Source organism: Haliotis rufescens, unplaced genomic scaffold, assembly GCF_023055435.1.
Source record: "Haliotis rufescens isolate VD_foot unplaced genomic scaffold, xgHalRufe1.0.p SCAF_1, whole genome shotgun sequence".
Lineage (NCBI taxonomy): Eukaryota > Metazoa > Mollusca > Gastropoda > Lepetellida > Haliotidae > Haliotis > Haliotis rufescens.
In genome coordinates, this window is record NW_025963779.1 from 24286651 (window position 1) to 24430829 (window position 144179).

Consider the following 144179-nt stretch of genomic DNA (forward strand, 5'->3'; position numbering starts at 1 on the left):
ATATTTAATCATACACGATATTAACTTTTTTAGACGGGGGGTGGGGCGCAAGTATTTGTACAAGTACCACTTGTCCCTAACTTGATTCAAATAAAACTGTTTTCTATACCCCCCCCCTCCCCCCCCGCTGGCTAGGGCACTGATATGGTAATGAGAATATGTTTTGGGTATAATACCCCTATCAAAAGTAGAGTAGTATATTCCAAGGCAAAAGTACATTTATTATAACTTTTTTTATATTTGAAAAAATATGATAATAATGGTGATATGTATGGCTTCGCAGTCTGATCACTCGTCTAACTGTGCAAGAAAACATTTGTTAAGACTCGACGCCATTTTATGTTGAGAGTCATGCCGTCATATTTCCCTTCAAAGCCGCCGAACATCGCTCATGGTGATCGACAGTAACCAGAGGCATTCCCAATAACCTGGAAAGAAAATGACATTTGAAATTTGGAGTCTAGATTTCAGTTTTCAAAAAAGCAGAATTTTGTTAGCAATACCATGGAAACCATCACCAGCCCACATTAAACACGGTTTCATTACAAATCCTCAAAGAAAACGTTATGGATTATGCGCGCCTCGAAAATCACAATGTCCTCACACTTTTTCCTGAATCTGTTCGTGAGTGTGAACAAGTGCTTGTGTCCTCAGTCGATCCATAGCATCCATCATGGTGTAGACGTATATTGCTTTACGACAACCGTATGTTGGTTTCGATCTATGGAAATGGTTATCACCTGCCTGAAACCAAATATATGTGTTAAGCATTAAATAAGAACCGCGATCGTTAAAGTTCCCGTGTTGGATATAGTCTCCTATCACCGGTGCACATGTACTTTTCATCACCAGGTGGGGCGTTCTGAAAATCAAGTTAAACTAACGATAAATATACAGATAATCTTATTTTTAAATATTGATTAAAAAATGCGAAGGCAAAAATATCAGTGAATTACATATGGCAAAAAAGTGAACTAATACATACAAAAACGATTTCATGTATGTGCATAAATATAACAATAAATCTTTTATACACTATATATATGATATAAAGTTATCACCAACAGAGATGAGGAAGTAAAACGATAGAATTGAGTTGTTTGTTTCTTACAATACATACTAGGGACATGTGTTGATCATGAACGGTCTGAGATAAAATTTTAAAATGTAAAACATAACAAAATTAATCATGAGAAAATTATGTTTGATTTAAAGTACGCTTATTTCAGGATAATACCTGCCTGTTTGGGGAATGCCCTGATAAGAAACAGGCAACTTCCACATTATACATTTCTGTGCATGGAATTGTATTTTCGGAATTGGGCGCAGTCAATTCCATTTTATTAAAAATACTTATATATTAAAAATTAAAATTTAATAAATAAAAAAACCAATAGATTGGTCACATTTGCAACATTCACTTTTCGGTAACAGTATTCAGTGTCAGGGAAGATCGATCAATTATATTTTCTCAAGCTCCAGTGTTTTGGTGCAACTTTGCAATGGTGTGAACGTATTTCCACATCATGGGTTTCGGGGTCAACATGATCCCGAAAAATAATGTAGTATTTCAGGAGTTTCAAACATAGTGACCTACTGAATGAGAATGGCTGTTTGTTGTTTGACGCCGCACTCGAACATTCAAGATATATATGACGACCGCCTGTAGATTAAGTCTTGACCAGACAACCCATTGATTGATATTGGGAGCAACGATCCATGCAATAAACCAAGTAACCAAGCCTGACCTACCGACCCATGTGGTCGCCTCTTACGACCAACATTGGTTATAACTGTAATTGTCACGTTGAAATGGGATGATTAAGAACGGCCAAATTGTATTATACTGTACAAATTACAGAATAATTGGACTGCCAATAAATTAAGTGAATCATATATTATCGATGAAAAATATAAAGGTTTGCGTTTTTCTAAAGCCAGTTTGTTCACTCAAATCAACTAATGTTTTGTTAACTTATGAATATTCATAAACCGTTGGTTTATTCAAGGACTAGTACCGTGACAAGACAATGGAGTGACTGATGTTCACACCTTGCTCAGTCACTTGGGCTCTCATTCAACTGTCGTCTGCCCAGTTTCTTCAACAGCAGACAGATGATGCGGCAATTGAAACCCTCCGGGAGACTAAAAGAATATCTTCTGTGTGCTATTTGTTACACTGGCTGTGAAATAAATGACGCCGGGAGACAGTTGTTTGGAAATTAAGATGACTAACTCGGAGACTGGAAGACGCGGAGAGTATTATTGTCACTGACAGAAAACTAAAAGACAGTAATCAATGTAGCTCAAGTCATGGAAATGCCATGGTGGCAATAAGGTGTATATTTAGCCTTAATGAGGTCCATGTAATATCAATAATGTTCGATGTTGTCCATTCCGTGAAGAAATACATATTAGATATGGTTTATTACAAAATGAGAATGTACCTATATATGTACGTAGAGAGTGGGGTGTGTAAGATGGCGACTCATTCAATCTGAATTATACGAGAAACATTTGTTACTAAATATGGTCACTATCATGTATTGGATACAAGTATATGGCCCTACATGTTAAATCTGTAGGTGTATATAGATGAACACACGGATATGTACATAACTTATACGACATATCGTATATACGCGACCTAAGCGTCTGTCTCCGTATTCGGCTATGCAGTGATGATCAACCGTATAAGGTCCTATACATTTTACTCGGAATTTGCGCATTTAAAGCCATTTGTTTCATTGGATAATGAGCTTATTTCAAACCAATACGAAAATAACAGTAACTTATCCAAACTAGCTGCGTGCAACTTCCCACGTTGTCGGGGTATGATGACACGCAGTCAACCAAGTTACCGTGCCTGCCCGCCTTCCGACAATATTGGTTGGTTAATGATTAGTGAGTGAGTTGGGTTTAACGCCGCTTTTTACAATATTCCAGCTATATCACGGCGTGTCAGCTTAATGTGGGAGGAAAGCCCGAAGTGATGCAGGTCTCAGACGTTTATCACTTCGGTGAAACCCACGAGCACGGGTATGGTGCTGACAAACATAGAAACATAATTGGGGCGAACCGGGATTCGAACCCACAATCATGTTTCTGGCGTGCCCAAGGGACGCAACTCTGTGCAGCGAATCGCGGCGCCTTAGCCGACTGGGCCATCCGTGCTCCCTGGTTAATGATTAAACGATGTTACGAAATAGAATTTTATAAACTATGGTGTTGTTTTAAAAGTTTCCAAAGCTGAGTTTAGGAATGCCAAAGTAATACCTTTATATGCAACAGGCATTTACAAATAATAATTATATTTTCTGGTTTGGAAATTACATTTTCCTTTCGCCATGCTCACCCTTCTGCGTCGTGTTCTTTTGGCCTTGAAACCCCCGAAAACATAACTACCAGGTGCTTTGTCGGTGAAACATGTTCTGGGCTCCACGACCAGAATAGTCTTGACAAGACAACCTCTTGCTTTACCGGAAATATTCAAGATGTCTTCACTAACATGTTTCCACACACACGCCCCAAAACACCAATCCTTAAAAAAGAAAGAATTTAGGTGGAAATAACATTCAGAGGACCTGACATTGGTCGTGGAATGTTATCAATGATGGTTAAAGCAACAGGATTTTCAATGATAATTTTAAATATCTTAATAACATTAACATGGCTTGCTTAGAACTTTTTACGGAAAATGACAGAAGTCGTCCCTCCCATGAAGTACATCTGGAGACAGTGTGGCTTGCTTGTGCACAGCTCAATACAAGGGACATAACTCCTGCTGCCGCGATAAATAATACCAGTGTTCTATTTAAACTGTTGTCTCCGAAGTCTTAAGTTCGAAACCGGACATATCTAATGTTCGAGACATGCAATGTAAATAACATACAAACACATTTTTCAGCAATACAGAAATTCTTTATTACTGTTCAGCTAAAATATCGTTCCACACCAAAACATTGAATTTAAAAAATAATAGTCTGGGAAACAAACTAATAATTTAAACAATTTTGTGTTTTGAGTTAATACTAAGTCACATTTACCACTCGCCTGTGAATCTTGACATTCAATATAGGAAGCTGCCTTATGAAAACATAACCTGGCATTACTTGTGTTTATGAAATTAATAATTAATTAATAATGTAGAAAATTACCACAGATAACATTTCTGTAATATCAAATAATTTATTTTTGGTTCCTAAAGGATTAGAAAAAGATGTATTGCTAAATATGTTTAAAAAAAGCAGAAAATCAGTTTCAACCGGTACCACATGTAAGTCTAAATGCATATTTCATTGATCTTATATTATTCATGTATAACACATAAGTATTTAAATGAATGAATATTCAAATCAACCAAAAATACAAACTCAATATTTCCTTTCATCTAGAATAAATATCTAGTAACACATTTTCACACCTCTAATGAAGTAAAATAAGATTGTGCGTGCACTGTGTATTCAAAACAAACAATAAACATCCACATAACAAATGCCTACCTACAACAAAGCACCAAAAGCCATATAATCACACACTCCTAAATTTCAACACCTAATCCACTGATTACAAGTCGATTTATCATTATGAAACAAGGCCGTTAAAACACTGCAAAAACCCATTCAAGTTGGCTTCCTGAGGCAAGAGAGTTAACTGACTGTAAAAGTCCAGTTTCCACCCTTGCCGAACTAGGCTGGAATTTCTGGGCTCAATCGTAGTGCCACCAGTGGCTATTATGAGATATTTTCCCTTTTAAATCTCTCCTATTGGCCAATCAGATTCCACCTCTCATATCACTTTCATTTGCTTCAACCAAACTTGCGGCGCCCAGTGAAGACAATTTGATCGATAACCAAGATCTTTGTTGTAATAAAACGGGTCTTACTGTGCACAGTGCATCAAATCATGTTATCACCTTGTTTAAAAAAATTAAAAGATTTGGAATATATATGTTGAGGCAGTACACATTCCTTGCAAATCCTGCAATCGAACCGAAATCTTCATGGCAGTTTACAAACTGGATGTTGCTTTTGTTACGCGAATTTGATTGACTATGCATAGACTCCTTAGTCGACCAAAATATAACTCCATAATTCCAGCCTAGTTTGGCAAGGATGGAAACTTGACTTTTATAGTCAGTTAACCCTTTTGCCTCGGGAAGATGGCAGGCTTGCTGAACTGAAGACAGATCATTGCCATAACAACATCCAATTGTTTTATTTGACTTCACTTACTCAAACCACTTATAGCTGGAATATTGCTGAAGTTTTCAGAAAAACTCAAACAAACTTACTCTAAACAACACAATTAACTTGATTTACATTTTTTTTTAAACTGTTCAGACTTCAAAATAGACATAATTTTCATACAAATAAAAAAAAGAAGAATAAATTTGTGTCAACTGTCCTGAACTTTTCACATGTAATCGTTTACAAAACCATTCTGTGTCGCAAAAATTCCCCCCAGCACACTAATGATAAATAAAAACTAATTATACCTGTTCCAAGTGACCTCATCATTTTCTTTATATACTACTAAAAAAGTTAAGGACCTTCTGATTCTTTCAAGTTACTATTACATATATGCCATGACAGATCAACTATAGTAATATGAGAGAATTGGGGGGTCCTTAACTTATTTTGAGTAGTTCATTTCATAACCCATCCTGTTATACTCACTTATCACACTTATATATATTCTCACTTCAACATGTAGAAGCTAGAGACTTGTGCATAGGAGTAGAAAGGCCTTTTGTATATTTCTGTTTTACACATGTCATCACCATTCAAAATGTACACACCAAATACCATCCTGTTAGCTGCCAGGAGCAACCAATTGTCATAAAAATACTGCAATATCCATATCAATATGCCTGTGTAACCATACATTCCAAATATGACACTTTCTAATAAAACACATATGCAACTTTTTACAGATTTCCCATGTCTCTTGCAGCGCCAGAATTTATAAAAGCTAAAAGTGCACTTGGCAATGCCACAATTCTACAGAGGAAACCTGCAATTCTAATCAACCTTTAAGTGCACATTCAAGTGTGCATACACTGTTAATAGCTCATGCTGGACAATGTCAATATAATTGATCCACACATCCGTAACTTAATACTGTAGTTTAGACAAATGCACAATTCCACAACAATATGTTTTCTGTTTGCAGCATGTACTTACCAAGTACAGTTTATACCTACCAGTACCGTTAACTGTATTATACAATATCATATAACACCTTAACAATATTTATAGAGTGAGTGTGTGAGTGAGTATGGTTTTATGCCGTTTTTTTTTAGCAATATCACAACGGGGCGACACCAGAAATAGGCTTCACACATTGTTCCCATGTGGGGATTCAAAATACTTATGGAATACAATATCACTTAATTAAGGAACTATGTCATGGCTTTTTTGTGAGCTAAGACATTGTGAGATATGGATCCATATGCAAGATATGTCTTTCTTTTCTGAAAACATAAAATTGAAATTTTGATGGGGTGAAAGAACACTGGTAGAAAGCCTGGTTTGGGGACTAAGAATAGTAAGAAAATTCATCATCATATAAAAATTGTCATTCTTGTCAAGTTACATCCATGTTCATCTAACCATTTGACCTGGTTACACTGACATTTTCACTCTAGATCTGGGCAATGTTCCATAAAGCAATCTTAGTGCTAAGATGATCATAATAACCATTCTTTAACATAGGTTTACGACAGTCACAGCACCAAGATTGCTTTGAGGAACCGGACCCTGGGTACTAATGAAAGCACAAACAGAATCATGTCACTCGATGACTTTCTCTCTATATTCTGCTACCCTGGAATGTTCTATCAGTATCCTTGCAAATCCCTCTATCAGTATCCTTGCAAATCCCTTTATTAGTGTAACGACTTGATTAACATATACAGATATACCTGCTGCAACAGTGTTAGTACACATACCCCTGAGGGTAGCTTCAGTAGTCAGATCATTGAATTAAGGCACATATAGTAATGGCTGAACACAACCAGGGCCCACCTGCACAAAGCAATTTTAGCACCAAGAGTATTACACGTCTATGTTAAAATCTGGGAGTTAGTCTTAGCGCTAAGATCACTTAGTGCATGTCGGTCGAGGAGTTATTGACGTCTTGATGGCATAAGACGGTCTACAGCTGTAGAGCAGGTAAAACCTTTCCAGTGCATGTTCCAAAGCCGACACGATAACCTTCACCTTCACAGTAACCTGGAACCAGAGGAAAGAATGGTCATGATTAGATATCTTCATACAAGATACTATCTCAACATGTGACTATTGTAGTGGGGTTCTTAACACTGCATTGAAATATTTCATTCATATAATCATTGATTAAAAAAATAAAAGTACTGGTTCTCAGGCATACTTTTGGAAATATATCGCGGGCAGGCAGGCGGGCGCCATTCTTTTTTTTTGCTTGTTCAAACTAGTATGTAACCAACTAAACAGTTGTGAACCATCAACGTGGGAAAGGGCCTCCCTACATAAACAAGCATACAAACTCCTACTGCTGCCAGGACCATAACATGAGATGTGCAGTAAATCAATGCACATGTAAAGGGAAGTAACTGCTTGCAATTTTGGATCGCATTGTTTTATAAGTATTAGGATTTTTTCTTTAAATGGAAATAAAAACGAAACGTGAGGCTAACTTTATTATGATTCAGGCAGTGTCTGAGAACCAAGACTATAAGTTTTTTAGCCTTTGGTGAAATCACAAGCATGGGTTACAGTGCTATAGACCAAGTTAGTGAATGTCCTTGAATGCAGCTGTGGGCAACATTTCAGACATATGACAGCAGCCTGAAGATAATCAAGTCTGGAAGAGGTAAACCAGGGACTGAAAACATGAGCTGCGATCCTTGCCATTGTTTGTTTGGTGTTTAACACCACATTCAGCAATATTACAGCTATACAACAACGGCCTGTAAATAATCAAATGTGGATCAGACAATCCAGTAATTCATATTTTGAGCAATGATCCCAATTAACCAGATCGTCAAGTCTGGAACATCATATCCATTTGGTCGTCTCTTATAACCAGCACGGTTAGGTGGGGACCTTTTCTAACCCGGAATCCCTACAGGAACACTGGGAAAAGGACACCATTAGCCAGGCTACAGAGTGTGAAACCCATCCACATTAGTTGCCTCTTATAACCAGCAGTGGGTAGCTGGGAACCTAGACCAAGGTGGAAGACAAAGGGTCATAACCTGGGAGACGGAATTCGTTTCGTTTGTTGTTTAACACCGCACTCAGCAGTATTCCTGCTATATGACGGCGGTCTGTAAATAAGGTCCCCAGCTGGACCAGACGATCCAGTGATGGACATCATAAGCATCGATCCACGAAATTGGGATACGACCAAGTCAGTGAGCCTGACCACCCGATCCTCTTAGTCGCCAGCTCTTACGACAAGCATAGTCGCCTTTTACGGCAAGCATGGGTTGCTGAAGATCTATTCTACCCCGGATCTTCACGGGTGAGACGGGATTCAAACCAAGGATCAGCGGATCCTTGTATGGCTAGTGAACAGTCACGCCAGGCAGAGTTAGTCTGATGTACCTGTGAGAATAGCCTCATCTCCATCCTGCAGGAATTTGCGTGTGATTCCGTTTCCCAGATCCACTGGCTTCGTCCCCTTCCAGCATAACTCCAGGAAACTTCCATACGAATCTGGAGTCTAGAGACAAACAAATGAAATAATAAATACTTGTTAATCTCATTAAAATCAGATTATAGTTCTCTCTATTGCTAAACAAAGATCAAAGATCTCAAAACGACCTTTCATCCGACCAATCAAAGCGTCGCTTACCAGATCATGAAAGTGACAGTCGAAATGTGTTTTATAATCATGCAACCTCGAAAACGTTAACACGGGGTATTCTGAACAACAGTTACGGCCCTTAAACTGATTCTGTCAAAATTATCATCTTTTTCTCGTTTGCGTGGGATAAACATTTGAACATAGGAGGCGTTGCCATACAATCGCAACGACATAAAAGACATTCCGGAATGTTCGATTGATCAGTTTTCAAAATTTTAATCGAGAACTCTCTGAAATGGAAGTCGCCAGGTTGAAACGAGTGCCGTAAAGCTCGAGAAAGCTGCTTTCTTATTGGCTGATGTCGACTTCTTGTTAGTCGTTTCAGTGGAAGGTCAAGGTTCGCGAAAGGTCGTTCTGATGTGACCCTAATGAGATGTCCTCAGATCTTTGTTTAGCGGCGGCAGCGAGAACTTAGACCTGATTGAGATTGATACATGTTGGACATAAATGTAGTGCATGATGTCCTTTTGAGATTATTAATTTTAAACTGAATGATCCTGTTAAGAACATGCTGTTAAAATAGCCTGCTTCCTGTGGTTCTAAACTACATCAGCTAGGAGTACCATGTTCTCTGACAATTCCCAATGACAATAAATCTCAAATTCTTAGTTTGGAACCAAGGCCACTGAGAAGTCCCAAAGTTCAAACCTTTCTGGTGACCCCTCTTTGAAAGTGTAGGGCTCTGAGGACACATTAAATACAGAACTTTGGTGCCTTACTGCCAAGCCAAGAACTGAAACCTATTTCTCCCTGGGATCACCTCATGGGCAGTAAGATGACGCAGTAATCAGTAAACTGACCTCGCCACTGATGGTCCCCGAGGCCATGAGGTCGCCTGCATTGACGTTGCAGCCAGTGATGGTGTGGTGGGCAAGCTGCTGCTTCATTGACCAGTACACGTACTGAAACATAACATTCCAAGTGATTTTATGTACGGGAGCGAGTCAATGTGACCACTGCCAGCTATATCAATGTGTCCTGCATAAATATTTAAATAAGTCTGGGGCAGGCATACATTGCTTGACAGCATGATGAACAATCCAGCCCGTGAGAGTCTGACATAATCAGCCAATTCACAAATTGTGTTTTGATCCTGACCTGATACTTGTTTTAGTTTGCTCTGACAACAATCTACAGAGGCAGTAGACCTACCTGACCTGGGACCCTGAGAGTGTGACTAAAATGGGGAGCTGGGGAGATTGGGACCTACCTGACCTGGAATCCCAACAAGGAGACTAGCATGGGGAGCTGGTGACCTAACCTGACCTGGAACCCTGAGCATATGGGTATGTGGACCTAACTGATCTAGAACCCTGAGCATATGGGGCTGTGGACCTAACTGATCTAGAACCCTGAGCATATGGGTATGTGGACCTAACTGATCTAGAACCCTGAGAGAGTGACTAGCATGGAGAGCTGGGACCTACCTGACCTATAACCCTGAGCATATGGGGCTGTGGACCTAACTGATCTAGAACCCTGAGAGAGTGACTAGCATGGAGAGCTGGGACCTACCTGACCTAGAACCCTGAGCATATGGGGCTGTGGACCTAACTGATCTAGAACCCTGAGAGAGTGACTAGTATGGAGAGCTGGGACCTACCTGACCTAGAACCCTGAGCATATGGGGCTGTGGACCATCTGATCTGGAACCCTGAGCATATGGGGCTGTGGACCATCTGATCTGGAACCCTGAGAGGGTGACTAGCATGGGCAGCTGGGGAGATAGGGACCTACCTGACCTGGAATCCCAACAAGGCCACTAGCATGGGGAGCTGGGGACCTAACCTGATCTAGAATGATCTAGATCTAATGATGTCATAAGAGCATATTTCAGTTTATGGCCAGGTTATTTAACGTTCATGCATGCCAATGGACACACATACACAACAGAGCCAGGAAGTTTATATAGTTTGTTCATATGGGCTTGTTGGCAAGTGAAGTATTGGGAGTGCCAATTCTTTTCAATGTCTTTTCAGTGTCAAATCAAAGAAGCGGCATACTCCTATTTGGCAAATCATTACTCCAATAACACTGTCTGATATGAAAGAGGAGCCTTTGTACCTTGAAATTACTGCGGGCCACAGTTGCTGGCTTGGGTAAACCTTCAACTGAAAGAAACAAACATTTCACAATTTAATCATTTCATTTGCAGTGCACACATTTACAAGTGAGCAAAGCACAACACTGCTTGAAGTAGCTTGCAGACAGATCTTGACAAACAATACCAAACATGGCTTCGGCTTTTGGACACGTGTAAACACAACTTTGTATGTATGTATTTTCCTGATGGCAGTGAATACAAAAACAAACAAAAAACATATTTTGGGTGGTTTCTTAAATAGCTAGGCATAATCCAACTTGAAAATTCTAAATGCCCCAAAACAATCACTGGAACTTGAGCACAAAATACATGAACATGACTATCAAGAAACAAACAAATGATGAGGCTCATTTATATACTACGCAAAAGATGTTGAAGAACACCCAGTTCTTCCATACTACTATGATTAATTTGTTATGACAGAATGAAAGAATCTTGCATTCTTTAACTTTTTTTTGAGTAGTACATATCCCCTGTCAACTATGTAGCAGTGGGATTAATTATCTCACAATTGAGCATGACTTCAAGGTTGATGTTGAAGGCGAAGGGGTCGTCATGTTGAAGATAGGGCAGGGGAGTCGGATCCTGAAACATCATCAAGTGCACACCATCAACTCAATCTTAGACTACTTGGTCTGGCAGGGCATCAAGTACAACCCCCATTTTGCATGCTAGTTCAATTACCAGTCGTTCCAAACGCCTAGAATTTTTCAGACACAATTTGTATTTAGCAACTCACTCGAGTCAGGTCTAAAATGTGAAATGCTTTCATATTTAACACCACACGTAGCACTATTCCAAACATAGGACCACTGGATCCATTTAGCCCCCTTGAACAACAAGCATAAGTTGCTAGGAATGTATTTTAACCCAGAATACCAAAGGTGATTCAGCAAATGGTATAAAACTTGTGCATTTAGTTACTGTGCTCTACTTCTAACTTACACTCGGTGACTTAAAGGACTGTGTGTCAACATAACACACCAATGACATCAACAACTGGTTTGTCTGCCCCAGACTGGATTATTTACAGGCCGATGTGAATTACCTTCAATATTCCTGATTGCAGCATAAAACCATAAACAAACAAACTATGATATAAGAAAAATATCAACTTCAGTTTTACCTGAGGCTGATTGGGCACCCTGAAAGGCGCCAAGGCGTCCATGGTGACAACCCATGGGGAGATGCTGGTGCCATGGTTCTTCCCAAGGAATGGCCCAAGAGGAACGTACTCCCACTTCTGTATATCCCGAGCTACGGACAGGAAAACATTATCAAAACTTTCTCAGTTCTTACAAATATCAACTAACATGAGAAAACCTCATAAAGGAGCACTCCTACTACATGCTTCATGAGTACTGTATATGATCGTAATTAAGCCGAATTTTGAGAATGGGGTTGGCTTATGTATGGGTAACACTTTCATCAAACTCTTTTTCTATTGGTCAAAATACTACATCATATCGCTTCAGGTGAATGAACAATGCTACAACAAACTTTGTCAATGAAAATGACAAATATTGTGATTTACTTTTCAATTTTATTTTTAGTTAAGCTTGCCATTGTTTTATATGCAGGGATAAGATTACAGTATGTCTCATATGTTACAAAGTGGAATATATTCTAAATCTATTTACCTAAAAGCAGCAGCAGCCGCACCCACTTCACCCACCCATCCCCAGTAAATTTCATTTGGAATTAACAATGTAAATAGCCGGAGGTTTCAAATGTTAATATTACTGTGCAAGATATACTCAACAACACACGCAAATCTGAAAACAGATCAAAGTTATTGAGATAAATATTGATCAAACTTAATCTATACATGTATTATGAATGCAGAATGCCACATTTTTCAGACTGTCACTTAGAACAAAAAGATAGTTACAAAAAAATATTCACATGCAGTTAAACATACAGATTTTCAGGTTTCAAATCGCATTAACATTTTCCAACCAATCAGATTGCAGCATACATGCCCATTCACTTTACAATAACTGATAAAGCATCCACATGCTATCTCACCACTCCAGTCATTCATGACCACCATCCCGAAGATGTGATCCTCCGTCTTGCTGATGGGGATAGGTTCTCCAAGCTTGTTGGACGGGCCACCCACAAAGAAAGCCATCTCCAGCTCAATGTCCATCAGCTTACACGGACCAAACACTGGCGGCTTAGCTGCTCAAACAAAACAGTAACATGTTCAAAATCATGCAGCTAAACTATATTTTCCTGGAACTGCTGTAGACACTGAAATATGGGTAATCAGGGTAATGGACCATGTTTTAAGTAATGTTAGGTTTTTGTTAGTTTTCGAAAATTATTAGCAATATGAGAGCATGTGACACAAAGAATGGGCTCCTAAGTTCATACATGGATATTTTGTGAGTAAGTGAGTGAGTGAGTGAGTGAGTGAGTGAGTGAGTGAGTGAGTGAGTGAGTGAGTGAGTGAGTGAGTGAGTGAGTGAGTGAGTGAGTGAGTATGGTTTACGCCGCTTTTAGCAATATTCCAGCAATATCACGGTGGGGGACACCAGAAATGGGCTTCACACATTGTACCCATGTCGGGAATCGAACCCAGGTCTTTGGCGTGACGAGCGAACACTTTAACCACTAGGCTACCCGACTGCCCCGGGATATGTTGTGAATCAAACCCCAGTTTTAGTTGTGATGAGCTTATGCTTCAACCACCAGGCGACCCGACAACCCCAACAGAACAGAAGAATAAATCATCATTTACAAAGCTTAGCCAAATGTCCTACTTTGACTAGTGTGTAAGAGTGTTTGTTGGTTTGTTGTTTAATGCCGCACTCAGCAATATTCCAACTGTATGACAGTCTTCTGTAAATAATCGAGTCTGGACCAGACAATCCAGGGACTGACATCCTGTGCATCTATCCACGCCATTGGGATACGATGACATGCATAAACCAAGTCAGCGAGCCAGACCACCTGATCCCATTAGTCGCCTCTTACGACAAGCACAGTCGCCTTTTACGGCAAGCATGGGTTGCTAAAGACCCATTCTACCCCGGATCTTCACGGGCATCGTGTAAGGGAGAAGAAGTGAGTATGGTTTTATGTCTCTTTTAGTACCATTTCAGCAATATCAGGGTAGGCAACACCAGAAATGGACTTTACAGATTGTACCCATGTGGGAAACACAACCAGGACTCCTGTGTGACAAACGAATACTTTAACCACTAAGCTACCCCCCACTGCCTCTATATAGTGGACCCGTGAAGATCCGGGGTAGAATAGGTCTTCAGCAACCCATGCTTGCAGTAAAAGGCGACTAACAGGATCAGGTGGTCAGGCTCGCTGACTTAGTTGATGCATGTCATCGATCCCAATTGTGTGGATTGATGCTCATGATATTAATCACTGGATTGTCTGGTCCAGACTTGATTATTTACAGACTGCCGCCATATAGCTGGAATATTGCTCAGTGCGGCGTTAAACCTACCAACCAACCAACCCTATATAGTCAACAGAGAACCTCTGCTAAAAACATTAAAGAAAACAGTAACAACCTGAACAAAGATCAGTAATAAGTGAAGGGAAGATACACTATTTCCCTACTCACTATCATCAGGCCTTGTTTGACCATTGGGTCGTCTGATGGGAGTCCCTGACACAACCACTGAGGAAGCTCGGCCGTGATAACCAACTGGAAGGTGTGTCCTGTAACCATGGCAACATGAAGAGCATGAATATGCGTGTAACAACATCTATCAAAGATCAAATAAAACGCATCACATGAAATATTGAGTAAGCAAAAGTTTCCATCTCTATCAATATGCACAACATCATAAACATGATAAACATTCTTTGTGAAGAAGTGAAATTTCAAAACAGGTGATGTTTTCACAAATGATACAGTTTCAGCTTTTATGTACTTCAGCAGGAGTTTGATGGTCGTGTTAACATCTACAAGACTCACCAGTTGGGCATGAGAGCATTTTCTGGACCTCGGAACATGACGCCGACATTGTATGCATGGTACTTGGAAGAGTAGAAGTCGGTGTAGTCACCTGATGCACAGAAACACAAATACATGACAGCTTTCGGTAGTGTTCTAGGGAGATTATTAATAGACAGGTCTGGACAATCCAGCGATTGATATGAAGAGCTACCATCCATGCCTTCGTGTATGTTGAAAATCCATCACCCAATTCACAGAGCCCGACTACTGATCCATTAAGTTGCATTGTACAACAAGCATAGGTAGCTGGGGAGCAATTCTGTATCCCAATGTAGACTACATAGTTCACAGCTCACAACCAATGCTTGCTGTAAAAGACGACTATGCTTGTCATAAGAGGCGACAAATGGGATCGAGTGGTCAGGCTCACTGACTTGGTTGATGCATGTCATCGTATCCAAATTGCGTGGATCAATGCTCATGAAGTCAATCGGTGGATTGTCTGGTCTAGACTCGATTATTTACAGACCGCCGTCACATAGCTGGAATATTGCTGAGTGCAGCGTTAAAAAACAAAGAAAGAAAAAAACCCAACATATTTATCATGTTTATCAGCAAAAATGAATTTCCATTGTTCCTGACGATTATGATGATAGCACAGGTTCAGTGTAACATTGAATGTCAACAAGAGATCAGCTACATGAATACTAACATGCTAAATGAAACAAAATGTATTTGAATATACTTTGTGGCTATGAACGTACAACTGGGTGCTAGTATTCAGGTGTATTAATACTTTATTAATATATACGGTATATCGCTGTGTATAAGGCAAGTTTTTCGTACCTAGAATTAGGGGCTTTCAAGGGTGGTCGCCGTATACGTGGGGTCGCTTTATAGACGGCGATATACGGTAGTGTTTGCAGCTTTAACTGGGCATATATTTATCTACAAACTACACTATGTCTACAAACACATAAATAATTCAAAAAGTTATTAAAAATGCCATTAGTTACCAATCTTGGCTGGTAGATGCATTGTAGCTTGACTTTGGGGGACAAACGCTCTGAAAAATCAAAATTCACAATGTCATCATGTCATGTAACAGTTTCAGTTGGAGCTACATGTACTTGAAACTAAGGCAACAACAAAGTAATTATTAATACTTCATCCAAATCTAAAATTAATCAAGATAATGTAAGATTGGTAGCATTTTATTGTTCATAATTTATCAGTCATTAAAAATAACTTTCCAGCCATAAAGCCAGGCCGGCAAATCTATTAAATTGCCAGTTTGTTTAAAAAGTTGCAAGTCTGGATAAAGCTCTGTACTCTCATCAAAATATTGTAAATTTTACATTAGATTGTATATTATATTCTTATCCTTTCTCACACTAAGCATTTCTTCCTTCTTCTTTCAATCCTTATGTGGAAACGTCCTAAAACAAAGTTTCCAGCTTCCAAAAACATTTTGCCCGAACACGTCCCAGCAACACATGTTGCATTTTCCTTTGTCTGATGGTACTTAGTACTGTGAGGCAGGGTGTATTGTAGTGTAGTGTGGAGGGCGGGGATGAAAACCTAATTTATTATGGCATTATTATGTTCATCTAAAAGCAGCTACATTAAGAATCTCTTCTAAACTTGTTGTGACATTTAAGTGATATGTCCAACTGTTACATACTTTGTTGAATATGGCTGGATTGATTTCTGCAATAATTTTGTGAACAGAAAGTCATGAACAATCCACCTACTTCGCTCTAAGTTCGGCATTGTCTCGCAGCACGCCATCAGACACCGAGAGAATCTTCTGTAGAACACCTCTTGCTTCTTGCCACGCTGCTCGACCCAAGGCCATAAAACTGTTCAGAGTTGGCTGTCAATAATGAAATACATAAACTCAATTGTCTACACTAAACCTAGAATAACCCATGTCAAATTTCACTTAATGCAGACCCGTGAGAGGCAACTAACGGGATCGGGTGGTCAGACTCGCTGACTTGGTTGATGCATGTCATCGTATCCCAATTGCATAGATTGATACTCATGACATCAATCACTGGATTGTCAGGTTCAGACTCAATTATTTACAGACCGCCATCATAAAGCTGGAATATTGCTAAATGTGACATTAAAAAAACCCAGAACTTTAATGCACACTAACCAAAAATTAGTCTAGGAATTAAAGCAATATACAGAGGTAGATACCACTGGTCATATATATGTAGGGGAGACAGGGGTGCTTTGGGACACGGGGTGCATTGGGACACCCCCAAAAACTGCTATTTATAGGTTTACAATCACATAATCATTTACACTAAAGGAAGTGACATCATACACCGTAGCACTTTTTGTAGCAGGGGTGGAAGCAGCGCCTTTTGACAGAAGTTTGATAAGTTAAATGTAATTTTGGCACTTCATTGTAAAATTGAGACCCCTATTATTGAAGCTTTACATGACAAAGTGTTCCATCTTTCAGTTGATGTATGAGTTTTATTCAAAACAGTGATATCTTAAAGGTATTCTGCCAAGAGATGAAGGTCATTTTGTCATGTGGTTATGTCATACGCATTGGGACACCCTGACAGGGGTGCATTGGGACATGTCCCAATGCACCCCAAACATGTGATCCTAAATGACCAGCATGTAATCATCATTATGAATTCAAAATGTAATTACTTTGACATTTGCTTTGGATTTGTTTCTTGAACTTTGCTGAAATATCAATGAAAGATACTTTTCTAGTAGGTTCAATAACTGCATGGTCTCCTTGACCTTCCAGTGGAGCTTATTGAGCTGATCTGCAGATATCGTCCAATCAAAGAATTAGTTATACATTTAATAAAGTGTTGCTTTGTGAAGTTATAGTCCTGAAGAATAACTAGTTATATACAGACAAGATCTATCCAAATTTTAAAGTTCTGTCGCCATTTCTTTGTTAATGTCCCAATCCCCCCCAGTATGTGTCCCAATGCACCCCAACGTGGGGTGCATTGGGACGAAAAAAATATATTTTTAAAATCACTGTGTCTCAGTTAATTTCATGTTTGTGAAATAATTTGTTTGTTCAGTGATTCATTATTAAAGTGTTGATTAGAAGATGTGTCTATTTCTTTATGAATCCATTTCAAGTGGGAAATGGACTGGATAATACAAATTTTGTCCCAATGCACCCCGGTCTCCCCTACACCCCCTCAGTGGTCTAGTGGTAGAGCGTCTGCCCAGAGAGGAAGGCCCAGGGTTCATTCCCGGGACGCCTAATACCAAAAGACGTTAAAAGTTGGTACTTGTTGTTACCCTGTCTGGCGCTCTGACTTATGGGGCTTAAACAAAGACTGGTTGGCTCGGAGTCAGTATACTGTTTCTGAGTGGGGTATTCATGTTAAACTGCGGCATGGTACCTCAGTGGGCTAACACTATAAATCCGCATCAGTCCGACTAGTACAAGCAGCCACACACACTCACGTGCATGCATGTCACAATATAAGTGCAATAATCTTGGATGCGACGTTAAACCCCACCTCACCTCACCTCACCTCACCTCATATGTAACCTAACTGAACTGGGGGAGAAAACAACTAGTCTTTCTAAATTTTCACTAGTCTCAGATTAACAGAGTAGTGGTCATGTCTATGCCTGATACAGATCTGGGAAATGAACCAGTGTTAGCTCAAAACTTTCTTACAATTCACACTTAGCAAGTGATCAGTATTAATCTTACCTCATCAAAGACAGCCTGTTGAGACTTGAGTTCTGCTCCATCGAAGAAATGTTTTACCTGAGTCAGGTCTAATATCTGGTCACCAATAGCAACACCAATTCTGTTGCGTGGCTGGAAGATGTCCAATATACAAAACATAAATACAGAGTGTTCACCACAACTATAAGGAAAAAGTAGGAAATATTTCGCGAGACTATGGAAAACAAGATAAGACGTGAATGTTATTTTGATAACGATTAACAAGATGAGCACCAAAGCAGCAGGTGTTACTTGAACAAAGTTATTTGCAGGCAGAAACTGAAGTCTGTGTTTCAATGATTATTTTATACAAGCATTTTGAATATCACATGGGTAGACATCATTGGTCAGATCCAAATACATTGTAGTTCCCAACTCATTTTGGACAAGTGGTTATGCAACTACTGAACAAGTCAATCTGGATTGGTACTAGTCTCTGACTGATCTATCCCTGTTTCTGCACTTGCTGTCAATTTGTCAGATAGTTAGATGCAATTTCCTTTGCACAGATCTGCCTAACAGTCATCTATCCATCCGTAATTCGCCCAACCTGGCACAAATGGGGAGTGTATCGTTCATGTTGCATTTACTTCCAGATTGGTGCGCTAATATTTATGCACCACATAGTTATTAAAAATAGAGTGAGTGAATATGGTTTTACGCCGCTTTTAGCAATATTCCAGCAATATCACGGCGGGGGACACCAGAAATGGGCTTCACACATTGTACCAATGTCAGGAATCGAACCCAGGTCTTCGGCGTGACAAGCGAACGCATTAACCACTAGGCTACCCGACCGCCCCAATTAAAAATAGACAGCAGCCCCATCTGCAGACAGATAGTTCAGCATATACCGGTACATATGTTGCTAACCAAACATCCTGGAACAAACAAATAATGTGTATTTCACAGTCTATATCAGTCAGACCTCTCCCTATGTTTATAGTGACAACATATGACATTTTATTAACTTGTAGCAACTTGTGAAATAAAAATGTCCAAAATTAAATATTAGGTACATTTCAGTTTTGATTACTTTTGATGATAAATAATTTTAATAGAGTGTCTTAAAATTAGAATTACAAAGTTTAAGTTGTTTTGGACAGTCACTAGAGCTTTTGAAAAATGTCATTATTGTTAAGTTCAATGTGTTTGCAGTCTTTGATTCAGCAGCCGTTATAATCATGTAAAAACGCAGACACAGCTGTCAGGAATGTCCACGTGACATAAAATAATGATAATGTCGTATTAAAAGACACGTGCTGCCAGTCTGTTTACAAATGGTTGAAGGCGTGTACAATTAGTGAAGTTTGATTGGCTAGAAATTCCATCGCCTCAGCGAGTTCAAGGTCGTATGTTAGTCGCACTCTTTTGTTTCAATTGCGATACTTACGTTATCAGGTGTAGAAAATATACCATAAGGTAGATTTTGAATTGGGAAGTGACTGTCCGGACTGACGGTGACGAATGACATTGCTAAAAGTTGATTTTCAGTGAAAACTTAAGCAGCTTCGCCACACGCTTCTAGTGCAGGGGATTTCGATCAAGTGAAGCTAATTGTATTAGTTTCGATAAATATACAAAATATTGATAGTTGGATAGACAACACTGTAACAAATGCAAAACAAATATATTATTCGATATAGAATCACTTTATAAATAGTTTGTGGTGTAAAATTTCTTCATTATAATCAATAAACCAAGTCAGGATACTTTCGTAGAAATGCAAGGGGAGTAACTCTAGATATTTTCCGCAAAGAGCAAAGGCTGTGCGGAATAGGCAAATATGTTCAGAAAGTCGGTAAACTCTTTAGCACCTCTGATTCGCGCACGATGTTGGCATGTCATTCGACGAAAATACCATTTGGATGAAGTTGCTCCGATAGGCTCTTCGCCGGACTTTAGTTCACCAGAATATCAGGTCTTATTTTAGATACATTTTTGTTGATATTATGATACTCATTCATTCTGACATTCATCATGCAAGCAAGGGCTGTAGACATTGTGAGCTCTGTAATTAGACATTTGCCAAATACCCATGTTTTAGCTAAATAATTGGCAACAATGCAGTTTACCGGGCGCAGCCCGAGCTCTACCATCCGCTCAATTACGGCGCTATAGTGCCACCGCTGTCTCGTTATACCGTTACCTCGCTTCACGATCCAACATCCGTTTTCGGTCTTAGGGAAACTTACACATCTTTACAATCAAACACCCGTTCTCGGTCTTAGGGAAACTTACACATCTTTACGATCAAACACCCGTTCTAGGTCTTAGGGAAACTTACACAACTTTACGATCCAACACCCGTTTTTCGGTCTTAGGGAAACTTACACGTCTTTACGATCCAAAACCCCTTTTCGGTCATTAGGGTCAGCTGGCTTTGGGCAAGGGTTAGCCATAAATTCTTACCTTTTCAAGCGTTAATCCAGTTAATCCAAATGGTCGGTCATGTTGACATAAACAATTGCGGGTGTGGTTTCAAGTAAAGATGAATGGGAGAGCGGGCAGTGACGTCACACGCATGTGCAATTCATTGTTTACTGAATTACGCATGCATGTCAATGGGGATTCTAATGACCTGTTAAATGAGCACTGATTACATGTGATAGCGCCTGTGGTCCAGTGGTAGAGCGTCGGCTAATTAACGCATTAATTAGCAGAGCCGGTGAGCCGGCGAAGCGCGTTCGAGCCCCCACAGCGCTAATTGGATCTGAAAAAGTGCACTGCTCCCAAATAATTGGCCACAGTTGCTACAAAAAAAATTAAAAAAGAATAAGCAAATCAACTGGGAAACATTGATGAGTGAGTTGGGTTTAACGCCGCTTTGAACAGTATTCCAGTTATATCCCGGCATGTCAGCTTGATGTGCGAGGGAGGAAAGCCCGAAATGATGCAGATCTTGGATGCTTACTACTTAAAACCCACAAGCACATGTGTGGTGCTGACAATCCAAGAATCATAATCAGGGCTAACAATGATTCTGTCATCTCTAAACACAGTTACTAAATAATCCCAGTAATGTTGAGTTTCCAATATTCGTTCACTAAGTATGGGCTGCGGCTGCACATTATATAGCAAGCGCCTGTTCATGCAAGCATTTTCATTTTCAATATTATTTTTTTCTGGTTTCGATGTATTTCACTGTAATTTTTTTTCATTTTGGCACGTTTCATTATTATGCACAGGAATGCAGTTTTCTAGGTACTGTATATCGCTGTGTATAAGGCGAGTTTTTCGTACCTCGAACTAGTGGGCTTTCAAGGGGGGTCGTCTTATACACAGGGTTGAAGAGTTTTGATACCCCCCGAACATTACTGTTGGCACGTAACCGGAAATACCGTGTCAACCAATCCGCAATGAAGTATGCAAACTAATCATGTAATCACAATGTCAGGTAATAAAAAACAGTTAATTATATATCTAGACTTACCTTTGTAATCTATTTTATTGATTTTATTCAAAATTTCATTCAGTATTGTATGTTTTCATTTCGACAAAATTGTATGTGAAGTGATGAGGAGATCGGACAACTCACCGTTATTTACAGCAACCACGGTCATTTTACCGCTATTGACGCCTTGAAACGAACTTTTGTGGATAGAGAATGGATATATATATCATAAATGCCATGCTTTGACTCGCAGAAAGTCATATTTGTTGTAGTTTGACTATTATGTGTCAACATAAAGTTTTCACTATTGTGAGCGTGGGAGCATCAACGATGATTGGTCAAATTGTTCCGTACGACATCCGGCAATAGGGATCAGCTGTACCAAAGTGCTACACTTATGGTTTTTAATTTATTTCAAATATATATAGTAAAATGCTAATAAAATAACATGATATCGGAAAAAATATTCTGAATATAATAATAGTTTCAGATTCAATTCTTTCGATTATTGTATCAAAATTCTTTAAAGTTATATTATTGGATTGTTATTAACCAAATCACCGGTAGATTCCGAGAAACGTGTGTACAGCTGATTGCTACTTCCTGCTTAGTTTATGAGAAAACACACTTGGTAATCTTAATCTCTGCATATAAAACAATGCCTATCAGAACAGGAAATACAATTTAATCGGTAAATGATCATGTCAAGGTTTTTTTATTTCCAATTTTAAATTGGTATTGACCAAGTTTAATTGTTTATGATCCCTGAATTGCTGGGTTTTTTTGACATTGCACACATTTCAACATTGTTGGTCCGAAAACTATCTATTTCCTGTGGGACTTGTTTTGACATTAATAATTGTGATTTTTCCTTTAGGAGAATTATGTTCGAATGAAAGCTCTTGTGGATGAGTTGAAACAGAATGTTGGAAGGATTTGTGAAGGTATGTTTATCACCAAAAAGTTACATGATTGCATTGATGTGTGCTGTCATAGCTTGATTCATGCTGTCTTTTCTGATAGTGACTGGTATCCTAACATGACCAACACTTGTTCAATAAGTATCTTGATCCATACATACATTAATGTTGCCTCCGACCACTAGTACAAAGCTCTGTCTGTATGATGGAAAGAGTGTACTGCTTAATTACAGATTAACTGACTAAATTCATTACCGTTAGTGACATTTACACTGAGATCTTACAATGGCGAATAAATACATTGTAACACGTGGCAAACAGCTGACTGTGTTTACTTGTGTGTTTTTATGTAGTACTCAGGGACTACAGCTCACTGTGTCTACCTGTGTGATTATATGTAGTACTCAGGGAATACAGCTGACTGTGTCTACTTGTGTGATTTTATGTAGTACTCAGGGACTACAGCTGACTGTGTCTACTTGTGTGATTTTATGAAGTACTCAGGGACTACAGCTGACTGTGTCTACTTGTGTGATTTTATGTAGTACTCAGGGACTACAGCTGACTGTGTCTACTTGTGTGATTTTATGTAGTACTCAGGGAATACAGCTGACTGTGTCTACTTGTGTGATTTTATGTAGTACTCAGGGACTACAGCTGACTGTGTCTACTTGTGTGATTTTATGTAGTACTCAGGGAATACAGCTGACTGTGTCTACTTGTGTGATTTTATGTAGTACTCAGGGACTACAGCTGACTGTGTCTACTTGTGTGATTTTATGTAGTACTCATGGCAAACAGCTGACTGTGTTTACTTGTGTGATTTTATGTAGTACTCAGGGAATACAGATGACTGTGGCTAGTTGTGTGATGTCTTACATCTGCAGGCGGCGGGGTAAAGGCCAGAGACCGACACACCTCTCGGGGTAAGATGCTGCCCAGAGACAGAATCAACACCTTGTTAGACCCAGAGTAAGTTGGCAACTATTCTACACCTTAAGAAAATGTATTCACTGTATGCATAGTTGCCGTATTGTGGTGTTTCATGGAATCTTTCCACACTGAAATTGTTTGTCTGAATTAAGAAGACTCAATTTTTGCAAATGATGAAATATGAAAGTATGAAAAGTTTATGTCTTCAAGATGGAAAAGATTGCTTCAGGCAGGAGCCTATTATTACTCTGGAGAATCTTGTTGATGCAGAATTGGAACTGAAATATGGTGTTGGTTTTCTTGCAGGTCGCCATTCCTTGAGTTGAGTCAATTGGCTGGTTACAATTTGTACAAGGGAGAAGACGTCCCTGCTGGGGGGATAATCACTGGAATCGGGCGAGTGTCGGGGTAAGAAAAGACGTCCCTGCTGGGGGGATAATCACTGGAATTGGGCGAGTGTCGGGGTAAGAGAAGACGTCCCTGCTGGGGGGATAATCACTGGAATTGGGCGAGTGTCTGGGTAAGAGAAGACATTCCTGCTGGGGAGATAATCACTGGAATCGGGCGAGTGTCGGGGTAAGAGAAGACGTCCCTGCTGGGGGGATAATCACTGGAATCGGGCGAGTGTCGGGGTAAGAGAAGACGTCCCTGCTGGGGAGATAATCACTGGAATTGGGCGAGTGTCTGGGTAAGAGAAGATGTCCCTGCTGGGGGGATAATTACTGGAATCTGGCGAGTGTCAGGGTAAGAGAAGACGTCCCTGCTGGGGGGATAATCACTGGAATCATGCTAGTGTCGGGGTAAGAGAAGACGTCCCTGCTGGGGAGATAATCGCAGGAATTGGTCGAGAAGGCCGGGGTAAGAGAAGACGTCCCTGCTGGGGAGATAATCACTGGAATTGGGCGAGTGTCTGGGTAGGAGAAGATGACCCTGCTGGGGGGATAATCACTGGAATCGGGCGAGTGCCGGGGTAAGAGAAGACATCCCTGCTGGGGGGATAATCACTGGAATCGGGCGAGTGTCGGGGTAAGAGAAGACGTCCCTGCTGGGGGGATAATCACAGGAATCAGGCTAGTGTCAGGGTAAGAGAAGACGTCCCTGCTGGGGAGATAATCACTGGAATCGGGCGAGTGTCAGGGTAAGAGAAGACGTCCCTGCTGGGGGGATAATCACTGGAATCGGGCGAGTGTCAGGGTAAGAGAAGACGTCCCTGCTGGGGGGATAATCACTGGAATCATGCAAGTGTCAGGGTTAAGAGAAGACGTCCCTGCTGGGGAGATAATCGCAGGAATCGGCCGAGTGTCGGGGTAAGAGAAGATGTCCCTGCTGGGGGGATAATCACTGGAATCGGGCGAGGTGTCTGGGTAAGAGAAGATGTCCCTGCTGGGGGGATAATCACTGGAATCGGGCGAGTGCCGGGGTAAGAGAAGACGTCCCTGCTGGGGGGATAATCACTGGAATTGGGCGAGTGCCGGGGTAAGAGAAGACGTCTCTGCTGGGGGGATAATCACTGGAATCGGGCGAGTGCCGGGGTAAGAGAAGATGTCCCTGCTGGGGGGATAATTACTGGAATCGGGCTGGTGTTGGGCTAAGATAAGACATCCCTGCTGGGGGGATAATCACTGGAATCGGGCGAATGTCAGGGTAAGAGACGAGAGATACATCACATAAATCAAGCGTGTGTCGGGGTAAGAGAAGACGTCCCTGCTGGGGAGATAATCACAGGAATCAGGCAAGTGTCAAGGTGAGAGACGAAGTCGTTGCAGGAGTGATACTTGCAGGAATCAGGCGAGTGTAACGATAAGGCTTATTAAGAGATGAAGTTGTTGCAGGGGAGATAATCGCAGGAATCCTTAATCGTGTATAAGGATGAGAGGTGACATCACAATTTCAAGCCTGTAGCATGTTTCTCATCTTTAATAGGGTTGTTTTTACTGGTTGTGTCAAGATCACATCCCTAATGCTGTAAAATATACTGACGTTAAGGATAGGAAAGTGTTCCGAATGGCTGAGTTAGAATAACAGGACACAAGAACCATTGAATGATGTTTTAATGGGGGTAATGTCATGAAGTGATGAAGCTGTGAGGGCTGCATGTCATGTGTTTCAGTGTGGAGTGTATGATCGTCACCAACGACCCCACAGTCAAGGGAGGAGCCTACTATCCTGTCACAGTGAAAAAACATCTGAGAGCCCAGGAGATAGCTCAGCAAAATAACCTGCCATGTATTTATCTAGGTGAGGCAGCTACATCTACATATAAATATAGGTGTGATATTAATGTGAATAGTTATTCCTCACCAATGAAATGATAATCAAAATGATATTCCATAATCTCATTAAAATCAGACCCAAGTGTTCACTACCGCTAACTTGGTAGCAAGCACTAGGATCTGATTTAAATGAGATCGGGAAAGAGTACACACGCAATCAAATGCAAATCAAACTCTTGGCAAACCCTCAAAATCTGCTCATTGTTCCTAGATATCCAAAGTTCATTATTCCCATTAACAAGGAAACTGATTGCCACTCTTTGGGCAATAGATTATGTATCACTGTGACCGACTTACATACACCCATGGGGGCTTGGTAGGTATCAGGCACTATTTGTTACTATGCAGAGTTGCATCCCTTAGCTGTGCAAGTATCAATAAGTTTGTGTAATTGTTTCCAAATAATGTTGTCTTCCAGTTGATTCTGGTGGGGCCAATCTACCTCGACAAGATGAAGTGTTCCCAGACAGGGACCACTTTGGTCGGATATTTTTTAATCAAGCCAATATGTCCGCACAAGGAATTCCGCAGGTAAAATGTATTAGCATCACAAACATTCTTAGGTATGTGGATATATAGTAATAAGATAATTTTGTCATATGCTGCATTTATTGATCGAACCAGCTATGCCTTCAACAAGTTCCAGGTTACTAACTTCAACTGAAAACTTATCTTCATATCCCAGAGTTAATGACCCCTACTGCTTACATGTGGCGTTGTATAGCCTATTCTTGTATGAAGGGACTTACAGTATTTGCTGCACTGAATAACAACAACAAACAAACAGGTGGTATGATGTGTGTTGCAGGTGGCTGTTGTTCTCGGCAGCTGTACTGCAGGTGGGGCCTATGTCCCAGCCATGTCAGACGAGAGTATCATTGTCCGGAAACAGGGAACAATTTTCTTGGCCGGGCCACCACTGGTAAGAAATCTTTAAGATACCATTTGACAGTCTGTTCATATTGATATCATGACCTATGTAAATGATTCTGTAATAATATTGAAAGAAATGGAAACATGCCCGTGAAATTATGCTGGATTATCTCCCCTTGTAATAAGAAAATTCTGCATGTTTCTATTAGTATTGGTACCTAAAGTTATCTCCCTTTACATTACAAATATTATCAGTTTATTGTCATCTTCCCGAGGCAAGTGAGTTAACTGACTATAAAAGTCTAGTTTCCACCCTTGCCGAACTAGGCTGGTATTATGGAGTAACATTTTGGCTGGACTAACGAGTTTATGCTTAGTCCAAACCAAATTGCACTTCGAAATCGAAATCCTGTTCGTAAACTGTCATGCAGATTTCGGTCGATTGCAGGATTTGCAAAGCATGTACGCCGCTAACTTGTTGTCAACAGATATTTTCTAATTGTTTTCCTGTTTTTAATCAAGGTGCTCGCGTGATTTGATGCACTTCGCAATGTAAGATTCGTTTCATCTCAATATATAGATCTTGATTATCCATCAGATCATCTTGACTGGGCGCCGCAGTTTTGGTTGGAGCAAATGCAAGTGATATGAGAGGTGGAATCTCAGTGGTTCATAGGAGAGGCATAGAAGGGACATAATTCGTAATAGCCTCTGGTGGCGTTACGATCGAGCCCAGGAATTCCAGCCTAGTTCGGCAAGGGTGGAAACTGGACTTAGTCAGTTAACACTCTTGCCTTGATCACAAAGTCAGCCAAAATGAACAAGTATCATCAAATTAAAATGATGGTGTTTGATTTGATTATCTCCCTTTGAACCTTCGTCAAGGTACCTTTGAACAATAAGTTATGACTATGTTACCATGCTGCATCTACTAGGGCTGGGACCAGTCCAAATTTGCTACCCAGGTACCTGCCCCACTGTGACCCAGCCCTACCTGGGTATCCGATGTTGGTCTCAAGAATTGGGTTCATTACTGGGGTGTCTCCGACTGTTTATGTTGATGCGTCTGCCTTCACCCGGATCTAATGCACTGTTGTAGTGTTGCCAAGGGAGGCAACTCCAGTGTACTGGGGTGTCTCTGACTGATTATGTTGATACGACTGCCTACACCATGATCTAATGCACTGTTGTAGTGTTGCCAAGGGAGGCAACTCCAGTGTACTGGGGTGTCTCTGACTGATTATGTTGATACGACTGCCTACACCATGATCTAATGCACTGTTGTAGTGTTGCCAAAGGAGGCAACTCCATTGTACTGGGGTGTCTCCGACTGTGTGTGTTGATACGACTGCCTACACCATGATCTAATGCACTGTTGTGGTGCTGCCAAGGGAGGCAACTCCATTGTACTGGGGTGTGTCCGACTGTTTATGTTGATACGACTGCCTACACCATGATCTTATGCACTGTTGAAGTGTTGCCAAGGGAGGCAACTCAAGTGTACTGAGGTGTCTCCGACTGTTTATGTTGATACAACTGCCTACACCATGATCTAAAACACTATTGTAGTGTTGCCAAGGGAGGCAACTCAAGTGATCCGGGGTGCCTCCGACTGTTTGTGTTGATACGGCTGCCTACACCCGGATCTAATGCACTGTTGTAGTGATGCCAAGGGAGGCAACTCCAGTGCTCTGGGGTGTCTCTGACTGATTGTTGATACGACTGACTACACCATGATCTAATGCACTGTTGTAGTGTTGCCAAGGGAGGCAACTCCACTGTGCTGGGCTGTCTCTTACTGTTTATGTTGATACGACTGCCTACACCATGATCAAATGCACTGTTGTAGTGCTGCCAAGGGAGGCAACTCCAGTGTTCTGGGGTGCCTCCGACTGTTTATGTTGATACGACTGCCTACACCATGATCTAATGCACTATTGTAGTGTTGCCAAGGGAGGCAACGCCAGTGTACCGGGGTGTCTCCGACTGTTTATGTTGATACGACTGCCTACACCATGATCTAATGCACTGTTGTAGTGTTGCCAAGGGAGGCAACTCCATTGTGCTGGGGTGTCTCTCACTGTTTATGTTGATACGACTGCCTACACCATGATCTAATGCACTGTTGTAGTGTTGCCAAGGCAGGCAACTCCACTGTACTGGGGTGTCTCTGACTGATTATGTTGATATGACTGCCTACACCATGATCTAATGCACTGTTGTAGTGTTGCCAAGGCAGGCAACTCCACTGTACTGGGGTGTCTCTCACTGTTTATGTTGATACGACTGCCTACACCATGATCTAATGCACTGTTGTAGTGTTGCCAAGGGAGGCAACTCCAGTGTACTGGGGTGTCTCCAACTGTTTATGTTGATACGACTGCCTACACCATAATCTAATGCACTGTTGTAGTGTTGCCAAGAGAGGCAACTCCAGTGTACTGGGGTGTCTCCAACTGTTTATGTTGATACACCATGATCTAATGCACTGTTGTAGTGTTGCCAAGGGAGGCAACTCCACTGTAATGGGGTGTCTCTCACTGTTTATGTTCTATGCACTGTGGTGTGATGTGTCCTGGAACTGTTTGTCCCAACAGGTGAAGGCTGCAACAGGGGAGGAAGTGTCAGCAGAAGACCTGGGTGGGGCTGACTTGCATTGTGGGTAAGAAATCACTCCAACTGCTTGAATACATCACAGGAAATCTGAGGAAGGAAATGCCAGCCTCCTTTTCAGCAGCCCTGCTTTGGGTTGTTTGTTCTCTTTTTCATGTTAAAAACTTTATGGCTTTGGGAATCTGATAGGCATTGTATAACAAATGTTCTCACAGGTCAGGAACACATTAGGGAATTAAGAACAACGGTCAAGTCTAACAGTGACAGAAATGTTGTTGTTTTTCCAGTGTGTCACAGGGCACTCGTAAGGTTGTTGGGGATTGAAGTGTGGCAACCAGAAGAATACCTTCAATGAAAAAGCGAATGGGTTACTTGAAATCCCTCTCATAGCTTGGGTTCATGCATTCAACATTTTCCATGCATTTGACCATTTTACTTGTGAAAAAGTAGATTTATCAGTAGATTTATATTATATAATTTGTAACAAGTTTTTTGTGTCTTAAACGCGTTTAAGGCCATGCCATTATGATTTTGATCATGCCATTGGCACTTCAAGAGACTTCAAACCCTGATGAAAATTTCGGGATTTCATTAAGACGGAAGGTAAGCGTCAGGGTATTTAAGAAATGTCCATTGTAGTTGTTAATAGGGCGGTCGGGTAGCCCAGGGGTTAAAGCGTTCGTTCGAACTCCGAAGACCCAGGTTTGATTCCCGACATGGGTACAATATGTGATGCCCATTTCTGGTGTCCCCCACTGTGATATTGCTCGAATATTGCTGAAAGCGGCGTCAAACATACTCACTAGTTGTCAATAACTGTTTTCAATATGGCATACAGCATATGAGAGGCTCCTGGCCCCAAAACACTGCAGGAAAGAAGTGGTACATAATTGCCAAGCGTGAACATTTTATTTTCATCAATGTTTGACCTAAGTTTATTCTCTGTCGCTTGATCTCTGACAGCAAATTAAACTTGTGTATGGGTTTAATAAGCACTACCCCCCCCTCCCCCCCCCCCCCCCCCCCCTCCCCTTTATCAATTTTCTTAGTGCACAGGGCGCTTATTACGGCATATATGGTATGTTGATGTATATATTTACTATAAGATCAGTGGTGGGATGGTCAATATTTTACATGTAGTTCTTTGCATTGTTATATATACTAAACAAAACAAGTTAGGGATCATGAATACTTTGGGGGATATTTTTTGTGGTGAAGACTGAGCACTCACTCTCACAAAATCCTAGAATCTATTGTAATACATACATTAAGGGAACTGTTGAAGGAAACATGTGGGTCTGTATTAGAGTATTTTCACTCTTTTTTTTAGATAATGCTTTTTAACATATAAATGATTTAATCGAATCAATCTTGCTTACATTTAGTGCTATATTTCAGGAAGTCTGGAGTGACAGACTACTATGCACAGGACGACCAGCATGCACTGCACTTGGCCAGGAGGGTCATTAGAAACATTAACTATGACAAATCTCCAGGGGTAAGACTTTGGAAAATGTGTTATTTTGATTAGCCAGTGATTTAAAATCCCATCAATGTGTCTTTGATTACAACAGCTGATTAGATGGTTGCATAGTGCTATATGAGTACACATATCCTTCAACTTTGTATGTTATTTAAGTGCAGCATGATTAGTTTTCTCAAATTTATTTCTGCTCAAACATTTCTAGAAACTTGCATGAAGCTGGATAAACCTTCCAGGCAAATGTGTATAATTTATAATTTGCTAAATAAAACATTGGGTGAAGGCGTGTACGGGGAGAGATTTTACCATACATGCAGCATATTGTTAGTACTTAGTAAGAAATTTTGTACACTTACCTTATTCAAGAAATAAGCGATGAGTTGGTGTTGTTTATCGTACAATAAAACACTGCAGGGAGAATATGCCATGAGGTGCACAGCCACGAGTGGTTCATTCTCCCTACAGTGTTTTTCTGTACGATAAACCATGACCACGAGTCGTATATTTCTTATATGAGATATCAACATTATTTAAAGCCTCTTTAAAGATGTTCGTAAAAAGTTTTAAAAATATTTATCCAAATTTTAATAATGATGACTCCATCAATAGAACCTGAACAACTCCATTTATGCACAGGTGGATTTACCCAGCATATTCTCACAATCCTCAAATCAATCACCTGTGTCTTTTCTCCCAATACTGGTTGTCATATGTCTCCGGCTTTTGGATGCAATCATTTGGCCGTCACATTTATCTGTGTTGCCCAGCTACATCTATGGGGAACAACTCACTTGAAATTCCCCTCTCCAAAATGTCATCCAATATACGACGCTACCAAGTTGTGAGCGCATGTTCGAATCAGCTGATCAGGAAAGAACTATGTTCTTCATTGTTTTTTGCGATTTGTTGAATCATTGTAATATAAACCTGACAACATAACATAGCACAGTTCTGCCTGTAGTAACGTTGTTGTGACTGTTGTTGACGTTGTTTGTTACCCCAGGTAACTATTGAGACCCCTGAAGACCCACTGTACCCATCCGATGAGCTGTATGGGATTGTGGGAGACAACCTAAAGAAAACCTTCGACATCAGGCAGGTGGGTAACACTGTACTTCACAGGTGTATGAAGCCATAGTTGGAAGCACTGACAAGATGAGAACCCTGTGGGGATGCCAGGTTGGAATTGCTCCCTAGCAACCAATGCTGGTCATTAGAAGCGACTCAATGATTGTCTGATCCAGACATGATTATTTAAAGGTGAATTCCTAAACTGAAAGGGTCGCGTAGCCTAGTGGTTAAAGCGTTCGCTCGTCATGCCCAAGACCCGGGTTCGATTCCCGACATGGGTACAATGTGTGAAGTCCATTTCTGGTGTCCCCCCGTCGTGATATTGCTGAAATATTTCTAAAAGCGGCGTAAAACCATACTCACTCACTCCTTCACTCCTGAAGTGAAAAATAGAAGAAGTTTTGCCTAACATTGCTATAAACAACTGACATAAATACACAGAAAATATTAATGGCACATGATGTATGCATGATTTGTGTTGTATGCAGTGGGTACAGATGCTGTAATGATCTTATTAAGGCTGCAAATTTTCCTTGCAAATTTTAATCCTTATCAACACTATTTGCTAGTAGAGGGCTTGAACCCCAGATTCATTCTGATTGTGATCCTTGGTTTGTCTGCACCATACTCATGTTTGTGAGTTTCCCTGAAGTTGTTATCATCCATGACGTGTAGCACTTTGGACTTTCCCCCCACATCAAGCTGACATACCATATGCTGTGTATCGCCGCTTTGAAAAGTATTCCAGTTATATCATGGTGTGTCAGCTTAATGTTGGAGGAAAGCCCGATGATACAGGTCTTCCTACTTCACTGAAACCCACAAGAATGGGTATGGTGCTGACAAACCTAGAAACATAATCCAGGCATCCACAATCATAGCTACCTGGCATGCCCAAGGGACAAAACTCTGCACAGCGAATTGCTGTGCCTTAGAGGACGGGGCCACCAGTGCCCCCATGATATATCACTGTGTTTGGGGTTTTCTCGCTAAACACAAGAACAACGATAAAACATCTCACACACTTATGAAAGACGCCTTTATCTTAAAAACAGGCCATCATCTGAGTATTTACAATGTCTGTGTGAGGACACACCCCTTGTTATGGCGCGAGTAATCGCGATAAACATGGCTGTCTGAAATCGAATTACATCCAAAAACTTTTTATCCAACGATAACTAAGATTTTGTTCAGTACAGTGTTCAACACAGTTTCCTCTCACTGTACTGACCCATGAAGATCCGGGGAAGAATAGGTCTTCAGCAACCCATGCTTGCCATAATAGGCTACTATGCTTGTCGCAAGAGGCGACTAACTGGATCGGGTGGTCAGGCTCACTGTCTTCTTTGATGCATGTCATCGTACCCCAATTGTCTAGATCGGTGCTCATGATGTCGGTCACTGAATTGTCTGGTCCAGACTCGATTGTTTACAGACCACCATCATTTGGCTGGAATATTGCGGACTGTGGTGTTAAACAACAAACAAACAAACAATAGTGATATTATTCTGAGTTGTAGCTGGATCACGGGGTTTACATGTTTTTTTTTGCGACCCTCGTTAGGTTTTATACCACGAGGTGGAGGGACGCAGCATTAAACAACAAACAAACAAACAAACAAAACTCACTGTCCATGCAGCTGGGCTCACAGTGGGTCACATCTTACGACTGTTAATGACATTTGTTTGTTGCAGGTTATAGCGAGGCTAGTGGATGGTAGTCGGTTTGATGAGTTTAAGGCGATGTATGGTGACACGTTGATAACTGGTAAGCTGGATGAATACTTATAGTGTCATTGTTCCCAATATTGTGTGTTTGACACAGACATGTTGAATATTGAAAAAGTGTTAAATGTTTCTCAACTGTTTTTGATAAGAAAATAATTTGTTTCTGATTCCTTGATGAGTTTCAGCAGTGACATGTTCTGTTTCCAGGTTTTGCCAGACTCTGGGGTTATCCTGTGGGTATTATTGGAAACAATGGTGTCTTATTCTCCGATTCTGCTCTTAAGGTAGCTTTTACAAATATAACTGGCACCGTTTATAAGCATCATTAAATACAATGTGTACATCAACTCTCACGTCAGTAGAGAGGTGAGGTGAAATGGGGTTTAACGTCGTGTCCAATCCTGCAGTTTAACATGAATACCCCACTCAGACACAGTATACTGACTCCGAGTGGGCGAGTGAGTTGGGTATAACACCGCTGTTAACAATATTCCAGTTATATCACAGCGTGTCAGCTTAATGTGGGAGGAAAGCCTGAAGTGACAACTGGGCCCCCCATGCCCCCCATACTGACTCCAAGCTGACCAGTCCCTGTTTGAGCCTGGGTAGCAACATGTACAATCTTTTGACGTCTTTTGGAATGAGGTGGCTGGTGATTGAACCTTTCCGCTCTACGGTCGGATGCTCTACCACTAGACTTCAGAGGCAGTTCCTCAATAAAGAAGGCTAGCCCAGTTGATAAAACATTTCTTCGTCATACTGCAGATCCAGTTTGATTCCACATTGACAAACTGTGTGAAGCCCACTCTTGGTGTCCCCAGCTGTGATATTGTTGGAATATTGTTAATATTATTAAATCATACACGCTGTCTTGGTCTTACATTCATCACAGTTTTTTAAAGAAAACCTATACTGTAACAAATATTGTTTTTATTTTAGGCAACTCATTTTATTGAATTGTGCAGCAAACGAGGAATCCCTTTAATATTCCTGCAAAATATTACAGGTATGTTCGATTTGTAGAAAAACACATCAAACCTACTCTATTTATATGTCCACAAACATTCTAAACAAAAGCACAACAACCTTTCATGCTGTTACCGTACATCAAACCCTCTTGACAACTAGTTAATTATGAAAAATATCGACAACAGAACTCAGCTTATGCCTACTTGGTGTTTTACTAGCTAACGATGACAAGTCATTGGTCGGAGTGAAAGATGACCCTGGAGCCTGGTCTACATGTTGTAGTCCATTCCACTTGGCGCCTTGTGAATTGTTTTCACTGCTACAATATTGGTTTGGCTCCCAGGGAAATAACATCAGGGGCCAGATGGCTCCCTTGGGAAAACTTGAATGTTGAGACCTGCTGTATTTATGCAGAGATGAAAACCATAACAATTTGGCAGAATTATTTTGACATTTTGAACCAAAGTCTGCTAATACGATTCATGTGAAATACTAAATAAATCTGTCAAAAGAAATTGCCAATAATTATTGACCTCGCAAAAGGTATTGTCTCATCAGGCTCATCTGCAACCAATTAATTATCAACTTGCGAAATGGGACAAAATGTGATGCAAATCACCAGGGTTTATTTCAAACCACAGTATCATGCCAAAAAAGATTACTAATTGTTTTTGAAAATCACTAAGTTTAGACCCCAATTATCCCACATATTCCTAACTGCCTCTGTTTAGGATTGACATGTACAGTTTATGGCCCTACTGTGTGTGGTGTGAGTCTCACCGTCATATTCTGCCGCCAGGTTTCATGGTGGGGAGTGAGGCAGAGGCAGGTGGGATAGCAAAGAATGGCGCCAAGATGGTGACTGCTGTGGCATGTGCTAAAGTGCCCAAGTTGACTGTCATCATTGGGGGGTCCTATGGTGCAGGCAACTACGGCATGTGTGGTCGAGCTTACAGGTAGGTCAAGAATCCTGGAGGAAATGTTGGTGATGTAAATACGATATAAGTTGTAGCAGGATCATGAAGGGTACATGGGGTTTTATGCGTCCCTCGTTAGGTTTTGTAAGGCTCGCGGTATAAAACCTAACGCAGGAAGGCATAAAACCCCATGTACCCCTCGTGATCCTGCTTCAACGAATTTATCTTACCGAGATGTTTCAATGTGACATTGTAAAAGAATTAACAATAATTCAAAATTGATAGAAAATAGCTGTTCGATTGAGCCGAGGTTAACTTGTGCTATGTCACGTGACTTCCATTGACTCAGGAATAGCGTGCAGCTTTTTGCTTTGAAGTGGGGTTTTATATAAGGGATTTATTCTGTCTCTCCGAAATCCATGTGCAGCCTGTAGTGCTCATGGTGGGGTATAAGAGATTTATTCCCCAGTTGAGAAATTTATTTCCCTCCAAGGCGGGTCACACAATATTTTATCAAGATCACATGGACCAATCAGATCTCATCATTTTGACAAGGAGGTTGATTATATGTTTTCTATTGATCTGTTTGACCATATGATTTGAACATTACAAGTTGATTATCTAAAGAGTTACAAATCTTGCCTTACGTTGCCATTCACATACATTTCAGAAATATTGTGTGCATCAGATCTCTGTGAAACTCACTTTTAGTATTCATACATGAATTGTGAATTATTTATGCATTTTTTTGGGGGGGGTTTACTCTTCTGATTATGAACAGTTGCTATTTGGTACATGATGGGCATATTTGTTGTTTCAGTCCACGTTTTCTGTACATGTGGCCGAACTCCCGTATCTGCGTGATGGGGGGTGAACAGGCTGCCAACGTTCTTGCTCAGATTACACGGGAACAACGATCTCGTGAAGGGAAGACGGTGAGAGGATGGACATTTGCTTTTCCTAAATGTGAATTATCAGATCATTATGGTATTAGTTGTCATGGTTATGGCCCTTGGTTTTTTATGGTTATTGTTATCCAAAATATATACCCCTAACATGCCTAAATAATGTTTAATGGTGAAAAAAGTTAAGGATGATAATTAATGAATGTCAACTTCTTTATTATGAGGAATACGTTTAGAAGTATATACTTACTCCTTCATCAGGTGAATACAAAATTTGTTTTTGAATGCCAGCATGCATCCCGCTGTTTTGTGGTTGATGAGAGTTTATTACATTGGTTTAACACTGATGTGTTTGAAATTCAAGTTCAGAAACACGATTTGGAAGGGCTATGAAAAGAAGAGACTATCACACAGCATTTCTTTGTGAAATAGCTGGTTCACTTGATCAGACACACTCTGAACATTGCGTGTTTGTTGCCTGTTTGTAGTGGACAGAGGAGGAGGAGAAGGCACTGAAGGACCCTGTATTAAAGAAATACGAGAAGGAAGGCAGTCCTTACTACGCTAGTGCTAGGTGAGTAGAGGATAGGGAGGCAGGCCTTACTATGCTAGTGCTAGGTGAGTAGAGGATAGGGAGGCAGTCCTTACTACGCTAGTGCTAGGTGAGTAGAGAGAAGGAAGGAAGGCCTTACTACGCTGGTGCTAGGTGAGTAGAGAATAGGGAGGCAGTCCTTACTACGCTAGTGCAGGGTGAGTAGAGGATAGGGAGGCAGTCCTTACTACACTAGTGCTAGGTGAGTAGAGGATAGGGAGGCAGGCCTTACTACGCTAGTGCTAGGTGAGTAGAGAGAAGGAAGGAAGGCCTTACTACGCTGGTGCTAGGTGAGTAGAGAATAGGGAGGCAGTCCTTACTACGCTAGTGCAGGGTGAGTAGAGGATAGGGAGGCAGTCCTTACTACACTAGTGCTAGGTGAGTAGAGGATAGGGAGGCAGGCCTTACTACGCTAGTGCTAGGTGAGTAGAGGATAGGGAGGCAGTCCTTACTACGCTAGTGCTAGGTGAGTAGAGGATAGGGAGGCAGTCCTTACTACACTAGTGCTAGGTGAGTAGAGAGAAGGAAGGAAGGCCTTACTACGCTAGTGCTAGGTGAGTAGAGGATAGGGAGGCAGTCCTTACTAAGCTAGTGCTAGGTGAGTAGAGACATTCTATCTCATTAAGGGTAAGGACTCACACCTTATTGCAAGGTATTAATACCATGGCTCTGTTGTCTGTACAAAAGACCTTGTACTAAAAATCATCTCTAAACACAATTTCTTTTCTGGCTGTGTACGATATTCAGTCGGAGTAAATTCTGTTTATTGTTATATTGATGTCGTGGGTAGCACAGTGGTGAAAGATGCTGTAATTCGAGTTGCGTAACTTACATGTGCTGGTCATTGCTTTGAATCCCAGATTAGATTTTGACCCTTGGTTTATCAGCACCATACTAGTGGACATCCACAACCTTCAACCAACAGTTAGCCAACACGCCATGATATGCTCAAAGGGGCACCAAACACAACTCACTACAATAAATAATGAAGAGGTATTACAAATCAGGGTGCTTCTGTTACACTTTGTAGGTATTATTTAAGCAATACTGCATGAAGAAATTGAGGTTAGTTATTACAGTAAAATAAACACTAGACACTTGTTTGTGCAGGTCCCTGACTGTCTTTGTGTTGTTTCCAGGTTATGGGATGATGGTGTGATTGATCCTGCGGATACTCGGACGGTGCTGGGACTGAGTCTTAGTGCGGCACTCAATGCTCCCCGACAGGAAACCACTTTCGGTGTCTTCCGAATGTAATCAATGAACTTTGGTTGTGTGTGTATGTGTACAGTGTTAGTGATGAACTGAACTACCACAATATGAGATATGCTGATTTTAAACAGGGATCGATTCCATGTGAATGCTCCATTTGGTATTTGGTCCAGTGGTCTCAGGTGCAGTAGCTCGCTGTGCAGAGTTGTGTCCCTTGGTCTTGTTTTTAGTAGTGAATGTCAGCAACACATTACAGTGGCCTCTAGAACTGAGTATCGCCTGGCATCTTGCGATATGATTCGTATCACGATACGGACTGACAATACACATCAAATAGTAAGAAGTGATGAAATTACAGAAATACAGCTCTAAAACCTATTTCTTCGTACATATATTTAATGTTTTCTCATAAAACTTTAACAAAGAAAACCACAAGGACAAAAACAGTTATAAATGAAGGGATGGTCATTAAATGTAACAGTCGGCGCGTCCTCAGGTACAACATCCTTGTGTTCTGCTATGCTTACAGGTGCGCTAAGCCACTTCTGCCATTATGGGAGGTGACTCTAATAGTTCCTCTTCTATTTATAGCATATTGTGATCTCACAAACTGACGATGCAAGTACTGTGTGTACCTAGGTATTGATGATATCGTAGGTATCGGTGAATCCTTACAGCCCTTGTGGCCTCTTCCATCTCTCATTAAGCTTTCTGAAGATTTTAAAGGCTTGTACAGGGGGGTCGTCTTATACATGGGGTCGCTTTATAGACGGCGATATACGGTAGGCATGCAAACTGAAGAGGCTACTTTGGGTACTTATACACAGTGTTGTTACACCATTGGGTTTTTGACGTCTTTCATGTACAATTGTACGCAAGCAACTCAAAATTAACTGGGTAATGGTGAATTATGTTACACTTTACACAAATTCACAGCTTATCTGAACCTCGGGGGCTCCGTCTCTTGTCTTAGGTCAGTTGTGTTTAATGTAAGATGTGAACTGTGTAGAGAGACACAATACCGTATTCGACTTAATAAGCGCCCAGGGTGCTCGCAAAATTAGAAATAGGGGGCTCTTATTAGAATTTAATTTTGGTGAGAGAAAAAACAGAGTTGAAAGATTGTAAATTTCCCGGTTTATGCTGACAGCCTGAAATGATACAAAAGAAAAGTCTGTGCGTATTATACACGACAGATATATTTTCCAGAACTTAACTGCCCATCATTAAGGGTGAATATAACACACGAGTGCGTATTATACACGAATAAATAAGTGTACATTGACCAATCGGAAGGGGTGCTTATTGGGATTGTTCACTAGCCAATATATTAGCAAATATCACCATGGGCACTTATTACGTCGAATATGGTATTTGTTTCATACAATATTGTAAAAAAGCAGGCCATGTCTACAGGATTTGTGTCAGTGGTCCACATGGTCGACAAGGAGTGCAAACATCGATCATGCATCATGTTTAATAAGTCAGTAGATAGTCTTTATACCTATTTGATTGTAATCATGCTACTTGAGATTGTCTCTGCCTAGAAGTGACTTGTTTACTAACATGGGGTATCTTATGACTCAAGTGGTTCGGCTGTGTGAGTAACAGTAACACACAACAGACAGCAGGATACAGCATTTAATGTCAGAGGAGGAGTAAATAAATTCCCAGGCTGCTTATTTTTTATGGCAATAATAAGTGTTGATTAGAGCCACAAGGTCCTCTAAGAATGACATTACTACTGTATGAACTGTTGTGTGAGGTCATAACAGTATTATTGTGTCGCTGGAATGTCACTCTACAGACACATTTAAGGACATAAATGTACATAAATAAAATGCTAACATATGGAAATTGTAATGTTTTCTTAAAATATTTATCCATATGGGATTAATAACGTTTTACAAGGTTGATTTTAGTAAGCGATTTACCTACAGGTATAATATACAGTGTTGCCTCAGGGAAAACAATTTGCATTTAAAGCAAAATAATGCAACCCATGATATTTTTACATTCAAATAATACAATAAAACTATATACTTGTATTTGAAGAGTTAAATGCCCATTTAGGACAAGTGATTGATACTGGATGATCAGAATGATTATTGATCTGTCATGTCTAAGAGATTTGACAACAAAATATTTTCTAATGTAATTTCTATGAAAGTAACTCTTTGACAATCACAAAAGTTTTAATAAATTGCTGTCTTAATAAAGTGAACATGAGGACTATCAACAGAAAATTCAATGCAGTTTCCAGCACTTCAGACCATGGTAGTTCCTTAACATACTGTAGGCCAGTGAATTGATCACATTACAGGAGCAGGACCTACTTGAATGGCAGCCTAATCGTGGCAGCAACAGAATTCAGTCTGACCCAACAATAATAAACAATGTGTTACTGTGAATGCAATGAGACTGGAATTGAAATCAAAGAGGCTTAGCGGGTAACATGACATGCACAATACTTTCTAATGAGAATTTAAACGATTTAGCATTATTTTGCATGTGTCTTGTGACAAGTATTTATTTCTCATGATAGTTTCTCCCCCAACCTTATGGTGAGGTAGCCTAGTGGTCAAAGCGTTCGCCGGTCACACCTAAGGCAAAAGGTTTGATTCCCAGATGGATATGCATGGAGCCCATTTCTTGTGTCTGCCGCCGTGATATTGCTGGAATATTGCTAAGAGCAGCGTAAAACCACACTCACTCACGTTTAGTTTCATCTGCCAGATGGAGTATGTGTTGTACATGTTGTGACACATTACTTGATCACTTGCTTGGTTTTGCTGCTCGACTGCCAAATTTGCTGATACAGTATAAAGCACTATTCACTCTCACTAATAGAGTTGTCAGGCAGAGCATTGAAAGTAACAAAGCCTGTGGTAAAAGTAGAGTTGGTCTCCAGCAACCTAGCTTATCATAAAAAGCAACTTAATCAGGTGGTCAGATGAGTGTGTTGTCCTAGTAACCTGATGGCTTCTGAAGCTGCTGATAATAATACTGGTTTGTCTGGTCCAGCCTTCATTATTTACAGGCCACCATCCTGTAGTTGTAATATTGCTGAATGCCTTGTTTAAAGACTCAGGAGTTATTTGCTGTTATCATGCTTGGTGGTTGTAAGTTTCCCTATGTACCTACTGTGTGTGAGAGTGCCATGTAAACTGACCTGTATGAAGTGTGTCAGCTTGTGTATAACATGGATAACGGTGTGCTGTTGGGTATACAGTTTGGAGGTGTATGTCAGTTGTGTATGTCACAGATCAAAGCCAAGGAATAAATAAACAAATAGGTTTCTCTAACACTGTTGTTGTTTTTTCAACTATTTATGCTCCGTGTAGCTTTTGAGGAGGAATTATGTCAAGTGATTTTGTTTGCCTTACTTTGCAATTTCCTTATGTATTTGGTTTTAATGTTTGAAGAAAATCTTGACTCGAAAATATACCGTGAGGAAAAACTGCTGCCTGGAAAATAAACTTGAATGTATTTTAATAGAAAGTCATCAGTAACTTTGTGTCAGTTCAATTCAATTCTTTATTGTATGCAAGGCCACAGGCCCATATACAACAGAGTTACATAACATATTAATAAGATACATAGTCAAGGTAACAATTCACTTTGTAACAAAAACGCATGATGTATGTGCATGTTGTATTAGAGGATCCTTGCAGGACAGTAATGAAGACAATCTTATAGCATTAAAATGAGATAAAGACCACTCTGTAAGTATTTGTTTCTTAGATTTTCGTATAAAGGGCAAATAAACATAAAATGGTATTCATCTTCGACAACAATGTCACAAAATGGGCATAACCTTAGGGATTTCTTAACAGATGAAAATCTCCCTGTGTTTATTTTTAGATCATTCAGGCAGACTAAAATGAATAATGAGGTTACGAAAATACCTGTACCATAAGTTTGATAAAAAAGATTCTGGTTCAAGCAATGACTTGAACTCGCGATAAGTATCATATCTTGAACTTTCATAAATATCTGAATACCATTTCTGATGAAACATATCAATTGCACGCATGCGAAAGTACTAAATAAAAACATTTGCATTACCAATGGGACAGCCAAATGAAACCAAAGCCATATGTAATAAGCAATGTATGTATACAAGAAGCCCATGTGTTCTTTCCAAGACTATCGAGTTGTACAAGCATGTTGTAGGCTTTCATAGGTCATATAAAGAACTTGTGGATATTAATGCTATTTGGGAAAGGAAACTCTGATCCCCATCTTGGTTACCTCCCTTGACCGCCGTCACTGAATGCATTGTGTTGGTTGGCAGCCTTTGCAGCCCACACTATAATCTGGAGCAGTTTAATAGTTGATACATTCAGATGTTCAACAAAAGATGAAACATCTGGCCCTGAACATGGCAACAGATGAAACACAATGGCCCTGAACATGGCAGCAGATGAAACACATCTGGCCCTGAACATGGCACAGATGAAACACATCTGGCCCTGAACATGGCAACAGATGAAACACATCTGGCCCTGAACATGGCAACAGATGAAACACATCTGGCCCTGAACATGGCAACAGATGAAACACATCTGGCCCTGAACATGGCAACAGATGAAACACATCTGGCCCTGAACATGGCAACAGATGAAACACATCTGGCTCTGAACATGGCAACAGAAATAACAGAAAGATGAAGGGAAAAGACAATCTGAAACTTCATTAAAACATAATTTATTTCACTTTGTTGTTAATAGATAATAACCAACACTCTTTATCTTAATTATCTAAAATGCAACAACAATTTGACATGATATTCATGACAGTTTGTTTACACACAAGTAGTCTTCTTATAATATGAATATTAATTTCACTATAGCAAAGCTATGGCCTGTCTCTTTTTCCCATAAACATATCAACAATTACAGCAACATTTTTCACATGATCAACTTTGTGTTCTGTATTAGGACCATATTTCACAATGAAATGATATCCTCAGAAGTTTACATCTTAAATCAGCTTTTTGTTTCATGCATAACTCATATGAACACACATATCTTTTTCAAAAGATCTAGAACAAGTTGATTAATGCAAGCAGCAAGGAAGGAAGGACCTGATTGGGTGGGGTCACAAGTCCAGTCAGTAAAAGTTTGGGCCCATAGCCTGTCATTAATTTTCTGGCGAATGTGGATCGTTTGTCTGTCTGAAGGGACATATGTGGTCACCATGTTCTTCACTTCTGTAGTTTGTGTTTTGCAAATATCAAACACTGACTGGTTTTGTTGTGTCAATGGATCTACTTATATACAACATTCTTGCGATGTCGGCACGAACACGAAAAAAAGTAACATTTTTATTTCCGCTAAGCAGTTTTTTTATGGACATTAACTTTTGCCATAAAAATTTGACTTAGTTTTATGATAGTTGTTTTGGGTTGTTTTATACAAAACAGCACACCCATCCAAGATCCTCATGAAAGACATACGGCTCAAACTCAACAACTTCATCACAAGAAATATCACAGCTGGGCTAATAAATAAACAGATATCACATTCAACAGTTTTTGAAAATATAAGTCATCAACATACGTATACTCTAAAACTGTGCATTCAGCAAACAGCTACTTGCAGTAATAAACTCACACATTTATTTCAACCGGGTAGTAAATCTATTCCGTACGAGCTTTCAATCAACCTTCTCTAAACCTATTACTCTGTCACATCAGTGAACAGAAGAAAGACTTACCGTATTTTCTTGAGTATAGTGCGCACCCACGTATAATGCGCACCCCCCTCTAGCAGATTCAATATTTTGGAAAAAAAGAAATTTGAATATTATGCGCAGAAAAAAATAAGTAAGCAACATTATCTACACAGTAAACATGTCAAACGCATTTCTGTCCCTGTACACATGAAGAATTTGAGCATAAATATTGTTTGAGTTTGAAAGGGTCAGGTGGTTACATAGTAGAACCCTGGTACAAGAGCTGCGACGGGTACCTGGGTCAGGTGGGTACCTGGGTCAGGTGGTTACTGAGTAGAACCCACTGGGCTACCCTGACCCAAGGTTAGTCATGTGATATATTGTTTTATGACAAAAATTCACTATAACTCCATGGTTACACTACAAGTCACTATTGTTTGCATTTCTTTTTGACTATGCACACATTTCTTCTGACTTTCATATGTTTGAATAAGATGAAGCTTCAGCATGTTCAGTTAACTTCAGTACATGCATGACTAGGTCATGTGTATCTAAATACTTTTTTCCAGGGCTCCAGTGAAATAATTCCCAGTCGGACATTTTGTACCCAACTCTTGAGACCTACATCTGGTACCTGGGTAAGGTCCGGTAATAGCGGGTCGGGTGCCCAGGTAGTAAATTTGAACTCACCGCAGGCCTTCTGCGGACAAATTGCTTGTAAAATATGGAAAGCTGCATCTAATGGTCAAGGGTGACAACTCTGAAAAGTCAAACCAAGCTTAAAGCAAAATATGAAACATTCATGGCCTAAGGTGGACAACATCTTGTCAAAAATAAAAACTATCATCAAATACACTGGAGCCACTGAGAACAGCTCCGAGTGGCGGTGAACAGTGGACCAGTTGCCGGTGTTTAAAATAGCTGCCTGTCCTTTTGGTAATACATGTACCGTATTTGACGTAATAAACACCCCACTCTAGTGCTCATGGCGATATTTGCTAATATCTTGCCTTGTGAACAATCCCAATTAGCACCCCTTCCGATTGATCATTGTACACAAGACTTATTTATTCTTGTATAATATGCACTTGTGTGTTATGCACCCTTAATTATAGGCAATTAAATTCTGGAAAAATATATCTGTCGTACATTTCAGGCTGTCAGCATAAACCACGAAATTTATCTTTCAACTCTGTTTCTTTCACCAAAATAATATTCTAATTTTGAGAGCACCCTGGGCGCTTAATTACGTCGTATACGGTATATTTATTCTGCATGAAACTATAGAATAAGTCCAAGAATTTGAATTTCAAACTCTATTCTTGCGGTCGCTAATCTTAATGAATGCCTAATTAGATTTGAGAGCATCAATCTAACAAAATTGAATCTTGAGAATCCTAAACAGTATTTCAAGCCCTAGAGGTCACAAAGTCATCCAACTCAGGAAAATCCAGATAGTCACGGACGGATTGTGGTAGAGGAAGTTGCGAAAACTTCCTTGCCGGCCTGTCACCAAGGTAACCTCTCACCGCCTGTCGGCACTGACGTTTTAGACTGGCAACTCCGTTGATGAGAAACTGCAACTGACTCAGATCTTCTGTGGACATTGTTTCTGTGATGGGGAGTTTCTGCAGCTGCTTGATATCCCCGGGTGTGACGCGGTAGCCGGACAGAAGCACCATCTTGGCGATGTTGTACTGGGCACAGTGGGCTACTGCTGCTGTGAAGGCTGTTAGCTTGTTGCGACATGGTTTGTTGACGTCACACCCAGCTCTTAATAATATAGCTGCTATCACGGCATTAAATTTGAATATGGACGTGATAAGGGGAGTAACTCCATAGTGGTCACCTAAATCTACATCTGCTCCAGAATCAATCAGTCTGTTGATGATTGCTAAGTGTCCACATTCAATAGCTTTTAATAGGGGTGTTTTCGCTTCATCATTCTCCATACTCAAAATATTTACTTTACAACCATGTGACAGTAGAGCTTCCAATCCCTGTAAAAAAACAACAACTTTTTATTCCAAACAACTTCCAATACCATGAATACTTGATCATAAAATGAATACCATGAATACTTGCTCATAAAACAAACACCATGACTACTGGATCATAAAATGAATACAATGAATACTGGATCATAAAACGAATATGATGAATATTTGAACATAAAACGAATACCATGAATACTGGATCATAAAATGAATACAATGAATACTGGATCATAAAACGAATACATTGAATACTTGATCATAAAACAAACACCATGAATACTTGATCATAAAACCAACACCATGAATACTTGATCATAAAATGAATACAATGAATACTCGATCATAAAACGAATACATTGAATACTTGATCATAAAACAAACACCATGAATACTGGAACATAAAATGAATACCATGAATACTGGATCATAAAACAAACACCATGAATACTTGATCATAAAATGAATACAATGAATACTCGATCATAAAACGAATACATTGAATACTTGATCATAAAACAAACACCATGAATACTGGAACATAAAATGAATACCATGAATACTGGATCATAAAATGAATACCATGAATACTTGATCATAAAACGAATACCATGAATACTGGATGATAAAATGAATACTTGATCATAAAATGAATACCATAAATATACTGGACAATAAAATGAATACCCGATGATAAAATGAATACCATGAATACTTGATCATAAAATGAAAAACAATCTTTTTCGTCAACTATTAAATGTAAACCATTTTTTTCATTACAACTGGATAATATACAAAATCTCTACCTAGTCTCAAGAAGGTAAACAGGTGAGAGGTTCAGATTCCCTGTGCATCCACAAACACAAAGTTACTTTCATTAACCGCTATACAGAGGCGGATCACTGCTCTTGAACCACCAGGGCCCACTTGCACAAAGCGATCTTAGCGCTAAGATGATCTTAACTCCCATACTTTAACATCCGCTTACAATAGTCTTAGCGCTAAGATCATTTTGTGCAAGTGGCCCCAGTGTGTAAGTGGCTAATGAAATGAGGAGTGTAGATGATATATCATCCACATTGCCGTAATTGTGCCAACATTCATTATATAGATATGCCAGCTGTATGTTAACTGAATTATGACACTAGATCTGTCAGCACCTGTGTTCGTGGGTTTCACTGGCATCATTTTCGTCTTTCTTCCCACATCAAGCTGACTCATCATGATATACAGTAAACTAAAGTTATAACAAACTCAAAAGGACCACTTATTTTAGTTTGTTTTGGTAAATGGACGAGACAACACAGTTCCTTATGTCCGTCAGTTCGTTATAAGTGTGTTTGTTATAAACATAGTTTCCTGTAAGTTCAAAACAGTGTTAAACCCAATTCACTAACAGAATGAATAATTTCCACAACAGGAAACAGTATACTTGAAAAGAGTTAGTGTTACATAGCCTGACCTGATAGTTGTTCTTGATGCAGGCGAAGTGTATCGGAGCACGCTTGTTGTCATCGTTGATACAGTCCACGTCTGCTCCAGCATTGACCAGCATATGAATGGTCTTGGGAGAACCTTGAAATGCAGCCAGATGTATTGGTGACACTCCCCGGGGGCCCTTGGTGGCATTTACACTGGCCCCCGCACCCAGCAGCATCTGGAACAGTCCAGTCATACCTCCCTCATACACATCAGAAGGTTTGGTTTGTTTTGCTCATAGCTGGCCACAAAAAAATACCCCCCAAACAATGGTTTGTTTTGCCCATAACAAAAAAAACACACACAAAAACCCACAAAAAACTAATATGTCCAAAAAATGTCTAATTCCCCAAAAGTGAAAAATAAATAAAAAGATAAAAATAATAAAATAATAATATCTAATGTCACTAATCTTTGTGCATCAGACCTTTGAAATATTATCGGTGGTGGCAGTTAAATTTCCCCAAAACATTGAAGCACCCCCGCTTCTCAATTAGTGTCAAGCATGTCTCTGAGTTGAGTGGAATGCACCCTTCACATATACAGAGATGGAGTGAGTGAGTACGGTTTTACGCCACTTTTAGCAATATTCCAGCAATATCATGGCAGGGCACACCGGGGGACACCTCGGATAACTCGAAGTATTTGCGTATGTCCCTTTATTTTCGTAACAACAGTGTTTGACTGGACATTCAATAAACCTCATGTTGACAGTACACTAAGATGCAGAAAATGAACTTTACTGGGTAAGTTCAAACACTACATCCGGGTGCCGTTGCACAAAGCAATCTTAGCGCTAAGTTGATCTTAACTCCCATATCTTAACATAGACTTACGACAATGGCAGCACTTAGGTTGTTTTGTACAACGACACCCTGGGTTTTACTTTACCCATTATGACGTCAAGGTCGAAATACCTGAACGATGGCAGTGTGTCCAAACAAGCAGGCAATATGTAGTGGTGTTTCCTTGCCATTGTCGACAACATGGACATCGGCGCCTGCAGACAGGAGCTCCATGACAACCCCATCGCGACCCCTGCTTACAGCCTCGTGCAGCGGTGTGTATCCTGATGGTGTATCAGATTGTGGTACATATACAGCAGTACAGTTAAGTAATGCCCTCCTCACGTCCAGCTAGCCTCTACATAGCCATTAGCACTGACTCTCCTCCAACATAGACATATTCGACGTAATAAGCACCCAGGCTGCTCTCAAAATTAGAAATAGGGGGCTCTTAGAATATAATTTTGGTGAGAAAAAAACAAACAGATTTGAAAGATTGTAAATTTTGTGGTTTATGCTTACAGCCTGAAATGATACAAAAGAAAAGTTGGTGTGTATTATACATGTCAGTTATATTTTCCAGAATTTCATTGCCCATAATTAAGGGTGCATATAACACATGAGTATATAGGTCTTGCGTACATTGATCAATCGGAAAGGTTGATAATTGGGATTGTTCACTAGCCAATATATTAGCAAATATCGCTGTGGCCGCTTATTAGAGAGGGGCGCTTATTACGTCGAATACGGTAATAATTAATGCAAGGTCAAAGGTATTAAATTCCCTTAGTAGTATGATAAGAACACAGAAAATTAATTACTAGATTTACATTTAAAGTTTCCAAAAAATATTGGACCAATTGCATCATATATTAACTATTTTACTTTTTTAAACAAACTGTAAAAGTCATATGTGCATTACCGTAATCGATAAATAAGTGCCCCTGGAGTTCTCAAAATCAGAAATAGGGGGCTTTTATTAGAATTTTATTTTGGTGAAAAAAAACAGAGTTGAAAGATAAATTTTGTGGTTTATGCTGACAGCCTGAAATGTTTATGTACAACAGATATATTTTTCCAGAATTTAATTGCCAATAATAAAGGGTGTATATATCACACAAGTGCGTATTATACGCAAATAGGGGAAGGAAGCGGTGCATATTATATGCAAAAAGGGGTCGGAAGGGGTGCTAATTGGGATTGTTCAATAGCCGGTATATTAGCAAATCTCGACGTGGGTGCTTATTAGAGCAGGGCGCTTATTACGTCGAATACGGTAATGCACACATGACTTTTACAGTTTGTTTAAAAAAGTAAAATAGTTAATATATAATGCAATTGGTCCAATATTTTTTGGAAACTTTAAATGCAAATCTAGTAATTAATTTTCTGTGTTCTTACGGTAACTGTCGACAGATGAAGCATGGATGGTAGGTGGAACTCTGCATCATGTAATATTTTAAGAAAGAGGGGACCACAAGTAGCAGCTTTCTCAGTGTTTAGTTTGTGAGGTGGGCAGGGATCAGAATCCAGAAATTGAATATCGGAGACCAGGATGAGTGAGTAAGTAAGTATGGTTTTATGCTGCTTTTAGCAATATTCCAGCAAGATCACTGCAGGGCACACCCGAAACGGGCTTCACACATTGTACCCATGTAGGGAATCGAACCTGGGTCTTCGGCGTGACGAGTGAATGCTTTAACCACTAGGCTACCCAACTGCCCCTGGAGATCCAAGATTATGATAATTACTAGTAAGCCTAGAGTATCAAGGGCAGAGTTGGTTGTCCAAGAATGTCACCGAATAAGGACCCATAATATACTCAGTAGCCATTAGGGCCATGCAATCCCCATGAAAATCCAGAACGTATCTGTGACCAACATTCTGCTCCAGGTTGGAATCTAAACTAAACTGATGCCAATATTTGCCTTTATGTATGACCCGACGAGAACCAAAAGATGCCACACAAATAAATACTATAAATTTATTTTCATTTAACCTGTCAGCTCATTTTTGAAATTGATGGAGTAAAAAATGCACACAAAATATCACCAAAAAAGTTTATAAACTTGAATAATGCTGATCAAATGCATACATAGTACATGTAGTATATCCTCCGGCCACTGTAAATATCTTATAAAAAGTACCCTTCTTTTTCATAGACATGTACTTGTTTGTGTAAAAGTGTAAGGTTTGAAACTGGTAAAGAATGAAATCTGTAAATAATTAAACAACAAAAGTGTGTATGACATACATTCAGGAGTCAGGACCTACCATTAAAGCGTTTATGTTTGAGGTTAGCTCCAGCTCGGATGAGGACTTTCACAAGTTCTCTGTCATTGGACTGCACCGCAACAAACAGAGGAGACTTGAGATAGCGATCCAGTGTGTTCACACTACACCCATGTTCGATCAGCATCTTAGCGATACTGGTTCTGCCACACTGGGCCGCAGTGGCTGAAACACATGCATCTTGTCTCACTACCACTAAACCTTGTCGTGTATGACCTATACCCAGTCACAGGTCAACATAGGGTCACACCTTAAAGTACTGATGGCAATTACTGATCAATCATCAATAAAAAATTATGTGTCCTAAGTATAAACATCATTCTACCATTATTTTTCACTGTTTCAATATCTTCATTCACAGGTAGTTCAATTGATGACAATGTCTCTCAATCTGATGTTAAAGAGATTAATCTACATCATGTTCAAATGAAATTTAATTTTTTGAACAAATGAACCAGTAACATGTACAACATGCAAAATGATTTAACAAAATCACTCAAATCATTTTTAGTCCTAATAAAAATACTGTTTTGGTTTGGACTACACTTAGTTTCAAATGAGGGTAAAGGTAGGTTGGCTCTTTTCTTTTTCAAAATGACTGCAACGATGTTGGAGAAGTAGTGTTTTGGTACACATTTTTAAATAAAACATAACCTTAAATTAGAGTTGGTACAAACATCAATGTTCAATGGCCTTAGTAAATCTAAGAGTCCTTCTATTTAACATCCGTGAATGTCCGGAAACGTCTTGGAGGTTTCATCATGATCAGACATCTGGGAGTAAAATAATGCAGTTTCTCAGTTTGATACGACTGTGATAATATCCACCGTTAATGAAGTACAAATAAATAAAACACAGCAAAAAACAAAACAAACTAAATAAAGTAACATAGTAAGAAATATTAAATAGGCTAGTAAGGCTTTTCGTTATCCATAAATGCAAGCCTAATACTAATTACTGAAAAGTATGTTAACCAGGTTAAATTAATCATTTCTTATAACGATATTGAAGGGTAGGGTCGGGTTGGGTAATGGGTTATAGCGAAAATGGCACCTAAGCAAAACGTCACCGGGCGAAAACGGCACCGATTGGTGAAAACGGCACCTCAACACAAGCGAAAATGGCTGCTATTGCCTGGCGAAAACGGCACCTTATTTTTAGACCCCTTCTCCAATTTACTCGCCGACTCTGATTGGTAGGCGCAGTTAACTTATTATGAAAACACTATGCGCTTTGAAGTTTTAAGTACCTTTACTCAATTTAAGCTGAAACTGTATTTAAGAGGCCAAACATGGTGCTGTCAGATCACAATTATTCATGATGGCCTTTCAATGTGTTGCATGCGAGAAGAATGTCAGAAAAAATCAACATGCTGTATCATGTGATAACTGTGGCCCGTAAAAAAGAAATTTGCCAGTCAGAAGAAGACTTCCCTTTCCGCTGTTTGAGATGCGTAGATCCCATCATTGAAGAGGTGATTGGTAACTTTGATGTCAGTTTCCAATCAGAAGATGCAGAAGAAATGAGAGTACCAAACCAGGTACCAGGACAGTGTTGACAGCAATTAAAGTCCGAGTTGAGGTATTAATATGGTTGTTATAACTGATTGGTGTAATTGTTCTCGGTAATTTACAATAAGCTCTCACTTACATGTTGAATAGTTTATTGTTACAGCAGAGTAATTGAACGTATTATGTTTTAGGTAAAGGAACAGATTTCAGATTGCCGAGGACTTCTAAACTGTCCGTGTAAATACATCACATACATCCAATAACATGTAAATACATCAAATACCATGTAAATAAACCATATATATTACTACAAAAATCGTTCTTATCATTATTAGAAATATAGGTGCCGTTTTCACCAAATGCGTAGCCGTTTTTGCCAGAGAAATCGGTGCTGTTTTAGCCTACACCCCTTGTAATAAGGGGATCAGGTACCCAGGTAATAAATTTTGACTCTAACAGAGACAATCGCTCACCTTACACATGGTACTTACCATACCAATAAAAATGTTCAGACATAACCTGGAAATAGACATCAGACAATGGAGGCTAGTTGCCCCTTTTTAAGTTGCTAGCTAAAGAAGAATTACCTAATGGAGACTCGTAGTTGATATCTGCATTCACGTTCATACCACTCTGTAGAAATGTCAAAACCATTTCTTCTTCACCTTGACGAATTGCCTCATGAAACTTGACCACTCTGTCCGATTCCTGAATGGATTCTTCACTCAAACTGGTTCTCTTGAACATGTTGTACCTTTGGGATAAACAGTAATATATGCAGTGATTTGGAACAGAAATAATTTGCTACGTGTTGTGTAGAAATGCATGATATATTGTAAATCTCCATCGGTAAACATGCATATATTTTTTTAATTCGTTCACATACCCTACCTAACATATGCGTTTCGTCTATTTTGAGAATTTAGTCATAATGTAGAGACGATTTCACTTTGAGGAAGCTCAAGCACATGTGAATGTTGTCATGCGAGGTCAAGGTCATTTCCTGCTCGCGTCAAAGGTGCGCTTGGCACCCGTCTATAGAGCCGATGAGCATAATTCTTTCAATCAGTTTTCTTGTTAAAGTGCGCCGTCGCCATGGTGAAAATTTGCTTTGAGAACTATGACCGTCCTCTTCTTTTTAAAGACATTCTAAACCCACAGATCATTAAATCTAAGCGTAATAAAAAGACGGCATTACTGACGTCATGCAAATTTTACGTAACGTGATTATCTAAACCCATTTCATAATTTCCATTCGCACCACAAGTACGCATGTGCGAATCTGTGACCTTCCCCTTACACAGTGTATTTGCAAAATGGCCTCTCTGCTGAACGTACCTGCGAAGTTGGCCCAAACACTGGGCTCAAAGTCTTTGGTATGTGATCCAAGGCATAATTTCGTTTGCGAGAATTTATCGCATATTATGCAAATAATGCTGTCACTTATATATTGTCTGTTAGAAACTAAAGCATGACAAATGAACAAACTGCATAAGGATTTTCGAGCTCTTATACAACGTCCGAGAGTGAAAGTGATGAAAAGTATTCTGTAAACTTGGCATCGTGTGTTGTAGCTTGCAATGTCGATGTGTTTTAATACACTTCATTCACAAACAGTTTGCACTGTTGTATGTAGAATTGTGTTTGAAATCCATGTCATAAACCTGAACATATTTACCCTGACCTGACCTTGATAGTAAACATAAGGTCATTTTTAAGATTTTGCTTTATGGTTCATGGCCATATCAAAGTTTTGGTGATTAATAATAATGTATCCACTTGATGAACAGCCACTTGCCAGGACAGACTTGATGAAATGTATGCACGGTGAATTGATGGACTTGATCAGTTAATGTTTTTGAGTTTGTCATGATTGTTAATCATTGTTAATATGGTTCATTACTGGATATTTAAAAAAGTGGTTACAGTTACACCTAGTCACATTTCTACATAAGATGTGGACCCTCTATCCATCTTGGTTTTCTCTTGTATATTGACCCATAACTTGGCCTAAGTCCTGGTTAGTTGGTCTTCAGCAACACATGCTTGTCGTAAGAGCGACTAACAGGATTGGGTGGTAAGCATAGTCGCCTTTTACAGCAAACCAATTCTACCCCAGACCTTCATGGGTCTGTTTACAGAAGCAGACAGATGATGTCTATCAAAGTTATTCAAACTATTCTATTATCAAAGAAAGAAGTGATTTTCTTTGGTTAGTGATTTAACAAAATGAATGTGATAAAAAGAAGAAGAGTACTTTGTCCTTTTTCTGTTCCACAATACAAATGTGAAAGCAAATTAGAAGAGTTTCTTATTGTATACATGTTTTGGAAAATGTAAGTTCTGTTTCATGATTAAGTTAGTTTGTACTCACTTGTAAACAATTAAGGATGCCTTTAAAATGGAGGTTATCAAGCAATCTTTCTTATGGTCATTGTCACTGTATTTGAGTTTACACATGACATGATTTTATAGCAATAAGTATTTGATTAATTACCTTACCAGGTTTACCCAGTGAAATCTTGTTTATCCTTTGACCAGTCTCAGCTTATAATATATTCTCTGTTTTCATGACCGCCTCCATGGTCTACATGGTCTAGTGGTAGAGCGTCCCCCCGAAGAGGGGAAGGTCCGGGGTTCGATCCCCGTCCACGTCATACCAAAAGACATTAACAGATGGTACTTGTTGTTACCCTGTCTGGCGCTCAGCTTAAAGGGGCTAAAACAAGGACCGGATGGCTCGGAGTTAGTATACTGTGTCTGAGTGGGGTATTCATGTTAAACTGCGGCTTGGTATCTCAGTGGGCTAGCACTATAAATTGGCATCAGTCTGGACTGGTACAAGCACACACATACACACGTGCATGCACGTCGCTATATAAGTGCAATAATCTTGGACGCAACGTTAAACCCAATTTCACCTCACCTCTCCTCTCTGTTTTCATCCTGTCCATATCATCATGATCATTATCAGTTTTGATCTCTTGTGAATTTCAATTTTCTTAGACATGTTTGATTGCATTTGGTGGAGGTCTACAAATGATATGTACTGTTTTGATGTATTTTCAGTTAGGCCACCTATCCAAACCCCTTGCAGCCTCCTCCAGGGACTTCCACTTCAAGATCCATGGCCGGAACACAGATGCCAAAGTCTCAAACTCTTCACAGGTATTACTCTCATCATTCTAATAGTCCATGGGACCGCCTCCGTGGTCTAGTGGTAGAGCGACAACCTGGAGAGCGGAAGATCTGGGGTTCGATCCCCGGCCGCATCATACCAAAAGACGTTAAAAGATGGTACTTGTTGTTACCTTGTCTGGCGCTCGGCATTAAGGGGCTAAAACAAGGACTGGTCGGCTCGGTGTATACTGTGTTAAACTGGCATGGTATCTCAGTGAGCTAGCACTATAAATCGGCATCAGTCCACAGTAGTACAAGCAGCCACACACGTGCATGCACGTCGCTATATAAGTGCAATAATCTTGGATGCGACGTTAACCCAATTTCACCTCACCTCACTAAATAGTCCATGGGACATGGATGGCCAAATCATGTAAAGCACTGCAATTCATTTTGCAGAGTTGCTTCCCTTATGCATGCCATAAACCTATGATCGTGGGTCAGAATCCCGGTTATATTTCTAGGTCTGTCAGCCCCATACCCTTGCTTCTGGGTTTCACCAATGTGGAAAACATCTGAGACCTGCGTCACTTCAGCTGTCCTACATCCAGCTTACTTTCTTTGATATAACGGAAATACTGACCAGAGAGGCGTTAAACCAAACTCTAACTGTGCCAAAACAAATCTTGTCAACATGTTCATTACATTGGCCTAACCTGTAGACCTATTAACTAATCTCACTACGTGCATAAATGGAAATTGTACTTTTGTACACTTGAAATAGAATCACGCAATACTGTGACTAATACTTAACTAGGATAGCTGTATGTCTAATACTTATAAATGAAACCAAGCCATTCCTGTGATAAGGAATATATCTCACTGGAAGGACAAAATTTGCAAAATGCATATTTCAAGAAATTTCCATTTTGCTTGCAGTAAACATCATCATTGAGTTTTGATCACATTGTTACGGATCAGCATTCATGTGACTGTGAGCAGTTATGTTTAGCAATGTATGCAGAACTAGGTTGTCTCCTGACATGTTATGGTGAGGATTACTTCGGCTGTAAAACAACATTCACCTCTTAGTTTTTTAGTTTGTCTGAAAAATTCTGAGAACAGTTTTAGACTGTTTCAGTTAGTTGAGATGTTTGCTGCTCTGTCCAGATATCCCGTGACTACCCCGTGATTGACCACCAGTACGATGCCGTGGTGGTGGGAGCTGGTGGGGCGGGACTGCGGGCTGCTTTCGGCCTGGCCAATGAAGGGTTCAAGACAGCTTGCATCACCAAGTTGTTCCCCACCAGATCACATACAGTTGCAGCCCAGGTTTGTGTTACTGTGTAGCCATTTTGATTTTCATTAGTTGGTTTATGAATCAACTGATATAAAGAAAACCTTATTTGAGAAGAATAAAAGATGTTTAACAAAATATTTAGCCCTACTCAGTTTCATAATTATGTGGTGTCCCAAGAACATGTTAATATTGAAATATATAACTGTTTTGAGAACAAAATCACTGCTGTTTACAAACTAAATTTGAGTGGTTTTGTTTGTACTCTTAAAAATGTATAACCAGTCTGTTAGGTAAAGTGAACAAAAACTTATAAAACATTTTGAAGAAATTGGCTGGTATAGCATATCTCATTGGAGTGAAAGATTCATCGTGTTGGTTGACCTTGGACATACCTGAATTTGTGCGTGTATTGTTCTAGGGTGGTATCAATGCTGCCCTCGGACATATGGAGGAGGACAACTGGCGCTGGCACTTCTATGACACTGTGAAGGGATCTGATTGGCTGGGAGACCAGGACGCCATACACTACATGTGTGAGGAGGCACCAAAAGCTGTCATCGAGGTAACTGTACTGTTGTCCATTAAGTTGGTGACAATAAGAAAATAGTTAGTGATCATGTTAGATGAAGTCAAACCATGTTTCATCTTATTTTGTTTCATCAGTAACTGCCAGAGACGAGGCATTTGCAGTGTTCAATATCATGAGGTGTTCTGGGGTTTCTGTGGTTGCCTTTATAGTATTTAGAACCTAAGGACCTAAATTTTTAACTTTTATATTTAGAGGTATGACAAGGATCCTATTACTTTTGGCTTAATTTTGAACACTACATTAGTATATACTATCTCCACTGGTTTGTTTTAACCTTGTGTGTTGTTTATGTTCCTGTGCTACACGGTAAAGGCACACAGTGTCTGGAGTTGTCTCCACTTGGTACCTTCAACCATGAGGCTATCTTGACCTCATTCTGCTGTTGTTGACATATTTCGTGGATTAATGTTTTTTTCTGTATTTTTGCATAGTTGGAGAACTATGGTATGCCCTTCAGTCGATTAGAGAATGGCAAGATCTATCAGCGGGCGTTCGGAGGTCAGAGTCTCAAGTTTGGCAAGGGTGGTCAGGCTCACCGCTGCTGCTGTGTTGCGGACCGTACCGGCCACTCTCTCCTCCACACACTTTACGGCAGGGTGAGTGTCTTGTAGGGAGCCGTCCTAGCTGAGCCTTGGAAGTCATGAAATGTGTACTTTGTGTACTGACTCCAAGTTTATGATGTGTATAGTTTGATCAAGTGGTTAAATATTACCCTAAATACTGCATGTCTCAGTTTCACACCTGATGTACATCACTTTGTTTATATCTATACTGGACACATATTTTACATTACATGTATTTTGAATTGGTTTCAGTCTTTGAAGTATGATACCAACTACTTCATTGAGTATTTCGCTCTGGATCTTATCATGGAGGGAGGAGAGTGTCGTGGAGTTACTGCCCTTTGTTTGGAAGATGGTACAATCCATAGATTCCATTCCAAGAATACTATCATAGCTACTGGGTGAGTTGACTATCATTGCTACTGGGTGAGTTTACTATCATAGCTACTGGTTTGAGTTGACTATCATAGCTACTGGGTGAGTTTACTATCATTGCTACTGGGTGAGTTTACTATCATTGCTACTGGGTGAGTTGACTGTCATTGCTAGTGGGTGAGTTTACTATCATAGCTACTGGGTGAGTTTACTATCATTGCCAGTGGGTGAGTTGACTGTCATTGCTACTGGGTGAGTTTACTATCATTGCTACTGGGTGAGTTGACTGTCATTGCTACTGGGTGAGTTGACTGTCATTGCCACTGGGTGAGTTGACTGTCATTGCAACTGGGTGAGTTGACTGTCATTTCTACTGGGTGAGGGTACTGTCATTGCTGCTGGGTGCGATTACTGTCATTGCTGCTGGGTGAGGGTACTGTCATTGCTACTGGGTGAGGGTACTGTCATCGCTACTGGGTGAGTTTACTATCATAGCTACTGGGTGAGTTGACTGTCATTGCTACAGGGTGCGGTTACTGTCATTGCAACTGGATGAGGGTACTGTCATTGCTGCTGGGTGCGGTTACTGTCATTTCTACTGGGTGAGGGTACTGTCATTGCTGCTGGGTGCGGTTACTGTCATTGCTGCTGGGTGAGGGTACTGTCATTGCTGCTGGGTGAGGGTACTGTCATTGCTGCTGGGTGAGGGTACTGTCATTGCTGCTGGGTGAGTTGACTGTCATTGCAACTGGGTGAGTTGACTGTCATTGCTGCTGGGTGAGGGTACTGTCATTTCTACTGGGTGAGGGTACTGTCATTGCTGCTGGGTGAGGGTACTGTCATTGCTGCTGGGTGAGTTGACTGTCATTGCAACTGGGTGAGGGTACTGTCATTGCTGCTGGGTGAGGGTACTGTCATTTCTACTGGGTGAGGGTACTGTCATTGCTGCTGGGTGAGGGTACTGTCATTGCTGCTGGGTGAGGGTACTGTCATTGCTGCTGGGCGCGGTTACTATCATAGCTACTGGGTGAGTTGACTGTCATTGCAACTGGGTGAGGGTACTGTCATTGCTACTGGGTGAGTTGACTGTCATTGCTACTGGGTGAGTTGACTGTCATTGCAACTGGGTGAGGGTACTGTCATTGCTACTGGGTGAGTTGACTGTCATTGCTACTGGGTGAGTTGACTGTCATTGCAACTGGGTGAGGGTACTGTCATTGCTACTGGGTGAGATGACTGTCATTGCTACTGGGTGAGTTGACTGTCATTGCTACTGGGTGAGTTGATTATCATAGCTACTGGGTGAGTTTACTATCATAGCTACTGGGTGAGTTGACTGTCATAGCTACTGGGTGAGTTTACTATCATTGCTAATGGGTGTTTACTATCATAGCTACTGGGTGAGTTGACTATCATTGCTACTGGGTGAGTTGACTGTCATTGCAACTGGGTGAGTTGACTGTCATTGCTGCTGGGTGCGGTTACTGTCATTGCTACTGGGTGAGTTTACTATCATAGCTACTGGGTGAGGGTACTGTCATTGCTGCTGGGTGAGGGTACTGTCATAGCTACTGGGTGAGTTTACTATCATAGCTACTGGGTGAGTTTACTATCATAGCTACTGGGTGAGTTGACTATCATTGCTACTGGATGAGTTTACTGTCATTGCTACAGGGTGAGTTTACTATCATCGCTACTAGGTGAGTTTACTATCATAGCTACTGGGTGAGTTTACTATCATAGCTGCTGGGTGAGTTTACTATCATAGCTACTGGGTGAGTTTACTATCATAGCTACTGGGTGAGTTTACTATCATAGCTACTGGGTGAGTTGACTGTCATTGCGTCTGGGTGAGTTGACTATCATTGCTACTGGATGAGTTTACTGTCATTGCTACTGGGTGAGTTTACAATCATCGCTACTCGGTGAGTTTACTATCATAGCTACTGGGTGAGTTGACTGTCATTGCTACTGGGTGCGGTTACTGTCATTGCAACTGGATGAGGGTACTGTCATTGCTGCTGGGTGCGGTTACTGTCATTTCTACTGGGTGAGGGTACTGTCATTGCTGCTGGGTGCGGTTACTGTCATTTCTACTGGGTGAGGGTACTGTCATTGCTGCTGGGTGAGTTGACTGTCATTGCTACTGGGTGAGGGTACTGTCATTGCTGCTGGGTGAGGGTACTGTCATTTCTACTGGGTGAGGGTACTGTCATTGCTGCTGGGTGAGGGTACTGTCATTGCTACAGGGTGCGGTTACTGTCATTGCTGCTGGGTGAGGGTACTGTCATTGCTGCTGGGTGCGGTTACTGTCATTTCTACTGGGTGAGGGTACTGTCATTGCTGCTGGGTGAGGGTACTGTCATTTCTACTGGGTGAGGGTACTGTCATTGCTGCTGGGTGAGGGTACTGTCATTGCTACAGGGTGCGGTTACTGTCATTTCTACTGGGTGAGGGTACTGTCATTGCTACTGGGTGAGGGTACTGTCATTGCTGCTGGGTGAGGGTACTGTCATTGCTGCTGGGTGAGGGTACTGTCATTGCTGCTGGGTGAGTTGACTGTCATTGCAACTGGGTGAGGGTACTGTCATTGCTACTGGGTGAGTTGACTGTCATTGCTACTGGGTGAGTTGACTGTCATTGCAACTGGGTGAGGGTACTGTCATTGCTACTGGGTGAGATGACTGTCATTGCTACTGGGTGAGTTGACTGTCATTGCTACTGGGTGAGTTGATTATCATAGCTACTGGGTGAGTTTACTATCATAGCTACTGGGTGAGTTGACTGTCATAGCTACTGGGTGAGTTTACTATCATTGCTAATGGGTGTTTACTATCATAGCTACTGGGTGAGTTGACTATCATTGCTACTGGGTGAGTTGACTGTCATTGCAACTGGGTGAGTTGACTGTCATTGCTGCTGGGTGCGGTTACTGTCATTGCTACTGGGTGAGTTTACTATCATAGCTACTGGGTGAGGGTACTGTCATTGCTGCTGGGTGAGGGTACTGTCATAGCTACTGGGTGAGTTTACTATCATAGCTACTGGGTGAGTTTACTATCATAGCTACTGGGTGAGTTGACTATCATTGCTACTGGATGAGTTTACTGTCATTGCTACAGGGTGAGTTTACTATCATCGCTACTAGGTGAGTTTACTATCATAGCTACTGGGTGAGTTTACTATCATAGCTGCTGGGTGAGTTTACTATCATAGCTACTGGGTGAGTTTACTATCATAGCTACTGGGTGAGTTTACTATCATAGCTACTGGGTGAGTTGACTGTCATTGCGTCTGGGTGAGTTGACTATCATTGCTACTGGATGAGTTTACTGTCATTGCTACTGGGTGAGTTTACTATCATCGCTACTCGGTGAGTTTACTATCATAGCTACTGGGTGAGTTGACTGTCATTGCTACTGGGTGCGGTTACTGTCATTGCAACTGGATGAGGGTACTGTCATTGCTGCTGGGTGCGGTTACTGTCATTTCTACTGGGTGAGGGTACTGTCATTGCTGCTGGGTGCGGTTACTGTCATTTCTACTGGGTGAGGGTACTGTCATTGCTGCTGGGTGAGTTGACTGTCATTGCTACTGGGTGAGGGTACTGTCATTGCTGCTGGGTGAGGGTACTGTCATTTCTACTGGGTGAGGGTACTGTCATTGCTGCTGGGTGAGGGTACTGTCATTGCTACAGGGTGCGGTTACTGTCATTGCTGCTGGGTGAGGGTACTGTCATTGCTGCTGGGTGCGGTTACTGTCATTTCTACTGGGTGAGGGTACTGTCATTGCTGCTGGGTGAGGGTACTGTCATTTCTACTGGGTGAGGGTACTGTCATTGCTGCTGGGTGAGGGTACTGTCATTGCTACAGGGTGCGGTTACTGTCATTTCTACTGGGTGAGGGTACTGTCATTGCTACTGGGTGAGGGTACTGTCATTGCTGCTGGGTGAGGGTACTGTCATTGCTGCTGGGTGAGGGTACTGTCATTGCTGCTGGGTGAGTTGACTGTCATTGCAACTGGGTGAGTTGACTGTCATTGCTGCTGGGTGAGGGTACTGTCATTTCTACTGGGTGAGGGTACTGTCATTGCTGCTGGGTGAGGGTACTGTCATTGCTGCTGGGTGAGTTGACTGTCATTGCAACTGGGTGAGGGTACTGTCATTGCTGCTGGGTGAGGGTACTGTCATTTCTACTGGGTGAGGGTACTGTCATTGCTGCTGGGTGAGGGTACTGTCATTGCTGCTGGGTGAGGGTACTGTCATTTCTACTGGGTGAGGGTACTGTCATTGCTGCTGGGTGAGGGTACTGTCATTGCTACAGGGTGCGGTTACTGTCATTGCTGCTGGGTGAGGGTACTGTCATTGCTGCTGGGTGCGGTTACTGTCATTTCTACTGGGTGAGGGTACTGTCATTGCTGCTGGGTGCGGTTACTGTCATTGCTACTGGGTGAGGGTACTGTCATTGCTACTGGGTGAGTTGACTGTCATTACAATCATCCCGAGATGAGAATGCATGTCATCGATCCCAATTGCGTGGATCGATGCTCATGATATTAATCACTGGATTGTCTGGTCCAGACTTGATTATTTACAGACCGCCGTCATATATCTGTAATATTGCTGAGTGCAGCGTTAAACAACAAACCAACCAACCAACCTTATTTACCCGTATTACTACATCAACATGTTTCAGGGGATATGGGCGTACCTACTTCTCGTGCACATCTGCTCACACCTGTACAGGGGACGGCACAGCTATGGTGAATCGCGCAGGACTGGCTAATGAGGACATGGAGTTTGTGCAGTTCCACCCCACAGGTCAGTTCAACACTAGGGGCGGTCGGGTAGCCTAGTGGTTAAGGCGTTCACTCGTTACGCCAAAGACCCGGGTTCGATTCCCGACCTTGGTACAATGTGTGAAGCCCATTTCTGGTGTCCCCCGCCGTGATATTGCTGGAATATTGCTAAAAGCGGCATAAAACCATACTCACTCACTCAGTTCAACACTAGACATCACTGCCACCTAACATGATGTGGCACATGAATTGGTAAACGACCCTTGCATTACCCTGTGGTGGTCAGTCTCTTTCAGATGTGGTTGGTAGGATGAAATATCAATAAATTGCTGATAGGATGAATAAAAAAAGAATTGTATTAGCATTTACGTTTGGGGTGAACCATGTACTAAATGTAATGAAATCAAAGCGTTACTTCCCTTCCTATGTCCATCTACAGCACGGAAAGTTCAATGTTGTTTTGATGGGTATGGGTTGCGTAAGGTGTCACCACTGGCTGTTCAAACACTTGGTTGTCAGCTTCGTGTCCATGCTTGCGAGTTGTCCACATTGATAAGCATTATTCATATTGGCCTCACCTGCTGCATTAGGCTGACACATCTGATCGTAAGAGGTGACTAACGGGATTGGGTGGTCCGGCTCACTGACTTGGTTCATCCCAATTGCGATGTTCATGATGTCAATCACTAGATTGTCTGGTCCAAACTCGATTCTTTACAGACCGCTGTCATATAGCTGGAATATTGCTGAGTGCGGCATTAAACAACAAACAAACAAACATCTGATGTAGCTGGGGGCGGTCGGGTAGCCTAGTGGTTAAAGCGTTGGCTCGTCACGCCAAAGACCCAGGTTCGATTCCCGACATGGGTACAATGTGTGAAGCCCATTTCTGGTGTCCCCCGCCGTGATATTGCTAAAAGCGGCGTAAAACCATACTCACTCACTCACTCTGATGTAGCTGAAATACTGTTGACAGCAATGTGAAGCACATCTTACTCACTCCACATGCTCAAGCTGATGTAGCAATGTGATGTTACAATTCCAGACTGATTGCCTTGTGTTTGCCGCACGTACAGGAGTGGGAGGCGTAGAATAAGTCCCCAGCAGCCAGTGCTTCTTTAGAGGGCCTCTGAGGCAGTCAGTGACTCTTCTGATTGAGTGACATTGTACACAGGCATAGGGCTTTGCACATAATTTCAACCACTGGTTTGTGTGGCCATACCTATTTATTTACAGGGCACTTTGTTAAAGCTGAAATATTGCTGGAAAAGTTAAACAACAAACCAACTTGTTAGTCTCAGATGGTGATCCTCCTGTGTGTACAAGTGCTTGTGTACCCACAGGTATCTACGGCGCTGGGTGTCTGATCACAGAAGGATCTCGGGGGGAGGGGGGATACCTTGTCAACTCGGAGGGAGAGCGCTTCATGGAGAGATATGCTCCCACAGCCAAAGATCTGGCCTCTCGCGATGTTGTGTCCAGGTCTATTACTCTTGAAATCCGAGAGGGAAGGTAAGAAAACAACTCAGTGCATTTTCACTGCGCAGCATTATTTTGACGATTTAATCATCATTGGTGCAAGTAGTTTATATTTTTATGATTCAGTCACAACTTGTGCAATTGGGGATATTTTGAAGATTGGGTGAAGTAAATAATATTTAAAAATTCAGTCACCATTGGTGCTAGTAGGTGTTCCTGCTGTCCTGAAGGACACCTTTAACATGTGGCAGATTGCCTTGGTGTATAGGCGAATACCCAGTCAGGGGGTAGGCCCCGAGAAGGACCTTCTATTGTTACCATGGTGATAGGGGTGTAGGCCCAGGGAGCTCCATGTGTCACTGATGGTTGTTGTTTTGGTTCCCATGGTTAAAGGGGTGAAGGCCCAGAGAATGACCATGCGTCACTGATTGCTATTGTGGTGGCTGCCATGGTTACATCGACATAGGCCGAGGGAAGCTCAATGTATCACTGATGACAGTTGTGTTGGTTACCATGGTTGCAGGGGTGTAGCCCCAGAGAAGCTCCATGTATCACCCATGACTGTTGTTGGTTACCATAGTTACAGGCGTAGGCCCAGCTCCTTGTATCACTGATTACTGTTGTTGGTTACCTTGGTTACAGGGGTGTAGGCCCAGAGAAGGACCACGTGTTCCTACAGCTCCACCATCTGCCACCAGATGTCCTCAAGGCTCGTCTCCCTGGCATCTCCGAGACTGCCATGATCTTTGCGGGAGTAGATGTGACGCGGGAACCTATCCCTGTCCTGCCTACTGTTCACTACAACATGGGAGGAGTCCCCACCAACTACAAGGGACAGGTAGGTGTAGTACAGGGAGGCTTCAGTCCCAGCTATCAGACGGACATGTAGAGGGACACCTACCAGTGTAGTTTGTGATAGGAATACCTACAAATGTTGTAAAATGTGTTATGTCACATATTCTCCATACAGATTAATTCTTCTATTTTTTTAACTTATCTCTCCACAACAGTATGCAATATTCCTTCTTGCTTCGATAATATAACAGTGTAGAACAATGTAAAAGAGTCACCGGAACACGCCCTCCGACCACCTTCTTCCCAGCATACTCCTGTACTACTCGTCACTTTTTCCTTCATCGCCCGTGGTAAACAGACGTATTTTGCTTCAGCTCCACATTTGCCATTGCATCGGTTTTGTCATTTTGGTTTGACTTTGATTTATCATCCTTAGTGAATCGTTATTTTGGCTCCTTGGTTGTTATTTATCAATAAATATAATCAAATGGCTACTTATCTTCCTCACACATGTTCTTTCCCTGCCATTGCTCTGAAATCAGCCCAGGACTCCCATCAGTCTGTGCCCCAAGTGCTGGGTCCCCAGCACTTTTGAGCAACATTGCGCCAATTGTGCACACTTATCCCCCGATGTTTTCAATGTTTACCTAGAATTCATATCACCAACGTTGTGGCTTGGGATTAAGATGCTCTCAAGTGGAATGGCCAAGCGTATGTGTTTACACCTCCAGCCGTCCTTCCCCGAGTTCTACAGAAACTGGCATCCACAGTGAACATCCAGATTCTTGTGGTAGCGCCTTATTAGTCCAGTCGGACATGGTTCCCCCGTCCCCCTGGTCTGCTCAGGAATCCACACACTCGTCAACCACATCCATGCCCAGAGTCTTGGGATCTACGTTGTTCTACACTGTTATATGATTGAAGCTAGAAGGAATATTGCATACTGTTGTGTCAGGATAAGTATAAACATAAGGTGAATACTCTGATTCCCTATTTTGACTGGAACCAACTGCTTTGAAGCTTTCTCTATTCGTGAAAATGCTGGAATTTTCTGTTATTTGTATTACAGAGTGTAGTCACCTCATTTGATGCTTTCATAAATCACTTAAAAATGTTAAACTTTATCATGTGTTTATGTTTGAATTTTTCCAAATGAATCTGCCTGCATGTTAAATCTGAAATGACCACACTGCATCACTGATCTCTGAACACCATTACAGGTGGTGCAGTACACAAGGGAGTCTGGTGACCGTGTGGTACCGGGCCTGTATGCCTGTGGTGAAGCGGCATGTGCGTCGGTGCACGGAGCTAACCGTCTTGGCGCCAACTCCCTCCTCGATCTGGTCGTATTTGGCCGAGCCTGTGCCAACACCATCATTGAAGAGAACAGACCAGGGGAGCCTATTGGTCCCATCAGTCAGAATGCTGGCGAAGCCTCCGTAGCTAATGTGGACAAAGTCCGATACTCCGATGGAAGTGTCCCCACAGCGGACCTTCGACTCAAGATGCAGAAGGTTTGTGTTTATGGCAGCATTGCACAGGAACTCTTAGACATATTGAATCAAGCATATGACGTGTACCTATATGATCCATTGATCAGTTATTGTTTTAAATAATTAGGATTTTTTTAATATCAGTTTGTTTGTTTTTTTGCTCACTTTAACTAAGTCAGTGTGAACTTATGTCATGGGTCTCAGTCTATTGTCATCCATCCTTTAGCAATGAACTTAAAACTCTTCTCTCCTCCACAATATATTGAAAATATCAACATCATATTCACACAACGTGTTCTACGTTCCATTGGCTACAGCCATGTCAAAGTTCAGAATGACCGCTGCAGCAGCTCAGTTTAATTTTAAAAATATTATAGCCTTTTTTTCATAATTCTTTCTGATTGTAGGATACTGTACCAAACATTTTTTAATATCTATTTGTACAACATTTTGGTGTTTTTGGTCTATGAAAGTTCTATGCCATAATGTTTGGTAACAAAATCAGCACATTCAGCACATCTTCACTCAACATGTTGAAGTGTTAATTGATCCAATAATAGTGATCTTCTTTACCTCTGGTAAAATATATTGCATATTGGTGAAAAAGATGTTTTTTAATTCATTTCTATTTTATTTTCTGTTGATTGTATTTAGTTCCATTTATTTCATTAATTAATCCAATATGTATTCAAATGTTTATTTGCACATCATATAAGGGAATATAAAAACACATTAAAACTTTGCATAACGACAATTTTGGTACATAGTTTTCCTTGAGACAAGCGGATAATGATACACAGACGATGTATTGTATGAGGTACATATTTTCCACAGAGGACCGCCTCCATGGTCTAGTGGTAGAGCGTCCGCCCGGAGAGCGGAAGGTCCAGGGTTCGATCCCGGGCCGCGTCATACAAAAAGACGTTAAAAGATTGTACTTATTGTTACCCTGTCTGGCGCTCGGCATTAAGGGGCTAAAACAAGGACTGGTCGGCTCGGAGTCAGTATACTGTGTCTGAGTGGGGTATTCATGTTAAACTGCGGCATGGTATCTCAGTGAGCTAGCACTATAAATCGGCATCAGTCCGGACTAGTACAAGCAGCCACACACACACATACACGTGCATGCACGTCGCTATATAAGTGCAATAATCTTGGACGCGACGTTAAACCCAATTTCACCTCACCTCACCTATTTTCCACAGAACATGCAATCGTATGCCAGTGTGTTCCGTGATGGCAGCTCACTGGAGGAAGGCTGCAGGAAGATGGAGGAGGTATACAAGGAGATGGAGGACTTGAAGGTGAGTAGTGGCCTGAACACTCTGGCATTTACTCTAGGTGGGTCACATATAGGGAAATAACTATTTATTGATGCACTGGTTAATTAAAATAGATTTTGACGAATACGACACATGTAAAGCTTAAACGAGAACCTGTACCCCTCCTGCAATAGTACACATGATGTACCACCAGTCAGATCGACGACTGGGCTCTGTCCAATATGCTGGGGACACCTTGCTGTGCTTTCAGTATAGAAGGGAGTGCTCGGAAGAGGAGCAATAACGTAAAGCTGTGCCTGTATAAAAAGTACCAAAAGAAAATGTTATGGTGTGACAAATAAACTAGAGACTATATGTCCTTGTAAAATGTGTAAAAAACTCGGGACCTTCTTATATTGTGTTTACGTCACAGAAGACCTGTGAAGATCCGGGGTAGAATAGGTCTTCAGCAACCCATGCTTGCCATAAAAGGCAACTATGCTTGTCGTAAGAGGCGACTAACGGGATGAGGTGGTCAGGCTCGCTGACTTGGTTGATGCATGTCATCGTGTCCCAATTGCGATCACAGGATTTTCTGGTCCAGGCTCGATAATTACAGACCACCGTCATACAGCTGGAATATTGCTGAGTGGCGTTAAACAACAAACAAACTGAACTTGAGCACTTGTATGGTCCTGACAAACCAAGAAACAATCAGGGATTTTTGTGATTGAAACCCACAATCATCTGGCATGCCTCAGGAACACATCACTGCACAGTGAACTGTGGCACCTTACATGGCTCAGGCTCGTTGGCTTGGTGGTCAGGCTCGTTGACTTGGTTGATACATGTCATCGTATCCCAATTGCGTGAATCAATGCTCATGATATCAATCACTGGATTGTCTGGTCCAGACTCGATTATTTACAGACTGCCGTCATATAGCTTGAATATTGCTGAGTGCGGCATTAAACAACAAACAAACAAACAAAACGTCACAGAAATGACCATACTCTCGGACAATGCAGAATTACGGTTACGTCCCTTTCATGGTTCCGTTGTCATGACAACTCGGTTGAATGCAACCCCTGCCAACATCAGTTTGGTTTTGAATAAGAGCGCCCAAAGTGAAGTGTGGATTCTGGTTTTGTGGCATCCCTGAAACAATGCATTTCAATACCTGCTGTTGTTCACCCATTTACCTGCCTCCAGGTGTCTGACCGAGGTCTGATCTGGAACACGGACTTGGTGGAGACGCTGGAACTCCAGAACTTGATGCTTAATGCTGTCCAGACAATCGTGTCTGCTGAGCGGAGGAAGGAGAGCCGGGGAGCCCATGCCAGGGAAGACTTCCAGGTGAGCTATAGTGTTGGACACATGTTGCTTGATAAGCTACCAGGTGAGCTATAGTGTTGGACACATGTTGCTTGATAAACTTCCAGGTGAGCTATAGTGTTGGACACATGTTGCTTGATAAGCTACCAGGTGAGCTATAGTGTTGGACACGTTACTTGGTAAACTTCAAGAGGAGCGTAACTGTCAGACACATGTTGCTTGATAAGCTTCCAGGTGAGCTATAGTGTCGGACTCATGTATTTCTTTAGCTATAGGGATTCAATTCATAAATTTTGGTGTTTTTAAAAATATATTACATGTTGACCATGCTTTTGTATTCTCTGAAAAGTTGTAATTTTGAATATATATGGTCTGCGTTGAGGTTGCATTACACTGACTACTCAAATACATGTAATAAGAACTCCAACTTCTCATCCAGGTCCGACTTGATGAATACGACTACAGTAAGCCAATTGAGGGTCAGAAGATGAAGGCCTTTGATGACCACTGGAGGAAACACACTCTCTCATATGTTGATGCTGATACTGGGAAAGTAGGTATCAGCCCCATGGTGACCTGGATTAAAATATGTCCTCCAGACATATATTACTTGTCTCTTCTTGTAGTCCTGGGTTAGAATATGTCCCAGCTGTCTATTATTTGTCTTTATGTGGTGACTGGGTTGGAATAGGTCCCAGCTGTCTATTGCTTGTCTCTATGTGGTGACTGGGTTGGAATAGGTCCCAGCTGTCTATTGCTTGTCTCTATGTGGTGACTGGGTTGGAATAGGTCCCAGCACTACAAGTTGTAGCAGTATCACACTTGGTTCATGTGGTTTGATGTGTCCTATTTCCCTAACGTTGGATGCATAAAACCACATGGACCCCGAGTTATCCTGCTACAACTAATTCATCTAACTGACATGTTTTAATCTGCCATTGTAAAAAAATTAAAACAAATTCAAAATCGATAGAAAACAGCCGGTTGATGGATCTGAGGTTAACTTGTGATGTCACATGACTTCCATTGACTCGAAGCAGGGTATAAGGGATTTAATCTCCTACTCAGAAATCCATGTGCAGCCTGTTTATTAGTGGCAGGGTATAAAGGATTTAATCTCCCACTCAGAAATGTATTTTCCTCTCAGGCGGGATACAGAGCTTACAGAGGATACAGATCATGTGAACCAATCAGATCTCATCAATATTTAACATGGAGGTGTCATTATATTAATTGTCACTCTGTGAGGACCTAGGCTGGAATACGTCCCCTGCTTTCATAGTATTTTTACTTGTCACACAATCGGGACGTGGGTTGGAATATTTCCCCAGTACTATTGTCACCCTTTGGACTTTGGTAAGATAGATCCCCAGCCCTTTGTTGGAATGTGTTGTAAGAGGCACCACATTGAATCAGGTGTTCAGACTGATGTGTATGTATTTGCAGGTGACAATAGACTACAGGCCTGTGAAAGATGAAACGCTCAATGCTCAGGATTGTCCCATGGTAGAGCCAGCAGTCAGGTCATACTAGGAACAAACACAGTTTACAGTGATGGTAAGGAAATGGTTTGAGTGACACACTAAGCATAACCGTCCAATCAAATTACATGATCTTACTCACCTTCTTGTGTACAAAGGGGCGGTGGGGTAGCCTAGTGGTTATGGCGTTCGCTCGTCACGCTGAAGACCCGGGTTCGATTCCCCACATGGGCACAATGTGTGAAGCCCATTTCTAAAAGCGGCATAAAATCATACTCACTCACTCTTGTGTACGAACTCAAAGCAAAGACAGGTAACTCCTGACGGCATAAGGACGACCTTCCAAAATTTATTCATCAGGAGAACAAGTAAATGTTCTTTTTATTGGTCATTTGATTCAAATATGTATATTGAGGCTCGCTCATTCAAGGCTGTGATTTATGATGTAGCTGCATGCTGGACTCTTGTTTAGAAGAATTATCTTAATTATACCCCCGACCTTATAGGTCGGGTGTATATATAGTTATACCAAGATTCCGTCTGTCCGTCTGTCCGTCCGAAAACTTTGTCCCCGCAATTTCTCTTAAACTATTCAGTGGATTCATCTCAAACTTAGTACAATTAATCTGTGTCATATGGAGGGGTGCAGTCAAAAGAAAAAAAATTGTTTTTATTAATTTTCCATTTTTTAATGAATTTTTCAAACCCTAACCCAATCCATTATTCAATTTGAAACTACTGACACACTTGGCAGGTCGGGGGTATTAGTGAGCCACGCTCACTTTTGCCCTTGTTGGTTGTTGATTTCACGCCCATAACAAGAAACTCAGCCCTAAGTGATCTGTTGGTGACTAGTGAGATGGAGATCGGCGGTATAAACTAATAGTTTTAGTCCCCTTGTCCTTATAATGATAACAAATAGCAAAATCTTTAAAAAGGGCACATTTCTACTAGTCCTTATGATACCTTAACTGTTGAGCAGTTTGATGGACTACAGGACCAATTTCTAATGCTCGAGATGGTGGCATCACGTGCAAGCAAAGCTATGGTGGCGAATAGGTCAAGGCTAGTTATCATTATAGAATACAGTTATAATACACTGGATAATGAGGGATGATCCTTGGATTTCTAGAAAGTGGACAGTATACTGCATAAAGCATTCTCTTGTATTTCAGATCAGGTTGTCGACAAGTGTCGACTCATCCCAGTGCCATTGAGAGCGTTCCTTAAAGGCAAAACAGCTGATTGGGTTTGAAACAGCTGACTTAATACTGATGCAACTGACTGGGATGTAGACACTGCCGCATGTTTAGCTCTTGTATACCCTATGTTGCCGTCATGCTTGCTGACGCTTTCATGTCAACCAATGCTGGAGAATAATTGTTATAATTACTGTTTGTGATGAAAGTCGGTTGATAATGAAAGTCGGTTGATAATGAAAGTCGGTTGATCTATGAAGATGTGAAAATGTTACAGGATTGATCATGTGGTGCATGAAACTTGTTTGTACATATTTATTGTGGAATACATTCATTCATATGTAAATAAAGTGTCCGAGTTTTGTGTCATGTACTGAAAGACAGCAGCCTTGCAGGAGATTCTCTCACATGATCACAAACTTGTAGTGGAACTACTGTGACCCTTTTCCCTGTGTATACAGTTAGGAGTTAGGAGTACCTGTCTTCATTGAGGCTAGGTAATTGTCTGATGTTAAGAAACTTTTCATTCAATGTACACATATTAATAATAATAATAGCAACAACAATAATAGTCATTTGTCACATGCTAACATCCGTCTACTCGGTAGTTGTTCATAGCATTACATAGGGGTTGTGCAGTACACTTTACTGAAGAGATGGGCTTCCAAGTTTGATTTGAAGGAGACTTGGAGGAAAGAAGATAGCCTGATGGACTGTGGTAAAGTGTTCTATAACAGATTAGGAAAAGGATCAGGAACCAAAAGACTGTTAGGGCTTATGAGTAGGTCTGAGACTTCAAACAGGTTGGTACTAACATCAAATACGAAGGTGTTGTTCCACAGTAGCAGCAATAGGTCATAAACAAGATCTCAAAGTCCTTTCTAGCTTCAGCCGGGGGCCAGTGCAAGGACTTCAAAACAGGAGTAATATGAGATCTTTAATTACATCCATGGGCTGCAGCATTCTGGACATGTTGGAGTTTTCTGAGGAATCCCGCCTTGATGTTAGCCGGTTGGCTGTTCCCGTAGACTATTGTGGTATTTTGGTAGCCTAGTGGTTTAAGCGTTAGCCCCATTACAGTGTAGGGCCTGGGTTCTAGACTAATGTCATGAAACTTCTAATTCAATGTACATATCCTACCAGGTAACAATGTTCTATGAGCAACATGTTCTGTGAAAAGTCCAATATCTGCTATTGTGTGACAGGGTCAGGTGAAACTCATCCATGCTTGTTCCAACTTGATGTCATTACTCCAGAGGGGCGGTCGGGTAGCCTAGTTGTTAAAGCGTTCGCTCGTCACGCCGAAGACCCGGGTTCGATTCCCGACATGGGTACAATGTGTGAAGCCCATTTCTGGTGTCCCCCGCCGTGATATTGCTGGAATATTGCTAAAAGCGGCGTAAAACCATACTCACTCACTCACTCACTCATTACTCCAGTGTGTTTTGAAAAACATTTGCATTGAGTGCATGCTTCACTGGTTGAAAATGGTTGTATGGGATTGTTGGTTGTTTGTTTCTTTTTAAACACCGCATTTAGCAATATTCCAGCTATATGACAGCAGTCTGTAAATAATCGAGTCTGGACCAGACAATCCAGTGAATGACATCATGAGCATCGATCTATGCAATTGGGATACGATGACATGCATCAACCAAGTCTGCGAGCCAGACCACCTGATCCCGTTAGTCGCCTTTTACGGCAAGCATAGTCGCCTTTTACGGCAAGCATAGTATGGGATTGGAAAACCAGAATCTTTTTCTCAATAAGTATCTTTATATTCTCAATCCCCAATTTGAACACGATAACATTTGGCTTGGCAGGTGGCTACAGCATTCATTATGCGCCTGGTCTAATTTTAGCTCTGCGGCCACTGCAAATTGTTTTCTGAACCGCATGCCCATGACAGATGTTAGAGACTTCATACCTGATACCTCCAATACTTTCCTATCACTTGTGATTGGCTCTCAAAAATTACCTCTATACCTGCCATATGTCATTGTTGTGTTAAATGGCAAGGTCACTTTGAAGGTTTTTCACACATGAAATAACTTGTAAATAGTTTCATCGAGGAAGTATTGTATGGTATTAATCCTTCATATTTTTAACACCACCTTAGTATTGTTCTCACGTGTGATTGGATGTAATTGGAGGTCAAGGTCACTGTGAAGTACACGTCCAAAAATGTATGTGTACACAATACCTCGAACATTTAATAAATAAATTTGACCAAACTTTACATACATGATCTCAAGGCAGTTTATGGTTGAGATGGAAGGCCAATGTTATTATACTGGAAGTGCTTCCAACTGTATCGAGAACGGAAGAGGCATGGTACTTTTTGATTCAAAGTTGTGCTGCATTAGACGCATGTGAAGTCACCTGTCACCTGATGCAATAATGTCAAAATGCTTAATGATGCATGTTTCTGATGGGAAAGCTTTGAGTCATGCAGATAAAGATGGAGCTGCTTCTGTTTTGCATGTAATGCAAGCACCTTTCATAACTATTTTAAATATGCAAGCACCTTTCATAACTATTTAAGACCTGTGAAAATTCCGGGGTAGAATGGGTCTTCAGCAATCCATGCTTGCCGTAAAAGGCAACTATGCTTGTCGTAAAAGGCGACTAACGGGATCGGGTGGTCAGGCTCGCTGACTTGGTTGATGCATGTCATCGATCCCATTTGCGTGGATCGATGCTCATGATATCAATCACTGGATTGTCTGGTCCAGACTCGATTATTTACAGACCGCCATCATATAGCTGGAATATTGCTGAGTGCGGCGTTAAACAACAAACAAACAAACAAACCATAACTATTTAAAAAATTTAATACCGTACCTCTATTACATCATAGCCACAATTCCTATATTTTGGCTGTCATTGCACTATAAAATCTTCAGTGTTTTCAACAGATTACCTCTTCACTGTCAGCTATCTAATTTGTGTCATGTGGAAGATGGTATAATTACAAACCATATGCGTATGGTGGGAAATGTCACTGCTTTCCTCTGTGTGCAAAGTGGAACAAGGAAACATAATCCAAATCTACTCAGCTCTATGATGTAATAGATGTGGAACTTGTAATTATTCTGAATGATAACTACTATTTCATACACTGATCGGAAAACTGATTTCATTATATTTCTCTGCACTGAGCCAACTCAGCGGGTGGGATCAGTTGTCATGGAAGCATGAAGACTTCCTGTTTTTCAAAGCTCCATATCAGAGTGACAACTAAAGTACTCACGGAAATGGAAAAAACCTGTCTTTTCAACCTCAGATCTTAAATAAATGCAGTTAATATACAAAATATGTAAATATTCAAACATCTAAATTAGTACTAATTGGGCAGTGGCACAAATACAGCGTATCAAATGTTTTTATGCCTTTTTACACGTAAAAGTGTGTAAAAATGTGAATAAAACAGACTATTGTGAAACAGGGCATAACCAGGTGTAAGTAGATCAAGGTGACCTATGACACCTTGACGACAGGTGAGAACAGGTGCATAATGCCTATAGTCTGTTTCTGCTATGTCAATTTGGACTTAGTTTTATTTTTGAATGTTGAAAGTGCCAACAAATTACCTCCTGTAAAGTACATTTTGTATTGTTCACTGAGATCAAACTAGCAAATCCAGACTAGTACTTTTCGAGTTGATTTGTTATTTCGTATTTACAGCTACTAACACTGTGTCGATTTTTAAATTAAGAAAAACAGGTTTTTTTCATTTCCGTGAGTACTTTAATCATTGTCCAAATACAATGCAATGAACTTCTACTGAATCTCAAACAATGTAATAGTTACAATCATCGTTTAACAATATATTACGCTGCCATATGACAACGTAGAAAGATAGAACTACACAGTTACTGAAAACTTGGTTTTTGCAGTGTCGATAAAAATAAATCAATGTAATGGAGTATTTGATGCACAGAAATTACTGTGAACACTTGCAGGTCTCAAAACTTAACAGTGAATACAGTATGTAAGCTTTAGGTGTTTGTAGGTACATCATAACCAAAAATATTTTGGGGCAATATCAGCTTGAAAACAATCTGTCCTGCATCTTGGAATCTGCTTGGGAAGAGATTCAGTGAAGTTATTATTGAAGATGAGCCAAGAGATGAGCTCATCAGTGCAATTGCCATGGGAACCATTCAAGAACATCATGAGTCATGTTCACATCTGCCGCGGAGGCTCACAGATGTTTGCCGGATCAGGTAGCTCGAGTAGCTAAAAAAATAAATATATTTGTGTACCTGAATATTTTCTTTATATTAGTATAGTATAGTATTTACCAAAAACATATTAAAAGTTGTTTCGGTCTGTTGGTTTTCATAAAACATAAATGCAAATTCAGTTTAACATGTTTAATGTGCAGAATGTTTAATATTTCTACAGTGACATTAACATGTTTAAGTTTTGCAGTGGCCCAGAACAATGTAATACAATGTATACTACACAACATTTGATAGGGATAGTCTGAGTGCCCCAATGGGGATAAATCTGACTGGATGTTAGCAATGGCATATAAATAGGATGTGATTTGGGCATGTTTATTATGAAATGAAGCTTAACAAAAGTCAGGTCTAGCCCAAATCGCATCCTATTAATACAATGACATCTCCAAACAACCAGTCAGATTTACACACACACACCCCAACTCGACTCACAGAATCCCCCTATCAAATACTGAGTAGTATATTTGACCCGTTGTCATCTAACTTTCTAACAGTTAAGTGCTACATGTTTGAAGATGTCTTACCATGCTAATAAATCCAGATAAAAAGATTGGACAAAGTTAAGTAAACATATCCATATATTTTGCTAATTGCGGCTTTTGGGTCAATCGATCAAATCTGTGAACTGAAACATTAAAACAAAAGTGTGGCCTGGCCAATGTAGGCATTAAACAGTCAACACTCCGAAGAACAAATGACAGGAGAAACAACAGCTGGCTTTGTTATTATTTATTGACTAGATTCATGTCACATAGAACATACAATCTGAGACAATAACATCTGAAAGAACTACCTCACATACAAAATTATGCTCGCGCAAGAGGTGGAATTGTTGTCAACAACATGAAAGACACACCTTCAGTTTTTACCTATTGCAGCAAGAGGTAAAAAATACTCACTTAGCCAATAAAAAAGTACAACTATTAACTCAAAGTCTACATAAGAAACAGTTGTTTTGGCAATACAAAAACAGGTCAACAAGTTGCAGCACTGTCCATAATCAAGGACAGAAACATGTACAGCAAATCTAAATCAACTAAAGCTTTCATTTTTTTTCTTCAAAATTTGGTTACCGACAATCTGGATTCGTAAAAGCCATGCACCTTGACATTCAATCATTTAACATACCGATTATGATAAAATATTTCGTACATATTAGGTGCTGTATATGTGTAATAAAATACAGGTATTGAAAGGTTAATTGCTTCATGTTGAAAATAACATATCCACACGTAACCATGGCTACTACTGCCTGTCCAACTATGTCATAAAACAATCATAATTGAGAACTTGTTATTGTGACAATGCCCTTTACTCCATTGTGTCGATGACTACCGTAAATATTGCAATAACTAGCCATGCACCAACACAGTAAGTTTACATGCTGATTATAGTTGAATATTGTGTACTACATCATGTACATGTTTGGTGCTTCACAGCTCCATCATACACGTGCAGTAGATATAAAAGATATAAAAGCGTTTACCGTATTTTGACCAAACAAGCTCCCAGGACGCCCTCAAAATTAGAAATAGGGGTTTCTTATTAGAATATTATTTTGGTGGAAAAAAATCAGAGTTGAAAGATCGTAAATTTTGTGGTTTATGCTGACAGCCTGAAATGTTTATATACAACAGATATATTTTTCCAGAATTTAATTGCCCATAATTAAGGGTGCATAAAACACAAGAGTGCGAATTATACACGAATAAATAAGTCATGTGTACATTGATCAATCGGGAGGGGTGCTATTTGGGATTGTTCACTAGCTAATATATTAGCAAATATAGCTGTGGGCGCTTATTGCGTTGAATACGGTAATTATTATTCAATTAAGGAAATACTACTAAAGATAAAATGCTGTGTAAAATCATCTAAAACAATTTCCACATACCTAAAATCTTAACTGAAATTAAAATGTAATAGTGTGAACATTTTGCAGCAAGTGCTACATGATTTGAAAATGGATGGTTCCGTGTGAGATAATCATTCGTTATGGACAAGGTATTTTCCCTCCAGTATTAAATACTACTCAATTTTTGATAGGGATATTTCAGAATGTCCAGGTAAGTGAGTGAGTGAGTGAGTGAGTGAGTGAGTATGGTTTTACGCCGCTTTTAGCAATATTCCAGCAATATCACGGCGGGGGACACCAGAAATGGGCTTCACACATTGTACCCATGTCGGGAATCGAACCCGGGTCTTTGGCGTGACGAGCGAACGCTTTAACCACTTGGCTACCCGACCGCCCCTGTCCAGGTAAGACTACCGGTAAGTGTCATGGCTGGAACATGTTGTCATGTTGAATATTGCTAAAAACCAATTCAGTTTCCTCTCAAGTTACCCCAATATACTATGTCTTATAGCCGAATAGAGTATCCCATTATCCCTATCAGAAGTTAAGCACATACCTCTGACATGAACACACTGTAAGACACACTTGTTAGCTCATGACAATGTTTAGTAAGGCAAAAAGCAACAGCCCCGTCTATAGCAGGGATACTACTGTGAACTAGGATAGCTGTCACACACATACAACACATACCACAGAAGCACCTGGGCAATCACGCTGCATCTCTCTACATCGTCCCCATCCTGGCAACAGGCCTCTCACAGAACATCCCACATCATATGCCTCGACACATGGCTACAACTAGAGGCAGAACTATCCGTGAATGTACTTTCTTGTTTTATTCACAAGCCTAACCTGAGTTTTGAAGAGTAAAACAAATAACACATTGGTTTATTGGCTTTTGAACATTTTATTGTTTTTGGGAAGTTATATCAAAGAGTTCTGTTCAGGAAATATCTTCACATTAACCCACCAAGAATGGCTGCAAGGTTGCTGATTTTCAGTGTTAAGCAATACTCATATAAACCCTGACAAAAAATTTCGTTTAATTAATTTTGCCTCCCACCTATTAACCAAAACAAAAAACACAAATCCAAGAAATGCATAGGTGTAGCCGAAGGATAAGTTGTGTACCAAATAATTTCCATCATCACTCATACTTTTGTAACCTCTGAATTTACACTATTCTACTGTAAAATACAAACTCTGACAGAAGGCAAGATAGATGTGTTGTTTAAGAGAGTTGTGTCACCATGTACAAAAGTTGAGATCGTGTCAATGGTAAAGGAACATCACTTGTAACAATGATATTGCACACACTAAGGCTATCAGCCATGAACATGGGTAGTCGATGCTCACTGTAGCACGGAGGTAAACACAACACCACACTGTGAAATACCTTGAGGAAGACAGGACACAAAGCCATTCCTTTCAATAATTCAGGCTAACATTTCAAAACACCTTTCAGTATCTGCTATGAAAGTCCTGTAACACAATGCCAACACTTCCTTGATCATCCTCGATCATCCATTATATCTGTTTAATTTTGATAAATACTCTGGACTCATTTGAAACAAGCAGCTCCATTTAAATTGAACCTGTGAAAATCTAGACTTGCTTCATATACGGCTATAGCTTTAACAGTAAGGGCTCGGTGGAAGGGAAAATAATATGGTTCAGATACTGGGAGACAGACTACATTAGGTTCAATAGCTTTGTTGTAGCACAAATTCAAATAATACAATGCTATATATAGCTATCTATTCAAATTACATTCAAGAGAAGTTCTCTGTTAGGTTTATGAGTTAACATCTAACATAGCATCAGCATTATTTCAGGTGTTAGGTTAGTGATAAGAGAGAAAGAGTATGTCATTAAGGGCTGGAGCTTTCGTGACAAATCGGTCCAGGATATTTATCATAACATGTAGACATAGCACCCTGGAAAATCAAGGATGTTTCCAGATTTACAAGGCCATGTTCCACAGAGATGTTGCTGGTGCACCATCCGAATCTTAATATGGATGAGGTAATCAGTCAAAACATCACTTAGAAAAACAGGGCCAAGTACCATGAGTACTGTGTTTACTTCCCAACAAATCTGTCCAACATTGTTGACTGTTAAATACATTTTATTGGTAATCTAAGCTTATGACTACGGTCCTAAAGTTGTCCTGAGTAGACTTACAATATCTACATAGTCAGGGTTCAAATATACCTAAGTCTCAGCTTAGCAAACTTTTTAGAAGGACAAGCAACATCACATGGACTGTCGCTTTTACAAATGAGGCTTCAAATGAAACCTCTTTTTTGTGGACTAGTGAAATGAAAATTAAGTTCTAACCGTAATGGAGAACTCCATGTTAACATAATCTAGAACAGAGTAGTCACTGGGCCTCTTCAAACCATCTTTCAGGCAATGTCAGTTGCTCTCAAATACCCAGCATATCTGGTACATTCACAATAAATTCTTAAACACAACCAGCATTACCATAGAACTCAATGACAATAATATCAAGGCTGGGGACCACAAGAATGGATTTCACACATTGGGCATCCAACCACTGTTGGGTCAAGCAGAACCTTGAACTACTGGGCTACAACACCGCCCCCAAAGGAAGATCTAAGACTGTCCCTTGACACTGATTGAAGCCGTCACACTGCAAATACAGGTTCTCTGAATAAGCACTCAGCAATAAGCAGGCTCACATTCAGAAGAAAGCTAAGACAAAATGATCCATTACAGCATTAACAAGGAGATTATCTGAATTATGTATTGTATAACCGGACGTTTTTCACATATTCCATGAGCAAAAACAGAAATCTTTCACATACTATCAATTATCATTTTCAATGGGTCAATTCAGTTTTAATAAAATATCTAAGCCATATCATAAAAGCAGCCCAACTGTTGTGAATAAAACATGACAGCAGGGCTTGATAAATATTCCACACATACATGAAGACATGCGAAACAGGACACGTCACTGCAACATTAAGACACATGCAACAAAGGAAGAGACACAAAACATTGGCCTTGTCAAATATCCAGCACAGCAGGATTTCAAATAACATGAAATAAAATGACATGAAACTTGACAATGTTGTTACAGCACATTTAATACTGATTTTTACTTAACATGTTAAGACACTTGAATGAATTGTATCAGTGTTGTTTCCACTTGTTGACATACTCCAGGTTTGCTACATTTGTACTTTGTATTGTTTCATGCAAAGATTACAATCATTGTCCATCTAAACAAGATTTGTTACTTATAATAGTACTTGCCACAACATGACAATATTATGTTTGACAGGACATCGTATTTCAAGTACTGTATTCAATGTAATAAGCGCTCAGGGCGCTCAGGGCACTCTCAAAATTAGAAATAGGGGGCCCTTATTAGAATATTTTTTGGGTGAAAAAAAAGGAGTTGAAAGATAAATTTCGTGGTTTATGATGACGGTCTGAACTGTTTATATACGACAGGTACATTTTTCCAGAATTTAATTGCCCATAATTAAGGGTGCATATCACACATGAGTGCGTATTATACATGCATAAATAAGTCTTGTGTACATTGATCAATCGGAAGGGATGCTAACTGGGATTGTTCACTAGCCAATATATTAGCAAATATAGCCGTGGGCGCTTATTACGTGGAATACGGTACTTATTCAAAACATAATACCGTAAACAAGAGTACCACAAGTACAGATGTACACGTAAATCTGATGATGTAAAACTTGAGCTCATTTGGTTTTCTTAACCTAGCCTGCCTAAGTTTGTGTAACTGTACAGTAGATTCCCTTGATATGTTATATATTATGATAATCATAAAGGATATCAAACGCTGTGCTCTATCCTAGAGTCAGAATTATCCTCAATAATGCCCGATATAACACTCTACACTGTTTCCCATACCTTTGGAAGCCATGTTTTAATCATTTTGGTTAAAAAAAACTTCAATGTGTGAAGGAACTCGTAAACAGTATGTGATAATTGATGTGAATGAAGAGGATGCTTATGCAAGCGTCTACAATAAATCCATGTCTTATCAGAGTTTGAATAATAAGAATAACCCGAGGTTCACACAATGTTTGACTTCTGTCCACCTTGACCTTTAACAGAAGACAGCCAAACAAAATGTACCATAGAGATCATGTTATGATGTTTGTCATGTTTGTTAAATATTCTACAATAAAGACTCAAATAGATGTAATCATAACCTGTTTGGACACTTATCCCACAAACAGTGAGTCCTTGACCTCAAACAACATGGAAACTTGTGAACAAATGTCTTAAGAAAGATCTGGTCAGCAGAACAGAACTATACATCTTTCACCATTAAATATTGCTCATAGCATCTGGAACACACCACGGATATTTCAAACATGTCATTTCTTATCACGCTTATTGCAACTCTCCAGTGACAACACTTCACAGAGGTGAACTGATTATGCATATGTATGTCCCTTTGGCCAAAAGGATGAGCTATGTTCTAGTTAACCATGTTGACTTGTCCCTGACAAACAGGTCGGTGGGTGCTCTACTTTAATACATCAGGGAATTATCAACTTATAGTTTTGTTGTTTATCTTCAATCTATAAACAAGAAAGAGAATTCATGTGGATCATTGGCTCTATTTCTGACAACTTTCAAAATATGTAATACAGTCTGTGCCCAAAACGTCCAAGTCTACTTGCCCAAACATGACTTGGGACAGGTTTGTCAGTAGATCTTGATGTTAATGTATAGACTTTTATTTGCACAGCTTATTTACCCGAGAAAAATGTTTTCTACACTCAGGCTTCAGGCTAGTATTAAAGTCACAGACAGAATCAGCGTAAAAAAAACAGTCTGACTGTCTGCCCGCCTGGTTGGTAACTCTTGTCGGGATGAACGTAATTTTATCCATCTGCCCGACTGTTTGGCAGATGATGTTAAGACTACTTATTAAGTTTTATTATAACTCCTTGTGGATTCTGAAGTAATTTAAAATTTCTGAGGCCGGGCAGGTAACCTTAGAGATGGGCAGGCAACACTTATGGGTCACCTGCCCAACTGTCTCATTGGGTTTCAAAATTATTTCAAACACTGGACAGAATACATTCTCTTCTGTCACATGAAAATGAGAGGGAAGATGCCTGAAGCACATCCTGGTCGTGGAGATCTCATAGAAGAGAGTATATCAGATGCTTACAAGGACGACGATATAAGGAGCACCACCTCCTACATGTTTAACACAATTAATATGTAACAGAATGTAACCTTCCAATAAATAAATATTTATTCATCATTAACACAGATCATTAATAAGTTAAATACAAGAGTTACATAAAAAATAGTGGCATTAGAAGACTGTGCATCTATAATTTAACACTAACAGTCCAACAGTTTAACAAGAAACCTCACTCTCTAGTAACATCTCTCTCACATGGCTGGGGTCCTTCTCTCCCGGCTTCTTCTCATTATTAGAATCACTAGGCTGAGTTTCATTATTGATGCCCTCAGCCCTACGTGACTGTTCAGCATCACCTGCAGACAAATGGGGAGGCATTGAGCTGTACTGTTCGTAAGTACTACCATTTCCCCCTGTATGTTCTTGGTATCCCGAACGTTGATCGTCAATGTGTTCAACATTTTGTTCACTTGCACAAGCCTTGAGTTCGAGAAGGTCCAAGGCAGCATTGATCAGTTTGACAGCCTGCCTTCGTGAATCTCGGATCCTGTCCTGACCCCCAGCTTGCACCCCGTCAAGTTTCAGGAGGCTCCGAGTTAGCATCTCCTCTAAGTATTTGTACCCCTTGTCCGTCTTCTTCCCCTGAAACACGTTCACATTTGCTTCCAGATTTTTCACATCATTCACAACACCATTAATAATATCGAAAGCTTTTTCTTCCTCAGACTTTTGCTGTTGAGGAGCCGACGTGGTTTGCTGCTGCTGACCACCCATTGGTTGCTGGGGGTTAAATGACTTCTGAGCATGCTCATTCAACGATGGACCACTTGAAAAATGAGGCTGGGTTCTTGGCTGGGGCATTTGCTGACTGGATTGGTTTTGAGCTCCTGGTTTTGAGTTTTCATGGAGAATTGGTATAACAATTGGCTCGTTAGTCTCACGTCGGGGTGGAGCTTGTTGCGGACTTGGCTGATGTATCCCCTGATCTCTCACATGCTGAGGAGGATATCCCTGGGGCTGTGGGTAAGTCTGGGGTTGGTGTTCCTGTGGGTGGGGATACCCAGGCTGAGGCTGAGGGTGGCCTTGCATTGGCTGTTGGTGGGGGTGGCCCTGCATTGGCTGTTGGGGGTGGCCCTGCATTGGCTGTTGGGGGTGGCCCTGCATTGGCTGTTGGGGGTGCCCTTGTGATGGCTGTGGATATCCTTGACCATGTCCATGACTTGGCTGTACCTGGGGTCGATTTTCATTGATAGTTAAATGTTGAACAGGTATTTCCCTCATGCTAGGGGAACTTCTCCCTTGGGCGTGTTGCATGTGAGTGGGATGGCTTTGTTGGGAGGGGGGAGTTGCACGCCCCTGGGGGTATGGCTGGTGAGGCTGTGGCTGAGGTGGACCTGGCCATGTACTGGTATGATGAGGCACCTGCCTATTAGGTGAGGCTCTAGAAGATTCATGAATGACAGGAATTTCCACTGTCTTCCCCTGAGGGTAGTAGCTTGGCTGATGACCACGCCCCATTCCATAATCTTGTTGAGGGTAACCCATTGACTGAGTCTGTAAATGATACAACAACAAAAATGTAGATGGTCATTGTACACACAATTCCTTCTCAGTCACATTTATTTGATATTACTGATAGTTCTGTTTGATATAACAAACAGGTCTGGGCGAGTACTAATTTAAATCTGTTTATCAAAATAAGAATGGCAACTGAGCTGAGAGACATATTCAAGACATAATCACTTAATTCATTCTTAGTATGCAGCCAGCTAACCACTCCGAAGCCCAAGTCTACAAATAGTTTGTCACTACCATACACTTTCCTAATAAAGATGACATATTAATACTAAACATACTGACAAAATAATGCAAAGATACATATTCAGGCTAAAAAAGTGTCTGCTTGTCACATTGTCAGATGAATACAAACTGGTGCTGAACTGAACACACGGATCATGGGATGGATCAATCATCTCTCATCTGAATTACTTCAAACATGTCACTGATATGACAAAAACGATTATTTTGCAGAGAAGTAGTTATTATTATCCTTTGTTCAATACAGATTTTACCCAATAAATGTATGCTGAACAAAATTTCCTGATATAGGTCATGATATGATAGTATTATTATTATCCATGAGTCCGGTGTATATTACCTATTAATGAACGATAATAATCGATTACCGACTGCAAAAAGATTTTACTGTCTATTATGACACATCAAAGGGTTTTCACCTATCTGAGCCTTTGTAACAGACGGGCTGATTTGTAAAGCAAAGTTTTGTAAATGATGATCAACAGGCCGAAGACACGAGAAGCTTTGGTCGACTTTGACAAGGACTAGGCCAAGCTATTTAAACTCAAGACAGCTCTGAGCGCGTTCCGTTACTGCTGACAGTGACAGTTTACAGTCACATCAAGTAATTTCATTAATCCTTTTTTTTCACAATTAAGCCAATATTTAGTGGATCCCATCAGGTGTATCTTACTTGGATAATGTACAACAAATCTGTATCAGCTTAAAAAAATCCGAATCGAAGACTTACCATCCTTATCCTTGGATCTTGCCAAGTCGTATGATGCGTGTTGTGATCCACAAAATATGGCCAACCTGTTGTCTTGTCGTATAACATTTCCCAACCTGTCGGTAGAGGTTCGTTCCTTTGAAAAGGCTGACTGTAAGGATCTTGATAAACTGACCTCCCAGCCATTGTCGCGTGTATATATAGTCCTTCAGCCAAAGCCCTCGAAACAGCACCTCAGTTCGTTCACCATCTAGAAAGGTCTCAGAAGGACTCAAAACTATTTCCCTTACGCCTAGCTAGTTCGCGTAAGACGCTTCCAGAAGTTTAGCGAATGTTCATTGATTGCGATGAAAATTGATAAATCGTCAAACACAAATATATTTCATATATATCTGAAATTAATTGCACAAATTTATACTTGCCTAGTCTGTACCATTGTTAAGACAGTCTGCTAATTTGGTGAAATAATATTATAATACTAAAACTGATTTTCATATGTACATATCGTATTTTCTAATTACTGCTTCCAGTGCTTCGTATTTTCATTTTCACTTAACGGCTTTTTCTTGAGATGTAAAGTCAATAACATTTTAATATTTGTTTCCGTACATATATGTGAAGAAACGTGCAACCAAAGTTTGGTTTTAGCTTATTATTTTGTGTTTATATTGTTTATTGGAAAGCTATACAGCTCTTCTGCCTCTGTGAGAAAACATTCCTATTTGTTTACTCATTTTATTGCCGGTGATATATTTAATTTGTATGTTGTTGTATTTATTCATCCTGATAACAGAGCACAACACAGTAATAAAGTTGCGTTTGCAAGACTTTAGAAATAGTAATCTTCTATTATAACCAGTTTTTAGGAAAGCACTCTTGTTTATGACGGGCACCTGCGCCATCATCGGGAACGTTCGCGAGAGAACCATTCTAAGGGAGATAATCACTGGCATTCCGAGCAGATAAACTCCCAGTCAGTTCATCACAAACCGGCTTTATGGGCGGGATTCGTCATTCAATTTTGCGCCATAGCAAATTCCTTGCCTTTAAATGGCATTTCGTAATTTATTTCACAACGCGAGAAAATGTGACAAAGTTAGGGTCCGTTTCACTTCATTTGTAAGTTGATCATTAAATATAATGTAAACATGATTGTGACAATCTATGCGGAGACAATACACATAACGTGGCATTTTGCCATTGTGATCAACATTTAATATCATGGGATTTCATGACACAATGATATATAACAGACAGCTACTAAAACCTATGTTGGCTGTTGGCTGCAGTCGAATCAGGTTCAGTGCATAGTAAACGGCAAAAGAAATTTTACACCCATATTTGATGTTGGCTAAAATGAAACAAACAAGAAATGGTTATTTTATGGTGATGTATTTGAAAAGTTTGCAGAGCTTCGGCGACTTTTTTCAGCCTCGTAACGTTTTGATAATGTTTGTATTTTTGTTGTTGTCAAATCCAACTTTAAAGTGTATATTTTTTCTCCAACATTTTTTTCTCTCACATGAATAAAAGAAAAGAAAACGGTTCATGCATAAAACGGTTTCGAAGGGATCAAGAAATTATACAGATCAAAACTGAGAGCGTAAAGACAGTGTATTATTTAAAACAAACATGAAAAGACATCTCCACAAAAATGTGCAAGTTTATACATGTTTTGGTGTAAACTGGCAGCGTTATTAAGACTATGCAAGGGCGGATCCAGCATTTTTAAAAGGGAGGGGTCCAAAATATCAAAATCCTCTCTAAGTCAATTTTACTGCCTACAACACTACACTTTCAAAAGGGGGGGGGGGGGGGGGGGGGGGGGGGGGTATCCGGACCCCCTGGACCCAACCTCTGGATCTCTATATACTTTTCTCGTGGAGCGACCTATATGGGATTAAGTGATGCACATTTTCTCTCTTGGTATTCGACTAACACGCAATATATAATTGTATAAACAGCGATGTCCCGCACCCTGTGCGTATGGCATTTATATATGTGCGCCCACAAATACGAGATGATACACATACATCCACAAGTACGTGATGATACACATACATCGTGATTTATCGACAGAGATTTAGTACATGGCGCTTCCCGTATGTCCACATACCAACTGTATAGAAACATGTTTACGTTTTCGATAGGCGAACCACGACAAAACATTCGTAACAAACAAGCTGGTATGTAAACACACTATTCGATACATACTAAACTCTGTGTATTGCCCAGGTCACGACAAGCCTTGTTAGGAGTTACTGTACTATCGGCCTTTACATGACGTCAGTGAGAGAGCACGAAACGCGCATAATTTGTCATTGGAGACAGATGACCTGTTGTCAAGGTGTGTTAGCCGGGGGTCCCTTTCATCTCAGAGAGACGAGTCGATGTTGTTTAGATAGAAGTAATGCTGTAATCTCCTTGAATTAACCTGTCTTGAACATTCAATATATCAAAGTATTATCATTTCGACCACGGGGGCGGTCGGGTAGCCTAGTGGTTAAAGCGTTTGCACGTCACCTCGAAGAACCGGATTCGATTCCCGACATGAGTACAATGTGTGAAGCCCATTTGTGATATTGCTGGAATATTGCTAAAAGCGGCGTAAAACCATACTCACTCACTCGACCACGGTTATACCACTCAACTTTTAATAGGGACAGTCTGTGTTTTCAGGTGAGAACTGCATGCGGCTAAATGAGGAATAGGTCCCGCGGAGAGTAGTCGATGCCGCATTGACACAGACTCAAGAGCGGCATATTCAGCTTCACTTCAAGTTAAAAAGATAAAGGTGATAGATATCAGGAATAAATTACCAAAGACCACAACTAACCCTAAATCAGAGCTCCATATAATTTTTTGAGCAATTGAGTTTCTACTCGAAGGTTTCTATTTAAATTGGGTTATTACATTTTTCATTGGGTAACCAATATTTTTTCACTCATCTATTCATCACTCTATTGGGTTTTTCCCAAAATGAGATAACATTTTGAGATTTCAATTAATAAATAAAATGTTTTAGATGTATATAATGTGTATAAACTATAGGCTTGACTGGGAAAGTAAATTCGCTTGTAATTGTGTTTCGGAAATTAGCTCCATCAGGCTGAAAAAGCTTCATTGGGTATTTACGCATGCTGCTTTTATATACATTTGAGTTTTTCATTTAATGCATGCGTTTCTGTACGCAAGTTAGTTGAAAGTAATTGGGTTTTGAATACTTTTGGGGTATTTTACGCAAATGCTCAGCTACATGTATCTGTAGCTCTGCTAAATAGTGTAACCGTTCGAAATTAGCATAAGTCCGCTAGTTCGAGAATAGTTAAAATGGGGAAGGAGTTGTGCCATTTCCTTGTGGACTACCATGTATTTTTACCATTAGGTGGAAAGCAAATCTGTAGCAGATCATGTTTGGCGTCAAGTGAGATAAAAATAATTTCTAACCCTTGAGCAAATAACAACAAATAAATAGAAATGATTTAATTCAAAATATTAACCTTTTTTTTAATTGTATGTGATTTTTTCTCAAGCCATGCTACACGCGGCTCATTCACACAGCATGCATATACACTAGCTATAATTACTGAGTTTCGTAAGAATGAGTGAGTGAATTAATGTCGCTGTCAGCAATATTCAAGCCCACAAACCTTCACATTATGATCCCTTCTGAATCTTGGACAGAAAGCAATATTTTTCTATAATACAAGCACGCCAATTAAATTCGGAGAGAAGGACAAGTTTTGTGTAACATTATAACAACATTAAAAGAGTCAAATTGTCAAGTGTTAATGATTTTGTTTTGTGCGCGCGTGTATGTTGTGTGTGTGTGTGTGTCGTGGTGTGTGTGTGTGTGTGTGTGTGTGTGTGTCCGCCGTCCGTCCGTCCGTCCGTCCCAGTGAATGATAGAGTGATTAGGCAGTGGGACGTCGGTGTTGTTGCTGGCAGTTAAAAATACATCATGCGATAATCTTTATTTGGAATATAATCAAATGATGGAGCAAATGGGAGTCGTTTAACGCTTTTAACAGTATTCCAGTTATTTCACAATCTCATTAAAATCAGATCTTAGTTCTCGCTAGCGCTAAAGCTTTGTTTAGCGGTAGCGAGAACTAAGGTCTGATTTTAATGAGATTGGTTATTTCACGACGTGTCAGCTTAATGTGTGAGGAAAGCTCGAATTTACTTTGGTAAAACCCACAAGCACGGATATGGTGTAGACAAACCTAGATACATAGTTGGGGCGAACCGGGATTCGAACCCACAATCATAGGTTTCTGGCGTGCCCAATTGACGCAACTCTGCACAGCGAATTACGGCACCTTAGACGACTGGGCCACCCGTACCCCACAACTTTCAGAAGACGATATGTTGCTGGGAGTCCTAGTTCATCGGAATAGATTGATCCTTTGTTATTTGAATTTTGTTACACATCTGAATATACGTTCATGGTGTGATTACATATGAAATAGCCAGACCCCAGGTGGCCTGTATGTGATACATGTGTTTATTTGTAGCATTAGGGCAGAACGACCAATGCATGGACTATTCATGTGATATAAAAAAAACTGTCCTAAGCTTACTTGTAAATGGTGAACTGATTTACATTTCACAAACTTTTCACATTTACACAACCAGGGACACACTCTTTTATTTTATTGTTTACAAATTCTTGCAAGCGAATTACTTTGGGTCGGTCGAAAAAGAAATAAATTTGAGTACATCAATACTTGTTTTTGTTTGGATTGTTTGGATGTTTAGTGCATTGCATTATGATAACTGCATCTATAATATTTTTTAACTGCTGTTTTGTTATGACAGGAGACTACATACAATGCACTTCAACAAATATTTTTTGTAAGCTAGTCATTAAACACCTCTATACACCATGCACCTTTTCAATGATTTACGGTATGTAGAACGCTTAATCAAGGAGTTACGGTACACAAATGAGTTGAGTTTCACGCAACGTTCAACAGCATTTCAGTTATTGTGAATGTTCTAGACGTTTACAACTTTGGTGAAACCCACGAGCACTGGTACTGGTGCTGACAAACCATAGATCATATAACATGCACGAAACATGAGAGTGAGTGAGTGAGTATGGTTTTACGCCGCTTTTAGCAATATTCCATCAATATCACGGCGGGGGACACCAGAAATTGGCTTCACACATTGTACCCATGTGGGGAATGGAACCCGGGTGCTTGGCGTGACGAGCGAACGCTTTAACCACAAACCTACCCGACCGCCCCGCACGAAACATGGGCTCAAACTAGGGCTGGGACGAGTCCAACTTTACTACCCTGAAACCCACCGTCCGCACCCGGGTACCCGCTGTAGATATTCAGAGATAGATACAAACTCTCCGATTTGGAAACGTTTGACCGTAGCCCTGGCAAAATGTATTTAGATACACGTGTAAAACGATCTGGTCATGCATACACTGAAGTTTACTATTGAGAATTTTATAAGACTTATGTCAGCTGAAAACGAACAAATTATGAAAAGCTTAGGTAAATATCTCTTCCAAGTCATGAACATTCGAACGGAAACACAGTGTTGAACGGTAAATCATTATTAAATCTACTCAGCATGCAAATATATATACAGTATATTTCCATTGTATTATGGTCCGGTGGCCTGAAGTACCGAATAAATTTGTCTGTCTGTCTGTCAGTTTTACTGCATGAAGTTTTATCTTTATTTAAACATATGGCAGTCAGAAGGAATGGGTGCATTGTCAGAAAGAAATGGGAATATTAGTGACTTATTGTGTAACCATAGAGTTTTAGATAAGTTTTGTGATTAAACAATATATATCACGTTACTAACCACTGGTCCGGGTAGTCCTGTGGGTACCCGGGTCCTACTCAGTACCCACCCGACCCGAGTACCCGAGTTACCCGTCCCAGCCCTAGCTCAAACCCACGATCAGCGGACCCTGGAATGCTACTATCCTTCCGGATCTCCGCGGCCAAGTTGATTTTGTACACGGTTTTGTCAACAAGGGCCCCATTTACCATTATCCCACAGCAATGGGCGTTGTCCTTTGAAATTATAATAGTATGTCGTAAAAGTAGCCGTATCGATGCAAATATGTCGTAGCTTATTTCCGCTGAAAATTAGAACGCTTTCATAGAACGCCGACATAGTACGACATGGTCTACAATCACGACTATCTGGAATGTACAAGGTTCGAGACTAGAAGTAAGTCTAGTCACTCAAAGGGACGTAACTCGAAATCACGTGATTTAGGCAATCCATCCTGCTCAAGTCACCCATTTTCGTGGTCGCGTCTCCAGTTTTCGATGTGCTTGAAACAAATCATTGTATTATCAGTTATCTGAGAGCATGTCTGATAACATACATACTTAGATATTACAGCATCTGAATATGAGGGGAAAGAAGGTACTTTCACGCACTTCATTATGATGTTTAACAGTTTAGGAAGTAGATCTATATCTATCTCATGTCAGTGTGATATTAATTTACTAACTAATATTGACGAATATCGTGGATAAAACATAATTATGGCTTTGTGTGTTTCAGGCAGTACCGAAGAAGACAACAGGAGACGCGATACCACCTCAAGTTGTAAGTAGAAGTGATTTCATTTGAACAGGCAGCCTGGTGCTAGGTTGTCACTTATCACATTTGAAGAATGATGCTAGGTAACCACACGCTAATAACACTGTCCTGTTTTTCATCACTTTGAAAAAGCAAAATGGGTAGGTAGGTTAAAAGTTGTATTGAAATTTAAAAAAAAATATTCCTCAAACACTCTTCATTCACAAATGTACTAGATCTAGATCTACATGACAACAATGATGTGGACACAAGTGAGAAAGTGAGTGAGGTTGGGTAACACTGATTTCAACAGTCTTTCTGTGACGTATCATGTCGTGTCAGCTTGAGGTGGGAGTAAAGCCTGAAGTGATGACTCACATAAGTGTAGTGGCCATAACATTCTGAATCCCACGATGGGATTCAAACTCTTCAGATCCAAGTTTGGACACCTTGTCCACATGACCAGAGAGGTTAACCACGTCAGCAGGCTGACGAGGTAAGGAGAATGTCATCTGTGGTTTGACTCCACGACCTGATATACAGACAATCCTTGGGTCATAATTTGGGGACAGTGATATAAAGATGATTGTTTTCTCAATTAATTTTAAGTTACTTGTGGATTAAATATGTATCTCAGTTGTCATAAAGTGCAAAATGATGACTCTTTTTTTCAATGAAACCAGTTATTTTGTTTTATTTGTCAACATCAGTGAATCACTGAAATGGCATCTTGTAAACACAAACAGATTTAGGTGCAGCGAAGCCTTTGGTGATCGCTGAAGATCGAGTGTATGTTTGTGTGGCTTTTGAACATGAATCAGGAATGACATTGCTGGTTATCAGGCCGGGTTGCAGAGCTCCAGATAAGCTGCGTATCTGCGTAAAATACGGATCAAAGATACAGAAATACACAGTAAAATAAAATCCTAGCATATCAAATACGCAACGAACAATACAGAAACACTACAAAAATAAAACTTGTGCGTATCATCAAAATATTGTGAAGTAACCCTGCGTATTCGATTAGCAAATCAGCAACTTATTTTGAAATTATAAACAGGCATTCCGTCAACCTTGCCTAACTCCACGATGACAGTTACATCATGATCATTTGCCATCACACTTTCTTGTGGAAGTATCGTGGTATTTTTGAGTCCTATAAAGCTCTCGAACCCACACGACACCAGTTTTCAGGGACTAGATGAATAGTGTTTTTAAATATTTAACTTAAATACCGACATGTGTAAAAACGAGTGGGTAACAGAAATTTGAATACCCAGATAGAATTACTGATACCCAATGATTTTAAAATGCATGGGTAAAATACCCACAACACCAAAAGCTTATCTGGAGCTCTAGGTTGTGTGAAACAGTGAAACTTCCAATGGAATATAACTACAAATGTGGGACTGAAGTTTCCATGCGAAAAAATAGATGAAACTTTCTGGTTAATCTGGCTGATTTACAAGGACACTGAATGGAAACAGGACACAAGGTGGTAGATATGTGACATACCGTATTCGACGTAATAAGCGCCCCGTTCTAATAAGCGCCCATGGCGGTATTTGCTAATATATTGGCTAGTGAACAATCCCAATTAGCACCCCTTCCGATTGATCAATGTTCACAAGACTTATTTATTCGCGTACAATACGCACTTGTGTGTTATATGCACCCTTAATTATGGACAATTAAATTCTGGAAAAATATATCTGTCATACATAAACATTTCAGGCTGTCAGCATAAACCACGAAATTAATCTTTCAACTCTGTTTTTTCACAAAAGTAATATTCTAATAAGAGCCCCCTATTTCTAATTTTGAGAGCGCCCTGGGCGCTCATTACCTCGAATACGGTAATATGGAATATTGTTATGTCACATAAGGGCCTTCTTCAGCATTCTTCCTCGAGTATCCAGTGTGTACATGTATCTCCATTCTGTTTTGAAAAACTCGCCTGGACACATCTGCCACCAAAACTTCTCCATCTCTCTTATCATCACCCCCATGAAGATCGGAGTTAGAATTGGTCTGCAGCAACCCATACTTGTTGTAAGAGGCGACTAACGGGATCGGGTGGTCAGGTTTGCTGACTTGGTTGATGCATGTCATTGAACCCAATTGCAAAAAATCAATGCTTATGATGTCAGTCACGGAATTGTCTGATCCAGACTCGATTATTTACAGGCAGCTGTCATATAGCTGGAATATTGATGAGTGTGGATTTAAACAACAAGCAAACAATATCTTAATATTCTTATCACCAACTTAGCACAGAATTCCTCTTGCTCATGAACTTGAAATTAACAGTCAAAGAACATAATTCTTCTGACATACAAGCAAGCCTGCCAATCAGAAGACTGTTATAAATGATCTACCCTAAGTGCAAGCAGTTTGACGATGACAGTTCACTCAGTTGCCTGTTGGGATGCTCCCCTACAACCTGAACAAGTATCCAGCCATCACTCATCGTATACATGTACAAGTTGACAGCCATCACTCATAACATGTCCATGTTGGGTGTCTGTTACTTCCTCTGTCATGCTTCCCTTCCAAGCAAATAGGGCCTAGGTTTGTAAAGTTCAACAGGATTAATTGCAGTTTATGTTCAGATCTTGGTGAACACAGGTTAACCACTACTGGGACCCAGTATGATTACATCTTCCAGAGGCTAGGGAATTAACTGACTATAAAAGTCCAGTTTCCACCCTGACGAACGAACCTGGAATGTCTAGGCTCCACCATAATGCCACCAGTGGCTATTACGAGTTATTCCCCTTCTATGTCCCTCCAACTGACCAATCAGATTCCACCTCTCTTATCTCTTGCATTTGCTTCAAGCAAAATGGCGGTGCCCTGTCAAGACGTTCTGATCATTAATCAAGATCTATCTTTGAAACAAATGTTATATTTGGGATAACACTTTCTTAGTAATGTACAGATTCTCGTACTTTTTGTGGAAGGCTCGGTGGCTGAGTGGGTGAGATCGCTGACTTTGAGTGCTGGCGATTAGGTGCCTCACTCTGGCAAGTGTGGGTTCGAATCCCGGACGGGACTCAACTTAAAAAAGTACGAGAATCTGTACTTTACTAAGAAAGTGTTATCCCAAATATAACATTTGTTACATTTGCCCACTTTCTAAATGGCATTGTGTATTCATAGCTTTCGGCCATGGGAGCCGTGCGAATTTACACTTGTCAGAGGGGTGCTCAAAGTACGTTATCTAGACTACCAGTTGTCGGACTTTTATTTTTGTGGAAGCCTCGGTGGCTGAGTGGGTTAGATCGCTGACTTTGAGTGCTGGCGATTAGGTGCCTCACTCTGGCAAGTGTGGGTTCGAATCCTGGACGGGACTCAACCCAAAAAAGTACGAGAATCTGTACTTTACTGAGAAAGTGTTATCCCAAATATAACATTTGTTGCATTTGACCACTTTCTAAATGGCATTGTGTATTCAAAGATCTATCTTGTTATAAAATGGGTCTTACCTCTCGAAGTGCATCAAATCACTTCAGCACCTTGATTAAAAACATGAAAAGATTTGCAAAATATATATCGACGCCCACTTGGCGGTACACATAGTTTCCAAATCCTGCAGTCAACCAAAATCTGCATGTTGAAATCCATGTTGTTTATGAACTGAATGTCTATCTAGTTCGTCACATGATTTTGATCGGACTATGCATAGTCTCGTTAGTCCAGCCAAAATGTAACTCTGGAATTCCAGCCTAGTTTGGCAAGGGTGGAAACCTGACTTTTATAGTCAATTAACTCCCTTGCCTCGGAAAGAGGGTATGATTAATTCTTGGTTTACTCTGTGGTGTAATGGATAGCATCTGCCCAGAGAGAGGCCATGTCTTACCAAAAGACATTAAATGCTGGTACTTATTACTCTGCCTGCCTGTTATTTGGCATTAGGGGATAAAACAAGGACTGGCTGGCTCAGGAGCATAGTTATAGAAGTGTAATAATCTTGAACAAGACACCACACCTTAACAAGTACCTGTTTTTTTTAAAGTAATAATCCCAGTATATCCCACTACTTTTGTTTAAAGTATACTGAACATAATAGGTATGGATCATGAATATTTTTGGTGACATTTTTTTGTAGTGAAGACTGAGCACACAATTTTGTAAAAGTATCCCAACAATATTCATGATGACTTCTTTTGTTCACTAATATTACACTACATCCCACTACTTTCAAACAGGAAATGTCTGATGTAGATGTGATAATTATCAAATTATTATTAGACATTGCAAACGCATCAATTGAGGAGGGGCAGTGGTGTAGCAGAGTAGTTAAAGTGTTGGCAATAGGTCCGGGTTTGATTCCCCACATGGGTGCAGAGTGTGAAGCCCTCTCGTCGCTGTTGTAGGGCTGGAGTATTACAGAAAACATCTGTCTATACTCTCACAAATATTATTGCACCACATATTCATGTATCCTATGAATGATTTAGATATTACATTACAGTGATTTGGAGACACATGCCTGTGGTAGGGAAAATGTTATGGCTATGCACAATCTAATTAAAATCAGATCTTAGTTCTCGCTACCGCTAAACAAAGATCTGAGGACATCCCATTACGGGTCACGTCAGAATGACCTTTAATCCGACCAATCAGAGCGTAGCTGATGATTTGGCTATGCACAGTTTGCAGAGTTCTGTGTTTATATGAAACTGATGTCACTCTTGGCGGCATCCTTAATTTGTTTGTTTGTTTCTTGTTTAATGCTGCACTTAGCAATGTTGCAGCTATATGACAACAGTCTGTAAATAATAGAGTCTGGACCACACAATCCCATGATTGACATCATGAACATCGATCAACACAGTTAGGGTGTGATGACACACCGTCAACCAAGTGTGACCATGTGGTCATGTTAGTCGCCTCTTATGACATGGATGCCGGAGACCAATTCTAACCTGGATCTTTATGGGTGCGGGTTGTCATGCTTCAACGATTGAGGGTGTGTGTAAGACATCCTATGTTGATGTAAAGACATTTGGGGAATAAATGATGTTGATGTAAAGACATTTGGGGAATAAATGATGTTGATGTAAAGACATCTGGGGTTTAAATGATGTTGATGTAAAGACATTTGGGGAATCAGTGGTAAAGATTTTTAATATCACCTTAGAATATCATTATCTTTCACTATAACTCTGAGCGTCTAGAAACTGTATTTGCAGCATTCTAGCAGCATGGATGACGAAGAGGAGGAGGAGGAGGAGGACCTGTCCAGTCTGTCTGAGACTTCATTGAGTGAGGACTCAGCCGACAGTGACAAGGAGGACAAGGACGATGAACAGGAGCTGGTCAGCACGAGAGAAGAAAAGAAACACCGAGTGAGTTGCAGACAAGTTCAGCATGTTGTTTTGTGGCATTGTCGTTAGTTGTCTCTCAATCAAGTGACCTATTCTGACAGGGGATCTCCACAGGTTCTAGCTGGAAGAATAATTAGTAATGATGTGTTTACATACACACTGAAACAATGTTGTTTTGTTACAGGGAGGACGCAAGAAGGGCCAATCGTATCGGAGCAGCTATGACATAGGAACACTGAAGGCTGCGTACGCTGCTGTTGTGGAGGATGGTATGGCTGTGTATGCTGCATCCAAGAAGTTCAAGGTGCCTCAGAGCACTCTCAGAGACCGAGTCCTGGGTCGGATATCAGCAGACGTCACAACGTCTGGACCCCCAACAATCTTCACAGCTGAGGAGGAGGCTGGCATTGCCAACTATGTCAAACTGTTCGCTGATATTGGGCATCCATTATCGAGAAACAAAGTTCGGCAGATGGCCGGAGAGCTGGCAGCTCAGTTAGAGCGCCGGGGGTTCACCGATGGGAAAATACTAAGCTTGAGATGGTACTACAAACTCATGGACAGATTCCCAAACACACAGACTCAAAAATTTTCCAATTCCAAGTTACAGGAGATAGGGTATGGTTATTACAAGAAGCTTGCTGAGGTTATTGAAGACTATGGTTTAGAAGATGCGCCAAAACGTGTTTTAAGTCTGGATGAGATTTGTGTAAGAACAGAGGAGTCGTCACTAAAGATGATCTGTCGGAATGTGACGGACGAGAATGCTGACATTGCTGTTGTGTGCAAAGATGATGCAAGAATCACCTTCCTCGGTTGTGCAAGTGCCAGTGGGAAAAAAATTCCACCCTGTTTTGTATTTGCCTCAAACAGCGATAACCCAAGTCGTAAAACAGTTAGTAAAATTCAACATGGTGCTGTGGTAAAGTATTCCCCTACGGGAGAGTGCACCTCACAAATTCTCAAAGAATACTTTGAATCTCACTTCAGCCAGTTTGTGAAAGTTGGGCCCAAGTCAAAGAAGCATATCCTGTTCTACAACAGCCGACGGATGTGTATTCCCCTGGTTCTGTGGCTGTGGAGTGAGAGTCACAATGTCATGTTCTTCCCCCTACCGCTACACCGGGGACCGAGTAAGGACCCAGTGACACACAGATCCACAGGCTGTCTGTATGGCGTGTCACATTCGTATGAAATAGAGCAGAAACAGTTTGAAGACAAAAATCTGGACATCAAGTTCACCAGTTCTGATGCTTGTAAGATCCTGAGTCGGATCTACTCAGGTCTGTCTGTCTCCCACTTCGAGCATATGTTCCGACTGATGGGAGTCTTCCCTCTGCCAGACAGAAACCCGGGAATGCTCAGGTTTGACAAAATAGTGGATGATATGAAACATGAGGGTAAACAGAAGAGGAGGCGTGCAAAGAAAAAACCTGTTGCTTTGAATACTGAAGCAAGTCCTCCAATCAAGAAGCGACGGAAAGCCAAAGTGAAAACCAAGTCCAAGCCTGTTGTCAGTCCTATCATCTTGAACAAGGGCATGAAGTCCATGGACAGGATCAGACATTCAGTGCCTGTAGACTGGAGTGGAATCATTGCACCAGACGAGATTATATCCGTGCCGGTTGTGTCCGGTGGTGGGGATGAGGAGGACAGTGTTGATGATGATGAGGGGCGAGACGGGTATGCTGGTAATGCTGCTGCCCATTACAAGTCACAGGGCATCGAAAACGGAGTGACGCTGGAGCCAGACGCTGAGGGTGTTACTGTAGGCGGGTCTCAACAAAGTTATCACGTGTACATCCAAGGTGCTGAATGTGTAACGCAGGGGGCGGACATTGACACAGACAACATTGTGGTGGCGGAAGAGGTGGTGATTGTAAATACAGTTGAAGACGGGTAGAGGATGGGTGTTGTTCAGCATCATGCTAATCCTGGTACTTATGTTTAACAGCACTGAGGTGTGCTGGCACAGTCATTTCATCAGATCATCTTTTCCAGATCATCTAAAGATGAATTTGTTAACATCACATTGGGTGGACTGTAATGTTGTCAGATAAAAGTTAAAATCCCCTTACCAGTTTCGATGTCCTTTTTGACTTTGCTTACATTAGGCTGAAAAAAATAATAGTCTTGGTTCTCAGGCACCGCCAGCATCATCATAAAGTCTGCCGCATGTTTCGTTTTTATTTCCATTTTCCAAAAAAATAAAATAATCCTAATACTTAAAAACAATGCGATCCAACATAGCACACAGTTACTTCCCCTTACATGCGCACTGCTTTTCTGTGTATCTCGTGTTATGGTCATGTTCGCAATCGGAGTTTGTATGCTTGTTTATGTAGGGAGGTCCTTTCCCAGGTTAATGGTACACATCTGTTTATTTGGTTTGAACAAGCAACAACAATAAAAACCACCACCCGCCCGCACTATATTTTCAAAAGTCATTGCCTGAGAACCAATTCTTTTATTTTTTTAAGCCTTATTGATGTTGAAGGTTCACAGAGTGTGTTTGGTGTAACTGGAGTGCAATGTCATTAAAATCAGATCTTACTTCTTGCTATCGCTCAACAAAGACCTGAGGACATCCCATTACGGGTCACGTCAGAACGACCTTTCATCCAACCAATCAGAGGGTCACTTACCAGATCATGGAAGTGACTGTCGGAATGTGTTTTATAATCATGCAGCCAGGAAATATTTAACAAGGGGTATTCCGAACGACAGTTACAGGCTTTATGATTATATCCATACAATCTAGACCATCTATAAGCCATTCCAGAATGTTCTTCTTATCAGTTTAAATTTTTTTAATCGAAAATACGTCAAAATATGTTTGAAGCGTAGTTGCCAGTTTGAAACTAGTGTCGTAAAGCTCGAGAAAGCTGCCTTCTGATTGGCTAATGTTGATTTCTTGTCAGTCATTTCATTGGTCGGTCAAAATTTGCGAAAGGTCGTTCTGACCTGACCCGTAATGGGATGGCCTCAGATCTTGTTAGCAAAAACTAATATCTGATTTTAATGAGATTCAACTCGAGTGCAGGGGTTATCATCAGTGTACAAGCCATCAATAAAAATGCACTCTATGTTCACTTTTAGTTTTGAGAACATTCTTTGCCAAAATGTTTTCGACATCAAACATTTGTACAGTGAAACCTGTCAGTCCGGACAGGACCATTCCCTGGGAAATTGCCAGAAATTCTGGGAATCTATTAGAAGAACACTATGGATCAGCCCGTAGTTCTGTGTAGTGACAAGTCAGTATGAAAGTCGTATAGAAAGCAGCACATACAGTTTACGCAGCTAGCACTAAAGGTTTACTCGTGAGATATGCTCTAAGGTTTACCTAGAGCGCTTGTCACAACCAGCGGACCATCATGGTGATTGTTGCAAATCAGAAACTGATGCTCCATTAAACTGCAATATTTGTTGAATATGTATTGTATTTCGGGATAATTCTATATCAGAACATGTAATATGGCTGAACACAGGATTGACTTGAATTTCATATTCTTTTTATCTTTTTGAACAAAGTCCATATCCATGTCAAGCCTGTCTCCATTGGTATTTTCCTGGCCGTGAAAAGTGTGTTATAGTTATTGTGACATACCATATTCGCCATATGAAGCACCCCGATCAAATAAGCGCACCTGACCAACTTTTAGACCACTCTGTATGTTATCTTCATACACAGTAAACTACGGTTATAACAAACTCAGAGACCACTAATTTTATCTCGTTATACCCTTATCAGGTCTTTGAAAGGCATTTAGAAGGGATACACATAAGGAAGAGAATTTATGGATATCAACTTCTTTATTATGAGGAACACGTTTCGGAGTATATGCTTACACCTTCATCAAGTGAAAGGATGCCATGAAACAGATAGCATATATGTACATGTAAGGACAACAAAATTAAAAAAAAAAATCTTCCTTATGTTATAACTGTAGTTCGTTATAAGCATATAACCAGCATATATACAGCAAATGGACAGGACCCAAAGACAGTTTGTTATATCAATCAGCTAGTTATAAGGGTGTTCATTATAAACGTAGTCTACTGTTTATCCCAAGGTTTACATGACACTCCGTATTGTCTTGTACGTTACAGGGGCGGTCGGGTAGCCTAGTGGTTGAAGCGTTCGCTCGTCACGCCGAAGACCCGGGTTCGATTCCCGACATGGGTACAATGTGTGAAGCCCATTTCTTGTGTCCCCCGCCGTGATATTGCGGGAATATTGCTAAAAGCGGCGTAAAACCATACTCACTCACTCACTTGTACGTTACAGATGTTCTACAGAAGACACAGCAGTGTAGAAGGGGTGTAGTTGACTTGTAACTATTTTCGAAAAAGGTGTTAATAGTTTCATGGACATTTGAACTGAGTTTCTTTGCCAGTCGATCTCTGATAACACATTTCTGTATATTTAAATAGGACCCCCCCCCCCCCTTTGTCAAGTTTATGAGCGCCTGGGATGCTTATTATGGCAAATACTGTATGTGACTTTCACCACATTCGGGCAGAAGTACATCATTGAATATGAAGATGATGAACAGATGGAGTGTACAATCTGTCATGGAGCCTTGTCAGACAGGTCTCCAACATATTGTTATCAAATACTGTTGTGACAGATGTACTTGAAATATTCAGTGTAATATGAGCTGGGCTAATCACATGATGTATTGCCATGTATGAAGCCTTGAATGTGGAATTGTTTCTGGCCTGATGGGTCGATAGAAAGAACTGAGAAACTGTTTACTCTTCAGGCTTGGCATCATTCATGTCTCTTGTTTTCAGGCGTTGTAAAATCCTGTATTTCCTGTTTGTCTTGCAATGACATTAGACTGCAGCATTACACACCGTGACAGAGAGACTGCATTACATAGCACAAACCTGTTGCTGTGAAGGCCGACAGTGCACGCTGTGCTATATTCAAGGCATGTGTACAAGGGGGTGAACTTGGTGCAGCTTCAAGAATTGGAATAATATTTCTGATCTCAAAAATACCTTTGATCATTGAAATTTTCAGAGTCCAAATGAACTTGTCTGAAATAGGTGAAAGCTTTTTTTTCATTTTATGAATAAAAAAACTCTTATTTTGAAATTCCCCATTATTCCATTCTTCATTAAAGTCTGTTATACACTTTCCTTGATGGATTTAAGTGTGTGGACATATTTCTCACCATGTTGAAAATGTTCTTCATATATATATATTTCTTTGTACACATAAATGTATAAAGCCAATCCCAGATTTGGTTTGTTGAAGTAAAATTATTACAATTATTACAATTATTACAAGTGTTTGTGATTTTCAGAGCCTGTCATTTTTTAAAGTCCAATCACCTATTTCAGACAAGTACAATTGGACTAAAACATGACAAGCTTTGGACATCACTAACACTACAAATGTAAACCATTATTAATAACTTTACTTTAACAACCAAATCAACATGTTTTCTTGGTATGCGCATACAAAATATCATCAGATGTCAACAACAGATGTGGCCACCAACCCCAACCCCGGATCCACCTCTGAACAATGTCCCAATTCTCTCAGCCCTACCTACCCTATAAGATTCGGGTTGCAATAGGTCTTCAGCAACCCATGCTTGTCATCAGAGGCAACAATGCATGGTTTAAGAGGCAACTAACAGGATCGGGTGGTCTGGCTCACTGACTTGGCTGATGCATGTCATCGTATCCCATTTGTGTGTGGGGCGGCCGGGTAGCCTAGTGGTTAAAGCGTTCGCTCGTCACGCCGAAGACCCGGGTTCAATTCCCGACATGGGTACAATGTGTGAAGCCCATTTCTTGTGTCCCCCGCCGTGATATTGCTGGAATATTGCTAAAACGGCGTAAAACCATACTCACTCACCCATTTGTGTGTATCGATGCTGATGATATCAACCACTGGACTGTCTGGTCCAGATTCGATTATTAACAGATTGTCATCATAGTGCCGAATGTGGTGTTAAACAACAAACATCTCAGCCCTACTAGTGTATGGACCCCGATGACTCCGCAGCATCGGAAGAGTGACGTGGGCAGTCTGATAGACAGAGACTGCCAAATTGAGCTTAGGATAACTACAAATCCAGTGGTGGTTGTCTTCAATGTCTAGTAATATTTCAGGGCTGTAATACCAGTTCTCCATGCTTTGATTTTAGTACAAGTCAGTCCAGCAGGACTAGCTACAAACTCTGAGGACTAGTGACAAGTCTTGCACGAGTCCTAAACCCTGAATATGAGGCTGCATGTGACAGCTCTGTTAACAGCTCTTCTTAGTGTATTTCATCTGATAACATTTTTTAGCTTCCATACAACTGTAAATGTATTGTTGGTTTTCTTTAAATAATATTACCTAACATGTCCTTTGTTGAAATCAGTTTTAGAGAATGGCAAACAATGGAATCACTCAGACATTGTTTGAACCTAAGCTCTACTAAATTTCATAGTCGTTTCGTCTGGCAAAGACTACATGAAGAATGATCCTGTAAATCGTCTTTTGCAAGGCCAAACTGATTCTGAATTAAGAAAATTATGCTGCTCTGTGTTTTTGAGGTACTGTTGTGATAGTTTCAGGTGATAACAATATTGATTGTTGTTAACACCGCACTCAGCAATATTTCAGTTACATGACTGCAGCCTGTAATTATATCAAATCTGGACCAGACATCCAGTGATAATTATTATGAGTAACGTTTCATGCCTTTCTTGTGTTATGACATGCAATCAACCAAGTCACAGAACCTGACCACAGATACTTTGTCACCTCTTACAACAAACCAGCATAGATTGCTTGTGATCTATTGTAACCATCAGTGATTTGTGATTACAAACTGAGTGAGTTGCTGCTTTGAACCTGTTAAGTAACTTTTCATCATAGTGGTGGTGGTGGTGGTGGTAGTGGTAGTAGTAGTGGTGGTAGTGGTGGTAGTGGTAGTAGTAGTAGTAGTAGTAGTAGTAGTGGTGGTAGTGGTAGTAGTAGTAGTAGTTGTGGTAGTAGTAGTAGTAGTAGTAGTGGTGGTAGTAGTAGTGGTGGTAGTGGCAGTAGTAGTAGTAGTAGTAGTAGTAGTAGTAGTAGTAGTAGGCAGTTACCTATTTGGTGAACCCAATGAGCAGGTATATGGTTATGACAAAATATCACGATGTGGGTGAATGTGAGATTCGAACCAACAATAAGTGGATATTGACAAAGCTAAGGGACACAACTCTGTATGGAGAATTGTGTTGTCTAGGACCACTTGTGATACACAAGAAAAGCATCCAGTTGGAGTGAGTGAGTGTGTGAGTTGGGTTTAACACCACTTTTAACAGGGAGGAAAGCTCGAAGTGATGCAGGTCTCAGACGTTTACCACTTCGGTGAAACCCACGAGCACGGGTATGGTGCCGACAAACCTAGAAACATAATTGGGGCGAACCGGGATTCGAACCCACAATCATAGGTTTCTGGTGCATCCAGTTAGAACTAAAGGCTCTGGTCCAATGGGCATATGGGTCAATGCACTTCCTATAACAGTGACTCAAACTCCATATACAGTTTTACACAGATTCAAGAGTCATATAGTTCATAAGTGGGAAATGTAAAGTGCCACTTGTGTGAACTGTTCACTTTATACACAGATGTGCTATTTGTGGAACTCTAGCATTTGGATATGCTCTTACATAAATAGTCTATACAGATATTTTGCCAATGCACCATTGCAGGGTTCATGCTAATTACAGTAAACTACGGTTATAAGGAACTCAAAGGGACTACTATTTTTAGTTCATTATAAACATATATACAGCATAACTACAGCAAATAGTCGGGACTAAAAAGTAAGTTTGTTATATCTGCCAGTTTGTTATAAGCGTGTTCGTTATAACCGTAGTTTACTGTATGTTATAATCACACATGTTAAAACAAGTTGTGTGTGAAAGATCTCTCAGAAAAATAATCAATCCAAATTTGATATTTCAGTGAGCGCGATAATTTTATTTATAAATAAACCGCAAAGTAGTCTTTCGTTAGTAAAGTAATTGAGAAGTCTGTCATGCTAACAGCTATTATGTTTACTATTAAAATGAATGAATTCCTGGAAATCCCTGGGATATATTTAGAAACATTGACCTGCGCATGGCCGGAATCAATGTCTCTCCGTTTGAGATTTCACGCAGATGGACCGAATGTAAAAAACACATCTATGATTTTAGCTACTGTATGACTTTCATACACTCCCCGACTGGTTTAATGGAAATACCCCCTTTCAGAAACTGTGAGGGGGCACCTCTCCCATATTCAGCGTTTGTTCTTGCAACTGTGCTTTTATCCCCTCAAAATTACTGTCACTCGCTCTCACTCTCTATTAGATTTGTTTGTTGTTTAACGACACACTCAGCAATATTCCAGCTGTATAACGTCTGTCTGTAAATAATCGAGTCTGGACCAGACAATCCAGTGATTAACATCATGAGCATCAACCCATGCTTTGGGATACGGTGACATGCATCAACCAAGTCATTGAGCCTGACCCCACCAATCCCAATTAGTTTCCCCTTACGACAAGCATAGTCATCTCTTAGGGCAAGCATGGGTTCCTGAAGACCTATTCTAACCCGGATTCAATCTATTAGGGGAGCTTAGAGCATCCGAGATGCCTGCAGGTGGTTTAACATGTCCACACAAATCTGCTGATTCAAAACAAAACTCTGTCAAATATGTCACATTTTTCATTTATTTTAGTTGAGGATCAATTCAACAACACATGTAAAATACAGAAAGGACACTGGCAAAGTATGTAGTTAAAACCTGTGTGCAGATCTGTGTTCTAACACTGAGCATGGACTAGGGGTGGATGGAGAAATGACTAAATAGAGATTACAAATTAAATCTAATTGTTTCTTAAAAAGAAATGTACAAACATACAAAATAAATCACACTGATTACATTTTCACTCATAAATAATAATAATAATAATAATAATGAGGAAACTATGCACCCATTATGCAGATTTAGAACTGGTTATCAGAACACTGTATCACAAATGTAAGTGAAAAGAAGATCTGCTTTATAAGTTTGTAATAAGGTTGCAATTGATGTCGTTGAAGTGAACAATCACTGTTGTCACTGTAAGTTTTGATGGTTTGAATACTGATAAGCTGTCACTGTGGTCATGGTCGGATGTTAGCACGAACACCTGAATCAGTGCTTGAAACAATCTTAAAACCCAACGAGACAGTCGGGCAGATGACCAATTAATGTTGCCTGCCCATCTTCAAAGTTACCTGGCCGCATTCAGACATTATAAACACTGAAAACTAAGAGACAAATCGTGTCTTGATTCAGCTGAAATAATGCAAACAATTACTTGAGAATCTACAAGGAGTTATGGTAAAACTGAATAAGTAATTTCAGTTATTTCGGACACTGCACCTGACGTCTCTGTTGGTTGTGTTTCGTACAAGTTCACAAGCTGGATGGACAGTGATTTATAGTGGACCAAGAACATATACACATATACTACTCAAAAGAAGTTAAGCACCACCCAATTCTTTAATATTACTATAGTTAATCTGTCACGTCATGTCAGATTAACTACAATAATATAAAAGAATCAAGTGTTCTTTAACTTCTTTTAAGTAGTATATATCCTGATTAACCAACTAAAAAGGAAGAGACAGATAAAGTGGAATATATTAGCACATAAACACACAACTGCAAACATTTACACATTTATCAATATGTATATCATAAAGGCAGATCATCTAGAGAACACTGACATTCAATAAACAAAATATAATGTAAATAAAATAAATATACTCGGTATTGAAGACACGACTAAGACGCTGTTACAATCAGTAGAAATAAATGAGTAGTAGCAGCATATAATAAATATTTTTATTGATTCTTGAATGACAAAGTGTAAAATAAGCTTAAAGGATATGTCAATGTTTCTTACCATTACTGAACTTATGTCTTTCTTCATCTTTTGCAGTTTTAATTTAATTTTCAATTTTTGCAAAAATGTCTTGGTATCTAATTTAAATGTTTATTCATATTGAACCACAAAACGCATGCTTGTTAATGTTTCTTGCAATCGTTGCAGCTATTGTTTCAACAGACAGCGGCTTATATCACAAGCTTAAAACACATGGCAGATAGATTGAGATATACTACACACTCTTGATAGGGATAATCAGAAATGTCATTCCATTTAAATATACACTTGACATTCTTGAGAATTAGTTTTGTGTATAATGGATTGATAACATATCCCTTCAAAGAGGAGTAGGATATAATGCATGTGAGCCAAGTCTCTCTGAATACAGACAGTGAAGAAAACAAGAAAATCTGGACTAATATCCACACCCCTGGAAGAACCGAGACACCTCAATTAACTAACACAAAAATACAATAAGGAAAACCAGAAACTGTCATTTACCAGGACAACTGGTAATTACTTGAAAAATCAAACACTCAGTGATATAAATGTATAGTCAAAACGTAGAGTTACATAAATGCATGGTATCCATTGTTCTGCACCAACAACACGGAATCTCAGTAGGTAAACATTAACTTGACATCAAATTATACACCTCCACTTGATGGGCCTCCTGTCATCTGATTTAATTCCAACAAACAACTTTATACAGAAAGGTGGATGAAATGCGTATTATTTACTGCTGCTTCTTGCAAGTCATGTAACAGCAATGGAGACAAAGAACTGGCTTAACGAGAGAGACCACTAAGAGAGACCATTTACAGGCAAATACTGTCACTGACAGTAGCAACATTAATAAATCTTGGTGGGAAATTGCCAATGTCATCAACAAAACATAATGTTCCTCATAATACTTATTTGGAATCACAAACTTTGGTATTTGGTGATGGTTTCAGTGTCTATTTGTTTACCTTCTTAACCTGTTCTACAAGACATATTACTTGTCTTGTTACATCAATCAAGATGGCTTCTTCATAGTCTTGTTATACAGCATGTAACTTTCAGTTCCACAATAAAACTAAAAGTATAAATCCTAACATTATGATTGCAGCACATATTATTTCCATATCATAATGTTTTAGAAATAAACATCCTTGAAACTTGGCTGGAGAATCATACCATTGCATACCTTCTCCTCTCAAGTCTAAGGTAAATCTGTTCCTTTCTAGTCTGACTAACTTACACAACTGAACAATCTCTCATGTTAGACACTGCAAAACTGATGAATCTACCTTTTCTTTGGTACAAATGTAAAACTGTACGGCAAATTGTACAACCAAAACATGAAACACAAGTCGCAGACCCATCAATCATCCTTTCTGAAAATACCCTTTCATCTCATAGTCATGAAAAGCTGGTCTCTTTGAGTCACTTTAACACACTGAGACCAAGGTGTGGGAGAGCTTGGCAGCTCAACAGGCAAGGGAAGCGGGCAGCTCTTGTTGCTATGGACTGACTGGAACTGGAACATCTAATAATCCTAACACTGTTACACACAGCACAAGCTCATATCTCGGCCACCTCGTCCACCTGTGCCGTGACAGCCTCCGTCTCAAAGCTGCCCACTGAGTGCTTTGACAGAATCCTAAGCAATGGCCGTACTTTCATCCACCATTCTTCCTTCGGGATTCTCTTACTGGAAGTAAAAACATTTAAACCATGAATCCATTGTCCTTCCAAGGCCCACTTGCACAAAGCCATCTTAGCGCTAAGAGTATCGTAAGTCAATGTTAAACTATGTTAAAAGTGGGCCCAAATTGTCAGACAGACACTGCTCTTGGAACTTCACTTAAGTTGATGATTAATTTTCTGTCCTTGAATTCCCAAGGGCAGTGTCCGTGAAAATCAGTGACATTCATGGTGAACATTGCATATTGAGCCATCTTCTTAAGAATGGCTTGGTAGGACATACCTGAAGGTATGTTAAACATGCTGAGTCCAGCTGCTGGCATCAAAGATGTACTGTGATGTAATACACTTTGATTGTCCAATCAGAATCAGGAATACCAAAAAATCATCATTACAAATTCTGTTCCTTCTAGCCAACAGCAGAGCAAAACTGTTAAAAACAACATGATTTTCCCTTCCAAAGATATCTCATGCTCCCCCCACATCAAAGATAAGATGGTACATTATGTGAAATACATTCCTGGATCCACTGAGTGAATGAGTGAGTTGGGTTTAATGCCGCTTTTAACAGTATTCCAGTTATATCACGGCTTGTCAGCTTGATGTTGGAGGAAAGCCCGAAGTGATGCAGGTCTCAGACGTTTACCACTTCGGTGAAACCCACTAGCACGGGTATGGTGCTGACAAACCTAGAAACATAATTGGGGCGAACCAGGATTCGAACCCACAATCATAGGTTTCTTGCGTGCCCAAGGGACGCAACTCTGCACAGCAAATCGCGGCGCCCTTGACGACTGGACCCCCGTGCCCCCTGAACGTCAGCTGTCCATGCAAACTTACTCGAAGTTGGTTTCACTGGAGAGCTCCTGTACTGGAGAGAAGGTGAGGAACCTCTTGGTCATCCCCAGCAGGACAACACCGTCCGGAGTGGACGACACAATGCGACCTGGGGAGGAGACAGTCATGCTACAAACACAGGCCTGTTGAGACACTAGCTTCACACATGTCTATCGCTTCAATTACGATAACTGCTTTCTTTTAAACAACTTACTTTGCATTCATGCATTGTACTAAAGTAGTGACTTGTAATGTAACCATGGAGTCTTCTTGTTATTAAACAATATACTGTAAATTGTAAAAATTAATGCATCTCCAAAAGAATGCGATCACTGGCCCCTAGCCAAAAATGCGACTCAATACGAATGCGACAGCCCCCCTCCTCTCAAGCAACAGTGGATTTATATATAAAGAAAATGACTTCTGTCAGGTTTACAGGAGAATCCTCACCTTAATCCAACCTTACATTAATCCAATCACACACCTAATAGCACCACTTATTAGCACTGAGTTGAGTACTTCCCCTAAAACAATACATAGTGTTTTCCTTAGAACCACAGATACTTTTGGTGTTTATTCTGTTGACTGGCATTAAGGAAGTTCAAAGGAAGAAAGTGCGGCGAAAGTGTCAACAAAAATGAATGCAGGTGACAAAGGCTGTCGATCAAAAAATTTGTGTGATGAAGCCTATCCTTGCGCGCTAGCTCATGTTGGCCTTAGACGCGGTCGCAAAGAACAAAGACACTGTGTTGCGTCTGTCTGGACTTGCAGGTGTGTTCAGTGATGACATAAGTGAGTAGAACTCTTGTCTTGACCCCAGCAGTGACAATTCACAGGATGTAATGAGTGTTTGAATGACATTGTTTATATGTTCGTTACAAGTGCTGTTTAGTCAACAATAAGGGCTGTCTTTACCACTGTGACATGGCGACTGTATTTAGTCAACAATAAGGGCTGTCTTTACCACTGTGACATGGCGACTGTATTTAGTCAACAATAAGGGCTGTCTTTACCACTGTGACATGGCAACTGTATTTAGTCAACAATAAGGGCTGTCTTTACCACTACGACATGGCAACTGTATTTAGTCAACAATAAGGGCTGTCTTTACCACTGTGACATGGCGACTGTATTTAGTCAACAATAAGGGCTGTCTTTACCACTGTGACATGGCGACTGTATTTAGTCAACAATAAGGGCTGTCTTTACCACTGTGACATGGCGACTGTATTTAGTCAACAATAAGGGCTGTCCTTACCACTGTGACATGGCGACTGTATTTAGTCAACAATAAGGGCTGTCCTTACCACTGTGACATGGCGACTGTATTTAGTCAACAATAAGGGCTGTCCTTACCACTGTGACATGGCGACTGTATTTAGTCAACAATAAGGGCAGTCTTTACCACTGTGACATGGCGACTGTATTTAGTCAACAATAAGGGCTGTCCTTACCACTGTGACATGGCTGGTGTCTGTACGATGTCAACAATGCTTGATGGCCCTTGACATCATAAATTCATGAAGTTCTTTGTATTTATATTGAATCATTGATCTTGTATGAGTGAGTGAGTTGGATTTTATGCTGCTTTAAGCAATATTCCAGCAATATCACAGCATGGACACAACAAATGGGCTTCACACATGGTACCCATGTGAGGAATCGAACCCAGGAATAGGTGTGATGAGCAAAAACTTTAACCACTAGGATACCCCATCGCCCTCTCATATCAATGACACTTAGGATACTCTATGACTGACTGGTGGAGATTGTTGAGAGCTTCAGCTATTGTGTACGTCAACCATGACTGTTTGTCACTCACCGTCTTCCTGCACAGAGTCTTCTACCTTGTGGATGAGCCAGTCCACAGCCTTGGCAGCCATCTTGGTGCCATAGTTCCTGTCGAAGGGGCTGGGCCTGCCTCCCTGCTGCATGTGCCCCAAGACGTTGGTGCGGCAGGTGAACACGCCCTTGCCTTCCTCCGCAAACAAGTTGTGTATGAACTCAGTGGTGTAGTTATTGTTGGCACTCTCATTTCTGCAATCAAGATGTCCATTTGTACAACAAGAATATGATAAATGTTTTAGCGATGCAAATGTTAACACCTATAACTGTTGTTGTTTGGTGTTTAATGTTGCACTTGGCATTATTCCAGTTTTATGACAGCAGTGTGTAAATAATTGAGTCTGCACGGGACAATCCAGTGATTGATATCATGAGCATCTATCCACGCAATTGGGACACAATGCCATGCATCAACCAAGTCAGCGAGCTTGACCACCCGATCCCGTTAGTTGCCTCTTACGACAAGCATAGTCGCCTTTTACAGCAAGCTATTCTAGGAATAAATGACAGAAAGAATGTTGAAATTGTTGTGAAAGTACGGGCAAACCAGTGATGGAAAGCATGGGCAATGATCCTGCAAATGGGGCACATGACTCACAATCACTGAGCCGAGCTACTTGATCATCTGTCGGCAGTTCTACCACAAACGTTAGGTATTGGAGACCTATTCTTCCAATTGGGTTGAAATTTGTGTGGAAATGTAGTATTTGTCACAACTGCACAGCAGCAGTAGCGCATAAACTAAGGGGATATCTGATACAATGGATGTTTCATATAGATTCACTTCAGTAGGTATTACCATCAGTGGGGTGAAAACATACCTGAGAATGAGACCTCGCTGCACACCAGCATTTAGAATCTTATCTTTAAGATGGTTTACATCATTCTGAAAATAAATTGAACCATATATATTTCCTAAAGACATTAATACCCATTTGCTCAACAGAGACCCTAGATCTCGGAGCATATCCCCAAATATCTAAACCTCCTTCCCTTTGTAGAAAGTGTCCAGTGATGACATCACAAAAAAAATGTATACATGACCAGATGATCAATAATAATTCTATGTTTCATAATTGTTGCCAGTAATACAAGAGAGTCTCATGCATTCTTAGCACAACACACAAAGCATATCAGTAACTTTCATTTTGGCACAAAGTGCATATTTCTTACTGGTGACCCACACTGACCTATGTTGGTTCACAATGTCTATTTCATGCCATACAGGCAACAAAAGTTAAATAAATACCGGTAGACAGAAATCATTTTTCTAGTACCAATAGTTGGTCCCTTTCCTCTTTTTTGTAAACAACATAGGATGAAACTGAAATATAGTAGTAAAAAAAGTTAAAAAATTCAGAACCACTAAGATGTCAATCACATGAATTGGCAGTCCTTAACTTTCTTTGAGTAGTATATATTCAAGGTTCTCATCAAAATCAAACACATTATGTTTTTCACTTTTATTTTTAATGATAGTAAAACATAACAGTTGGCCTTTCATCTTTACCCAGACGATGTTACAGACAGATAAACATGCCCTATTATTACTGTGAAAGCAGTTAAAATGTGCCTTACCCTCAAATCATTGATGGAAAACTTTTCTTCATATATATAGGCAGCATCAGCTCCACCTGCCAGACCACTCATGGTTGCTAGGTAACCGCAGTAGCCACCCATCGTCTCCACAACAAACACACGCCTCTTAGTGCCAGTAGCAGATTGCTTGATTCTATCACAGATCTGGCAACAAATTGGACCTGATTAGTTTTGGCAACAGTTGCATAGGCTAGAAGATTGAATACGGGATACCTTCCTGCATATTGGTTAGGAATGTGTATGAGCTCTTTCCTAAGTAATGTTTTTTTTAAATTTTCAGCATCCACATCACTAAAATAACAAGGGGTTTGGGGGTTTGGGGGGCTTGCCCACCACATCGTAACTTCAAAGAAATGCAAACATACAAAAATGTCAATTCTAGTTTCCAAAGTTAATGCAAATACTGCAAGTACTTGTTTGTTGAAATGTGGCATCGATAAATATCACCGACGAGGTTGATGCCTCCATTCACTTAAAGGGCAAGTTCACAAGGAAATGAACCTATTTTTCGTGTACTTTTTGCACATTAAAAGTGTTAACCTAGTAGTGTCATAGACAAAAATATAAAAATATCACAATTAATTAAAATATTTTGTGCATTAAAACGATTTATATTTTTCACATTTACCAAGTGTTCTATTTCCAGAACAAAAACACCATGGCTTATGCCCCTTGCAATATGACGTCATTGGTGCCAATTGATAAACATTATGACGTCATCATGCTTTGTTAGAGCCGCTTCACGTGGTGTAGGTACAGGTGTGTGATTCTAGCGTCTCAGATGCCAGCCAGTCTAGTGTTATGCTGAGTCACCACTGCACCGGAATGTGTCGTAGGCCATGTTGTTTTACCGCAAACCGGTAGTTGATATCTTTTGCGTTGAGAATAGACAGGGACCCAGTTGAATTGGCACCAATTACGTCATAATCTAAGGGGGATAACTCTGGCCTGTTTAGCTCGAAAAACGAAGGCCTCATAACGGCAGAGCATTTTCACACTATTTTGAGCTTCCTACTTTCACTGTGAAAAAAATCAGTTTATATTTTCAAACACAGATACTAACTAATTCTAAAATAGCGTTTTGTCTAGAAAAAAGAAAGAAAGTATTTTTGCGTGTACACTTCCCCTTTAACTTCAATTTTAAAGTAATAATTCTGCGTTATGTCCAATTTTTAGTGATTATGAACTGCTTACATTTTCAGTTTTTATATATGGTGCTGACAAACCTAGAAACATAATCACAGCAAACTGGGTTTCCAACCCACGATCACAAGTTCCTGGCACGTCATTGGGATGCAACTCTGTGCAGCGAATTGCAGCACCTTAGTCTGTTCATATCATTTGCCACTAACGGCATGCATCAGGGGGAAACAAGGCTGCTCCATGTACATAGTAACATTATGACTGATTATGCCGACCACCTTGGCCACTTACATCAGTGATTTCATTGAGGGCGGTGTCAGCTCCCAGACTGAAGTCGGTGCCGGGTACGTTGTTGCTGATGGTGCAGGGGATGACGACGATGGGGATGCACATCGATGGGTACTGGGGTCTGGCCTCCGCTAGCTGGAGGGCACTGTGATAGGCCTGCAACCAATGGCTTACTTCTCACACACTGCATGCATGTTAGAACCCTATCTAAGCACAGAAACTAAATTAAGTAGATAGGCCATAATAATTAAGATTTTCCTCAGCAAAGTCTTAAAGAAATAAAAAGCAGACAGGTGTGACCAACTGATGGCAACCCTCAACACAGTCCCAGGCATACTTCCACAATGAGCCCTAAATGTATGCTAAAATACCCCCCAAAATATTTTTCAGAAACCAAAGTTAAGAACAAAGTTTCGCCAAAAAATCAGTAGGATCTTAAGTATTTTCTTAAAGATGAATGCAGAGTCATGTTTTGCACTTTCTGATTATTTCTGTCTGTTGTCTGACACCAGTCACCAATAATCCATCAGTAGTACCTCAAAGCCGCCAATGATACACAACCCAACGATTTTATGTTCCTGAAGTTTCTCTGCTATTCTTCCAAGGCTGACCTCTATAGTAGTTTGTCTGGAAAAAAGACATAACTGAGTGACATGTCAGCAATAATAATATACCATGGTTTACAGTTTTGCATGAGATTGATACAAAATAATATTCCTTTGATGATAAGCATGAAGGAAGTCATGGTTTGGGAAGCTTTTGTGACATTACTCTCCAAAACAGCAGATGTGAGGTGAAATTGGGTTGAACGGTCACATTCAAGATTTTAGCACTTACATAGCGATGTGCATGCCAGTCCTTGTTTCATCCCGTTAATGCCAAGCACCAGGCAGGGTAACAACAAGTAACACATTTTCACATCTTTTGGTATGGCACATCTTCCCAAGGCAAGAGTTGTTGGTTTGTTGTTTAACGCTGCACTCAGCAATATTCCAGCTATATGACGGCGGTCTGTAAATAATCGAGTCTGGACCAGACAATCCAGTGATTAATATCATGAGCATCGATCCACGCAACTTGGATTGATGACATGCATCAACCAAGTCAGCGAGCCTGACCACCTGATCCCGTTAGTCGCCTTTTACGACAAGCATAGTCACCTTTTACGTCAAGCTGAAGACTTATTCTACCCCGGAATCTTCACAGGTCCCAAGGCAACTGAGTTAACTGACTATAAAAGTCCAGTTTCCACCCTTGCCGAACTAGGTTGGTATGATGGAGTTACCTTTGGGCTGGACTAATGAGTCTATCGATAGTCCAATCAAAATCGCGCTCCGAAATCAAAATCCGGTTCGTAAATTGTCACGTAGATTTCGGTAGATTGCAGGATTTGCAAAGCATGTGCACCGCTAACTCGTTGTCAACAGATATTTTCTAAATCTTTTCATATTTTTAATCAAGGTACTCACGTGATTTGATGCACTTCACGATGTAAGACTTGTTTTATCACAATATATAGATCTTGATTATCCATCAAATCATCTTGACTGGGCACCGCAGTTTTGTTTGAAGCAAATGCAAGTGATATGAGAGGTGGAATCTGATTGGTCCATAGGAGAGGCTTAGAAGGCACATAACTCGTAATAGCTACTGGTGGCGCTACGAGCGAGCCCAGGAATTCCATAGTTCCATAGTTCGGCAAGGGTGGAAACTGGACTTTTAAAGTCAGTTAACACTCTTGCCTCGGGAAGATGGGTATGGCAAGGCTGGGGATCGAACAGGGCACATGCTCTATCCACTAGACCCGAGAGGCGGTCTCGGTTATGTGAGTGAGGGAGTGAATGAAGTTTCCAGTCAGCAGCATAACAGTCATATCACAGCAGCCTGTAAATAATCAAGTCTGGAACTGGCCAACCAGAGCAGTGCATCAGCAATGATCCTAGCCATCAGGACCCGGATACTCTGATCCATTTCTACCCTGGAATCCCACTAAGGTTTACCCGACTTACTTCTTTGTCCCTAGAAGGGATCCTCCCTTCCCTGCCCAGCCCTGCACCTGGTTCCAGCCAATGTGGTGAACCTAGAAGGAGGAATAGTGCATTCAGGTATCTTCTTCATCAGCTGGTCTCTGTTATTCAACCACTGTATAAAAGTTAGAGGTGTTTGCTCGTACTTGCAAAACCAAGAACCTCTTTACTGCCATTACTGTAAAACTCCTAAAATCTTAACATGCCATGTACTTTCAGTACGAAAACATTACTTCCAGTGCCCTGTTCCACAAAGTAATCACATTACTACAACTGTCAGTAGTCTTAAATATGGGAGTTAGGATCACCTTTGCACCACAACTGTCAGAAGTCTATGTTAAATATGGGAATTAGGATCACCTTTGCACCACGACTGTCAGAAGTCTATGTTAAATATGGGAATTAGGATCACCTTTGCACCACGACTGTCAGAAGTCTATGTTAAATATGGGAGTTAGGATCACCTTTGCACCACGACTGTCAGAAGTCTATGTTAAATATGGGAATTAGGATCACCTTTGCACCCCCCCTGTCAGAAGTCTATGTTAAATATGGGAGTTAGGATCACCTTCGCACCACAACTGTCAGAAGTCTATGTTAAATATGGGAGTTAGGATCACCTTTGCACCACGACTGTCAGAAGTCTATGTTAAATATGGGAGTTAGGATCACCTTTGCACCACAACTGTCAGAAGTCTATGATAAATATGGGAGTTAGGATCACCTTTGCACCACAACTGTCAGAAGTCTATGATAAATATGGGAGTTAGGATCACCTTTGCACCACAACTGTCAGAAGTCTATGATAAATATGGGAGTTAGGATCACCTTTGCACCAGGACTGTCAGAAGTCTATGTTAAATATGGGAGTTAGGATCACCTTTGCACCACGACTGTCAGAAGTCTATGTTAAATATGGGAGTTAGGATCACCTTTGCACCAGGACTGTCAGAAGTCTATGTTAAATATGGGAGTTAGGATCACCTTTGCACCACGACTGTCAGAAGTCTATGTTAAATATGGGAGTTAGGATCACCTTTGCACCACAACTGTCAGAAGTCTATGATAAATATGGGAGTTAGGATCACCTTTGCACCACGACTGTCAGAAGTCTATGTTAAATATGGGAGTTAGGATCACCTTTGCACCACAACTGTCAGAAGTCTATGATAAATATGGGAGTTAGGATCACCTTTGCACCAGGACTGTCAGAAGTCTATGTTAAATATGGGAGTTAGGATCACCTTTGCACCACGACTGTCAGAAGTCTATGTTAAATATGGGAGTTAGGATCACCTTTGCACCACAACTGTCAGAAGTCTATGATAAATATGGGAGTTAGGATCACCTTTGCACCAGGACTGTCAGAAGTCTATGTTAAATATGGGAGTTAGGATCACCTTTGCACCACAACTGTCAGAAGTCTATGATAAATATGGGAGTTAGGATCACCTTTGCACCACGACTGTCAGAAGTCTATGTTAAATATGGGAGTTAGGATCACCTTTGCACCACGACTGTCAGAAGTCTATGATAAATATGGGAGTTAGGATCACCTTTGCACCACAACTGTCAGAAGTCTATGTTAAATATGGGAGTTAGGATCACCTTTGCACCAGGACTGTCAGAAGTCTTTGTTAAATATGGGGCGGTTGGGTAGCCTAGTGGTTAAAGCGTTTGCTCGTCAAACCGAAGACCTGGGTTCGATTCCCGACATGGGTACAATGTGTGAAGCCCATTTCTGGTGTCCCCCGCCGTGATATTGCTGGAATATTGCTAAAACCGGCGTAAAATCTCACTCACTCACTCACTATGTTAAATATGGGAGTTAGGATCACCTTTGCACCACGACTGTCAGAAGTCTATGTTAAATATGGGAATTAGGATCACCTTAGCACTATGACAGCTTTGTGGAACAGGGTCCAGTCTTTGACCATGTTGACCTTAATCAAGACAATTGTCAAATTCAATAACACCTTAAAGTAATCTTGTTTCGTTGATCTGCTAAATATCAATTCAGTCTGTGCCCATAAGCTTTTCTAACCTAGATTGAAGTCTGAAAGTTCATATCTTTGTTATTACCCGTTGCAGGCTTCAGGCAAGACAACAATATGGATCTTGACAACAATTATACACAACTTTGTGAGTTAATATTGTGTTTTGAAACTGAACAATATGCAGATGTTAACATGTACAAGTATGACCAATTATGCAAACTTCAATTGTAAACACTATTATTTTAGTTTGAATTATGTATGTTGCATAGGTGTCTCCCTTCCACATCACCAGCATCTCACTGTAAAGTGTTCAGCATCATCACTCGGGTTGATTTTTTAAAACAGAGTTATCTCCCTTCCACCACCAGCAGTTTGTCAAACTGGATGTAACAGCATCATTCTGAGGTTGGGATATTTCATATAGAGTTATCCCCCTTCCACCATCAGCTATTAAACACTAGATGGCACATGCTGATTTATAGATCGTGCAATTCCTATTTTGAATGTGAAGGGCGGACTTACCTCATTTGCAACAAGTCCATCAAAACTGTCATAGATGCCCTTGACATTGTATCCCTGGGTCAAGGCCAGTCGGACAAAGGATCTGACTGCAGCATTCATCCCACAGGCAGGGGCGCCGATGTTCATCACTGCCAGATTTCTGGCGGACTACAACAGAAGTTGACAGAACCTGCACTTGCGAACCTCTTAAATGTATCAGTCCACAGGTTGCATGCTTTACCTTGGCAGAATATTAGCTTTCATATATCTGAAAAGGATGTATTTTACTGCACAATGATTATATTTAGAGGCGCCACAGTTAACTATTGCAGTGTCCAAAGTGTCAAAAATATGACAATAATATTTGCGAACATAAATTCCTCATATTGAAAGGATTGGCTGTGTTCAGTCGTAATTTCAAACGAAAAGTCGACAAATTAAATTTGGTCCAACCCCATCAATATTAACCTACAATTCAGTCATACACCTTTTAGTCTGATCATGTGACCTCTGACCAACTTGATGCTGACTGAATTGCCTGGCTATGAAACACAACCTGTATTTTCCACAAACCAAATCAATCTGTATTTGTTGAATCTGGAAACAAACATGAGCTGATAGAGAGTAGGTAGGAAGCCATGCCATTGCATAAACTCATTCTGGTCATTGGCCAGTTAAACTTTCTTGAAATGAATTTTTAAGAATCTTATTGATGGACGTAGAGTCGAAACTCGTTGTGTCGAACTCGTGGGGACCTGGAAAAAAGATTCAGTTAACCGGGGTTAGAGACATCAGGGGAATTTTATGCTTAGTTTGGATACTCGGGTCTCCCAAATGAGTTTGAGACAAGTATTTGTCACAGAGTGACGAAATATCCCCCGCCATATACACCATAGTACCAAATATGAAGACAATCCAGCGATTAGTTCTTGAGATATTGTGGCAACACCGTTTTCCAACTCCAAAAACAGATTTGCCTGCTGTGACCTTGAAAATGGGATCAAGGTCACCAAATCTGACAGGTGTATGCGGTGTCTGTATATACACCATAGTTCCAAATATGAAGACAATCCAGCGATTAGTTCTTGAGATATCGCGGCAACACCGTTTTCCAACTCTAAAAGCAGATTTGCCTGCTGTGACCTTGAAAATGGGGTCAAGGTCACCAAAACCGACTGGTGTCTGCGGTGTCTGTATATACACCATAGTTCCAAATATGAAGACAATCCAGTGTTTAGTTCTTGAGATATCGCGGCAACACCGTTTTCCAACTCTAAAAGCAGATTTGTCTGCTGTGACCTTGAAAATGGGATCAAGGTCACCAAAACCGACTGGTGTCTGCGGAGTCTGTATATACACCATAGTTCCAAATATGACGACAATCCAGTGTTTAGTTCTTGAGATATCGTGGCAACACCGTTTTCCAACTCTAAAAGCAGATTTGTCTGCTGTGACCTTGAAAATGTGATCAAGGTCACCAAAACCGACTGGTGTCTGCGGAGTCTGTATATACACCATAGTTCCAAATATGAAGACAATCCAGTGTTTAGTTCTTGAGATATCGCGGCAACACCGTTTTCCAACTCTAAAAGCAGATTTGTCTGCTGTGACCTTGAAAATGGGATCAAGGTCACCAAAACCGACTGATGTCTGCGGAGTCTGTATATACACCATAGTTCCAAATATGAAGACAATCCAGTGTTTAGTTCTTGAGATATCGCGGCAACAAACAGGTGGGACGTACGGACGGACGTACGGACGGACGGACAGACGGACGTACAGACGGACGGATGGACGTACGGACGGTCGTGAATACTATATCCCCCGCTTCGCGCTTTCGCGCGGCGGGGGATAACAACACATCCAAGTTCGACACAACAAGATTCAACTGTAATTATTTTAACCATGCAGTGGATTTTTTTTTTCAGTTATTCAATTGTTATTAATTTTAATGATTAATTTCCCATTTTCTTCAGTCTATCTACTCCCGTGTTAACTTTAAAATTGTACTGATAAATGGTTCAAAGAGAAACAAGATGATACAGATTTCAACATCTTTTGGTGAAATAACAGTTCAAAGCTACTTCTTGCCCCTCATTGGGTATATGGTGGAAACTTCAGCAAGCAACACAGAGGGGCAATAACTAACTTGAAGCTGAATAGTGTTTTGTACACCATAAAATAGAGCGTCTGACATCCCGTTTCCCCACAAACCGGCACCTCCAGCTATGTGTGCTGGCTACGAGCAGTGGGGCATGCATAAGGCACTATACCATCACAGTTGGAATGACATGCAAAACAGAGCACATATAAATAAAATACTATTAAAAACAAGGCATTTTATAGAAGCAATTGGTTCTCTGTACACATATTAAATGCTGTTTCAAAACCTTTTCAAACAAACTGGAATATATGACAGACCAGTTTCTATTCCTTGTATAACAGACAATACTTGCAGAGATTTGAAATCCAGAAAACAACCCTTATAATATACAGGCATTTGCAAAAAAGCAAGATTTCCAATTTTCACTTTGGTTACTTTTTTCATGGCTTATGGCAACAACCTGAAGTCAAACCGGAACCATTTCATGAAGCTCCTTGTCCCTGCTGCATCTATGCCTAAACTTTCCTAAGACAAGAAAAACAATAACTGATCATGTCCTGGTCTCTGTTCCAGACAGCGATCGTAGCCATACAACTGCAACAAGCCTATATTCAACAATAGGTGTCATCTTAGTGCTAAGATCGCCTTGTGGAATGAGGCCATGATGTTGGTAGGCTATCAGTCTTCAGGATTTATCAGTTATTCCAAGTTGATGAAGAGACTCTGAATCAGTACAGTGTTTCTTGAGAACCAAGGCTTTTACCTTTCCAGTAAATACAACATACAGATGCAATAAGAACAAGCACAACGAGGGGAAGAATAAAACTATGTTGCCAATGTGACACTGATGAAGTGACACTACAAGCAGTTCATGTAGTGGATGGACTGTAGCATGTGCAGCATTTGAACAGTCCCTACAGAACTTCTAGATGCTGTGTGGCAAAATGAAAGTCAATATGACAAATAAACTTCGATTTTGAATCAGGACATTTACCTTACCTCCATGCTAGGTCATGGTACCAATGATTTCAGAGATGACATTAAATAACTGAGAACTTTTGGTAGTGTTGAATATTAGGAGACTGCACAATAATGTTGTAACTGTATCACAATGAGTCTTGTTGCATGACGTAAGTGTGTCAGGTCATTCCAGCAATACAGAAACTTGATGTTTTATACAACAGTCTGTTTGGTGGATGGTTCATTGCACATGTGCACTCAGCAATATTCCAGCTATATGACGGCGGTCTGTAAATAATGGAGGCAGGACCAGACAATCCAGTGATTATTATCATGAACATCGATCCATGCAATTGGGATCGATGACATGCATCAACCAAGTCAGCGAGCCTGACCACCTGATCCCGTTAGTCGCCTCTTACGTGTGAATATAGTAAAATAATAAAAGGCATGTAACTGAACAAGACTGTAAAAACTTACCAAAATTTTTTTTAAATCTAAGTGATCTCTTATACTCAACACAGGTTGAAACCTTTCTGTATATCTGTGTTTTTCTCAAATATCAAATAATGAAAATATTTAGGAAAAAGAGCACAGCTAATAGAGAGGATATATCAGCTGTAATTATATACCTATCAGTCCTGAGCTATGGGTCAATTTTTTATTATATTTTTCAGTTAGTGAATGAATGTTGTTTGCCTTGCTATATTCAAGATTTATCACAGTGGTTGGTAAATAAACCTAGCACACCAGTGGTTAATAGCATGTGCAAGTCCTCATGCTGTCTGGATACGATGACAGTCAGGTCATACATAGCAACCACCCAATTCTCATCAGTCTTATAGAAACATGGTGCACTGTACACCTACTGTGTTTGTTTGTTTGTTGTTTAACAACGCACTTAGCTTTACGACGGCAATCTGTAAATATTCTAGTCAGGACCAGACAATCCAGTGATCGACATCATAAGCATCAGTCCATGCAATTGGGATATGATGACATGCTTCAACCAAGTCAGCGAGCCTGACCCTCTGATCACGTTAGTCGCCTCTTACGACAAGCATAGTCACCTTTTACGGCAAGCATGGGTTGCTGAAGACCTATTCTACCCCGGATCTTCCCAGGTCATGCCTACTGCGAAACGCATAGGGTCTCATAGTGATAACTTGGACTGAACATTGCTGGATGCTTGTTGATGAAACAGGTGATCATACAACCCATATATTAAGAACAGACATCACTGCTTGCTGTTGTGTTAAGATAGTTCCCACCAGGAACCCCTAGCTGGTTAGCGACTACTGGTGGACGATCATTAGATTTAGTTTGTTATGTAGACAAAGAAAATGAATGTTAAACTCGAGAAATGGTATGATAATGAAAATATGAAAAAGATATAAAATAAACATGTTGATGTTGATTTGCTATGAATTTACCTCTGGTAGAAACTGTAACAGAGATTAAATGTGTGACATTGGCGATGGCAACAAAGATGCAGCTGATCCCAGATACAGCATTTTCCTTCATCTAGGGTATTCTACCTCCTTTCTATCATGACAAACACCCTGGACCCATTTGCCACCATAGCTTCTTCCTGCAGTGATGTGAATATCTCAATCTCCTATCATTCACTGAGCACAGAATTTCTCTCGTTTTTTAGCTTATTTCAACAACCAATCAAAATGACTCTTCTGAATCAGAATGAAGGCCTTGTACAAGTGAGCTGTTAAAATGCTAAAAGTAAACATGTTTCCACCAAAGCAGAAGACTCACTTTACTGGAGTTTTAACGCCAAAAGAGTATTCTGATACTACCAGGCATTCTTAGTGGTGAAAGCGTTTTCTCGTCATGCCGAAGACCCGGGTTCAATTCCCCACATGGGTACAATGTGTAAAGCCCATTTCTGACGTCCCCGCCGTGATATTGCTGGAATATTGCAAAAAGCGGCATAAAACCATACTCACCCATATATTCACCAGGTAATCTCAGTTGTATATGAGATGGTATGCAACAAGACAGGTTGAGTACTGGTGATAATGCTACGAGTTTCAGTTAGGAAAGAATGTAATTTGATTGGATGTCTATTTTTGGCACCGTGTCATTAGTAATCGGACTAAGAGGTAACGGATCCTTGGAAGCATGTGAGTCGTGGGTGGTTATCAGATTAAACAGGAGATGTAATACACTGGATGGTGGAAGATGGAGATACAGCACCATTGCTTCAAGTAAACTGGGCAGTCAAACAAGGATCCGAATGACACGACTACAAAAATATATGATCAAAATGCACATGTGGGAAACTCATTGAAGTGTTTATACAGGCAAAACAGCGAAAGCTTAGGACGACAGTTTCAAAGTGACTTGAAGATACCTACTGATCTGCGCAACTGGTGAATCAAAGCAAATAGTCAACAACCATGTAACTACTTTTACGTTTCTTTGTTCACTTGCATGAAGAAGAGATGTCAACTTTCTATACACCATTTCCTTCTTTTCCGAACAATGTACTGATGAGAGAGTTCTTGAAGAATATTGATGCCATCACTTTGAACAAACTCATCAAACAAGCTTGGTTTTGGGGTATGAACTTCTGTTCAAATAGTCTCGTATCAAAATAGAATTAGAAGTGTGATGGTCAAAATATTGAAATCTAAAAATATCATATATTGTCATTCTCATAGTCTTGGTGTCATACTTTCTGAACACACTGAAAACACAATGTCAATTACAATGATTACTTTGATTTTATGTGGCAAATTTGAGTATGATGAGGTGACTTGTCTTCAGGTAAAGTATGGTAGTTGGTAATTCTCGACACAATGGCTCCGATGTCTGCCATGTTTATACTGTTATACAACAGTAGAAGATATAAACATGTGAATCACTTTTCATTATTAGATTTTGTTCCCACTGTACATGAACCAATGCACATGAACAGTGCACATTTTCAAGAGAAAAGAGTTGATTGTGTTTTCATAGTGTTATAACCAGTCATAACTATCAGGAACGGCTGAGTTTCTGTTTGTTTGTTTGTTGTTTAACGCCACACTCAGCATAATCAAGCTATATGGCGGCGGTCTGTAAATAATTGAGTCTGGACCAGACAATCCAGTGATTGATATCATGAGCATCGATCCACGCAATTGTGATAAGATGACACGCATCAACCAAGTCAGCGACCCTGACCACCCGATTCCATTAGTCGCCTCTTAGGACAAGCATAATCGCCTGGCTGTAGTACTGAATGCAGGAGAATAAACGTCAAACTTTATAATAGGTACCCATAGCAACTGCATGCACAATGCCTTCATGTCGATCGTTCCACAAATTGATGTGAGGAGGGACTGCCTTTATACGTCTGATATATTTAGTTACGAGGGTTGCTTTTTTTTACAGCTATATTCCTGAGATATAGATATATGTAGTCTTTCTAAAAACAAGAACAAAGAGACTTACATGATCCTGGAAAGAATCCCAATGTCCCTGCAAAAATGACTTACAGTGTCTGATCTCACATTCTGTACAGTCTGGCAACAATAAACACTGAATATGTCACATACCAAGGGTTAACAGCCATATATGTATATATCCATGGCAACCATCAACACTGACTATGTCAAGTACCTAGTGTAAGAGCTACTTATATCACCATGGTTAGATGTCAACAAGTATCCGTTGCATACATACTTCAGAGTGATCTGAATCCTGCACAAATAATGATGACTAGAGATGAGCTGACCCATATTGCCCAGAATGGGAGGTCAAGAGGATGCATATTGCTCAGAAATGGGAATACAAACATAATATTGGTCAGACAGAGAGAGCCATTGGACCCATACCACTCTAGAAAAGGGTCAAGGTGCCCATACTGCTCAAGCTCAAAGGGCGCATATTGTTCAAGAAGGTCAAAGGGCCCATATTGTTCAAGAAGGCCACAGGGACCATATTTTTCAAGAAGGTCACAGGGCACATCTTTGTTCAAGGTCAAAGTGTCCATATTGCTCAAGAAGGTCAAGGTGAACATACTGCTCAAGAAGGTCATTGAGTCCATATTGATCTAGAAGAAGGTCAAGGTGTCCCTACTGCTCAAGAAGAAGGTCATTGAGTCCATATTGATCTAGAAGAAGGTCAAGGTGTCCCTACTGCTCAAGAAGAAGGTCATTGAGTCCATATTGATCTAGAAGAAGGTCAAGGTGTCCCTACTGCTCAAGAAGAAGGTCATTGAGTCCATATTGATCTAGAAGAAGGTCAAGGTGTCCCTACTGCTCAAGAAGAAGGTCATTGAGTCCATATTGATCTGGAAGAAGGTCAAGGTGTCCCTACTGCTCAAGAAGGTCCAAGTGTCCATATTTCTCTTCTTGAAGGCCAATGTTTTAAAAATGGGCTGGTTGACCCATGCTGCTGAGAGTCATTTGAAACACAGGCAATCTGAAGCACTGTTACATTAATAACTGAGGTGAGATTGTTAGCATGGGGAAATGTAACATACATGGTAAACAATGGACAATCTGTCAAATATGCAATTTTCACGCAATGTCATTTCAATACCTTCAATGTTTTTTCTAAAATTTGAGTTTCATTTGTCATGTTTGCAATGCAAGGCTTGAAATATATTGTCTGTTAACAGTTAACAGTTTCACAAAAATCCTTAAACTGGGCATCATGCTGATGCCACTGCTGTCTTCTTGTTCTCCAAAGACTCGGGGACACTAGTGTCTGTGTAACACTGACATCAAAGTAAGGAGAAGTATAGAAAGACATCTACTAAAGAAGACAACCAAACTCAAAAAACACAAAGCTGAAGCGTAACATCTAATTCCAAACAATAAGTGAGAAGCACACTAGTTAATTCCCAACACTCAGGTATTTCAATACATGCATCTACTAAAGACAACTCATATTAGTAAACAACACAAGTCAATTCAACCAGAAAACTTTAAAATTAAACCATAAGAGGACATCAAAATTATTTTCTGAACTTTGCCGGAAAAAATAAATATATATTCCAATAAAGAAGATCTTTATTTGCATGTATAATAGAAATAAGTCTTCAACAAATGAGTAAAATGGATGTCGATGTAATCAACAAGATGTTGAGATGGCTTCGTGTATTTGTATAACTTTGTGTGATAGCTGTTACCATGGCAACGTACCTGGCAGTCTGTCCCCTCCACGTTACACAGGGCTGCTGGGGGCCTCAGCTTACTCAGTTTACGGTAGGTGTTAAGGTTGTTCTGGAAACTCCTGGAAGAAAAGAAGCAAGGAATCCTTCAAGCACGTACATTCATTGTTGACAGTCAAAAACAGAAGTACTAAAGTACTCAGGGAAATGAAAAAAACCTGTTTTTTCTATCTCAAATTTTAAATAAATGCAGTTAATATACAAAATATATAAATATTCAAACAACTCAATTAGTACTAATTGGGCCTTGGCACAAATACAGCGTATCAAAGGTTTTTATGTCTTTTTACACGTAAAAGTGTGTAAAAATATGAACAAAACAGACTATTGTGAAACTGGCATAACCAGGTGTTAGTAGATCAAGGTGAATGTCCATCACCTATGAGACCTTGACGACAGGTGAAAACAGGTGCTTGAAACCCACATACATGTGATTTGTCAGTGGTTAGTGATTTGTGAGTGGCATTGTGGGATAGTGAATCATCGTCAAAATATCAGAACGTAAAAGTAACATATTCCCTTCTCAAACAACAACTTACATGTCATTATTATTATGTGCATAAACATAGCTGTTATTTTTATTGTTGTTTTGATAACTTTTTTCCAGGCTAATTTGCATAATGCCTATAGCCTGTTTCTGCCATGTCAGTTTGGACTTAGTTTTATTTTTGAATGTTGAAAGTGCCTACAAATTACCTCCTGTAAAGTACATTTTGTATTGAGCACTGAGATCAAACTAGCAAATCCAGACTAGTACTTTTCCTGTTGTTTTGTTATTTCGTATTTACATCTACGTAATGCTTTTTGTCGATTATTAAATTCAGCAAAACAGGTTTTTTTCCATTTCAATGAGTACTTTAAGGTTTGTGTTTGTTTGACCGTTGTTTAAAATTGCAATCAGAAACAATCTAGTTACATGACGGCGGTCTCTAAATCATGAGCATGGATTTACGCAATTGGGACATGATGACACGCATTAACATAGTCAGCAAGCCTGACCACCCGATCCCGTTAATCAGCTCTCATGAAAAGCATGGGTTGCTGAAGACCTATTCTAACACAGAACTTCACTGGGGGGTTACTTTGGTGACTGTCAAGCACTTGTTATTGCAATTAGAGGTTCCCAGTATTGTGCTACCATGAAGTCCCTCACAAAGCTTGTATAAACAGAGGTGTTTTTTTTCCCGAAATGAAACAGTTCGGAGACCACACCTTTCCATTTTCTGGTGTCTTGTTTGGTTTCATACATCTACACCAAATATTAGTACAACTGCCTGAATAACCTGGATCAACTGACACTGATTGGCTAAAAAGAACACCGACCATAATTTTCACTGCCAGTCAAAAGGCCACTCAAAGTTCACCAGACGTGTGCCCAAAGAAGGGGTTGTCAAACTTGATAGTAGGAGGTGTGAAATCAGAGTAAAAGATATGATCAGCATAAGGTAAATGAGACTTACACTTACAAGAACTGCTACTGAACGGACAAAATGGGATTTCAATGTAAAAAGATAACTGAATCAGATGCACGATGGATGCTAGACATCCAGCTACATTCCACGGCACATTCTACGTGACCTACTTTCCCCTGAGGCGAACAGCTTCCTCCCAGTTCTTCTCACTCATGTTCTTCTGAACAGCCTGGGTCTGGAAACAAATAACACGTGTAGCACTAGCAGTCAGTATGTGGCAATGTGAATGAGAATCCTGTCTCTGCAATGATAAGCCCGGAAGAGTGAGTGAGTGAGTGAGTTGGGTTTAACATGTTTAACGCCGCTTTTAACAGTATTACAGTTATATCACGGCATGTCAGCTTAATGTGGGAGGAAAGCCCGAAGTGATGCAGGTCTCAAGACGTTTACCACTTCGGTGAAACCCACGAGCACGGGTATGGTGCTGGCACACCTAGAAACATAATTGGGGCGAACCGGGATTCGAACCCACAATCATAGGTTTCTGGCGTGCCCAAGGGACGCAACTCTGCACAGCGAATCGCCATGCTTAGACGACTGGGCCACCCTTGCCCCCTCGTATCTATAGAGGGTCAGAACTAAACTTATTAGCTTTACTAAACCAGGCAAATATGAAATGGCCTTGTAATGCTAAAACAATGGCGCAATTGGGAAATATGTACTAGCCCGCAGGAATTTGTACTAGCCCAGGGCTAACAGGCTAGTCTTAAGTTCTAACCCAGCTTTAACATGTCATGACCTCTAGACATGACACTCATATCATCAGCGTCAGAAATTGGCACTAGTCCTATAGTCCTTGCCAAACTGCCCAATAGTAAAGGTATCATGAGGACTGGTAGAAATTTGCCATTTTTAGGAGTTTTGCTATTTGTTATCATCATAAGGACTAGTGGACTGAAACTGTTAGTTTCTACCGCTGATATCATGGCACCAAGTGTCGCAATACAACAAACATTTGGTGAATCGTTATGCCACTATTATTCAGAAGTCACAAATGAGATATCTCCTTCCAGTTATGATGAAGGATTAATTGGCCAAGTAACCGAAGACAATATTTTGTAGGGAACAATGCTAAATGAGCTCGCATACAACAGACAGGACAAATGTAACGACAAAGATTCATCATGAAGATGTCAGTTGGGAGTGATCCTAGCCCACCTACCCTCTCCACACACTGCATGAGTGGCACCCTGACAGTCTGGTTTCCCTCCAGGGACACGACACAGGCGGGCGTGTCGGGGTCAGCATCCATAAGAGCCAGCACTGCTTCAGCACCCATCCTGGAACCCTGAAGTATGGAGTCACAACAACGTTCCAATTTAAGGGGGGTCCTTGGTTCTTGTATTTGAGTCAAGTCCCCCCTCCCTGAGGAAGCGAGTGAGGTAAAATTTTACATCACATTAGTCACAGCAGTATCTTCATCATTTCTCTGAGTGCCTTTCAACAGTACCACTGGTACTCCAATAAAAGAGTGAGTGAGTATGGTTTTATGCTGCTTTAAGCAATATTCCTGCAATTTTCCAGTGGCAGGGGACACCAGAAATGGGCTTCACACATTGTACCCATGTGGGGAATCGAACCCAGGTCTTTGGCATGACCAGCAGACGCTTTAACCAACAGGCTACCCCAACGCCCCCGATACAAGGAATTTCAAACCCTGATTTGTGATTTTAGTTAGAAAAGCTAGTGAAATATGTTCACTCACCAGGATCCTGTCAAAGGCAGAGGGACTTCCACCTCTCTGTACGTGGCCGAGCACCGTCACACGAGTGTCATAGCCCAGGCGGGTGGACAGCAGCTGCAGACAGTTGACAAATCTTTAATTATGTCACCAAACCCACTTGTGTGGATTGTAGAGAAGGAGTTATCTCCCTTATATCGAGCTGCGACTATTCAGGTAAGCAGAAACACAGCCACAAATAATACTGAACAATGAAGTCTTTATCTATTGCTCCCAACACAAGGAGGTGAGGTTATCATGGTAATAGTATTCCTAAGCGTATTCACATGATCGTATGTATAATTCTACTGGAATGACAAAAAATTGCATACCAATTGAATAATCTTTTCAGGTCCTGTATCGTCTTACCCTACAATAACAATCTCTGGATTGTGTTACCATAGCTACATTACCACAATCATGCTGGACCTACATTTTTGACCATGTCAGCTGTGATAGGTTTGCCATGCCTGTCTATAGCTCCCTCTGCAACCAGGATGATGTTCAAGCGCTGACCAAAGGATCTCTCCTGCAACATAAAATTCACAGAAAGCACTGAAATAAATTTGAAAACATACAACGAGCACAAAATATGTCTCGAGCAAAAACACTGCATGGCTCACTTGCTGTCATGGAAACAAGTTTGATTTTTTTTCAAAACACAACCTTACTTAATTCAGTAACAAGGGATACCATTTGAAAATGTCATGGTGAGCTAAAAATTAAATGTTAATTTATATTTTTGTTTGTGCTGCAGCTTCATTCTTATCAGCATTCCATTCTAGTCAGTATCAATTTATCTGAGATCTGTGTTACCGGTACATCAGCAGTCCAGCTAGTCTATTCACTTGTCAATACTAACTGCCACTTATTTATTTTCGCAGGTTCCCGATGTATTTTGTGCTATTTATAACTTTCAGTATTCATCTCTGGAGCATGCTATCGGTTCGCCAGTGCTATTTTTAATCTGTCGAAAGTATGTGCAGTCTGTGTTTTTCCATGCACATTAAAGCCAAGTCACATGACCACTTCCTTCCTGTTTATCTTACGACTAAATTTTAATTCCCACCCTCCTTTCATTGTATTAGGGCTGAGTTTGTTACTAAGGTGGGATGTATAGTCCTTTCCATATCAGTATAACGTAGTAGTGATAGGACGCCAAAGCTGGGATGGTGCAGGTCCAGAAACCCCAGGACTTCCGCATCCCAGGGATAATCCTGGGTTCATGATCCAGGACAAACAACGCATCCAATGGGGAAATCCGGGTCCACGACCCAGGGCAACACGTCTTGATGCTTCAGGTCCTACTACTGCTTCACGGTTCATGACCTCTGCATTGTTATGCAACCGAGTCAGCCCCCTAGCACCAATGTGTTCCCTGTTAATAAAATATTTACCGTATTCAACGTATTAAGCGCCCCGTTCTAATAAGCGCCCACGGCGGTATTTGCTAATATATTGGCTAGTGAACAATCCCAATCAGCACCCCTTCCGATTGATCAATGTACACAAGACTTATTTATTTGCGGACAATACGCACTCATGTGTTATATGCACCCTTAATTATGGACAATTAAATTCTAGAAAAATATATCTGCCGTACATAAACATTTCAGGCTGTCAGCATAAACCACGAAATTTATCTTTCAACTCTGTTTTTTTCCACCAAAATAATATTCTAATAACAGCCCCCTATTTCTAATTTTGAGAGCGCCCTGAGCGCTTATTACGTCGAATACGGTATATGTATTACAATGTTATATTGTTGCGGCACAAGTATTATTCCTATCGTATGCCCAGGGGTGAAATTCTTATTTTCTTCTGAAAACATAGAGTTCAGTTTTATATCCATTTATCACCTTTGCACTTTTACAAAGAATGACATGATTCAACCCCTGAAAAAACATGTTATACATGTGATAGGTGATAAGTATATATATACACTGGACCTCTGTTGTGTCAACTGACCGTGGTGAGCTTGTTGCACAGTGTATCCTCCCATCCATCTTCTGGGGGCCACTCAGGGATGAACACCCAGTCAGCCTCACTGGCCAGGGCAGCCACGAGGGCCAGGTACCTACACAGGGATCACAAAGTGTCATGTTAACATACTTTATTTACTGAATGTTTCTACATGTACATGTACTTAGTGAGTTTGTTCAACACTGTTTTAAAAATATTTCAATTACATCCCAACTGTCAGCTTGTGTCAGGAATGCTGAAGTGATGCAGGCCTTAGATGTTTACCACTTTGCTGAAACCCACGAGCCTAGTGCTGACAAACCTAAAAGCAGAATCAGGGCGAACTAGGATTTGAACCAACCAACATGTCATCGGTCAGCAATGGTTTCTTTACATACTTCTGTCAACAGCCTATTGTCATTCAGTTGATTGTAACTGTTACTTAATGAGCATAACCAAACAAACCATTTCAAAATTATCCTTGCTTACTTTGGCAAAATGAAGCACATGTTTAGGCTTGAAATGCAAAAAATAATTGGTTTTGTGTTAAAGCTTTTGTAATGACCAAGCAAATGCAAAATAACAAAAACTTGGTTGATATTTCTCATATTAAAAAACACTTGTGACAAATGCTCTAGTTATCATATAGAAGATGTGATACTACAGAAGATGTTAGTCCTGATGAAATGTGGACAAAGAACAAAACTTGCCCACAGTGTCTGCCCATCAGTTCCAGAACAAACGCCCTCTGGTGACTGTAAAAATACGAAGACACATACTGAATATAACAGCAAGGAAATCAAACTGGAGCTTCTGTAAGAAGTCATAATACATCAATCATTAAACTAACACAGTCAAGGTTCCTCTCACGACAATTGCATTTAGAAATCAAACATGACATGATATTTCCAGTGGCCTATCACACTCATTCAACATGTGCACATTTTCTTACATTAAGTAGGTAAGAGGTCCGTAAAAGGGTCCGTACTGTACCTTGTCCAAACAAAACTTCACAGCATGTAAAGATATATGACATTATAGCTAAAATGGATAGAAGTATCATTAAACCGCCTGCATGTTATCAGAAATGAGCGGGCCAGTGTAACTTGATAATGCCCTCATATTGCTTGACGACGGGCCATTATCATGCCCGTTGTTAGGTGATGTCATAGGATAGGTGATGTCACGTTCAATAGTGATGTCATCTGGTTTGTTCAATGACTTTTCCATATTTGTAAAAGTGGGTCAGTGACATTCGTGTTGATTGCAATAAATGTTTCGAAAACCGACATTTCTTTTCTTTTCATTTGACAACAAATTCCATCCATTTTAGCTATAATAACGTCACGCTATTTTTCAGGGCATTATCATTTGCAGAAACCCTCGGTCTTTTCAACTGCACTTCTTCGTCGGGCAGTTAATGGAAGACCTCTGGCTTCTGCCAATGATAATGCTCTGAAAAATAGGGTTACCCTTATAACAATAGGAAAAGGCAGTGGTATGGACTGACCTAGAGGCAGTGGTGGTGATGGCATCCACAGCCTCGATGATCCTGTGGAGAGCTGTGTCAGTGCCTATAGTCATGTCAGTACCACAGAAGTCGTTGTCGATGGAGCCCACCATACCAGCAATGTTCAGGTGGGAACAACGGTCGGCGCTTGACTGCGGAATCTTTCCTAGTGTAACAACAAATGATGCACGCAATGACCAGGACAAGTTCATGTACATTGATATAATGATGTAGTAATTGTGGCCGTAGAGGCTGTTAACCTGTCAAGCCATTGACTAGTTATAGTTTAACCTGGCTAGAAATCCTTTCTCCTCAGTCTAGTAACATGCACTGTTTTGGCATTCCTGACAGAACAAATATCTTGTGGATATCATCTCTTTCAACTGGACAAAAGATTTTCTGTTATTTACCTAACACAACCTTTGATGAAGGTTGCCAAATCTCCATGCAGAGAGGTATGTCCATTAAGAGAAAGAAATCAGATTGTAATATAATTGAAGTGTTTCTAACCTTCTTTGACCAGATCAGCGAGGAGGCTGGACCATTCCTTCCTGAAGAGGTTGGCGCCGGTGAGACTGCCATCACCTCCAATCACAACCAGGTTGGTGATATTCAAGTTGACAAGATTCTCTGCTGCCTGAAGACGGCCCTCCCTCTCACGGAATGTCTTACATCGGGCACTTCCTATTACCGTACCTCCCTGACAATGGACGGAATTGAGTTAAACAGCCATGTATCGGAATCATCAGTGTCAGAGCATGCTGATACAAGTATTAGTCAATCGGTTTATTCGGTGTAGGCCATCGGCTTATATCATACCTCTTAGGTATCACTCTGATGCAACATTTTGGAAAAGCAGGGGTGCATTTGGGGATAAGAATTTCAAATCCTTTCTAGAATTCCTTCCACAAAGCAATGATGGTGACAATAGCTTTAATAACCATACTACCGTATATGACGTAGATAAGCCAAATTTTGAGGACCAGAAAAAATATTCCATAGAAAGGGGTCAGCTTATCTATGGGTTACACTTTTATCAAACTCTTTTTCTGTTGGTAGAGAACTACATCATATCGCTTCAGGTGCTGAACAACGCCATAACAATATTATTGAATAAAAAGTTTGATTAAAAGAAATTAAAAAAGATTACGTAGATTACAAACGTGAGTTAAGCTATTCACTTAAACACTTTTCATTACTGATGCTTTAACAACAGGATCGACGCGTAATTCAATATGGATTTGTTGATATTCTATTTCCGATGACAGTTCATGACAAGAAGTAGTTTTAGTCCGTTTTATCTACCGCACATAACATTTTGATACAGATTTCAAGGACCAACTTAATACCTCGGCTTATCCTGAGATCGGCTTATCTACGGTTATATACGGTACATCCCCAATCCCTGTGTTCTGTGAAGTTTGTCATGCTGTCTTGTTCTTGATGTCATCAACATGTGGGTACTTCAAGACAAGGTGCAAATGTTCCAATTATTATTTACAGCAATACATCATTAGTTTATGTGACCCTGGCAGAAGACCGGCCTATGTTTCAACTTTGACACATTTATGGGACCTGGGTGCAGCTAGGTTTTCATGTCAACATGCAAAGGGTGCAAATTACATCAAGTTCCTTTAAACAAGCCCTGCCAAACAATGTTGGAAGGAACGTCGAAATGGTCTCAAAAGATAGCTGGCTTCAATGTCAACACTATAATACAATGCTCATTATGACATGGGTAAGGCATGGGTATAATATCTCACCAGCTGCATGATGCCGGAAACACTGGCCCAAGTTGCCAGTTGAATATGGTCACTGCCATCAACCATCCCCTGGTAGCCCTGGAAACAAAATATAGTCAGTGAGTGAGTGAGTATGGTTTTACGCCACAATATTCCAGTAATACCCAGGCCGGGTAACACCAGAAATGGGCTTCACACATTGTACCCATGTTGGGAATCGAACCTGGGTCTTCGGCGTGACGAGCAAACGCTTAAACCACTAGGCTACCTAACTGCCCATAACAAACAATGGAGAGCTCTAAGTTCTAGTAAATAATATACCATAGTCATGTTCACAATCTGAACTATTTGCGCAACCTTCAGTGTAATCATTGGTGGGAATGAGCAATGAATGTTGTTTATGGGGTTGTCACACAACCTTCAGTGTAATCAATTGACAGAAAGTGAGTGAGTGAGTTTGGTTTTACGCCGCTTTTAGCAATATTCCAGCAATATCATGGCAGGGGATACCAGAAATGGGCTTCACACATTGTACCCATGTCGGGAATCGAACCCAGGTCTTCGGCGTGGCGAGCGAACGCTTTAACAACCAGGCTACCCGACCGCCCCAATTGACAGAAAGAGCAGTCAATGTTGTTTACACTGGCGTCACTCAACCTTCAGTGTAATCATTGATGGGAATGAGCAGTCAATGTTGTTTACACTGGCGTCACACAACCTTCAGAGTAATCATTGATGGGAATGAGCAATGAATATTGTTTACACTGGCGTCACACAACCTTCAGTGTAATCATTGATAGGAATGAGCAATGAATATTGTTTACACAGGTGTCACACAAGCTTCAGTGTAATCATTTATGGGAATGAGCAGTGAATATTGTTTACACAGGCGTCACACAACCTTCAGTGTAATCATTGATAGGAATGAGCAATGAATATTGTTTACACAGGTGTCACACAAGCTTCAGTGTAATCATTTATGGGAATGAGCAGTGAATATTGTTTACACTGGCGTCACACAACCTTCAGTGTAATCATTGATGGGAATGAGCAATGAATATTGTTTACCCTGGCGTCACACAAGCTTCAGTGTAATCATTTATGGGAATGAGCAATGAATATTGTTTACCCTGGCGTCACACAAGCTTCAGTGTAATCATTTATGGGAATGAGCAATGAATATTGTTTACCCTGGCGTCACACAACCTTCAGTGTAATCATTTATGGGAATGAGCAATGAATATTGTTTACCCTGGCGTCACACAAGCTTCAGTGTAATCATTGATGGGAATGAGCAATGAATATTGTTTACACTGGCGTCACACAACCTTCAGTGTAATCATTGATAGGAATAAGCAATGAATATTGTTTACACTGGTGTCACCGACCTTCAGTGTAATCATTGATAGGAATAAGCAATGAATATTGTTTACACTGGCGTCACACAACCTTCAGTGTAATCATTGATGGGAATAAGCAATGAATATTGTTTACCCTGGCGTCACACAACCTTCAGTGTAATCATTGATGGGAATGAGCAATGAATATTGTTTACACAGGCGTCACACAAACTTCAGTGTAATCATTGATGGAATGAGCAATGAATATTGTTTACACTGGCGTCACACAACCTTCAGTGTAATCATTGATGGGAATGAGCAATGAATATTGTTTACACTGGCGTCACACAAGCTTCAGTGTAATCATTGATGGGAATGAGCAATGAATATTGTTTACATTGGCGTCACACAACCTTCAGTGTAATCATTGACAGGAATGAGCAATGAATATTGTTTACACTGGCGTCACACAAGCTTCAGTGTAATCATTGATGGGAATGAGCAGCGAATATTGTTTACACTGGCATCACACAACCTTCAGTGTAATCATTGACGAGAATGAGCAATGAATATTGTTTACCCTGGCGTCACACAACCTTCAGTGTAATCATTGAAGGGAATGAGCAATGAATATTGTTTACCCTAGCTTTTAAACATGTTTAACTTCAGGCCAGGCACACCAGCTGTTGAAAATATAAGCAACAGAGTCCATGTTCAGAAACTATGATACACAATCAGACATGTCACAGATTAAACCTATCAACCCTCACAGGGTACTGGAAACCTGCTTGTACCAGAGTCCCCACAAGTATCATTGTCACTAGAGAGCCAGCACTGGAGAGGGTCTCATACTTTTTGTGTTAATTCCTGACGAATGTTGACAGATGATGGACAGTGATGAAAAAACAAGCCATCATCAGTCACAAATATGGTATGACATGAACCACAACTCTAAACAATCCTCTATTTTGACTTTATACATTTACTATTTACTCATTCCCATCAATGATTACACTGAAGATTGCTATATAGTATCATTAAATGGACGAGTGGACTATAAATGTATATACCTGTTATTTTGATGAACATTATTTCATTTTGAAAATGTGATAATTATTACTGTTACCTCTTTGATGAAGTAGACTTTGGTCCCAAGGAAGAATCCCATACGGACCACTGCCCGCACAGCGGCATTCATACCTGCAACAGAATAGCCGGCAGTGGGGAAAATCAAATTTAAGATGTATGTCACTCAATATCTGAAATATTTGTGTAAGCAAAAGGGCTGTTACGATTCACTCGCGTATTCGGTGAATCAACCGTATCCCTTCATGAATTGATTTCGCTACTCGTGGTCACTAGAATTGAATATTTCCCAAAAAGAATTAAAAGGTGTTTTGTTATCTATCAAAGCAAGATAATTATGTAAAATGGAATATATACAAGCCATGCAGTAGTCTGTTGTGTTGGTCATCTACAACTCCACCTTGGTGAAACGGCTGATTGTCCGTAACGCTCATCAATTATTTGGACCCTAAAGGTAGCGTTGTACCGAGCGATCACTGTATTTTTTTGCAACCATGGTTATGCAGTCATGTGCATTTAAATACCCTGTACCTAAAAATATCTGTAAGAAGTTATTATAGGCAAACAGAGATTTCTTCAAAGACAACAGTATTATGTTTTTAACTTGACAGTAATGTAGTCACTGGTCATTGTCACATTTGAGCAGATACAAGTAACTGGATAAGTGCAGTATATAAATTATTATTATTATTATTACTATTATTATAAGTGCAGTATATAAATGTATATATCTCAGTCCTGTTATTCTAATATAAAACCTCTAGCATTTAGCTACAAAGCTAGTTGAGTATCTTAACTAATATATATTATAACAGCAATGATTGGGATATTCATGAGGCAAAATATTGTTTGGTTATTGATTCTGTTGATACTAAAATATTGAAAGAGGAAAAGATAACCTTTTTGAAGAACATAAAACTACCGTGAAATGTCTTCTTATTATATTTTTCCCCAACTTACTGACCCAGATTTTGTCAAAAAGAAATCACCAGTCTAGAGATCTTGCCGAGCCGGTAGTTTTAAAGTTGTTGGGTCCTTATACTATAGCCTGCAGTAATGTGTGTGTATTTATTTGACACATGATATTTGATACCATAAGGTGGCATGTGGCCCTGTGCACAGTGCACAGGTAATCAGGTGAAGTTAAGCAGTGTTGGTCGCGGAGAAGTCCTTGGATGGGTGACCGCGTTTCGGCAGCTTGGCTCATGAGTTTCCATGGCTTCGGTCCTGCCCCACACTGAAGCACATGTAACACATGTGGTGTCTCCTTGGGCAAGTGACTTTGTTTGAAATGTGCCCCTTTTCACCCAGCAGTGCATGGGTACCCGGTAGGATGAGATGACGATGTGGTTGTTAACCTTATAGCACCGAACAGACATCTTGGGTTATATACTCCCCAGGGAGCTGAGAATGATTCTTGAGTACACACTGTGACCGGGGGAATAAATAGGTGGTGTGGAAATATGCGCAAAATAAATGGCCTATGTTTGACGTGTTTGACTTTATAAGCGCCCACAGCAAGATTTGCTGATATATTGGCTAGTGAACAATCCCAATTAGCACCCCTTCCGACCCCTATTCCCATATAATACGCACCGCTTCATTCCCCTATTCGCGTAAAATACGCACTCGTGTGTTATATGCACCTTTTATTATTGGCAATCAAATTCTGGAAAAATATTATCTGTCGTACATAAACATTTCAGGCTGTTAGCATAAACCACTAAATTCATCTTTCAACACTTATATAACGACGTGCAAGCATGACTGTGTGTGCGTGTGTGGCTGCTTGTACTAGTCCGGACTGATGCCGATTTATAGTGCTCGCCCACTAAGCTACCATACTGTAGTTTAACATGAATACCCCACTCAGACACAGCATACCGACTCCAAGCCGACCAGTCCTTGTTTTAGCCCCTTAATGCTGAGTGCCAGACAGGGTAAAAACAAGTTCCATCTTTAAACTCATGACGCTCTACCACTTGACCACAGAGGCGGTCTTTCACTTTTTGTGACTTCAATAGGTACTAGGGCTGTTACGATTCACTCATGTATTCGGTGAAACGAACCGTATCCATACATGAATTGAATTCGTTATTTGTGACCACTAGAATCAAATATTTATGAATATGCAATCATGTGCATTTACATATCCTGTACCTAAAAATATCCACAAGAACATATTGTATGCATAGATTTCCTCAAAAACAACACTCTTATAATATTTAATTTGACAGTATTGTGTTCACTGGTCATTGTTGCATTTGAGCAGATACTAGTACCTGGATAAGTGCAGTATATAAATGTATAATATATTTATAATGAACTAACCATGTCAAATACTGTATGTTGTTATTTTTCATTGAATATAACAAACAATAAATCAACTGCTGACTTATTGTACTCGTGATTTAATATTCATATTTGTTACCCTATATTCATTATATGAATTGTATTCGCCTCATAGTGTATTCATTGCAGCCCTAAAAGGTACAATATAATGAAATATTAATGACAAAGAATTCCTGTTATACTTCAGAGCTCAGGAATATGTACAGTGGTAGAAACTAACAGTTTTCGTCCACTAGTCCTTAAATGCTAACATATAGCAAAACTCTTAAAAGGGTAAATTTCTATTAGTCCTTATGATACCTTAACCATTGGGCAGTTTGGCAGGGACTATAGGACTAGTGCCAATTTCTAATTCTGATGTATATGTTAGTTCTGTGAATAACAGCATGGTACCAGTATCTAATTGCAGGATTACTGTCAGAGTTAAACACTGGCTCAGACACATGAAATATATCTCCTATTTTCTGATAATGCTCAAAATGAATCTTAAACACTAAAGGTGAAGATACAAGAAGTTCTTGTGTAGGAAACTACAATGGAATACTGGTTGAGCAGACCAGTAAATGTTACAAAATTCAAAACTGTTAAAATTATCAAACACACATACCATATTTGCCATAATAAGCATCCTGGGTGCTAAGTGATAGAGTTTTTTTTCACAGTACAACTAAAAAGTAAAAATAGCCCTCACATACTTGAAAGGATTTCACCTGCCCATGCAAGATGTCATTTAAATTCAGATCCAAATGATATCATGAACACGGAAACAGAATTTTCAGTCAAATTATTGAATTCATGACCATGCATTCAGTCACTCACTTGTGCTTAAAATTCATGAAAATACAATACTTTAATGCAAGGAAATGGAAGCCTGTACACTTGTACTGAATGGAAATATTGGCAATAATATTTACCTAGTGGATGTGATGATTGGTTATCAGATTGCTGATCTATATTCTAGAATTATACAAATAAACACAACCAACCAAAATAAAACATCCTTCTTTTAACTTTGACCTTATTAAGAAATTACATCTGCAGTTGCAACTGTTCCAATATTGATGATTTAAAATTGCATCATGAACATCATTCACAATTGCAGAATTTGCCAAAAAAATTCTTAAGAAAGTTTTTTTTTTTTCTTGGTCATTTTGACTGGATAACACTTCCCAGCCACAAACATTTGAAATTGGCATGGCCTTGAACTGAACATGCTGAAGCCCATTGTAACACCGCATGTTAGGGGGAAATCAATACACAAAATAATGTCTCTTACATAGTAAATGTTTTCCTACATATAGGCCTATATCCTTTAAGTCTTGGTAGCCAATGTGTGACTTGTATTTCCATTCATTGAAACATACATTAAATGCAGCGTACACATTCATGTTTGTTATTATTGTTGATACATGAGGGTCTCTGTGACCTGCCAGTATCACTTGGCATGATCCATATGAACCCTCACGACATCAAACCAGCTTTTAATTATGTGAAATCCTTTCGCGTCTATGACCAATTCAACAAACACGCCCATACCAAGGCATTGCATAAAGTCGCATGTCCTTGTCGCTTTAATGTCATTCGGCAGTGTCACAATTTCACTTATCATAAACACGAATTACTGGCCTATCGATCTTAACCATAAGGTTTATCCCAAAATTACATGTCCCACACTCTAGGCCTAGCTCTACGTGTATTGCATCGTATAGAACTGCTGGCTGCAGCTATAATGATCTACTCTTTTCAATGGCATCGTCTGTCGCATATGTCGGTTCTTCATATGTTTCAAATTAAGACTCTCTGTCGCCAATAAAGCTCCATATTAAACAATACTAGTCAAATGAATCTCATAGCGACTCCTACCTTGGGAGTCCCCTCCGCTGGTGAAAACGCCGATGCATTTTCCGGAGCAGCTCCCGGGAGCTAGGCTGGATCCCTCTTTGCCTGGTGTAGCCATGACACTGTCTTTCCTTGACATCACACGATGCCGCGGGTTGAATGTGGGTAACTGTTGATCGTTGAACACCGCGTCAGACTCCATGTTTGGTGATGCGACCTTCACGTTTTTGTCAGACAAGCAAATCGACCTTCGTTTACGTGACCTTGCTGTCACTGTCTCACGGAATGACGAGAGATGTTGCGAGATTATATAACTAGTTTCCGTCATCTGCAGCGCTTAACTATTTTGCGCAACTATATTTGTTCAGAGTAAGAGCCCAGTTTAGCCGGTAAAATAAACGGCTCTCGGGCAAAAGGTTGCGCTCAACACAGTGCGCAGACTTTAACTTGTTGGTTGGTTGGTTTGTTGTTAAACGCCGCACTCAGCTTTATGACGGCGGTCTCTAAATAATCGAGTCTGGACCAGAAGGTATTCAGGATAAGTGTCGTTTCTTTCTAAAATGTAAGGCGTTTTCAGTTTGAAAACATTAAATAAACATCAGAGAAGTTTCAAAACATGTTGGGAATGTATTTTAATTGACGGAAAAAGAAAAAAATATGTAGGTGTCAACATTGCACACAATTTCTTACCACTGATTTTCAATTTCAGAATATCCCACAAGACAATACAAATATATAGTATCTTCATTTCTTGTTGCCTAGGAATTTCTCAGAGTTCGCTGTAAGCATATAATTTATTTGCCTGAAAATATATTGAGAAACGGCATAGAGAGAACCCCTTTGACTTGCATGGACATTCTACACCATGATGTTTCTGGCAACCCCACAATGATTGAGAATAGGACCCAAGTATGATGTCGCAACTAAGGATCGTCGGGTCGCCAGGCTCGGTGTCTTAGGGAATGAAGGTGGCACATATGTTTGTTTGACACATAATATGCCTTATTTGAAAGGGGCAGCCAGACTTGGAGGGACCCACAACACGTTTTATTCAAGACAGTGGGCGACGTATTTCTGTGTGCAAACACTAAGGCAATATATTCCTGAATGTTCGTGAGCAAATTATTTTGCAATGCCTTCCCATCTAATCTACACTTACGGCTGTGAGGTGAGGTGAGGTGAGGTGAGGTGAGGTGAGGTGAGGTGAGGTGAGGTGAAATGGGGTTCTACGTCGCGTTCAAGATTATTGCACTAAGTCTTATATAGTGACTTGCATGCACGTGTACGTACGTGTGGGTGTGTGTGTGT

General features: G+C 40.4%; 7 protein-coding genes across 10 annotated transcripts; 3 read left to right on the forward strand and 4 right to left on the reverse strand.

Annotated features, from left to right (window-relative positions):
- Window positions 1-3899: 3899 nt before the first annotated feature.
- On the reverse strand, window positions 3900-20190 carry LOC124131649 (fumarylacetoacetase-like). The gene is made up of 13 exons (XM_046495070.2): window positions 20021-20190; window positions 18610-18720; window positions 16643-16764; window positions 15905-15954; window positions 14907-14997; window positions 14550-14647; window positions 12986-13141; window positions 12084-12214; window positions 11467-11542; window positions 10918-10964; window positions 9654-9755; window positions 8592-8709; window positions 3900-7235 (listed from the first exon to the last, which is right to left on the reverse strand). The coding sequence occupies exons 1-13, from the start codon at window positions 20099-20101 to the stop codon at window positions 7159-7161; spliced, it is 1260 nt and encodes a 419-aa protein (XP_046351026.1). The 5' UTR covers window positions 20102-20190; the 3' UTR covers window positions 3900-7158.
- A 159-nt stretch (window positions 20191-20349) lies between these two features.
- On the forward strand, window positions 20350-41815 carry LOC124131650 (methylcrotonoyl-CoA carboxylase beta chain, mitochondrial-like). The gene is made up of 17 exons (XM_048393590.1): window positions 20350-20548; window positions 22899-22965; window positions 23829-23913; window positions 24181-24282; window positions 25985-26112; window positions 26566-26678; window positions 26956-27069; window positions 29618-29682; window positions 31032-31131; window positions 32120-32215; window positions 33883-33955; window positions 34123-34199; window positions 34855-34921; window positions 35684-35840; window positions 36622-36736; window positions 37195-37280; window positions 38438-41815. Exons 1-17 carry the CDS (start codon window positions 20414-20416, stop codon window positions 38553-38555), a joined length of 1698 nt encoding a protein of 565 aa, XP_048249547.1. The 5' UTR covers window positions 20350-20413; the 3' UTR covers window positions 38556-41815.
- Window positions 41816-45331: 3516 nt separating this feature from the next.
- LOC124131652 (serine/threonine-protein phosphatase 6 regulatory ankyrin repeat subunit A-like) lies at window positions 45332-53432 on the reverse strand. Its single transcript, XM_046495077.2, has 6 exons — window positions 53142-53432; window positions 52838-53004; window positions 50722-50904; window positions 48580-48731; window positions 47646-47840; window positions 45332-46189 (listed from the first exon to the last, which is right to left on the reverse strand). The coding sequence occupies exons 2-6, from the start codon at window positions 52995-52997 to the stop codon at window positions 45599-45601; spliced, it is 1281 nt and encodes a 426-aa protein (XP_046351033.2). The 5' UTR covers window positions 52998-53004; window positions 53142-53432; the 3' UTR covers window positions 45332-45598.
- Window positions 53433-53473: 41 nt separating this feature from the next.
- On the forward strand, window positions 53474-72384 carry LOC124131651 (succinate dehydrogenase [ubiquinone] flavoprotein subunit, mitochondrial-like). The gene is made up of 15 exons (XM_046495076.2): window positions 53474-53626; window positions 55320-55418; window positions 56541-56702; window positions 57089-57232; window positions 57691-57855; window positions 58075-58223; window positions 62892-63016; window positions 64338-64506; window positions 65116-65311; window positions 66489-66782; window positions 67967-68065; window positions 69236-69379; window positions 69798-69911; window positions 70805-70915; window positions 72015-72384. Exons 1-14 carry the CDS (start codon window positions 53567-53569, stop codon window positions 70889-70891), a joined length of 2007 nt encoding a protein of 668 aa, XP_046351032.2. The 5' UTR covers window positions 53474-53566; the 3' UTR covers window positions 70892-70915; window positions 72015-72384.
- An 11028-nt stretch (window positions 72385-83412) lies between these two features.
- Window positions 83413-86124, reverse strand: LOC124131653 (BAG family molecular chaperone regulator 3-like). Its single transcript, XM_046495078.2, has 2 exons — window positions 85871-86124; window positions 83413-84876 (listed from the first exon to the last, which is right to left on the reverse strand). Exons 1-2 carry the CDS (start codon window positions 86033-86035, stop codon window positions 83539-83541), a joined length of 1503 nt encoding a protein of 500 aa, XP_046351034.1. The 5' UTR covers window positions 86036-86124; the 3' UTR covers window positions 83413-83538.
- Window positions 86125-92111: 5987 nt separating this feature from the next.
- Window positions 92112-99829, forward strand: LOC124131654. The gene is made up of 4 exons (XM_046495079.2): window positions 92112-92260; window positions 92402-92446; window positions 97618-97773; window positions 97937-99829. The coding sequence occupies exons 1-4, from the start codon at window positions 92246-92248 to the stop codon at window positions 99653-99655; spliced, it is 1935 nt and encodes a 644-aa protein (XP_046351035.2). The 5' UTR covers window positions 92112-92245; the 3' UTR covers window positions 99656-99829.
- A 6624-nt stretch (window positions 99830-106453) lies between these two features.
- On the reverse strand, window positions 106454-143157 carry LOC124131656 (ATP-dependent 6-phosphofructokinase-like). 4 transcript variants are annotated; one of them, XM_046495081.2, is made up of 23 exons: window positions 142896-143157; window positions 138721-138794; window positions 136276-136353; window positions 135023-135212; window positions 134513-134678; window positions 133713-133757; window positions 133009-133117; window positions 131474-131569; window positions 131026-131118; window positions 130483-130608; window positions 129431-129495; window positions 127820-127910; window positions 126123-126149; window positions 124103-124114; window positions 119627-119773; window positions 117090-117160; window positions 115617-115707; window positions 115084-115236; window positions 113629-113793; window positions 112872-112936; window positions 112028-112242; window positions 110209-110314; window positions 106454-109375 (listed from the first exon to the last, which is right to left on the reverse strand). In XM_046495081.2, the coding sequence occupies exons 1-23, from the start codon at window positions 143071-143073 to the stop codon at window positions 109246-109248; spliced, it is 2493 nt and encodes an 830-aa protein (XP_046351037.1). In that variant the 5' UTR covers window positions 143074-143157; the 3' UTR covers window positions 106454-109245. The 4 variants fall into 4 exon arrangements, with proteins under 4 accessions (XP_046351037.1, XP_046351036.1, XP_046351038.1 ...); XM_046495080.2 differs by lacking the exon at window positions 124103-124114 and adding an exon at window positions 125042-125053; XM_046495082.2 differs by lacking the exon at window positions 124103-124114.
- Between the last annotated feature and the right edge of the window lie 1022 nt (window positions 143158-144179).

Coding starts and splice junctions, on each gene's coding strand:
- LOC124131649 (XM_046495070.2), bottom strand. CDS start 20,101: ATGTCATTCGTCACCGTCAGTCCGGACAGTCACTTCCCAATTCAAAAT. Junction 18,721..20,020: donor TATTTTCTACACCTGATAAC/GTAAGTATCGCA, acceptor GACATCTTCCAG/CCACGCAACAGAATTGGTGT. Junction 12,215..12,985: donor GGTCATGAATGACTGGAGTG/GTGAGATAGCAT, acceptor TCCTGTCCGTAG/CTCGGGATATACAGAAGTGG.
- LOC124131650 (XM_048393590.1), top strand. CDS start 20,414: ATGTTCAGAAAGTCGGTAAACTCTTTAGCACCTCTGATTCGCGCACGA. Junction 26,113..26,565: donor CCTGCCATGTATTTATCTAG/GTGAGGCAGCTA, acceptor GTTGTCTTCCAG/TTGATTCTGGTGGGGCCAAT. Junction 33,956..34,122: donor TGGTGACACGTTGATAACTG/GTAAGCTGGATG, acceptor TTCTGTTTCCAG/GTTTTGCCAGACTCTGGGGT.
- LOC124131652 (XM_046495077.2), bottom strand. CDS start 52,997: ATGTTCAAGAGAACCAGTTTGAGTGAAGAATCCATTCAGGAATCGGAC. Junction 48,732..50,721: donor CAAACATAAACGCTTTAATG/GTAGGTCCTGAC, acceptor ATACACCATCAG/GATACACACCGCTGCACGAG. Junction 46,190..47,645: donor GCATCAAGAACAACTATCAG/GTCAGGCTATGT, acceptor GTTTTTTTACAG/GGATTGGAAGCTCTACTGTC.
- LOC124131651 (XM_046495076.2), top strand. CDS start 53,567: ATGGCCTCTCTGCTGAACGTACCTGCGAAGTTGGCCCAAACACTGGGC. Junction 65,312..66,488: donor CCACCAACTACAAGGGACAG/GTAGGTGTAGTA, acceptor ACACCATTACAG/GTGGTGCAGTACACAAGGGA. Junction 69,912..70,804: donor TTGATGCTGATACTGGGAAA/GTAGGTATCAGC, acceptor ATGTATTTGCAG/GTGACAATAGACTACAGGCC.
- LOC124131653 (XM_046495078.2), bottom strand. CDS start 86,035: ATGGCTGGGAGGTCAGTTTATCAAGATCCTTACAGTCAGCCTTTTCAA. Junction 84,877..85,870: donor AAGATCCAAGGATAAGGATG/GTAAGTCTTCGA, acceptor TATCATTTACAG/ACTCAGTCAATGGGTTACCC.
- LOC124131654 (XM_046495079.2), top strand. Junction 92,447..97,617: donor ACGCGATACCACCTCAAGTT/GTAAGTAGAAGT, acceptor CTGTATTTGCAG/CATTCTAGCAGCATGGATGA. Junction 97,774..97,936: donor GAGAAGAAAAGAAACACCGA/GTGAGTTGCAGA, acceptor GTTTTGTTACAG/GGAGGACGCAAGAAGGGCCA.
- LOC124131656 (XM_046495081.2), bottom strand. CDS start 143,073: ATGGAGTCTGACGCGGTGTTCAACGATCAACAGTTACCCACATTCAAC. Junction 130,609..131,025: donor CTGCCTTTGACAGGATCCTG/GTGAGTGAACAT, acceptor TCCATACTTCAG/GGTTCCAGGATGGGTGCTGA. Junction 115,237..115,616: donor GTATCATTGGCGGCTTTGAG/GTACTACTGATG, acceptor CATTGGTTGCAG/GCCTATCACAGTGCCCTCCA.